The sequence below is a fragment of the Vipera berus genome (genome assembly GCF_964194415.1).
Source record: "Vipera berus genome assembly, chromosome: 3".
Lineage (NCBI taxonomy): Eukaryota > Metazoa > Chordata > Lepidosauria > Squamata > Viperidae > Vipera > Vipera berus.
In genome coordinates this window covers 196023030-196167208 of record NC_138204.1, presented here as the reverse complement: position 1 = coordinate 196167208, position 144179 = coordinate 196023030, and the positions used below count along the sequence as shown (strand labels likewise).

The 144179-nt window shown below is 37.7% G+C and overlaps 3 protein-coding genes across 6 annotated transcripts; 2 read left to right on the top strand and 1 right to left on the bottom strand.

Annotated features, from left to right (window-relative positions):
* Positions 1-31778: 31778 nt before the first annotated feature.
* On the top strand, positions 31779-142551 carry ABRA (actin binding Rho activating protein). Of its 2 annotated transcripts, XR_014026010.1 has the most exons (3): positions 31779-32526; positions 40415-42062; positions 142540-142551. XR_014026010.1 is itself a non-coding variant. In XM_081324446.1 (2 exons), the coding sequence occupies exons 1-2, from the start codon at positions 31823-31825 to the stop codon at positions 40875-40877; spliced, it is 1167 nt and encodes a 388-aa protein (XP_081180572.1). In that variant the 5' UTR covers positions 31779-31822; the 3' UTR covers positions 40878-42382. The 2 variants fall into 2 exon arrangements, 1 of the variants encoding a protein (XP_081180572.1); XM_081324446.1 differs by lacking the exon at positions 142540-142551 and having other exon boundaries at positions 40415-42382.
* On the bottom strand, positions 44659-104848 carry OXR1 (oxidation resistance 1). Of its 2 annotated transcripts, XM_081324444.1 has the most exons (15): positions 104607-104848; positions 94055-94137; positions 88224-88331; positions 86992-87105; positions 86333-86485; positions 83802-83983; positions 80024-80706; positions 76466-76631; positions 74757-74916; positions 62147-62227; positions 56479-56604; positions 50334-50486; positions 47005-47100; positions 46280-46353; positions 44659-45267 (listed from the first exon to the last, which is right to left on the bottom strand). In XM_081324444.1, the coding sequence occupies exons 1-15, from the start codon at positions 104752-104754 to the stop codon at positions 45132-45134; spliced, it is 2463 nt and encodes an 820-aa protein (XP_081180570.1). In that variant the 5' UTR covers positions 104755-104848; the 3' UTR covers positions 44659-45131. The 2 variants fall into 2 exon arrangements, with proteins under 2 accessions (XP_081180570.1, XP_081180571.1); XM_081324445.1 differs by lacking the exon at positions 62147-62227.
* Positions 104518-141988, top strand: LOC308666007 (uncharacterized protein). 2 transcript variants are annotated; one of them, XM_081324447.1, is made up of 6 exons: positions 104518-104745; positions 118565-118682; positions 122972-123070; positions 123459-123524; positions 124805-124960; positions 141857-141988. In XM_081324447.1, exons 3-6 carry the CDS (start codon positions 122978-122980, stop codon positions 141857-141859), a joined length of 318 nt encoding a protein of 105 aa, XP_081180573.1. In that variant the 5' UTR covers positions 104518-104745; positions 118565-118682; positions 122972-122977; the 3' UTR covers positions 141860-141988. The 2 variants fall into 2 exon arrangements, with proteins under 2 accessions (XP_081180573.1, XP_081180574.1); XM_081324448.1 differs by having other exon boundaries at positions 104679-104907.
* Positions 142552-144179: the final 1628 nt, after the last annotated feature.

Genomic DNA, 144179 nt, shown 5'->3' with positions numbered 1-144179 from the left:
TGCGAGCGGCCCTGGAGGTAGGAGGAGAACCACCGTAAAACGGTGCCTCCCACTCCCAACCCCCTGAGACGCCGCAGCAGGATACCATGGTCGATGGTATCGAAAGCCGCTGAGAGATCTAATAGGACCAGGACAGAGGAGCAACCCCTGTCCCTTGCCCTCCAGAGATCATTCACCAGCGCGACCAATGCCGTCTCCGTGCTGTGTCCGGGCCTGAAACCCGATTGGTACGGGTCCAGATAATCACAACAACTTCCCTTGATTAGGGAGTTTTAGAAGATAAACAGGTAGTTCACCCCTTGCAACCAAAACTGAGGCCAGCATTTTTGTCATAAATTCAGTCTTCATGTGACCGGACATGAATTTACGAACATTTTTATGATGGTCATAAGTCTAGTCACACAGTTGAATCATATGGTCATAAGTGCAAATTCTGTTTAACCAATGGCATTTTTCTAAGCAAAAAACTTGCAAATTGTGAGATGTGACTGTCGAATGCTGCAACTGTTGTAAGTGTGATCTGGTTGCCAAGTGCCCAAATTGTGATCACATGGACATAAGGATGGGGCAATAGTCATCGGTTCAAATTTAGGTTGTAACTGACTTTTTCAGAGGCCATTGTTAATTCAAACCATTATTAAACTAACAGTTGTAAGTCGAAGACTTCCTGTACTTTTGCAATGTACTTTGGCTTTTGTTACTTCTAAAACATTTCATTTAGATTACATGAGCTATAATTTTGGAAAATTCTTGCCATAGTAAACTTATTTGCTATGGTTGCTGCAATACAGCTCTCAGACTCTGTGGCATTTTATTAATCAGTAACTGCTTCTGCTTACGTTCACTTGCATAATGGTAGAACAACAACCATGCTTCTCAGAAACAATCACTACAAGTGGACAGTTTAGAGTAGGGATGTCAAACTGCCAGCCCGCGGGCCAGTTTCATCATACCAAAGCCGTGCCCACCCCATTGCCGACAGTACAAAAAGAGTTGCAATATGTCACAAGACATCAAGTGACATGGCGAGTTTGACACCCATGGTTTAGAGTTTACAGTTTGGGGTGCTTTTTATGTCATCTTCTTGAAATTTCTTTATTTTGCTTTAGGACGCTGTACTTGTATATCATGCATAGCAGCATACCATAGTGCTGAATGATAATTAAGCTGCTTCTACTTAGCTCTTTTTGAATCAAATATACCTCTGTGGGTAATGGGTGGAATTTTATTTCATGGATGATATTCTGCAGAAACTTCACCCATTAGTCATTTGTTACAAGATAATTAAAGGTGCCAGATAGGTTCCCCCAAAAGAGTCTGTTTGATATAGTGATTTAAGAAATCGGGAAACCATGAGTTCTAGTCACACCTCAAGCATGCAGTCAGCTGGGTGTCCTTTGGCCAGTTACTCTCTCACACCCCTGGAAATGGCAAACCACTTCCAAACCCCTTGCCAACAAAACTGCAGGCTAGTTCAGGCAGTCACCAGGACGCATATGCAATAGGTTTCAAATATGCTAAGTAGAACTAGCATATATAATAGTACACCATCTTGATGGCAATGTACAAGTAGAGCAGCCAAAGGAAAAGCAAAGAGGTATCCAAAAGAGATTGAAAAAGTATCCACACTTACACAATTCTTTTTATAGACTGTTTCACACTCCTGAGAATGCTCTGATCTCTACCAGGATCATCCTCTAAAATCAGATATGTATTTCTGGACCAGGATTTACAAAATCTGGATATATTCTCCTTACTAGTCTGCTTCATGGGGCCAAAGATTTCTCAAAATGGTCTTTGAAAATTGCAAAATGCAAAATGTATGCACCAGCAGAGGATCTGACTATTCAGAACAATAATGGAAAATTTAAAGCTCCAGTACAAACCAATCCAAAGTCAATGCATTATTTGGCATCCTCTGCATTTGTGTAAATATTAGAAAATGGAAAGCCACATAATCAAAAGTAGCTGTTATATTCTTTATCATTAAGAAATGTCAACCCTTGGAATGAGTCTGTGATGAGGGTCTTGGATTGGATTGTGCTTATGTGGACTTTCTACGATTGTGAATCCAACAGGGTGCTCCATTTTGTAGGGGAACTCCAAGTGATCAAGTTAAATAAGTATAAACCATCCAAAATACCTATAAGATTGAAACATCATTGCCTAAGGTAGGTTGCATTGTTCAATAACTGAATATTTCTTCAGGAACTTTTCAGTATAAGCAGAAAAAACATCTTACTTTCAGATAAAATGGAAGCCGCTAGGTGTCAGTAAAAGACTGAAAATAAAGAGAAATTTGCAGGATTTTTTTTCCTTCTAAAACTCTACAAATGGGAATAATATACATCATAACTGTGTCATTAAAGCTATAAATTGAGCTTCCAGACAGATATGTGTTGGACAAGGAATAAAGAGCATGGATTTAAAAATATATTTTAAAAACAATTGCTTTTCAATCAATGGCTGTCATTTTGGAGCCTTAGAGGATCTTCTTCACTGAAATCATAACCTAAGATTGTATTTTAATTATGAAGAATTTCACTCTGTCAAAAACAAAAATCTGTTCTACATTGTCGGGTTATTTATAATTGAAGGAAAGGAGCAGTTTGATCTTTGTGAGATTGGCCTACTGTTGTCTGACACATGCTGTTAGGGCTGTACTTTACTCTAAAATCGTGAACATGTTTTGAGTTGCTCACCTTTCCTCACCTGAAACAATTCTATAGGTGAAGTCCTTTCATAAATTATCCTCTTAGGCTTTATCTAAAGCAGGGGTGTCAAACTCAATTTCATTGAGGGCCGCATCAGCATTGCGGTTGCCCTCAGGGGGCCGGGTGGGTATGGCCAGGGTGGGCGTGGCCTACTGGGTGGGTGTGGCTAGAGTGCGTATGGCCTACTGGGTGGGCATAGCCAGCTCTACATCGTTTGCATCAAGGCTGCCTATGGGGGCCTGGGCAGGAGTGGGACAGATCTGGGGGTCTCTGGCAGAAGGAGGGTCTCTGGGCCAGGGCCAAGGCAGTGGGGGCCGTTCCCTCACTGTTTCCAGGATGGCTTCGCGGGCCACATGAAACCACTTCGCGGGCCGGATCCGGCCCCCGGGCCTTGTGTTTGACATGTCTGATCTAAAGGATGGAAAGCTGATGGTGGGCTGGAGAGATGGTACTGTAATTAAATACAAGATGCACACAGACGTACCTTCAGCCACTTTGTAACTAAGATAAGTGCAAAAACACCAAAAAAAGCCATGAGCCGTTCTTGGAGTTTCCTTCTCTTAAAAAAAAAAGTTGGTTTTTTTTTTAACTGCCATTCAATTGAAGCAAAAGATTAAAAATGCAAGGAAATGTTTGGACAGGTTAAATATGCAATACAACCAATTGGTGGCAATGTGAACATGAGAAATGGCACTATCAGCCAACTTCAGTGAAAGCACATCATTCATATGTTCAATCATTGCTTTTCTCCAGGAGCTCTGAACACACCGCCTGGTAGGTAGCCTTGCCAACTGCACAGGTACAGCATTTTTTTCTGGAAAATACAAGTTTTAGAAAAGTCAGGATGAGTAGCCAATGAAAACAATTGTGGAGTTGGGTTCTAGAAAGCAGGCAGCTGCCCTGTTTCCCAAAGCAATTTCAAAAAGATGCTTTGCTGAACTTTCTTGAAGCAAAATTCCCACTCAAAAATCTACACAGCTTTGTACTGACATAGTAAATGGTTATGAAAATAAGTACATATCAGTTCTGCCCAGGGAAGAATTCGGCATCTTAATCTTATCTATTTATTTTAGTCAGATTGTTTTTTTCCCCCTGCCTTCTAGTCAGGCTGTATTCCTTCTGACTGCTTGAAAAATTTCCTGCAGTTTTCTTGGCAAAGATTTTTGGAAGTGGTTTACTATTACCTCCTTCCTAGAGCTGAGACAGTGTGTCTAGCCAAGGTCACCCAGCTTGCTGGTGCCTAAAGCAGGACTAGAACTCACTGTTCCTTGGTTTCTAGCCTAGTGCCTTTAACCACTATACCAAAATGTCTTTGTTTCATAAAACATCATATAAAACAATCTTCTGATTTGATGTTAATCCTGCTAAGTGTAGTTAGCTATCTGAGGGAAGGATATGAGGTTCTGGTGCCAGATACAGCACAAACTGAATGTCAAGAAACTGTACCAACATATTTAATGAGTATTTATATATATATTTATATTTATTATATATTTATTAAATTTTTATACCGCCCTTCTCCCGAAGGACTCAGGGCGGTGTACAGGGCAGTAAATATAAAAACGAAGTACAAAAGTTAGTATCAAGTCAATGAGCATTAGCCCCACTTCATATAACTTGCTATGTCTCTGCACCAATAAATCTCAAGCCATCAATGTAGGAATCCACATATTCAGCTCTTAGACCAGGGATGTCCAACTTTGAAACTTAAGACTTGTGGACTTCAACTTCCAGAATTCCCCAGCAAGCCGTGCTGACTGGGGAATTCTGGGAGTTGAAATCCATAAGTCTTAAAGTTGCCAAGGTTGGATACCCCATCTTAGACAACCTTTTTCCATGCAATAACTTCTAAGTCTTCACACATACTGAGAAGTTCCTCATTTAAAATATACTGCTCAAAAAAATAAAGGGAACAGAAAATAAGACATCCTACTATTAAATACAGTACATTGTGTTGTTTAAGTGTTCCCTTTATTTTTTTGAGCAGTATATATTTCAAGCAGAGCTATCAAAGAGTTGTGACTTATTTAAATCCCACTCATTTCCAAGGCCTGACTGAAGCCTGTCTACTCTCTCTCTCTCTAACTTGTTAAAGGGGCACTGGAGTCCTAAAGGTTAACATAAAGTGCAAATATCTACAAGCTATTTGCTTTCAATTAAGTTCTGAAAGGTCAGAGTAATAGAACGTGCTGTCAGAAAAGCACCTGAGGTAGAGTTAATACAAAAGGTCCACTGTGAGCTAAATAAAAAGCTCCTCAGTAGCAGTGAAGCACTTCCATTCAGCCAGCTATTTTAGTGCAAAACACATATAAATTAAGATTCCAATCATATGTCCAGGTGGTTTTATTTCCACTCAGCTTGTTCAGACATTGTCTAATTAACAAGTAAATGAAATTCCACTTTACAACTCCTACCCAATTTATTAGTAGCTCTAAAAACCTTTTCAGTTGAAAAAGCAAATTGGTCAAGTGAAAATATAAAGATAAGGGATCAGATATATACACTCAAAATGTCTACATTTATGAAAAAAATCTATAGGAATATGTGTCTATCTACCTACACAGTTCCTTTTTCAAGTGAAATCATAAACTTAAGTTTAACATAAAGTTAAAATAGGTAAATATGGTCCACAAGGTGAAATGAAGGTGATATTGAAGACATATTAGTTGAATTCACAGATTACAAATTGTTTTGGCAAAATATGTCATTTGCTTTTGCAACCAGTTTATAGTAGCCCTTAATTCTTATACAACGAGCAAGGCGGGGGGGGGGGAATGCAAAACAGTTCTTTACATAAAAATCTTGTACATTATTTTGGGGTTTTGTTGTGCACTTTCATCCAATTGTAATTTTTAAACACACCTTAATTAAGCTATTTATAGCTTAGCAAAATGTGTGAATCGGGCAGTATGTTATTCACTCATTTCCTTTTCCTGATAGAAGGAAATGTTGTGGCTAGCAAAATCATTATTTATTCAAACATCATCATTTACACAAATGATGATCCACATTTTGGCAATGTGGCATCTGGATTTGTGAGTCATGAGTTATTAGAATTCCATGTCCAAATATGTTGAATAAAAATGTCCTTGAAAGAGGAGAAATAAACTTGAATACAGTAAATTCAGCTGATAAATATTTTGCTCATTGGCCTGTCAAAGCCAAACCAATTGTGAACAGCAAAATGTGTATATATAAAAATAATGCATTGATACAAAACAGAATTTTGTATTTGGATCAATAAAGGTGTAGAGTTCTGTTTAACATTGTAACTCTAATAGAATTACCATATCTAGGCTGGAAATATTGAGATTAGATAAGATCAAAGAAATGCAAAAAACTAATCTCTGCCCTCTCCACATTTTTGCAACGCATGTGCTGTAATCTTATTATACCCTAAACCAGTGGATCCTAAACAATTTGACTTCATTACTTATTTTCCCAAATAATGTGATTTTATTTATTCCACTAATCATTGCCAGCATGGGGGACAATACACATCTCAGTTTCAAGGCCACTGAGACAGTAGTGTCCTATGACATTTCTGTGGTCATGTGGCCAGCATGACATCATGGAGTACTGTTACCTTCCCAGTAAAGTGGTACCTATTAATCTACTGGTATTTGCATGTTCTTGAACTGCTAAGTTGGCAGGAACTGAGTCACCAACACCAACTCACCCTGTCCCATGGTGGTCAGATCTTGAACTTGGCTGCTGGCTTTTCAGCTGACAAATCTAGTGTCTTAACTGCTGATCCACCAAAACAAGTAAATAATGTCATTATCTCCACACACAAAAGCAGACTTTTGTTTTGCATAAACATCTAGTAGTATCTCCTGCATCTGTCACTCCCAAACTACATCCTTAGCTCACAAACAAGCAATTGCAAAGTGCTCTATGACTCCAGGGAAATGCTCCAAATATCCCCTTGGGTAATTGCCCCAGTTTAGAACCACAAAGAACCAAGAAGTAAGTAGAAATTTTCTGACAGCAAGAACAATTAATCAATGGAATAGCTTGTCTCCCAAAGTTGTGGGTGCTCATCACTGGAGATTTTTCAAAAATAGACTGGACAACCGTTTGATCAGGATGGTATAAGGACTCTTACCTTGAGCAGGGAGTTGGACTAGAAGACCTACAAGGTTCCCTCCAGTCCGATGAGTTTGTTGTTGTTCTTCTCCTTTTTATTATTACGATGATGAGCTGCACTGAAGTTTTAAGTAGCAAGTTTTTTAAAAAAAATGTTCTAAATGGAAGCAAGTCAAAAACAAAAAAAGATAGCAAGAGAACATCTAATAAAAATCTTACTCATAATAATATAAATCTAAGCTATACTTTTGTTTATTAATCAATCACTGTTTTTAAGCAAACATAATACAAAGACAGTTATATAAGATGAATGAATATGCAACAGTCATTTAAACATTTAAGAACAGCTTTCCAAAGCAACAGAAATGACATGAATCCACATAAAACTGGTTGAATTGAAATAACAAAAATGCAAGTATAGACGTCAATGGGAGGAGAATAACTAAGAGTGCAACTCTTGCTCCAACATTTTCTTTATTAATCTGTTGCAGGTAATATTAAAATTTGAAAGCATTATCACTTTATTTCAGTGTTTCTGTTGTCCTGATGCTATAAGAGCAGGGGGTTGGACTAGATGACCTCCAAGGTCCCTTCCAACTTTATTATTATTGTTGTTGTTGTTGCTGCTGCTGTTGTTGTTATTATTATTATTTATTATTATTATTATTATTATTATTATTATTATTATTATTATTATTATTATTATTATTATTATTATTATTATTATTATTATTATTATTTCTGGTGGTGGTGGGGAAACCCTCAGTGCCCTTCTTGTACTCCATTGCCACACGCACACTGGCCTTTAGGCCCTGCAATGGATTTACAGCAAGATGTAGCTTTGCATGTTATTGTCTGAGAAACTTATTTCTTTGGCTTATTTGGACATTAATATATTTCATTCAGTTTTTAGTACCAATTTCTTTTTCTAGTGTTTCTGAGATAAATGATCTGAGTTTAAAAAAATCACACAATTTCCCCAAGGCATAATTTTTTCTCTTTTGTTTCCTCTCTTTAGGTTTCATTATCCCATTTCTCCCTTCCTCGGTACATTCTGATATGAGTATCCTGACCTGTTAAAAAAAAGCTCAGTGAAAAAGTAAACAATACATTTCACAAATGTAGTCCTTCTTCCTTTTCAATTGCCTGAATTGAGATTCTGTGTTGCCTTGGCAACTGCTGATGACATCAAACACGATGCAGTATGGACGGAAAAGGGGAAATAATAAACAGGAGGTGGAAAATTACTAGCTAGAAAAGTCTTACAGGATTTGCTAAGGAACTGGAAGGGAACTGATAAATAAATCTCTAACTGGAGGATCTTAAAGGGATCAAAACCCATCTTTAAGAGACTTTTAATTCAAACTCTTTAATCCAACTTCTTTACCTGGGAAAATTCCAGATTCTCATGCATTACATCCAGCATTATACAAGTTCACCAGGTCTTCCATCACTCTCCACGTTCTTCAGCTCCAGGTAGTTTCCACCTGCATCATCTTTACTTACAAGTCTTGCTTAACTAAGCAATTGTGTAGCTGGGAGGTTATAGGAGCTGCAATATGAGATCCTTCCTGGGATGGAAGCCTGGATTATGTCAGATTTCTTCTTTGAATCTGAAGCAAAGGGTTTATCCCTTCTCAAAAGAAATTTATAAACACTTGGCATCCACCAGATTGCCCACAGTGTCCCAAGGAGCAGCCTCTTCCACAGAGATCAAGCATTGTAGCTATAAGCTTCAAAAATCTGGACTAGGTGGTAGCCACTTGTTAGTGTTTTCTGGTTTTTGTGGCCACCTAGTATTTAGCTAGACATTTGTTGCCCAGATTTGGTAGGTCTATTAAAGAATATTTGTGGAATATTAGCCAACCTTGCCAAGCATACAAGATATGAATAATTTTAAATATATACACACATGCATGCACAAGACCCAGACCTTTCTTTGATATGGATCCCAAAGGTAATCACCTTGGAATTTTAGCTTTTGTTCTTTATATGGAAGAGGTTCAGATAAAGAAAAAGAGACATCCCTGGACATGGCTTAAGAATTTTTGGAACATACTATTCTGTCCAAATTTACACTGTATGTAATAGGAAGGAAGGAAGGAAAGAAAAAAATTACATTTGTAATTAATGGAAAGAATTTCAGTAATTAAAATGCATGTACTACCTAAAATGTTATTTTTATTTCAGACTTTACCGATATTGATTAGAGATTCCACTTTCAAATAGTGACAGAAAGATATATCTAAATTTATTTGGCAAAATAAAAAACCAATAATTAAATATAAGCTGCTACAAGATTCTAAAGATAGAGGAGGTCTGGGTTTGCCGGATCTTACATACATTATATTATGATGCTTGTTGTCTGGTATGGTTAAAAGATTGGATAACTTTAAACAAATTCAAAGAGGTTTTGATTTGAGATTTGGATGGCATGCCTATCTGTGGCATGACAAACTAAAACAACCCTGGTTTTAAGATTCATGCTATTAGGCAATCGATTGCATGTGTATCATGGAAGTATAAAAGAAGATTAGCTGATAAAGTGCCACTTTGGCTATCAAGCTCTACATAGAACAGAGATGATTTTGGAATGTAAATGGATGACATATCGAGACTTATTGATATTTGAAAAAGAGGGATTTAAGACAAAGAAAGAGAATAACTAGTAAGTGAAGGGTTTGCTTGTGATTGGTTTAATTATTACAGAATTTTTGTAAATTTGATAAAAAAAAATGTTTTTACTAAATCTGAAAAAGGATGTTAATTTCTGGAGATGACCACTTGATTTCTAAAGTATATAAAATGTTACTTAAAATGAACCTAGAATATATTAAAGAGTATATGGTAAAATGGGGAAAAATTGATATAATATAACATTAGATAAATGGGAGAATATATGGACAAATGGACTAAAATGCACATTAAATTATAGATGTATTATTGGTACTTGACCCCAGATAGCCTAGTGAAAATGTATAAGGGTATTTCTAATAAATTCTGGAAATCAAAATCAAAATCCAGGTTCATTTTATCATATATGGTGGTCTTGTAAATATGTGAAAACATACTGGATAAATATAACAATGACAATGCAAAAAATATTTAAGATATATATATTAATGAAACCGGAAGCTATTTCTTCACATGTGACAGTTGCGAGGAAAGAAAAAGAGATACCGACCGTTGAAGAATGGATTTTGAAATTGACTGAACTAGCAGAGACAGCAAAATTAACTGCTTTGATTAAAGATAATGGACTAGACAGCTTTATAAGAAACTAGAAACCACTTGTAGATTTTTTTTACTGCCTTTCCTTTCCTTTCCTTTTTTTCCTTTTTTCCCCTTTTTTTTCCTTTCAACACTCAGCCAAGGTGGCTCCTACATGTTAAAAGTTAAATGTTAAATTTAATTGACCACTTTTTCCTCTTTTTTTGTAGACATTTTTTTCTTTTTTGTTAGTGTTAGGGTTGAATGTATGCTTTTGTTTTGTTTCATTTTGTTTGATTGTTTTACTGTTTAGTATTTTACTCTTTATGATAAAACAATAAATACTAAAAAGAAACAGAAAGAGAAAGAAAGAAAGAAAGAAAGAAAGAAAGAAAGAAAGAAAGAAAGAAAGAAAGAAAGAAAGAAAGAAAGAAAGAAAGAAAGAAATAGAGACATCCCTAATCATGGTTTAGGGATTATTGGAACACAGTGTTCTGTATGTAATACGAAGGAAGGAAGGAAGGAAGGAAGGAAGGAAGGAAGGAAGGAAGGAAGGAAGGAAGGAAGGAAAGAAGGAAGGAAGGCCAAATCAGAAAGGAAAGTGATATAATATTGTTATGTATTTTTAGACATATTGCCAGAGAAAAAAAGTTTTCCACTAGTTCCTAGTTAAGCCAAATGCAGCAGCTGAGGATTTGATGCTCTGAGCATTGTAACTTCTGAGTACATTTCATTAAGAACACAGAATGAACAGTGACAGTTGGTGTAGCAATGATCCTGAGATATTGCCAGACAAGCCATGACAATGTGTATGCCTGGCATCCATGAACTTTGGCTGGGCTTCTGATACAGCAGCAGTAAATACTTTGCAGGTAACAATATTGATGCTAATGTCAGACAATGGCTCTAATTTCCTAGTTGTAATTTTAGGGATGAAGTCATTTCTTTGTTTTCCAGCAATGATAGCTTGAAATATTTTGCTACAATTTAGAATGCTCGTGTAACGTTGTCTTAATTTATCACTTCCTGTTTTTCTTTCATTCCATGTTTTAAGTATTATATATCCATGTCATGATGTTACTGACTGATGCAAATTATTTTTATCTTTGTACAATGTCATGTTGTGTATGACATTACTGAGACTTTGATGACTCTAGGTGGACTTCCCCAGTTCAAAATTTGCTAAATGAAACATTTAAGTGAGTTTCTCATTTTGTGACCTTTCTTGCCACAATTGTTCAGTGAATCACTACAGTTGTTAAGTTAGGAACATGGTTGTTAAGTGAATCTGGCTTCCCCATTGACAATAGAACAGAACAGAGCAGAATAGAATAGAAGCTGGAAGGGACCTTGGAAGTCTTCTAGTCCAGCTCCCTGCTCAAGCAGGAGAACCTATACCATCTCAGACAAGTGACTGTCTAGCCTCTTAAAAATCTCCAGTGATGGAGTGCCCACGATTTCTGGAGGGAAGCTGTTCCACTGGTTAATTGTCCTCACTCTCAGGAAGTTTCTCCTTAATTCCAGGTTGCTTCTCTCTGATCAGTTTCCAACCATTGTTTCTCATCCTGTCCTCTGGTGCTTTGGTGAATAATGTGACCCCGTCTTCTTTGTGGCAGCCCCTCAAATACTGGAATACTGCTATCATGTCTCCCCTATTTCTTCTTTTCTTTAGCCAAACCATGTCCCGCAGCTGTTCTTTGTATGTTTTAGTCTCCAGGCCTTTGATCATCTTAGTTGCTCTTCTCTGATTTTTTTCCAAACTCTCAACATCTTTTTTGTGATACGGTGACCAAAACTGGCTACAGTATTCAAGGTGTGGTCTTACTAGGGTTTTATAAAGCAGTACTAATACCTCGCGTGATCTTGATTCTATGCCTCTCTTTATACAACCCAGAATTGTATTAGCTTTTTTGGCTGCTGCTGCACATTGCTGGCTCATAGTTAAGTAATTGTCCACTAGGACTCCAAGGTCCCTCTCACAGTAACTGTTTTTAAACCAGGTCTTGCCCAATCTGTACTTGTACCTTTGATTTTTCTTGCCCAAATGTAAAACTTTGTTTTTATCCATATTGAAACTCCTTTTGTTGGATAGGGCCCATTGCTCAAGTTTGTCAAGATCTTTTTGGATCCTGAGTTTGTCTTCTGGGGTGTTGGCTACTCCTGTCAGTTTGGTGTCATCTGCAAATTTGATGAGTTGCTCTTCAATTCCCTCATCTAAGTCATTTATGAAGATATTGAAAAGTACTGGGCCTAAGACGGAACCTTGTAGTACCCCACTGCTTACTCCTCTCCATGTGCATGTAGTACTGTTGAGGACTACTCGTTGAGTACAGTTTGCCAGCCAGCTACAGAACCATCTGGTGGTGATGTTTCTATTCCACCTTTTTCTAGCTTACCAAGGAGTAGGTTGTGGTCTACTTTATCAAATGCCTTACTGAAGTTTAAGTATACTACGTCCACAGTATTTCGCTGGTCTATTAGTTTAATCACTTTCTTGAAGAATTAAATAAGATTGGTTTGGCATGATTTGTTTTTAACAAACCAATGCTGGCTACTAGTTATAACTTTGTTTGCTTTTAGTTGTTCGCAGATCTGTTTTTTGATTATCTTTTCAAGGATCTTCCCGGGTATTGATCTTAAACTGATTGGTCTGTAGTTTCCTGAGTCCGTTTTGTCCCCTTTCTTAAAGATGGGAAACACATTAGCCCTTTTCCAGTCCTCAGGTACTTTCCCTGTGCTCCAGGATTTTTGAAAGATGTGGTGCAATGGTTTTGAGGTAACATCTGCCAGCTCCTTCAGAAGTCTGGGATATAATCTGTCAGGCCCTGGTGATTTATATTCATCAAGGTCAGATAGGTGTTCTCTTACTATTTTCTTGCTTATTTTAATTTTTGTTTCTAATTTGTCTTTTGCAGTGGATTTTGCTTGTCAGAAGATTGTAGAAGGTGATTATATGACCCCAGGACACTACAACCATCATACGCATGAGTCAGCATCTGAATTCTGATCACGTGATTATGGGGTGCTGCAATGGTCATAAGTGTGAAAGTGGTCGTGTCACTTTTTTCAGTGCCGTTGTAGCTTGGAATGGTCTCTAAGTCGGGGACTACCTGTAGTACTGATTTGCTCTTACACTAATTTGTCCAAGAATTCTGACTTCTGTAGTTGAAGAATATCTAATAGTGGTATGTTAACAGCCTGATTTGGGCAGATCCTTAATGCCCACTGTTCAAATTATTTTTGAGAGATTTGAAGCATTTAGGCTTAAGATTAGATAAATATTAACCATGGTATAATATTAAAAGATACTAATCTATGCATTTTTCCAGCCCTGCTGTTATGATTTTCTGGCTGCTCCAAGTGGAAGAAACAAGGGAAGTGAGTAGTAATATTCTGGCATCTTGTCCCTTCCTTCTTTGAGGTAGGACAGTCTGAAGGAGTGACAGTCAAAAATCAGTGGTATTAGTGTTGAAAAAGTTATGAAATGATCTGTCCAGTGAAGCCAGACATAGAATAAAGATATTATGGCTGTTCATATTTTGGGAAAAAAAATCACAAGTTCTTAAGACCTTGTACAAGACAGACCAGCTCCTTTCTTCCTGTCATTAAAACATCTCTTTATTTCTTCTGACTTTCACAGGAGCCTGAAAAAGAAACATTCAACTTTTTAAAAAGTAAATTCCTTATAGCCAACGTGACTTGTAAAGCATCTAGGCTTTTTTTCAAGGTCCTGCACAGGTCTGAAAATCAGAGGATTCTGCTTTAATGATTAGCAGAGAGTTCCTTTCACATAAGGTCTGTTTATTAGCAACCACAACTGTAGCAATTACCAAGAACCACCCTTATTACCATGGTGCCTGCTGCCAGGCTTGAAAAGCTTAGTAGACCTATCAATCAGGAACTTAGACATAATCTTTACTTTTTTAAACAGGAAGAAAAAACACTAATAGACTCTAGGCAGATACAATGAAGTGCAGAATATTACTGCCTCTAGTCTAGACCAAAATGCATAATAAAGTTTCCACCTATCTCCAATCACAAGACATAGCAGAAAAAGAGCCATCTGCAGGCATTAGCAAGAATGATGAGTGTTTGCTTGATGATGAAAATGGCAAGGTTTCTGGAGAAAAGTGGAAGCAAAAGGCTTGGCGCCTGCAGTGTGGTATTAGGACATAAAATCTGAAAGATCTGGTCCTTCTTGATTTTCTGCACAGTGCGCATGGCTAGGAAATCAGATTGCTGTTAACATTTGCATGACTACACTGCTTGCTCCTGTATAGTTTAAAGCACAGGTTTTTTTTTGTTTTTTTTAATCCCATTTATATCCCGCCCTTCTCCGAAGACTCAGGGCGACTTACAATTTAAGCACAAACCAATGTGCTTAGCAATAGCCTTCATTCTATGTATATGCCTGCTTATTAGGGCTTTCACGCCCCCCCAAGCGGCATTATTACAAAGTCAGCTTATTGCCCCCAACAATCTGGGTCCTCAGTTAGAATAAAGCCAAAGAAGAAAAGCAACTTAGTAGATTTATCAGTTCTTTGGGAAGGTATGTCGCACAGAACTGAGATGGCCTATAACTTGTAGTTCAGGTAGTGTGTTTTCCCAGGGACATGCAAAAAAAAAATTCCGTTTGCAGGATTGATGCAAAACTGATGGATAAATGATCAGAAGTTATTTTTTTTAACTGTGGTAATGTCACATAGGTATATTTGCACATGACATGCACCCATGCGGTTTAATTCAAAATCAATTGTTATCAGGTCTTGTATCATTAGGTAACTTTCCCCCAAATGAATAGTATGTCTCTTGATTTGGAAAGGAACAATTCCACTTTTAAATCTTGCTTCTTGACTGAAGACTGTGGAAAGAATTTCAAGCCTAAGTGGATGCATATGTAAGCACACCATATGTTTTCCAGAGCCAAGATAGCAATTGACTTTGAAAAAAAAAATAGTTTCAGATTACAGATCAGATCAGAAGGTAACAGCCTGTCCTGGTCCTGACTAATGTGTGGTTTTTTCCTGGCTGAACCTGCTTGTGCTATGTTGCAGCTACAGCAACCTCTGATTTGTTGTGCCCTTATTAACCCTGGGACTCCTGAACTCTCAGTTACAGCTAAGTCACTGAAGAATTTGGAATGAGTTTAACTTCATCCAGGCTACAGGAGTTATACATTTTATTTAGCCAAAGAAAACAAATCCATCTGTGCATATTTTAAATAAAGCCTTCTAAAGGATATTATTATTATTATTATTATTATTATTATTATTATTATTATTATTATTATTATTATTACAACATGAAACTCAGTAATAATAATAATAATAATAATAATAACAATAATAATAATAATAATAATAATAATAATAATAATAATAATAATAATAATAATAATAAAGTTGGAAGGGACCTTTTTGTTGTTGTTGTTGTTGTTAGTTGCGAAGTCGTGTCCGACCCATCGCGACCCTATGGACAATGTTCCTCCAGGCCTTCCTGTCCTCTACCATTTTCTAGAGTCCATTTAAGCTCACGCCTACTGCTTCAGTGACTCCATCCAGCCACCTCATTCTCTGTCGTCCCCTTCTTCTATTGCCCTCAATCTTTCCCAGCATTAGGCTCTTCTCCAGTGAGTCCTTCCTTCTCATTAGGTGGCCAAAGTATTTGAGTTTTAGCTTCAGGATCTGGCCTTCTAAAGAGTAGTCAGGGTTGATCTCCTCTAGGACTGACCGGTTTGATCGCCTTGCAGTCCAAGGGACTCGCAGGAGTCTTCTCCAGCACCATAGTTCAAAGGCTTCAATTCTTTGGCGCTCAGCCTTTCTTATGGTCCAGCTTTCACTGCCATACATTGCAACTGGGAAGACCATAGCCTTGACTATACGCACTTTTGTTGACAGGGTGATGTCTCTGCTTTTTAGTGTGCTGTCTAGATTTGCCATGGCTTTCCTCCCCAGGAGCAAGCGTCTTTTTATTTCTTGGCTACAGTCCCCATCTGCAGTGATCTTGGAGCCCAGGAAAATAAAATCTGTCACTACCTCCATTTCTTCCCCATCTATTTGCCAGGAATTGAGAGGGCCGGATGCCATGATCTTGGTTTTCTTAATGTTTAGTTTCAACCCAAGTTTTGCACTCTCCTTCTTCACTCGCAACAAGAGGCTCTTTAGTTCCTCTTCACTTTCTGCCATTAGAGTGGTATCATCTGCATATCTTAGGTTGTTGATGTTTCTTCCAGCAATCTTAATTCCAACTTTTGATTCACCTAGCCCTGCCTTTCTCATGATGTGCTCTGCATATAAGTTAAATAGGCAAGGCGACAGTATGCAGCCTTGCCAGACTCCTTTCCCAATTTTGAACCAATCAGTGGTTCCGTGTCCAGTTCTCACTGTTGCTTCTTGGCCTGCATATAGGTTTCTCAAGAGACAAATAAGATGGTCTGGAATGCCCATCTCTTTAAGGACTTGCCACAGTTTGTTATGATCCACACAATCAAAGGCTTTAGCATAGTCAATGAAGCAGAAGTAGATGTTTTTCTGGAACTCTCTAGCTTTCTCCATGATCCAGCGTATGTTAGCAATTTGATCTCTAGTTCCTCTGCCTCTTCGAAATCCTGCCTGTACTTCTGGTAGTTCTCGATCCACATACTGCTGGAGTCTAGCTTGTAGGATTTTAAGCATAACTTTACTAGCATGAGAAATGAGTGCAATGGTGCGATAGTTTGAACATTCTTTGGCACTGCCTTTCTTTGGAATTGGAATGTAAACTGATCTTTTCCAATCCTGTGGCCACTGTTGAGTTTTCCAAATTTGCTGGCAAATTGAGTGTAGCACTTTTACTGCATTGTCTTTTAAGATTTTGAATAGCTCAGCTGGAATACTGTCACCTCCACTAGCTTTGTTGTTGCTCAGCTTTCCTAAGGCCCACTTCACTTCACATTCTAGGATGTCTGGCTCGAGGTCAGTGACCACCTCATTGTGATTATCAGGGACATTAAGCTCATTCTTGTATAGCTCTTCTGTGTAATTTTGCCACCTCTTCTTAATCTCTTCTGCCTCTGTTAGGTCCCTGCCATTTTGGTCCTTTATCATGCCCATTTTTGCATGAAACGTTCCCTTCATCTCTCCAATTTTCTTGAAAAGATCTCTGGTCCTCCCTATTCTATTGTTTTCTTCTATTTCTTTGCATTGTTCATTTAAGAAGGCATTCTTATCTCTTCTAGCTATTCTTTGGAATTCTGCATTTAATTGGGTATATCTTTCTTTTTCTCCCTTGCCTTTCGCTTCCCTCCTTTCCTCAGCTATTTGCAAAGCTTCCTCAGACAGCCATTTTGCTTTCTTGCATTTCTTTTTCTTTGGGATGGTTTTGGTTGCTACCTCTTGTACAATGTTGCGAACCTCTGTCCATAGTTCTTCAGGCACTCTGTCTATCAGATCTAATTCCTTAAATCTATTTGTCACCTCTACTGTATATTCAACAGGGATATGATTTAATTCATACCTGACTGGCCTAGCGCTTTTCCCTACTTTCTTTAATTTAAGCCTAAACTTTGCAACAAGAAGCTCATGGTCTGAGCCACAGTCAGCTCCTGGTCTTGTTTTTACTGACTGTATAGAGCTTCTCCATCTTTGGCTGCAGAGCATATAGTCAATCTGATTTCTGTGTTGACCGTCTGGTGATGTCCATGTGTAAAGCCGTCTCTTGGGTTGTTGGAAAAGAGTGTTTGCTATGACCATCGTATTCTCTTGACAAAATTCTATCAGCCTGTGCCCTGCTTCATTTTGTACTCCAAGGCCAAACTTGCCTGTTATTCCACTTATCTTTTGGCTTCCTACTTTAGCATTCCAATCTCCCATGACGATAAGGACATCATTTTTGGGTGTTAGTTCTATAAGGTGCTGTAGGGCTTCATAGAACCGGTCAATTTCATCTTCTTCAGCACTGGTGGTTGGGGCATAGACTTGGACTACTGTGATATTGAATGGTTTGCCTTGGATTCGAACTGAGATCATTCTGTCATTTTGAGGGTTGTATCCCAGTATTGCTTTTCCTACTTTTTTATTGACTATGAAGGCTACTCCATTTCTTCTGAGGGATTCTTGCCCGCAGTAGTATACCTGATGGTCATCTGAATTAAATTCACCCATTCCTGCCCATTTTAGTTCGCTGATACCTAAGATGTCGATGTTTAGTCTTGTCATCTCTTGTTTGACCACGTCCAGCTTTCCTTGGTTCATGGATCTTACATTCCAGGTTCCTATGGAGAAAGAATCTTTACAGCATCGGACTTTCCTTTCACCACCAGACATATCCACAGCTGAGCGTCCTTTCGGCTTTGGCCCAGTCGCTTCATTCTTTCTGGCGCTACTAGTACTAGCCCTCTGCTCTTCCCCAGTAGCATATTGGACGCCTTCCGACCTGAGGGGCTCATCTTCCAGCGTCATATCGTTTTGCCTTTTGGTACTGTCCATAGGGTTTTCATGGCAAAGATACTGGAGTGGTTTGCCATTTCCTTCTCCAGTGGATCACGTTTTGTCAGAACTCTCTGCTATGACCTTTCCGTCTTGGGTGGCCCTGCACGGCATAGCTCATAGCTTCATTGAATTACGCAAGCCCCTTCGCCACGACAAGGCAGTAATCCATGAAGGGGGGAAGGGACCTTAGAGGTCATCTATTCCAACCCCCTGCTCAGGCAGGAAACCCTATACCATTTTGGACAAATGGCTGCCCAGTCTCTTCTTAAAAACTTCCAGTGTTGGAGCATTCACCACTTCTGGAGGCAGGTTGTTCCACTGGTTAATTGTTCTAATTGTCAAGAAGTTTCCCCTTAGTTCCAGTAGATCATCTGTGCAGTAGATCATCTATGGTCCTTTCGTAAGTTTTGATTTAGAATATACCTCATCTCTATAACCCTCATGGTTCTTGCATATGCCTACTTCATACACCTATTAATGTATGCATCCCCATTTTGCAAAATGAAGTTTTAACCACACACATATTTTTTTTCAGAACACTGATCATCTACTTGGTGAAGCTATTCTACAGTCCAATCCAATGTGTGTTTACTTAGAAGACCCCTGTATTCAATGAGCTTAGTGTGCATAAGACTGTGCCCCTAATTGGCTAGGTTACCTCAGTGGCATTCTGGAAAAATTAAGAAGCAGGATTCATCTGCCGCTATGCCAGAAAATAGATTGACTCATTGATCCAGCCGCCAATAACTTAATCAATTTAGGTCTGCTCAGATTAATTAGTGGAAGCCATCTTGGCTGGTACCCCAGTTGCCTGACTGCGTGGCAGCTGTCCTTTTTGGAGTAATTTATACAGAAAAAATTAAAATCTGTAGTGCCTCAATTCTCCCTTTGGCATACACACACACACACACACAGAGAGAGAGAGAGAGAGAGAGAGAGAGAGAGAGAGAGAGAGAGAGAGAGAGAGAGAATGTCATCTTTTCCCCTCTTCCTTGCCAGTGAGGGGTGTCTTAAACAGTTTTCTTCATATGACATCCCTTTAGATTCCTTCCTGTAGCTTTCTTTCACAAAGGCAAGGAAATGTTCCAAATGTTCAGATGAACTACGAAGGCCAGGTCAGATTGATTGACTGATTATAAACCATCGAGTTTGGGTTAACTTTCAGCAACCATGTAAATAGATTTTCTCCAGGACCAGCTTGGTCCTTTGCTTCTTTGAGTGTTGCACTCATTATTGCTGTAACTGACTCCATCCACCTTCTTCAGTTATAATCAAGTTCCCCTAAAATTGACCTTGCAGAAGGAAGTAACTAGCTTATTGGGTTTGAATAAGAAGACATATTTTTTTAAAATATGTGTTCTGAACAGGTCACAGCTTTTTTTTTAAAAAAAGTCCATTCATATTAATAGACCTGTCAAGCCACCAGTGGGTTGTAGAGTGCTATGGCTGGGTTCCAAGAGCTGCTCCCTTGGTTCCAAAAGAGTTCAAGGATGTCATTTTCTAGCTGACAAATTCTGTACCCACAAGGATCTTCCAGCCTTGCTTTCTTGAATCCTTTAAAATGGAATGTCATTATAAGATACAATGAAATTTCACTTTTTCAAAAGAAATAAATAGAGCAGAAAAAGATCCAATAAATTAAGTTAGCCTGACCACATGTACGTGCATACACATGCAGTTTTTTTCCTGGATTTCCCAGTTGTTTTTTCTATTGGAAATACAGATGTGTAAGCCGCATGTTCTGTTTTGGCTATCTAGAGTACAGTAGTCTGCTAATATACAGGTATAGGAGGATTAGCACTGTAATGATACAATTTGACTGCTAAGCCAGTAAGTTGCTTCACTTGAAATGGGGTGAGAGCTTTACAAGTAGTCCTTGACTTATAACAGTTCATTTAGTGACCATTCAAAGTTACAACTGCATTGAAAAAAGTGAGTTATGTTGATTTTTCACACTTAAGACAATTGCAGCATCTCTGTAGTCACATGATCAAACTCCGGACACTTGGCAACCAGTTCATACAGTATGTGTGATGGTCACAGTGTTCTGGAGTCACATGAACAGCTTTCACTGCCTTCTGACAAGCAAAGTTAATGGGGAAGCCAGATTCACTTAACAACAGTGGCTGGAAAGGTCAGAAAATGGGGCAAAACCCACTTAACAAATGTCTCGCTTAACAACATAATTTTTAGACTCAATTGTGGTCATAAGTTGAGGACTACCTGTATTTTGATTTTTTTTGCTGCAGGGAACAAATATCTGGAGGAAAACTTGTGATTAGGCAATGTTGTACTGTGGACTTTATTTTGAGAAAGAAATCCTAGATTCTCACTGCTACTTTGGGGAAGACTCTATACAAAGCCATACTTGCCTTGAAGAATCTTACAAGATCATTTTCTTAAGGGAACACAGAGGTACATTTTCAATGCAATAGCTTCCACTTTTTATTTCCACACACAATTGAAGATGCTGGTTGTGACTTCATTTAAAGACCTGACATTTACCAGTCTAGCCTGTAATTGTACCAGATATCCTGTGAAAAGCCTCCTACCTCCTTTGAAAGGCTAGGTCAGTGATAGGCAACCTTGGCTCTTTTATGACTTGTGGACTTCAACTCCCAGAATTCCTGAGCCAGCATGGCTCAGCTTGGAAACCTCTCTCTTTCCCCTCAGCATGGCTGGCTACTGGAATTCTGGGAGTTGAAATCCACAAGTCATAAAAGAGCCAAAGTTGCCTACCCCTGGGCTAGGTCATTTGAAACTCAAGACAAGCCCCCCCCCCCTTTTTGTGTAGCATCTTAATTGTGGAACCCTCTGTTTAAAAAATGACATTATTATATTTTAAATGGGCAGTAGACTCCATTTTCATTTCATGAAGCTTTTCATCATTAAAAAAGTTGCATATTACATGGCTGGCTCAGGAATTTTGGGCGTCGAAATCCACAAGTCATAAAGTGGCCATCATTCTCCACCTCCAACATAGATAGATGCTGCAACATATATTCCAAATGCAAGGTCTTTTCTGGAGGAATCTTGTACCAAGGTGGTAATTGTCCTAAGTCCCACCTGGTCCATCCATCCAATCTATAGTTCAGTATTGGAAATGATAAAAGGATCAATGCATTTAATTTTAAAAATTGTACCTTTGCTTAAAATCTGTATTTTGCTGATTGCATTTTATTAAGGAATGATAATACACTGGTGTTGAAAAGACGTTATGATATATTGTTGCTATTTGCCTTGCCAAATTATTATTTTGTGTTTTGCATTTCGTCACACCCAGCTCCTAGGTTGTTCCAAAAGAAGTGGCTTACCTACTCAGTAATTAAAAGTTATCAAGTGGATTTAAAGGACTGTGACTTTAAAGGGAGAGGCTCTTGATGTGAAGCTCAATGACAGAGATGAGAGTAGAATCTGAATGTCTTAAATGCTTCAATGTATATTTCTCTTCAGATTTATTGCTACCACATGCTCTTCAGTTGCTCTTCAGCCTATTTATTCATATAGTTTTATTTTGCTTGCATGTCGAAAAGATTGATTACTCAGTAAAGCTGTATTTTTAAAAAATAATTCTGAGTTCGTTGTCAGCAGTCAAGACTCTCTTCAATTAAGCTGCCGGACACAATTTTGTTAACTGAAGAAAGATGTGAAGAAAAGAATCCAATACATGCACTTGGGTCCTGGTCAGATATATTTCTTTTCTTCCAATATAAACAATGAGAAATAAATATTGAAAACCAAAGGAAGGTGAAAGGCTAAATCATCTGGCAAGGCCGTAAAACTGACTGACCGGTTACAACATACTCCCAAGAGTTATGGGGGTTGCCCCACAGGCCTTTTTCACCATGCAGATGGGCTCACACAACATCCTTAATTAACCCATTTTATGAGTTTGCACTCTGTGTTGAATCATAAACAAAGCAATTGTGCAGAATTTGCAGAAAATGCTAAACCAAAAGAAACCCCAAATGAAGGTTAATCCAACCAAACTAGGTAGATTTTGGGAGTGCAGACATTGATCTGCATGATTTATCCTTACTCTGGGAAAGGGTTCAGGCTGTAGCATTTTATTATCTAAATCATATATAACCGAGGAGGAAATAATTATAGAGGGAGGCTGAGAAGGGGGATCTTGACTTAATCTCCAGAGGTTCAGAACTCTTGTTTACAAACACACGGGACTACACACTAATGGCAAATTCCTATTTACAACGATGATGGAAGTTGGCTCTAGTTGCGAATGGAGGAGGAGCCCTTTCTACAGAATACAGAATAATAGAGTTGGAAGGGATCTTGTAGGTCATCTAGTCCAACCCCCTGCTCACGCAGGAGACCCTATACCATTTCTGACCAGTGGCTGTCCAGTCTTTTCTTCAAAGCTTCCAGTGATGAAGCTCCCACAACCTCTGAAGGCAATCTGTTCTGTTGGTTGATTGTTCTCACTGTCATAAAATTTCTGCTTATTTCTAGGTTGAATCTCTCCTTGATCACTTTCCATCCATCGTTCCTTGTTTCTTTGCCATTTCTGTTTCTCTGGTCATGTCTATCAATCCCTATGGGATGCATGCAACTGCAACTGTGCCTTGCCAATACAGGTAGTCCTCAACTTATGACCATGGCTGGGCCCAAAATTTGTGTTGCTAAGTGAGAGTGGTTAAGTGAGTTTTGTCCCTCTTTTCGACCGTTTTTGCCACAGTTGTTAAGTGAATCATTAACAACATGGTTGTGAAGTGAATCTGGCTTCCCCATTGACTTTGCTTGTCAGAAGGTCATGAAAGGTGATCACATGACCCTGGGACACTGCAACTGTGTTGCAATGATGTACAAGTGGTTTGTACATGAGCACACGTACATCCATAATGCTGTGCCTATGTGAATGCTACAGAATCGCTATGTAAATGACCAAACATGAACTTAATGTTCATTTTGTTGTACAATAATGAGACTAGAAACCATCAAGTTTGAAAAGAGAAGAGAAACAGATTCAACACTGGCTGTATTGCATTCATCGAATTAACTATAAACACTCTCCTTGAAGGCATCTAGGCTTCTTGCTTCCTCTGTTTCCATCATCTGGTTTCCTACCAGTCCTTGGAAATCATGATTCAGCTAGGAGAAAAAGAATGGCAAAATGTCTTCTAGTAAATCAGTTCAGTTTAACAACCCAAATGTGATATCATAATTCACACTAGATGTTAATCTGGCAGCATTCTGTCGATAGAAATAGCGCAGAGACAAAAAAAATGCTTTGGGGAAACCAGGATGATTGAATTATTAGTACTGGTCAAAGCCATTGCTTAGAAAAAAACATCAATTGAAAGGCACTATGGGGAACACGAAGAAGAATCAACTTCTCATTTGTTACTGAATGTTAAAGTGGATAAATTCCATTTCATAGCTTGTATCTGTGGAAAACAAACTAGAAACAAGGAACTGTAACATTTATCCACTACTCAATTTTCAGACTGATTTCACGAAAACAAAAGAGTAGCAGTATCTGACGAAGGGGAAACGATGGGTTTGGCCGATAATATTTGGGAAGAGTTTGATCCTGTGACTCCGGATGAAGTGGACAGGATCATGGGGGAAATTAAGTGCCACCACGTGTTTGTTGGACCCGTGTCCCTCCTGGCTGGTTTATGCGGCTCGGGAGGTTACACGAGGCTGGCTCCTGGCAGTTATCAATGCTTCCTTGAGTGAGGGGTGTTTCCCTGCCGCCTTGAAAGAGGCGGTGGTAAGGCCCCTCCTCAAGAAACCTGCCTTGGATCCAGCTATTTTAAATAACTTTCGTCCTGTCTCCAACCTTCGCTTCCTTGCGAAGGTTGTTGAGAGCGTGGTGGCACGGCAGCTCCCTTTGGTCCTGGAGGAAACTGAGTATCTGGATCCATACCAATCGGGTTTCAGGCCCGGGTACAGCACGGAGACAGCATTGGTCGCGCTAGTGGATGATCTCTGGCGGGCCCGAGACAGGGGTTATTCCTCTGTCCTGGTCCTTTTAGACCTCTCAGCGGCTTTTGATACCATCGACCATGGTATCTTGCTGCGATGTCTTGAGGGGTTGGGAGTGGGAGGCACCGTTTTACAGTGGTTCTCCTACCTCTCGGGCCGTTCGCAGACGGTGTTGGCAAGAGGGCAGAGGTCAACCCCTAGGTGCCTTAGTTGTGGGGTGCCTCAGGGGTCGGTACTCTCGCCCCTCCTGTTCAACATCTATATGAAGCCGCTGGGTGAGATCATCCATGGTTTCGGGGTGAGGTATCATCAATATGCTGATGATACCCAGCTTTTTATCTCCACCCCGAACCAACCCAGCAATGCCCTTGATGTGATGTCCTGTTGCCTGGAAGCGGTACGGATTTGGATGGGGAAGAACAGGCTCCAGCTCAACCCGGCCAAGACTGAGTGGCTTTACGTACCGGCATCTCGACTTGTCCAAGAGGTTCCATCTTTGGTTATGGGAGGAGAGGTGTTACCTCCCGTTGATAGGGCACGCAATTTAGGCATCCTCCTGGACTCATGACTCAGTTTTGAAGATCATATTGGAGTCGTGGCCAGGGGGGCATTTGCCCAGGTTCGCCTGGTGCGCCAGATGCGCCCCTATCTGGACCGAGATACCCTACGTACGGTCACTCATGCACTCGTTACCTCTCGGATAGATTACTGCAATGCTCTCTACATGGGGCTGCCCTTGAAGACCACCCGGAGGCTCCAGCTGGTGCAGAATGCGGCCGCGCGGGTTGTGATGGGAGCATCCCGATACTCCCATATTACACCCCTCCTGCGTGAGCTGCATTAGTTACCGGTTGTCTTCCGGGTGAGATTTAAGGTGCTGGTACTTACCTTTAAAGCTCTACATGGCCTAGGCCCGGGATATTTGCAGGACAGTCTGCTGCCGGGGACAACTTCCCATCGCCCAGTGCGCTCACACAGAGAGGGCCTCCTCAGGGTGCCATCGGCTAGACAATGTTGGCTGGTGATCCCCAGGGGGAGGGCCTTCTCTGTGGGAGCGCCAGCCCTGTGGAACCAACTCCCCCTTGAGCTCCGGATGGCCCCGGATCTCCGGTCCTTTCGCCGCGACCTCAAAACTTTCCTTTTTCATCAGGCTGACCTGGATTGATGACGAGTTTTTAAAATGTTTTAATTTTTAATTGTTTAGTTAATTTTTTGGGGAGATGTTTATTTAATTTCTTTTAACTTTTGTATTGTTGTTTTTATTGTTGTTAGCCGCCCTGAGTCCTTCAGGAGATAGGGCAGCATATAAGTCCCAAAAATAAATAAATAAATAATAAATAAACATATTTTAGATGTACTCTTCTCCTTGTAATATTGATATCAGTATTTAGATTCCAGCTATCAAAATGGTTGGCAGCCACTGGAAAATTGACCTATTCTCCCTTCTCCTTCCAAAAAAAGTAAAAAGTACGTAAGACGAATTTAAATCAATATTTCTCAACCCTGGCAACTTGAACGAATGGAATTCAACTTACAGAATTCCCCAACCAGCATGCTGACTAGAGAATTCTGGGAGTTGAACTCCATAGGTCTTAAAGGCAAGAAACACAGATGTAGACAATTTCAGCCTTGTTGCCTAAGAATCTGTTGGACAAAATGAAATAGTGTCTTCTGAAATGGTAATTGTTAAAGAATGGAAAACAAAGTAAATTTATAAAATTTACAAGATGTATGAGGGAGTCAAGCTAAGACTCTATATTGAAACAGATGCTTTTTGGTTTTAGAATAATAGAATGATAGTTAGAAGGGATCTTGGAGGTCTTCTAGTCCAACCTCCTGCTCATGCAGGAAACCCTATACCATTTCAAACAAGCCCTATACCAGGGGTAGGCAACCTTGGCTCTTTTATGACTTGTGGTCTTCAACTCCCAGAATCCCTGAGTCAGCATGGCTGGTTCAGGAATTCTGGGTATTGAAGTCCACAAGTCATAAAAGAGCCAAGGTTGCCTACCCCTGCCCTATACCAATTTTTCATAAAATAAACCTGAGTATTTTAAATTAACAGTGAGACGTTTTAGATTATTGATGACTCCAAAATATTTTGAGTGGTTTCATTCAATAAAGAGAGGGACGCGGTGGCTCAGTGGGTTAGGATGCTGAGCTTGTCGATCAGAAGGTCGGCAGTTTGGTGGGTCGAATCCCGAGTGCCGCGTAACAGAGTGAGCGCCTGTTACTCATCCCAGCTTCTGCCAACCTAGCAGTTCGAAAGCACGTAAAAAATGCAAGTAGAAAAATAGGGACCACTACGGTGGGAAGGTAACAGCGTTCCATGTGCCTTTGGCGTCTAGTCATGCCAGCCACATGACCACGGAGACGTCCTCGGACAAGCACTGGCTCTTCGGCTTTGAAACGGAGATGAGCACTGGCCCCTAGAGTTGGAAACGACTAGCACACATGTGCGGGGGAACCTTTACCTTTACATTCAATAAAGAATGGGAAATTATTTACAAGGATATTCATATGGAAAGCAAGGCTTGCAGGAATTAAATAGCAGGATGTCCCCAAGGTGTGTCTGTGTTTGTCTGGATTCAGCCCTACTTGATGACATACCCACAAGTTTTCACTACAAATAACTTATATACCTATGTATATTGGCCCATTTAACTGGCACATATACTGAAGAATATAAAAATAGCTATTTTATCCTTCCTGAGCTTCTGTCTGCCTTGAATCTTGGCTTCACTGGCACAATATCCAGTTCTAATTTTAGGACAGTAAGAGAAAAACAACTAATCTCAGTGACTTCTACTAAAGATAGATATTATTTCCATGTTGGAGAAACTATTCCTCTTAAAACTGGTTGCTGAGAAACGGAAGAACGGTGAAGCTTGACAGCTTCCCACAGGCAGAGACATCTGGCTGGCAACTGTGTATATCAGGTACAGTCATTTTCATACAGAAACTTCACACAATAACCTCTGTTCAACTGATCTATATGTGGTCAATATTTCTTTCAAATAAAAACAGATAACTACTGCAATGTCATGATTTATAATCTTACATAATTTGTTTTCAACTTCCTTGACCCTCTATATCAGGGGTGTCAAACTTGCAACATCACATGATGTGTCGTGACATATCGCGACTTTTTTTCCATTGCCGGCAATGGGTTGGGCGTGGTTTCAGCATGGCGCATCTGGCCCACAGACCGTCAGTTTGACACCCCTGCCCTATATTAAGAGAATAACAGAGTTGGAAGGGACTTTGGAGGTCTTCTAGTCCAACGCTCCGCTCAAGCAGGACACAATTTCAGACAAGTGGCTGTCCAGTCTCCTCTTAAAAGCCTCTAGTGATGGAATACCCACAACTTCTGAAGGCAATCTGTTCCGCTGATTAATTGCTCTCACTGTTAGAAAATTTCTACCTAGTCTAAGTTGCTTCTCTCCTTGATTAGTTTCCATCCACTGTTTCTTGTCTTGTAGGGAATGAAAAGAATTAAAAGCACCTGTGACCGCATTCCCTACCCAGAGGAAAATTTAGATCAGTTCTGATATTGCAATAGGAAATCAATTGTTTGGTAGGAAAAAAGATAGGCAGATGAACATTTCTACTTTTCTCTGGGATGGTAGGCAACATTATTAAGACGTGAAGGCTAAATTACATGAAAGGACTCATGTAATGTAATGGCTGTCCATACTCTTTCTGAAAGCCTTCAGTGATGGAGTATCCACAACTTCCTAAGGCAAGCCATTCCACTGGCTGATTGTTCTTACTGCCAGGAAATTTAATCCTTTTATAGGTTGCTTCTCTCCTTGGTTAGTTTCCATCCATTATTTCTTTTCTTGCTTTTTGGAGCTTTGGGAAAAAATAACATGCTTGTTAAAATTTAATATGAGACATTTCCAATCTGTTTTGACCACATAGGGATTTTTTTAATAGATTCGATGGGCACTAAAAACAAAGTAGTTTCTTTGTCCCCTCTTAACTTTCCTTATAATTTATTCCTTGTTCACCTTTTTTTTCCTTTTCCTGGCAAATGGCCATCCAAGAAAACTATTGAACTACAACCACACAGCCTCCGTGCCCGTAAACGTAATGGGGGTGGAGGGGGAGACACATGGCAGAGGGCATTCCTGGAAATAAATACAATGCGCGAAGTCCTTACGTTGTTTACAACATTGCTTTTCAAGAGTGGGTCTTTCCAGTGATTTATACCTTTGCAGGATCAGGGATGTAATTCACATGGGGAGCCCATATACAATCTACAACTTCCTTTCTTTAGAAGGTTAAACGGAAAACAGGGTTTGAGCAAGGCCAATGGGACTTTTCCTGGCATTGCATTGAATTATAATTGGGGCAGGCTTTTAACAACAGTTCCCCGTCATTTCCATGAAGAGGGAATGCTAAATCAGTTGCTTTCAATGAGAAGCCCTCTGGATTGGTTCCCCAAAAATGTTCTGGAACATACGGGAAAGCAAGCATAACAAATCATTTTGAAGAGATATCAACAGCTCTGTAGCACCTGTTTGGCATCAGTTTAATCTAATCAGTTTTGCTATCAATAAAGCCAAGTTCCAAATAAAGGGAATCCTTGATGACAATTTGTTTAATTACTATTCAGAGTTACGAAAAAAGTGACTTCTGACTGATCCTCACTCTTATGACTATTGCAGTGACCCTGGGATCATGTGATCAATATTTGGGTGCTTGGCAACTGACATATTTATGACAATTGCTGCATCCTGGGATCATATAATCACAATTTATGACTTTCCTAGGGGCTTCAAACAAGTAAAGTCAATGGGGAAGCAGGATTCACTTAATGACTGTGTGACTTACTTAACAACTGTGGCAAAAGTTGTTAACTGTTAAATATATTCAAAAGACAAGAATGGCATGAAAAAAGTTTTACCTTCTTCACTGAGGCTAATTCTCCACTGATAGTCCCTGCATGGAACTATCACAACCATTTGTTTAGTGACCATTCAAAATTACAATGGCGCTGAACAAAGTGACTTACGATGGTTTTTCCACTTACGATCATTGCAGCATCCTTGTGGTCACGTGATCAAAATTCAGGTGCTTGACAACTGGTGTGTATTTATGAGAGTTGCAATGTCCTTGGGTCATGTGCCCACCATTTGTAACCTTCCCAGCTGGCTTCCAACAAGTGAAGTCAATGGGGGAAGTCAGATTCATTTAACAATTGCATGATTTACTTAACAACAGAAGTGATTCACTTAACATCTGTGGCAAAAAAGGTCATAAAATAGGACACAACTCACTTAACAACTGTCTTGCTTAGCAATGGAAATTTTGGATTCCATTGTGGTCCTAAATCAAATACTACCTGTATCTTACTTCTATTATCCACCTATTTTGTTCCCTCTTAACAATTGTATGTGTGCCAGCTTTTAAATTTTCAGCTAGTCTGGTTTGTACGTTCTGATGAATATATTTTATTACTATCGTTCCTGGGGATTGATAGACTGATTGATTAACTGATTTTGACTATTTAAAATATGGGTTAAGTTTCCTGATTACTTCTTTTCCCCTTCTAGGACCAGTCTATAAACTAAATAAAATGAAGGCTTTCAATACTGGTTATTCTTGTCCAATGTAAAATTGACATCTTATATGATTTCAGGGAAGTTCTAGCACAGCCAGTGATTCATATGATCCAGTTTAGCTTTCTATTTGTGTCACTTACCAATGATTGCCTTTCTCTTACAAAATCTCAAGCATGTAGGATGGAAAAAGTGAGAGATGTTCTTTTCTTCCTTGCCAGACAAATATTAATCGCAACTTTTTTATTAGCAATTACAAGATTATAGCAAATGACTTGAGGACATTAAAATGTGGGAATGCTACTGCCATTTTGTAATCATAGATCGTCTATTACTAATATCAATATTAGTTGATATCTTATAATTCTCTAGTTTGCTGCAGAAAACCAAATAGTTGCCATACAACAAATAGCTGGTTTACCATCAAGCTAGATTGGTCTTTTGAATTCCTCATGAACATTTGTACAGCATCATGGGGTGGTTTCAAGGTTTCTCTATGGAAAAAAATCTACCCAGCAAACAATAAAGACAAGGGAAATTAGCATTGCAGCATAAGATTGTTTAAGGGGTTTTGCATGGAAAATCCTACCTTGTCATCAATAAAGGCAGAGGGAAAACAACTGTTTTTCCTGAGATTGTTGCCAGATTCTCAGTTAAAAAAAGGGGAAAAAGCTAAAAGGGAAAAATAGAAATGAAGATCTCCTGCACTTGCAATACATTTTGAAATTAAAGAAGGATCAAATTAGTTTTGATGAGTCTTTATGGCTGTAGAATCTGTCCCTACAGAACCCCTTTTTGATACTTCTATCGAGCTCCTGGAAGCCAAACTTGGGCGGAATGGGCAACTCGCTTTGGTCAAATCGCCCTGGCTATCTTGCCATGACTATCTTGCTGCAGCCAATTCACCACGGCCATTTCACCGCACACAACTCGCTGTGGCCAACTTATACAGGACAACTCACAGTGAACAATTCCATGTGGGATAATGCAATGTGATAAATGTTATCTGCCACTGTTTCTTCGACATTGGCAAAAATGGAAATAATGTAGAAAAAACAGTGGCAGATAACATTTATCGCTTTGAGTTATTCCGCATGGATTATCCTGTGGAGAGTTGTCCCACAGCAAGCTGGCTGTGGCGAGTTGGCCATGATGAGATGGCTGTGGTGAGTTGACTGTGATGAGTTGTCCTAGACTTCTGAGTGGAATGGGGTTTTACAAATGCAGGAAAAATAGTGAAAAGCATTTTGTTAATATACTAATAAGGTTTCTTTCCTTCAATAAAACACAGTCAATTGGAAGAGCCGTATCTGAGTCACCTTTTATGGGCTTAGTAATCTGGCATTGTTACAAAGTCACAAAGTTTGCTAGTTAAAAGTAAAAGCCTCTTGAATTGTAATTCCAAATGCTCTCATCTGTTTTTCTGGAGTCAGCAAAGAGAAACTATCTAATTAGGCAAGGCCCATTTCTTTAGGAAAGCAAAGCATGAACACGTCCCACCGTCAAACTAAATGTATAAGATGCCTCTGTTAATTTCCACCACAGCTGCATCTGACACATGAGGGAACCACGTCACTCATATTTACCATATCAAGTGTCCAACTGCTGTGGTGAAATACAAGCTGGGCCTTTTAAAAAAAGATCACTGTCAGAATAAGGCTATTCTTTCTATGTGAGAAATGCTTCCCATACTTTCTAGCTTCATGCAGCCCAGCCTTCTATCTATTTAAATCTCCACAATCCTTCCCTGCTTGTTATTTGCTACAAGAAACAATCTGAGCTGAGTTTTAACATAAGCAAACGCTGGAAAACCATAGACAAAGCCATGTCACCAGAACACCAGTATACCACGTCTTCCAAGAGGGCCATCAAAAAAATCCGAATGACTAGCTTGGTTATCAGCTTGGCAAAGGGTTGGCAGCAGTGGGCAAGTGAACACAACACCAAGCAAGCCCAGGAACCTAGTGGATGGGTACCCAATGAAGAGAAATCACCAAATGATCCAAGAGAGTGGACACCTCCGAAACATTTGCCAACTTTCAAGAAAGATGAGTCAAAAACTGAGATACAATTTCCCTCAGAACAGCAAGTGTCAAACAAAGATGGGAAACAAAGTCCAAATGAGTCAACAGAAGCTCTTGAGAAATTTAATATTAGAAGTAAAGAAGTTACCAAAAGCGTAGTAAGGTCACTCTCTGAAAGAAGTAGTGACATTGGTCTTCTCAGCAACAAATATGAACAAGATGAATTTGCCGAGACAGGAAAGATCGTCAATGACACTAAAAATATTGATCAAATCCTTAGTAATAAAATGTCTCCTACAAGAAGGAGAAAGTGCTCTAATTTGGTATCAGAGATGACAAAGGAATGGAAACGTTTGGAACAAGAAGAACTACAGGACTATCGGAACAACAGTTTGGATACAGAAGACAGCGGCTATGGTGAAGACACAGAGGATGGACAAGACACAGATCATAATATCCAAGAAATACGGAGTGTTGTGAGGATAAAACATCCCATGGCCTCATAGTAAGTAATTACTGTATTTTCCAAAATCGCCTTGTTATAAGAAAATGCTTTTGTGTAAACATTAGTGCTTTCTGAAGTCAGCACAGAGGTCATCCTTGACTTATGACTACAATTTGCATTGCTGACACAGTTGTTAAGTGATTTTTGCCCAATTTTATGATCTTTCTTGCCACATTTGTTATGCGAATCACTTAGTTGCTAAGTTAGTAACACAGTTGTAAAGTGAACCTGGCTTCCCTATTGAATTTGCTTGTCAGAAAGTCACAAAAGGTAATCACTTGACTCCAGGACACTCCAACTGTCATAAATAGCAGCCAGTTGCTAATTTTGATCACGAGACCATGGAGATGCTGCAACAGTCACAACTGTAAAAAACAATCATGTTATTTTTTCAGTGCCATTGTAAATTCGGTCACTAAATAAATGGTTCTAAGATGAGGACTTCCTGTGTCAGTATGTGATTTATTCTATTCAGTGCCAGCTCAATCATATTTTGGAACACTAATGGAGGGAGGAAATGATTGGAGGGGGTCTAAATGATGAGCTGACATGTATAAATAGGCCACAGAAGGGATGAAGTTTCTCCATAGCAGCAGCATTCATTTATCTCCAAGTAGCCATTTTCATCTGAAGCCAAAATGAAAATGTAGGAGCAGAAAGCGAAAATGGAAAGGATACAGGAAGAGGTCAAACTTTAAATATGAAAAATGCTTTATATTTTCCAAAAAAATTTCAAGAATCTAAAAGTTGCTTGTATTAATATTTAATTAGATCCATTTTTTAAAAAGAACTGAGGCAATAATATTTGGAATAGGAAAGTTTCTGCAAAGATACCATTTAACCCGTTTTAGAACCCTTTGAGAGCTGTATGCAACGAAACTTCATTTTAATGTATAACAGTTAGTGTACATTTAAAGTGACAATAAAGTTATTATTTTAGAACAGGGATGTCAAACTATCGGTCTGCGGGCTAGACACGTCACGTGGAAGCCACACCAACTCCATTGTTCTAAAATGATGGCAGAGGAAACCATTAGGCACTTCCACCTGTTTTTATTTGCTAGCCCAATTTTCCCAATGTATATTGGTTTTGGACATATCTGCAAGGCAGAAGGCTGAAGGCTGGGACAGCCGTATGCTGTCAAGGCGCACATGGGCCAAGCATTCCTTCAATTATTTAGTCTGATCAACTGTTGTTATATTCAGGTAGACCTTGACCTATATCCATTCGTTTAGTGACCATTTGCAGTTACACCACCACTGAAAAAGTGACTTACAACTAGTCCTCACATTTATGACTGCTGCAACATCCAGTCATATGATCAAAATTTGAGTACTTGGAAACAGGCATGTATTTACAAGGGTTGCAGCATCTCAGGCTCATTTGAATGCAATTTCTGCCCTTCCTAGTAAACTTCCAACAAGCAAAGTCAATGGGAGAAGATGGATTTGCTTAATGACTGCATGAGTCACTCAACAACTGTAGTGATTTGCTTAACCATGGTTAAAAAAGGTTGCAAAATTGAGCACAACTCACTTAACTACAGCCTTGCTTGGCAACAGAAGTTCTGGTTCCAATTGTGGTCATAAGTTGAGGGCTACATGCATCAAAAAGAGACATTGCATTTCATCAATAGCTACTTGTCTACTTACTCATTGTTACAATATTCCTTACTTTTTGTTTGACCACAAGAGTATCCTAATTCATTTTCTTGCACAGCTTACTAGACTGGTGTATGTGTGTATAATTGCATCGTACAGGGTCGTTCATATGTGTTAAAAATTGTGCAAAACTATCAGAGCAACCAATGGTTTTCATACATTAGTATGTAAGCCATCACGTCCATAACCATGGCCAATCTGCTCACTCATTCAATCTATCTAGCAAATCTAGCAAACTATCAGGTGATGGTCAAACGAAAAAGCTTGATGAATGTGAAAGTCTTCTATATGTTAACAGGTGATGATATGCACTCCAGTAAATAAGGAGCAGCTATAGCAAGACAGAGACAATATTCTGCTGAGCAGTTTCATTGGAAGCCGTTTCAGTTGAAAGTTCCCCCAAAGTCCAGTGGCTTCATTGACAATTCACAAATATTTCTAAACAGATGAGATTTAGCATATATCAGTCTTAACAATGGTTCATTCAAGTTAACGTGAAACTGCTCCAAGTTACCATGAATTACTCACTAAAAATAAAATGGAACTGTTGCAGCGATGTAAGTAATCACTAGCCAGATCATATGAACCTTTCTAAGGTTTTAATGAGGTCAAACCTTACTGGGGCTCTCCAGAAGAAGATAAGTGTGTGTGTGTGTGTGTGTGTGTGTACATATACATACATTCATAAATAAATATATATAGTCCACGGTTAATGTATTTATCTTTTGCTCTTTTTATGATGTAGTTTGTTTTTTGTTGAGCTCTTATAGAAGTATAATGAAACTCAAGAAAAAAACATAGTCTACATTCTAAGCTCTAAGCAGCTGAGTTTTAAAACATGCTGAGCCATATTGCTATCTTACTTCTTTAAACATTGTTTTCTGCATTTATAGATTTTTATGTTTTGAAATATAGTTGTAGTTCAAATATATTATTTCAGTTATTAAGCTTCCATAAAAACTACCTGTTCATCTATTATCTATTCTCTCTACGTCTATCTCTCTATTGTAGCATCTAACAAAGGAAGTAGTTTTGAAGAAAGCAGATAAATTAGCATATGAGTTGTAACTTTTTAAAAAAATGACAAGTTTTTGTTTATGGAGTACCAGTAATTTTCTGACTCTCACTGTTCACCTTCTGTAGGCTGAACTATATTTAACCGGTAATTCTTGGAATTACTTCCAAGTGGTTGGAAATGGAAAGAGATGAAGGCTATTCATTTCTTTCTTCCCCAGCTGTCTATGCCTGCTGGTCACTCAACTGCATTTGCCCCCCACCCAAAACAAAGAGATTGAAATATAATCCTTTCAGCTTTGAATGAAAGTGCTGATAATAAGAGCTTCTTTATTCTCTGTTTGCTTGAGTGTTGTTGGTGGTTTTTGAGCTTATTGTATTTTTGAAGGTGGTGGTGATGTCAGAGCTTGTGTGGTCTTCCAGTAGACATTTCCACTGATCAAGTCTCCCTGGCTGCCTAGGCAGAAAAAGACTATTGGAATTGGTTTTTCTGTTCTGTTCTGTTGACATCTCTTTAAAATCAGTCACGTCTGCAGGATGCACCTGCACCCATTTGAATAAAATCCTGCCCCTTTTTCCATGTAACATCCATATGATACACATTAAAAGGGGGAGGGGGAGGCTTCAATCAGATGTCATTGCCATGTTGACTTTTTGACATCTGTAGGTTGATGGTTTTAATATAATCAAGATTTTAATTGAAGCATAGGAGCCAGGAAATGCAGACATCAAGAAGAAAATCAGTTGTGAATGGTAGGACATTCTACATAAGCATTTGTTGTTGTTAGCTGCGAAGTCGTGTCCGACCCATCGCGACCCTATGGACAATGTTCCTCCAGGCCTTCCTGTCCTCTACCATCTTCTGGAGTCCATTTAAGCTCACGCCTACTGCTTCAGTGACTCCATCCAGCCACATCATTCTCTGTCGTCCCCTTCTTCTCTTGCCCTCAATCTTTCCCAGCATTAGGCTCTTCTCCAGTGAGTCCTTCCTTCTCATTAGGTGGCCAAAGTATTTGAGTTTTAGCTTCAGGATCTGGCCTTCTAAAGAGCAGTCTCCTAGGACTGACTGGTTTGATCGCCTTGCAGTCCAAGGGACTCGCAGGAGTCTTCTCCAGCACCATAGTTCAAAGGCCTCAATTCTTTGGCGCTCAGCCTTTCTTATGGTCCAACTGTCACAGCCATACATTGCAACTGGGAAGACCATAGCCTTGACTATACGCACTTTTGTTGACAGGGTGATGTCTCTGCTTTTTAGTGTGCTGTCTAGATTTGCCATGGCTTTTCTCCCCAGGAACAAGCGTCTTTTAATTTCTTGGCTACAGTCCCCATCTGCAGTGATCTTGGAGCCGGATGCCATGATCTTGGTTTTCTTAATGTTAAGTTTCAACCCAACTTTTGCACTCTCCTTCTTCACCCACAACAAGAGGCTCTTTAGTTCTTCTTCACTTTCTGCCATTAGAGTGGTATCATCTGCATATCTTAGGTTGTTGATATTTCTTCCGGCAATCTTAATTCCAACTTTTGATTCATCTAGCCCTGCCTTTCTCATGATGTGCTCTGCATATAAGTTAAATGGCAGGGCGACACTATCCCCCAACTAAATATCAGAAATCTACAATTCCCCCATGATAATTTCACAGGAGTTCTTTTTTCCTTTAAAAAAATCAAATTCTTATTTAGGATTTGAATGAGACTTGATGGAGAAAGTTACTATGTATACACATACACACACCCAAAACACTAACTACATGCTATAGTATATCTGAATCCTTCTATTCAAGAGTCAAAAATGCTTCTCGTTTTAGATAGGAAAGGCAAGAGTTGTAACGGCAAAGAATTCTTCTGGGAAACAGAGCTTGGGCATTTGGAGGATGAGGTTAAAGCAGAGCTGAAACCAAAATAAAGCAGTGCTAATTTAGCCCACTATAAAGGCAACTAAAATGGAAAGGTGATGATAGTGTTCGACTTGAATGGATTAAAGTACTAAGTGAAATTTCTTCTTTCTTTCTTTCCTATTGCCTTTCTTTCTCTTACTTTCTTTTTCCTTCCTTCCTCACCCATCTCACTGATACAGTGAGATGCTGTATTGAGACACATGCTCTATTGAGACCTGCAGTCAGGATGAGGAGAAGACTGTGGTCAGCTCTACCCCCACCCAACCCTGCACTCTTCATCTCTGCCTCTGACTATGCCATATTAATGGGAAAACAACCTTGGCTATGTTCAGAGAGATCAATATTTCTGTACTTGCACTGTGGGCCAAGAAGTAATTTAAATGTTTTGGAGGCAGATTTCTCAAAGTATCCAGAATAAAAGACATTTGTTAGCATGCCAAGCTGTCTAAAAGCTGATAAATTAACTTGTGATTTTTAGTGAGTGGACAACTGACCTATTTATTCAAAATATATTTAAAGGGTGTTATTGTCCTTGAATATATAAGAAGTATAGGAACAACTAGCGTCCTGAACTGGGATTATAAGTGAATTCCTGGTTAATATTCCTCTGGAATTTATTTGATAATTACTTTCCAGGTAGCGTGCATGGACCACAGAAAGATAAGAATATGGATCTTACTTAAAGGTAATATTTTGTCCCCTGTGTTTGATCCCACAAACCTTCATGGACAAGTGGAACATAAGATGCAATAGTGACACATCCCAATTTGCTGTTAAGTATGGGGACGCCTACAGACAAGGTATAGCTCAGGCAGAGAATTCTGGATAAGATCAAATATAGAAAAATAATTCAGTTAGCTAATCAGCTGAATAACTAAGCTACATGTGAATAGCTTGTTGTGCCTAAATATCACAGAACCTTCATACTATCCAGCAATCCTAAAAAGTAAATAGATAGAGAATACCGTAGTGATTTCTAAGTAGGTCATAAGCATAACTATTGTTCACTTCCTATGAGAATCAGAGGATGGGAATCAAGAGAAGAGGAAGTATGAGTTTCTCTTCAATCTTGGCTAGAAGTGTTTCTTAAGACACCAACTGTGTTGAATAAGATCTAAGAATTCAAGCTTAATGCTCCCAAAGTCTAAGACTAAACAAAAAAATATATATAGACAGATGCAAAGTCTCATTTTTAGTCCCATCCTTTTTTGGTTTGTCCCCCTGTAAGCAGTGAATTTATTAAAATTAATATAACTTTTAAAACATCTTTCTTTAGGCACACGCTTAAGTCTAACACCCCGCCCCCAATAGATTACTTTGATAAATAGCAGTGTAAGCTCTAAGCCAATTTGTTCCCAATTATTTTAAAGCATGCATGACTCTAATATCTCTTGTTTGCTACCAGAAATTTTATTTGTCACCTCTTCCAACAAGATATTCAGAGAAGTGAAGGGACTATATGTACACCAAGTGTTTCCAGGGAAAGCCTTTGAAGGAGCTGTGCTGAGTTTCCAACAGAGGTGGTTTTAATGATTAAAAGAGCTCTTTATCCTTCTAGATGCCAGACCTCAAAAAGAATATAGTGGAATTAAGAGAAAATTCAGAGGAAGACAATTAAGAGGATCAAAGATTGGAACAGTTTCCATATGAGAAAAGGTTGTGACAGTGTTCGGGTCTGTCCAGATCCTTCTGTATCTTAAGCCTATCTTCTGGCAGGAATAGCCAATACTCCAGAAGATAGGCTTAAGATACAGAAGGATCTGGACAGACTCGAACACTGGACACTATCTAACAAAATGAAATTCAATGGTGAAAAAAGTAAGGTTCTACATTTAGGCAGGAAAAATCAAATGCATAGGTATAGTATAGGTGGTACCTTGCTCAATAGTAGTAACTGTGAGAGGGATCTCGGAGTCTTAGCAGACAATCACTTCAATATGAGCCAGCAGTGTGCTGCAGCTGCCAAAAAAGCCAACACAGTGCTAGGCTGCATTAACAGAGGGATAGAATCAAGATCAAGTGAAGTACTAATACCACTTTACAATGCTTTGGTAAGGCCACACCTGGAATACTGCATCCAGTTTTGGTCACCACAATGTAAAAAAGATGTCGAGACTCTAGAAAGGGTACAGAGAAGAGCAACCAAGATGATTAGGGGGCTGGAGGCTAAAACATATAGGGAACGGTTGCTGGAATTGGGTATGTGTAGTTTAATGAAGAGAAGGGTGAGGGGTGACATGATAGCAGTGTTCCAATATCTCAGGGGCTACCACAAAGAAGAGGGAGTCAAGTCAAGCTATTCTCCAAAGCACCTGAAAGCAGGACAAGAAAAAACGGATGGAAACTAGTCAAGGAGAGAAGCAACCTAGAACTAAGGAGAAACTTCCTGACAGTTAGAACAATTAACCAGTGGAACAACCTGCCTCCAGAGGTGGTGAATGCTCCAACACTGGAGGTTTTTAAGAAGAGACTGGACAGCCATTTGCCTGAAATGGTATAAGGTTTCCTGCCTGAGCAGGGGGTTGGACTAGATGACCTCCAAGTTCCCTTCCAACTTTATTATTATTATTATTATTATTATTATTATTATTATTATTATTATTATTATTATTATTATTATTATTATTATTATTATTATTATTATTATTATTATTATTGCCTTTTAATAATTAAAAAAAAACCTGCACGATCAAATTGTATAAAATTATGCATGGAGTGAATAAGGTGAACAAAAACAAACTGAAGCCACCCAATGAAATTGAATCCTGGAAGAATCAGGGGAAAAAGGATTTTAAACTAAAATTAAAAGGGGTAATTTAGCTTTGGAATTCATTACCATGAAATGTGGTGATGGCTACCAGCCTGTCTTAAAAAAAAGAATTGGACCAGTTTATGGAGATTATGGGAATCAATTCCTATCTGATGGCAGTGGAACACCTTGTGAAGGCATCTGCTGGGAGACTGGTGGGCTTCCTTGTGCAGTTGACTGGCCACTGTGAGAACAGCCTGCTGGATTAAATTGATCAGGGAATCAATCTGTTCTCATTTCCTTCAGTTCTTTTAGAAAATTATGCCATGCAGATGTAATTAATGAGAATGGTGTTATTTTCCCTTAAATTAAAATGAATGGATCTAATCCAAAACAGAAGCTTTTATTTTCAGGTAAGAGGCAGCAAATAATCAAAGGAAAAAGTGATTTAGAATCAGTGATAACATGCCACCTAGTGGTTTGTGGTCTAAATCAGATTAATGAACTTTACCAAAATATTTCACTAAAGCCTCATCGCAGCTATCTTTTTTTCTTTCTTTCTCTGCAGCAAGAATAAAAATCTCAAGTTGTCTAAGAATTACAGTCCTGTCTACAATCTAAAGGAGCGATGGGAAGGATGGGCTGATGAACATGTGACAGTACAAAAACTCAATCCTTTCAGTGAGGAGTTTGACTATGAGCTTGCTATGGCCACCCGTCTGCATAAAGGAGATGAGGGCTATGGTCATCCTAAAGAAGGTACGAAGACAGCAGAACGAGCCAAGAGAGCAGAGGGCCACATCCACCGGGAGATGAAAGACATGTGTTTCATCATCAGAACAATGGCTCAGCCACAACGTGATGGCAAGATCCAAGTCACTTTTGCTGATCTCTTTGACAGATACGTTCACATTTCAGATAAAGTGGTTGGAATACTCCTGAGGGCCAGAAAACATGGAATGTTAGACTTTGAGGGAGAAATGTTGTGGCAAGGCCGGGATGATGCTGTTCTAATAACTTTGTTAGAATAAGGTCTTTTTCCTCACAGGATAAACCAAAGGGCATCCTTGTATTCAGAATTTTTTATCAAAAGTTTTATCAGACATCAAAGCTTTCATTGGTACTCAGAACTTATCTATTATTACTTAACAATAGTATCTCCATATTATTCCATTTATATGTTATTATTTATTAAGTACATAGATTGTTCTACCAGTAGTATCTAATTAACTATGTTTGGTCAGATTTCTATATAAAGAATGAAGATGATATAGAAGATGGTCCACTTCAGCTGCCTTATGAATCAGATGTTTAGTAGAAACTAATTTTTCAGAGATCTGGTTAGTACTGGGAGCTTCAGACAACCCAGGCTATTGATGTGGTTGCTCCCTCTCTTAAGTTCATCAACCCCAGTTCACTTTTTATTTACAGAGGATCTCCAGCAGATAAAATGACAGATAAAAAGTTTAGAGCACCCAGAGAAAGAAAAAATGAACTCAACCAAAAATCATATACAACCCCAAGTTCAGCCCTACTTTTCCTCCCCAAAATAAGGAATTTTTCACAATTTTCTTTTTTGTGCTGATGGATTGTTAAGTCAATGGCCTTGTTTAGAGTAGTGATTTTAATTAATGTTAGACATTTCAGAAATTTAAGAATATGAGCTCATTAAATCTGCTTTAAAACATGGTGAGGTCCATGGTCATGTGATGTTATAATAATAATACTTTGTAATAAATCTGATTGCCATTACTTAAAAGATGTGTAAAGTATATGGGGATCCCATTCTGAGTTAGTGGGTACAGTGGATAAATTCCAAACTTCTTGTCAGTGTTCACTGATTGCCTATTCTAAAAATGGCTGCCATGGGAATATACCCACATATAAATCTTTAAATCATTAATTTACCACATTTCTCACCATCTCTAGCAGTTGTTGAAACAGAATATAATTTATATCCCCTATTTAATGAACAGTATTTTTTTCCTGAGCAGGATACTAAGTTACAATTGTCTTGTCATTTTATCTACTAGGATAGCTTAATGATAATGATGCTGGAAGATACCATTTTGCTTTACAATACACCATCTCATTTTTAAAAATTAATTTAAAAAAGGAAAAAAGTTACTAGTTGAAGGAAACAGAACCTGGCAGATATTAAGCCAGGTATCCTTAAAGCCAACTGGGGGTCTCAGTGTTTTTTAATGATATTAGCTGTTGAAACGAATTGGTATGCTGTTTTTCAAAGTGAAAGATCCTGCATCTTCTTACAGAAGAAAAAATATGTTTTTGTGTCAATATGATGGTAAATTTCAGAGTTGCTATGCAAATATTAGTATATGTGCATGCATGTATATATAGCTTTGGAATGTTTTTTATTGTATCAAAAATACCGTTCAAGATCGCAAGAAATTATGTGCAAAAATCATAGGTGCTGTGAAATATTAATAGCATTATAAAGAAAGTTTGTTATAAGCAAATAACATTTCACATTTAATCAATAAAGTTTTTTGCATCCATAGACTGAGAATAAAAGCTTGATCCCAGGACAAGGATATTATTTTCAGGTTTATGTCTGCTAATTTTGTTTCAAGATTTGGATTATGAAAGTTCACTGAGGACAGTTTATACCATCAATTGATCTAAATTAAGCTGTAGATATTAAATATTTCTGTCAAATATAGGAATGTGATCCATTTCAAAATCTTATTTATATTAGCAAGTGAAATGCACTTCAAATTCAGTCGATACAATGGGATGAATGAAAAAGAATGAAATAAATTTAATGATTTTTCTGAGATGGAAAAGATTGTTTTTTTAATGCCAAGGAAATAGCCTATTATTTTTCTGAATCAATGTTAGTAGCATTTTTAAGGTTTCCTGAAGCTTAAAGATTCTAATTCTATTATATAGCTGCAGTTGTTCACTTGATTTTTCTTACTGGAAAGAAGGCGAGATGGGTAAAGCTGGGACAAAGATTATGGGTTGCTTTCCTTGGTAAATGGCAGTCTGTATTGTATATTGAAATTTCTATACAGCTGTAATGAACATTTTAGCAGCAACTCCAACATCACATGTCAAAGTGTATTACCAATTAATAAACAGTTCTGTAACAATATTTAAAACATCCAATTCCTTATCAGAAATATTTTTAGCAAGATCATGGAACTGTATCTACTTCATCACTACTAGTATTTTGCTATGATGTAATACTTTGGCCACCTAATGAGAAGGAAGGACTCACTGGAGAAGAGCCTAATGCTGGGAAAGATTGAGGGCAAGAGAAGAAGGAGACAACAGAGAATGAGATGGCTGGATGGAGTCACTGAAGCAGTAGGCGTGAGCTTAAATGGACTCCAGAAGATGGTAGAGGACAGGAAGGCCTGGAGGAACATTGTCCATAGGGTCGCGATGGGTCGGACACGACTTCGCAGCTAACAACAACAACAACAATACTTTGAACCTGATTGCTAATTACAAAATGGCCATGCATCTAAATAAAGCCCAACTCAAGTTTAATTACATGAATTTAGATTTATTTGCTTTATATCACTATTACCTTATAGTATTTTAATCCATCACAGGGTTGTTTAGTTAGTGAACCCACAAAGACAATAACACTGCTGTGGAAGACCAAAGGGGGGGGGAAAGCTATTTTAATTTATTTACACTTCTTTGTCTGTAAATATTAAATCTACATATACTCTACTAATAGGAGTAAAGAGCTATACATTGAGACAGAAAACAATGCTGTGTGGTTTTTTTAGCAATATAAAGCATGAACATATTGTAGGATAAAATATTCTCTTTTCCATTATCACAGCAGTAAGCATTTCCCAGGTAATTCTGAAACAACTTATATTAGTAACATTCTATACAACTATAGCTAATTATTTGAGCTAAGCCATTTGGCTTTTTATTCCATTGCTAGAATAATTTAAAGTGCTAGAAGCAACCCGTCAATTAATACTTCCCTCCCCCAAAATAACAAAAACTACTTTTAAACATTAATGTACAAGTTAATATATACAATATTCATTTGAAATAGAATAGCTGAGATTTCAGCACAAAGTTGTTCACTGTCACATTTAACAGCATTTTTAAATTAGTTTTCTTTTGCATAAACATAGAATATAAGCTTTGAAACAACTGTTGTTATTGCCACAATGGCTTTTTAGTTTTTCTACAAAAGTGGACAAGAGCTACTGATTTACTATAATTTTTCTTTTTTTTTCTTTTTTTTTCTTTTTGCTTTGAGGTCACAGAACAGTAAATTTTGCATATTAACACATCTACTGAGTTATGATGTCTATCTAGAGTACGTTACCCCATTGCATCAGAGCTGGTGCAAACTGCAGTTTTACAACACAGATCCACTCAAAAGAAGAGAAAAACACCACAACTATTTTGTTTTCTGTTTTGGACAGGAGCAATTCTTGGAGATGATGTGCTACAAGGCTACAACAGAAGAACTATAAAACAGTGTGGTGTGTTATGTATGTGTGTGCATGTATAGATATACACACAGACACATATGCATACATTTGATGCATATTATAGCTGTTTGGAAAAAATGCATCTGTTTCATAGCTTTAGCAATAAGAAGGTATTATATGTACTATGAATTACTCACTGCATTATGCTTACTTTTCAAGTTGCTAATTGCTCTTTTATATATCTTGACCACATAGCTGAATCCTTGCCCAGCATTTGTCCCAAGCCTGCAGATCATTTAATGGCATGTGCAAAATGCTTCAATACAATCAATAGGCAGTTTCAACCGTAAAATACAACAGATACCAATTCATGACATATGAATAAAATATGTGGTGATATTTGATTGAAATAAACAGCCAAGACTGATCACTGCTGGTAAATTCTGAACCTCTCTTACTTAGGCCAAGTAAATACAGTATAACTCAATTAGATTTTATGTTGCTTAAATGTTGCTTCAGTGAAACTGTTAAACGGAAATAAAGGAAATTTTTGAATTGTGAGAATAAAAACAAATGGATATGTGAATGACATGATGATAAAAACCTGCCTCCCATAAAGAAATAATCAATTACGATTTGAAAGCTTTGTAACTTTCAAAAATGAAAAAAAAAATCTGAACAGTCAGTTCCCTTCCAATATGCTGATGTGAAAGACATTTTGATGGTCATGCAGAGGATGTAGAAAGGCATTGCAAAACAAGCTACATTATATTGCTTTAAGGGCTTTCTGAGCTGCATTGATCAGTATCAGGTTTGGGACAAACCTTTGTAGTATTTAACAGTTTATACTTATTCAAAGCCCCAAATTTCAATATCTTGTATTATGAAGTCTTCTTTCTTAGAAAGTGTGCGATTCCCAAAGGTTTTACAAGAGTGACTTCTTCCATGGTAGAGATCTCCATCAAGCCATAAAGCAAATTCACCCCTGCAGTGTGAAGAGAATTAGTTTGCCAGATATTAAAAATAATTTTCTTCCCATTATTGCGTATTCAATTGTGGGTCAAATTTTAAATCAATAACTTTCTTTGCAAAATTCTAATTTGAAAGCTTCAGATTGCCTTTCAATTAATTGGTCAAAGTAGAAACAGTCACCACCTTTAAGAATTTTGTTAGAGGTTCAGGTGATGACATCTCTGTTACTGTATATTTGATATAAATGATGAAATGGCAACGAGGAGATAAACAAAACCCAAATTCTTTCCTGGCATGTAGGGTCATCTAGACTTGTTCAACCCAGATCCAGCAGTCTCATATTAGCATGGCATCAATGCAGTGTAAAGACACATGCACAAATGCAAATTGAGTCCTCCATGGAAATGTTATAATAAATAAATAAAACTTTATCTTCTTAGTAGTAACACATTTAAGCCACAAGACTGCGGACTGAACAGACCTTGGGCCAAGAAAGGCACATTTTGGCTTTGAATTAAAAACTGAGTTCTTGCTTTTATATTTGCTAATGCCTAGCGATAACAAAGTAAGACAGACTAAACTGATTAAGAGTCAATCTGGATTAGTGGTGACAACGCTGACTTAGAAACTAGAAGACGGTGAATTCTAGTCTCCCCTTAGGCATAAAAGCTGGCTGGTTGACTTTATGCCAGTCCCCCTCTCACCCCAACTTACCTCACAGGGTTTTTCTTGTGGGAAAAATAGGAGAGGAAAGGAATATTGGTCTGTTTGCTGCCTTGAATTATTTATAAAAATAATAAATCTGGGATATAAATAAATAGAACTTTTTAAAAAAGAAAAGATGGCCTTTCAGACTTGTTCAAGAAAAAAATGCCAACATTAGCAAGAGGCTGCCATAAAGTAAACACTATGGGCATGGACATACTTGGAATATATATATAAGGAAGTGAAATAATATAACCGTACACCAATGTTGTACCAGAATACTGTATCAAAGTGAACAAAAATGATAAAGAACTACTAACCCTCCACCACCAAAAGCCAAGGCATCCATGTCTCCTTTAAGAAAAAACATATTATCTCCAGTCCACTTGAAGACCTAGTGGTTAGAAAAATAAATGAAGACATACAAACACAGATAAAATTATTGCTAAAAGAACAGCAACAAACATCATAAGACATCACCATCAATTTCTGCTTCAGAAAAATCCAGACTTTATTGTTAAAATGTTACAATAAATAGAGTGCCCTTATTCACTGTGATAGCCAACTAAACTTCTTTCAATATATTGAAATTCCATCTATCACTTGAATTTCTATCCCTAAATTTAGTGAATCATAAACTAATCCTAATCCCCCTTTACTAATTTATAGAAACTCTGATGTTCTGATAGGAGCAGGATTTATGAACATTTACAGAAAAGGAAACACTATTTGTTTTGTGGTGTTCATCATCATTCTTTATTGGTTTTGTGGCTGTGTATGTACTGTATATAGATGAATGTGTGTGTTTGTTTATAATAGCTTTATGGCTGGAAAATGTAATTCACGGGAAAATGTAGGGCAATCATTCATAGCAACTGCAATCTAAATTCTAAATGGTAGGCCTCACAATTCAAAATGTAATTCTGCCTATTTTTAACTGAAATTTAAATAATTTCATAGCAACATAATATTAGTAGACTAATGAATAGTGTAATCTTATTATATATTATCTAAATAATCTAGGCATTTTTTTCTTAGTTCTTACCTCAAATTCTGGGCAGAATGTAAAAAGAAAGGTTTCTCCTGTGCCATAAAACCCATCACTCACTTTAAAAGGTTCAGAAGCGAGAGCTCCAAAAATCTAAAGAAAAGAATAAAAATAATCCAGTAACCATGACATTTCTGCTGTTTTTGTGCATAATATATAGCAGGGGTCTTCAAACTCTGCCCTTTTATGACTCATGGACTTCAACTCCCAGAATTCCTCAGCCAGCATGCCTGGCTGAGAAATTCTGGGAGTTGAAGTCCATGAGTCATAAAAGGGCCGAGTTTGAAGACCTCTGATATATAGGAAACCTATCCCATGAACATGATTAGATTAATTGGAATTATCAGGAGTTTATTTCTATTCATTCCATGAAGATCAAAGCACAAGCAACCATCAAGTTGAACTAAGCCATAACTTCAGCAAGGTATTTAATGGAACATTTTTTTTGTAGACGAAAAAGATCTACTAAAATATGAAAAGACTTCCAGATGGCATTAATTCAGCAAATATACAGCACAAAACGTCTTTAAGAAGAGGTAATTCTTACACAAACATTTGGACAAGTTGTGGCTGGCTGCCATCTCTAATACTTGCCCTGTTCTTGCCAAATCAGCTTTTCCAATGTTCTTGGGCTGAAGGTGTCAGGTGGAAATGGCAAGACTAGTTTATTTAGATAGAAAGTCATCAGAACAGGATTCAGCATAGCCTGTTTGCACTTGTTTTCTCAACAGGTTATCAGATAGAAATCAGCCCAGTTTGACCACCCCCTAGCTGATTCAGTAAGTATGCCTTCCATTTATTTAAGGAAAGAGTTGGGAAAAAACGAATGCAGGAATATTGCCAGCTATTGTTTGCCTCATGTGTACAATGACTCTCCACTCCTCCTAGTCTCCCTTTTTATTCAATGCAATGGAAACCATACTCTTTCTTTTTGCTTTTGAGACTAAGGCGTAAAGGTACAATTACCAAAGTAATAAGAATGTTAATAAGGATGACGAATTTAAAAAAATAAATAAATCAGTGGGCTGTTCTTAAAAGAATTGCTCTAAAACACTTTGAGTGATAGTATGGCGTGATTATACTGACAGTAAAGACAATCTGACATAGATATTTAGTATCAAGTTCAATCCTCTGCTTACTGCAGAGTTCCAAACAGAAATGTCAGATGTCTGAGCAGCATTTTCTGTAAGTAGATCCAGCAGATGTGTGTGTGTGTGTATGTGTACATGCACACACATCCGAATACATAGCTTCAAATCAGTCTCGACTCCTGGCCACTGCCTGGACATGCCCCTGCATTTTCCTTGACAAGAAGTCAGAAACAGTTACCCACTATCTTCTCCCTGGGACTGAAGAGGCTCAAAGTAACCCAGCTGGCTTAATGCCTAAGGCAGAACTAACACTCACGGTTTTCTGGTTTCTAGCCTGGCGACTTTAACCATTACATCATTATGGCTCTCACATCCAACAAATAAAAGCTGCATCACTGATTCACTGCCGAACTGCTCTTAATTTCTAACAGACAGCAACAATTTGCTTTCCTGTAACTTCTGCTCTGCATTCTAGGTTGACACGTAACAGGTTTTGGCTTTCTCTATGTAGCATCTTTTCAGGTTTTGTATCTTCTCTCAATATACATCTCTCTTCCCCACAATCTTACCAACCATCCCAAGATGCAATAGAGATGATAAATTGTAAGGATTGCTCTTATTTGAGAAAAGATTTGAAATCTAATATTCTTCCACAAGCTTTTCTTTAAACTAAGTACCAATATTTCTCCTCTACCCTTCTTTTGAGGCATCCATCAAACTCCGAAACTGGAAGATTCTGTGTGGGTGATGGGCAACAAAAATGTTTCTGCTTGCATTCTCTTAATTCTGCATTGGGTCCAGGCTTTTCAAACACACACATATTTATGAAGTCTAGCTGTACCAGCAACAGTGTTGTGATTCAGGGTCAGCCTGTGGGTTCGGCAGTTGGGTCGGACGACTCAGAGGAGGAGGGGGGTGTTGAAGACCTTGCTGAGGGGGTTGAAGATCTTGCTGATGATTGCCCTCAGGCAGGCCCCTCCCACTTGGTCACCATGGAGACCCAGCTGTGTGAGCCTGACAGTGTGGATGAAGATGACCCACAGCTGGCCCTGTTCAAGGACGCCCAACGCAGGAGGCAGTCAAGTAGGAGTAAACAGAGGAAGGCATTGGGGCTTCTTGGAAGGAGGGAGAGAGAAGCCACGCCCTGAACTCTTTATAAAGGGAATGTGTGGGGAGGGCTGGTTTGCTGAAAGCAACCGCTCGGATAGTGTTTCAAAGCTCCTGTATCTTGGTTCGTGTCTTGTTTGTTTTTGTAGTAATAAATGTGGCAGACGTTATTCCAGCCTCTTGCTGTTTGTAAAGGGGTCGTCCCTGCTTTTGTTGCAGGGCCGGTAGCAGGCTGGTACAGAACAAACAGTTTAAATAATTCTCTAAGTGGTTATACAGTTTGTCTAATTTGTCCCTTCCTGATAACCTGTTTTATATTCACCACTGTATCTCTAATATTAAATAATACTTTGGAAGTGTAAAATATACCCATGCTTTCAAAAAATACTCAATATATTTATTGTAAAGGGAATAAATCCCAATACCTTTGTAGATTAACACATTTGTAACAACAACAACAAGAGTTGGAAAGGACTTTGGAGGTCTTCTAGTCCCACCCTTTGCTCAGGAAAGAAACCCTATACCATTTCAGACAAATGGCTGGCCAGTCTCTTCTTAAAAACTTCCAGTGTTGGAGCATTCACAACTTCTGGAGGCAGGTTGTTCCACTGATTAATTGTTCTAACTGTCAGGAAATTTCTCCTTAGTTCTAGGCTGCTTCTCTCTTTCATTAGTTTCCATCCATTGCTTCTTGTCCTGCCTTCAGGTGCTTTGGGGAATAGCTTGACTCCCTCTTTTTTGTGGCAAAGACTGATTTGATTTTTCCCCCCTATAAAAATAGTAACACTTCCATATGTTTGCAATCAAGAAATCTACTGTACTGAGTGAAGTTACCAGCAGGAAGGGCAGTGGAAAACCACTTGGGTATTATTGCCAGAAATGCTATATGGCAACAGCTACAGAGCCATCAGGCCTTGAGTTCAGCTTGCAGGAATGCTCATTTTAAAATGTATAGGTGTTTTGATATTATATGCTTAAATTCAGCCTGCTATACTGAGTTTTCTTTTAAAAAAATAAAATAACATTGAGCTTTCCTGTATGATAACTAAGTTGTCTTAGAATTTAGAATTTGTTATGGGGAAGATGGGGAGCAAAGGAAAGAAAAAGTGACTATCGCAATTTCCATACCTGTCCATCACTGTCTTTGATAACTAGCAGCACTGGTGTGTCCAAGCCTGCCATAGTTCTGTACAAAGTCTTCAAGCTCATGCCATGCTTTGCAGTACTGTAGACAAGAGTCCATGGATAGCCAATAGTTCGAGGAGGGAGCTGTTTTGTTAGCTAAAGAAACACAGGTGCAAATGAGGCACGTGCACTGAACAAAGTGATTAATCTAGAAAGGATTTTAATTCATAGGGACAAAAATATTGTGTTAAACATATAAAAAACCAAAAATTAATATTCATACTAACTTTTATAAATTCATGATGCTTTATAGCAACATTTTCAATCCTTAAGCTACACAGAGGCAAAATGAATTTGCTATATTAAAGTAATTTATCTGGACTTAAGTTCTATTGAAATTATCTGGGTTTTATTCCCAAATAAATGTTTTTAGGAGATGAGTATTTGGTCTTGTGTTTTGCTATTTGAGGTTATTAAGCTTGAACCTTGCCTGTTCAAATCATACTGTTTCAGGAACTGAAACTGTATTGCTAAATAACCTACATATATTTTGACAAACAAAGCAATAACTTGAATGAGACAAAAATCAGATTTTTTTCTATTCACCACAACGTGGTCCTTGTTTTTTCTCTTATTAGCAGCAGTCATAGCTTGCAGTGAATACAAACAACATGCAGGAACATATAATATCTCATAAAAAACACTGTAAACTGCAAGTCATGGTACTTAATGTCACTAAAAGCCACTAGGCATACTGAAAGCACCATTTGGAGATTGTCCATTCTAACTGAATTTTATTTATCACATTTATTTGCTGCCTATCTCGCAGTTGAAGAAGTATTGTGGGGCTATTAATGCTATTAATGTTTAAGAAAGCCACAAATACTTGGCTTTTCAAGAAGTAATTGGAAATTGAGTAATACAGGTAAAAGGTCAGTTTAACTCTTTCTGTTTAAATTATTATGCTTTTTACTGTATTATTTTATTCTTTTAGGGGTCTTCATGTATATAAAATGCTTCGAGTTGTTTCAAGGTGGTCTTATAAACAAAAGCAGTAAATAAATTATTGAAATCCACAGGAATTATATTTCCCACTGTTGCTTCATATTTTCAAAGTCCTAGAAGCCTTTTGTGTATACTTGTGATCAGTGTTGAAGGAGTAATGCTTAAGGACTAATAAGCCTTATTCTCATTTCCATCATCAAGAAAACAGTTACTGAGAAAAACCCCTTAAGACAAATAAAAATGGATCTGCTTGGATTGTCCTAAGATCTGCAAATGACTTTATGGACAATCAAAGTTGTAATGATAATCTCCTCATGATAACAACTAATGGATGCAGCCTTATGCAATGGAGTTATTTCAGAACTGTTTCATTTAGAGCCTTGTTTATCCTAGTAACATTTCTATCTATTCCAGACAAAATATTATTCCAAAGAAGTACATTTTAAACAGATCCAATTCAGATTTTAGTTTTATGCTTTAACATAAAATAAATAATTGCAGCAGCCAAGTTAGGTTTCCTTACTTACCATATAATAATGGTATACAGAGTTTAAATCTGAAGTGTTTTTGATTACAAATGTGATTGAGTGTGAAATGCTTTGTTTCAACTTTGAAACAGCTGTTTGATCCTTGCTGGAATCGTTACAACAATGTTTTGATGACTTTGGAAACTTCAAGTGTTTTGAGTTCAAAACAGACTTTTTTCAATCTCTTTTCAACACCTGTTTTGAATTTGAAACATATTTTGAGTTCATAGTGCTTCTGGAATAGTTGGATTGAATTGGGATACTTCTAATAAGGTTGGAACAACCTATTTTGAATTGTAGCCAACTGTTTTGGATTTGGCCTAAAATGCAATGTTTCAAACTTGAATTGTTTAAGATTAAAACCTGTTTCCCATCTCTAATTTAAAATAAGTATTGGAGAAGCAAAGTGAAATGTAAAAGCAAGTAGCCTTATTTTTCCTATTTTTTGAGGAAAAATAATAGGGCAACACTTGCTATATTTTGTGGTTTCATTTACTAATTGTGTTTCTAACATTAGACCAATAAATGAATTCTTTTGGACAGTTATAGATAAGAGATAGGAAATGGGGTGAAGAGGTAATTGTTAATAACCTTAGAGGAGGTGAAGAGACACTGAATTTATTCTTTTTAAGTATATTTTATTGATTTTTTAGAATGACATTTAGTGCTTAGTTTATATATTTAACAACAGTGCTTAGTTCATATATTTAACAACACTGAATAGTAGTTAATTTCTATACTTTCATAATCAACATACTAACCAAAAATATCTCCTTTTACAAACGTTAAGCAAATATAGTTCTTAATACTATCAATACATACAGATTTAGATATAAACATTTTTCTAATATTTAATAATAACATCAGTATGTAATGTCTTTTCTAATCAGCTCATTTTACAGTTGCATTTGCAAAAAATCACCTTATGTAAATCACTATAGGTCCTCAAAACATTTCTTGTCAGTTAGTTTTCTCAAAATTGATTACATTTAAATATCCAAAATACTTTATAAGTTTAAATTATCTCAGTATTTTTACATTTCCCATATCATAAAAAAGAAAAAAGAGATAAAGAAAAATACTATACTACTTATAGATCACATTTCTATTATTGTAACTATACTTTTAACTATATTTAGACAAATGTTTGGTCGTATGATATTCCATCTGGCATGTCAAATCATCTCTCTTAAATCTAGGTCTCATCTGTTCTTATTTCAGCTTAGGTTCCCTTCAGTATTCAGAACATTTCTTCTCAGTTATAATTTTCTCTAAGTTGATTACAACTGAATATCCAAAACATTTCATTCATTTAAATCATCTCATTATTTTTACATTTCCCATATCATAAAACAATACTATACTACTTACAAATCACATCTCTTTTACTATAGAACCCACTCATATCCAAAAATTAACTATTCTTTTAACCATATTTAAACAGGTTTTTAGTCATGTATTACTCCATCTGATAAGTCACATAATCTTTCTTGAGTCTGGCTCTCGCCTTCTTCTCTTGCCTAGCAGCTTTCCAAGTCAGTGTGTTCAGCTTACCATATAATTCTTCCTGTATTTTTATAGGTGATGTTAAGAATGGGAAAGACAAATAGAGTAAGGTGCTTTTGAGGAGGAGTTTCGCCCATTTATACTCGTTAAGACGCTTCCACTTTTCTTCTCCCCCAATTTTTCTTTCCATTTTTTGTCTCCTAGACTCTAGTGGTTCTCCTAACAGCTCTATTATCCATTTTGTCAAATCATCTTTTTTGTCTTCAGGTTTGATGTTCTGAAAAATGAAATGTCTTTTCCGTTTCCAATATTATAGCAAGATCTTATAATGTTTTCTTTATCTGTGTTAAGTGGTGGTTTTCTTCATTTGTAGCCTCCATCTTTGAATCAATTTTCTCTAGTTTTTGTTCTATTATCTGATTTGTTTGTTCATTATCACCATTTTCTGAGAATTTTTTAACTGTAAGCTTAGATCAAAAATGTGTTCATTTATATCATCAAAGTTATTTTTAATCTCATTATGATTTGAAGCCATTGTCGTTTGAATTAGTTGGAACATAGTGTACATTTCCTCCTGGAAAAGATTTGTCTTATCTTGAAATATTTCTCCTGCAGATCTCTGATGTTCCAGGCTGGGAATTTTAGAAAAGAATATTGCATGTGGTTTCTTACCACTTTTAGTTGTATATGTAACCTCCATTCTCATCAAACCTACCAGTCTTAAATTCCAAACACTAGTCTTATATATCTCTTATCTTTATAAGCAATACAAAATGATCAGTCATTTAAAAACCATCCAGTAATTTCCCCCCTAGAAAATAGCCAAAGTTTTTCCTTCTCTGCAGACTATTCTTAAACTTAAATATCACAGCTCAGTAAGTATTTATAATCGAAGGTCAGCAGTTTTAATAAACAAATGTATTTCTCATTCTGCAATAGATAGCCCAGTGTGTTTTCTTTCTTCTATTCTCAGCTGTTCCCTGTTTAGCTAAGAGTTCTTGAGGATCAAAGGGATAAAAGTACGGTTTCTGGGCATCTTGCCAGTTTCTGAGGCAAGACAGCTATAATTCTATACTCTGTTCTACCACTAGATGTCAGTGTGTTTATTTTCCAGCTTTTAAAACGAAACGATTATTTTCCTGTAATTCTGTCAATATTCTTTTAAGTAGAAAATGTTAACAATTTCTATAATTTTCAGTTTTATCCAAATTATAGTTTACATTAGTGCATTTCAATGTATTTCTGTCCCCCATAAAAATTAAATCGCCGCTTCCATATATGGAAGAATTGGGTTATAGTCCCCTTCCTTCTCACTTTCAGAGGATTTTTTGCTTCTTGCGGATCTTTTCTAGGAAATCAGTTTCAAAATAGAGAAGATCAATATTCTCACCCAACTCCAACACGCTGTTCACAGTTGTTCTTAGTTGGTGCTTTTGGACTTCGAATGCCAGTAGCTTGGGCTAGTCACTGGAGTGCAGCTAGCCTTTCTCCTGTCAGCTTGGAGGGCTTCCCCTGGATCAGATTGATACCGCGATCATCGGGATTCCCCTCCTTCGCTGCCTCTCTAGGGCAACATTAGACGCATTTAGGGTCCCCAGGCACGGTAAAACTAGCCTGGGGTGAGGAGCTCCGCAATCTCTCAGCCGGGTTGCTACAATGCAAAACCGGAAGTTGACACTAAATTTATTCTTGTGATTCATACCTGTGATGAAGCTTGAAAGTCACTTATTTATTTTTTATTTTTTATTATATTCTTACTTTCCCTTTTTATTCTTTGTACTTTTTGCTCCTAATTTCTCTTATCTTTGTTTAATTTGTATTAGGTTTTATTACACACACACACACACACACACACACACACACACACACACACACACACACACACATATATATATATATATATATATATATATATATATATATATAACCTAAGATATGCAGATGATACCACTCTAATGGCAGAAAGTGAAGAGGAACTAAAGAACCTCTTGTTGAGCGTGAAGAAGGAGAGTGCAAAAGTTGGGTTGAAACTAAACATTAAGAAAACCAAGATCATGGCATCTGGCCCTGTCAATTTCTGGCAAATAGATGGGGAAGAAATGGAGGTAGTGACAGATTTTATTTCCCTGGGCTCCAAGATCACCGCAGACAGGGACTGTAGCCAAGAAATTAAAAGACGCTTGCTCCTGGGGAGGAAAGCCATGGCAAATCTATATAGCACACTAAAAAGCAGAGACATCACCCTGTCAACAAAAGTGCGTATAGTAAAGGCCATGGTCTTCCCAGTTGCAATGTATGGCTGTGACAGTTGGACCATAAGAAAGGATGAGCGCCAAAGAATTGAGGCCTTTGAACTATGATGCTGGAGAAGACTCCTGCGAGTCCCTTGGACTGCAAGGCGATCAAACCGGTCAGTCCTAGAGGAGATCAACCCTGACTGCTCTTTAGAAGGCCAGATCCTGAAGTTGAAACTCAAATACTTTGGCCACCTAATGAGAAGGAAGGACTCACTGGAGAAGAACCTAATGCTGGGAAAGGTTGAGGGCAAGAGAAGAAGGGGACGACAGAGAATGAGGTGGATGGATGGAGTCACTGAAGCAGTAGGCGTGAACCTAAATTTATTTTATTTTATTTTATTTTAATCCCATTTATATCCCGCCCTTCTCCGAAGACTCAGGGCGGCTTACAATTTAAGCACAAACCAATGTGCTTAGCAATAACCTTCATTCTATGTATATGCCTGCTTATTAGGGCTGTAGTTTTCTGGAATGTGATGAATCATTGAATTTTATACATTCCAAACTCACATAAAAAGGGAGCAGGATGCTTTTTCTGAATTCCTACTTTTTCAATTACTCTCTATGGCAAATGTGCAAAGCATTTAAAGTTTCATTGATATACTGAATGGTACAAGTATTCTGAGTTTTATGTTATAATTTAACCAATTAAAATATTTCAAGTATTGCCCTATGTTTGAAACAAAGCATTTTGTTTCTTGCATATCATTAGTCAGCAACAATTACTGTTACAATTCATATTTCTAAAACAATTTTATTGCAATGTGAAAATTGTGTCAATATAAGAAATGCCGTATTTTTTCTATATGATACCTTTTCAATTTGATCCAACTGCAACAGTTCACTGGGATCACTAAGATTTGGCCGAAATGCTTCAGGCTCCAGTTCGGTTTTGATAGTTGTTCCCTGCTTTGAATATGTATCTTCTCTTGTAGTAATCTGCATGGAATGGAGAAAGTTTAATTAGCATTCAAAATGCTATTCAAAACAACTTTCCTTATCACATTCATCCTGTAAAAATGAAAATTTTTGCTTACATGTCAACTTGTGTAATGTTTTAAGTATTAGATAACAATGCCAAATGTTTAATCTGGAGATGGCCCATCACTGAAAGAATACAAGATTGCAAGCTTGTGAGCCATTCTGCTATTTAAACTGTGCATTGTATCCTATAACTTTTTAAGGTACCATTTGATCCTGACTAATCTCAGAGGCAAAGAATAGAATCTAAAAATATTATACTGCAGTAGTATAATATTTGCATCCTGGCAATCAGAAGATATTCAGAACCATCCTTAAATAAGAATCAGTTGACTACTCACACAAAAAGAACCATTGTCTCTTGAAAAGAAAAGCTTACAAAAAAAAGCAGCCCATAGGTTAAATCATTTTAAATATAAACTGCTTTTAATATTGTGCATGGCCATTCTAATCTTAATCTGTGAAGTGTTGCTGCATGCATAAAAATTCACATAAAAATATAATATAGTTACCTGAGAATTAAGATGTGTCCCCCTGCAACAATGTGTAAAACCTTGTACTGGGCAGGAATTCATGTAGATTAGGCATGTCAAACTTGCAATGTCATGTGATGTCACATAACATATCACAGTTTTGGCTGACAGTTTGACATGCCTGATGTAGATAAATGGTAGAAAAGATCGAGATTCTGGGTCAATCTTTTATCTTCATTCCCCATTGACACTTATCACTTCGCTCATTTCCAATTTCAAAACTAGGCTATAAAATTGGAAACAGCTGGAGATTTGGGTGGCGCAGACCATGCACACAAGGGATGGAACATCTGGGGTAAGGAGGGATCTGGCTACCCTTCCACTCAATGCTTCTCTGTTTAGAACTCAGTGCATTTTATTGTTTGAAAGTAGATGTATTCTACTTGATGAACCTATGCTAGAGGTACCAGAAGACCTCTTAAACATTCAATAATATTAAGACAACCTAAATATATCAAAGTTTTCCACAAAACATAAAACTGCTGTTCACATCTCTTATGTATATAACATTATATACATCTTGTGTATATCTACTGAGCAAGTGATCAGCAAGAACTATGAGAAAAATCACATGAAGAAATCATATTGCTGCAATAGGAATATTGCAACTTTTTAGACAATGTCTCTTAAGTTGAAGTACTGTATTCTTCTATCTGCTGTATCTTTATAGTCCACAATATAAATGATATATACACATATACATATATGATTTCACAATAATCTATATGGCATTTCCAATAAACATTTTGTATGTTTAGTATGCATTCCACTGAACTGTCTTCCATATATTGTAAAATAAGAAAACTCTATAGCTTAATTCCATTGCAAGCTAATTCAAATGATTTAGAATAATTGCTAGATTTATCCCCGGAGAAAAATCTTTCTGTGTAGTTAGCAAGATGTGATCTGTCTTGAATGCACATACTTAATCAATAGTTGCAAGGTAAGGAACATTCAGTCCACAATCCAAATAAAACATTAATGCTATGCTTCACATTATCAGCCAACACAAGTGTTCCAATAACAAGTTAGAAATTTTGTCATGCTTCAGGAATGATTGTCCTACTTCAACAGGTCTACACTTCTTTGCCCCAATAACTATTCATTATCAGTAACATTAATCACAGCTAATACAAGCCAAGGGACTATTTTAAATTAGTTTTGCTAAAATGCTTCCACGCAGTGTTTAAAATGTACCCTACTTACAAAATGATTCACCAATTAAAAGAAGGAAGAATATGTAGTCCATTTATATGGAACTTTAACTGTGTTTAAGGAACACCATTTTATCTGGCTGTTTGACAAGTGTTTTCTTGAAAAAAGGAACAAAGGCAGTTTAGCAAGTATTTATATAACTAAGATTTACTGATAAAAACTTGTGTCTTTGATATATTAAATAATAATGTAAAGTTTATCCAGTTACTAAATTAGTTCTGAAATGCCAATCACAGATTTCTTAAAGGGAAGATATCTTATAAGGAAATTTGACAGTCACATCAATAGCAAATAATTAATATTCCATTTGATATTTTATTGACAGTTCCTCCCCACTCCTGCAATTTATACTAACAGACATAGTGTGTTGGCTTTTCTAGATGGAGTTTCATCATTATTTAAGTTTATGCAGTTAAAATAAGCTTTTAAAACAGTAGATTTCTTGAATTCATTATCTCAAAGGTTCTTCTTTTAACCTCTCATGTTATCAGCTCATGAACAAATCTCTCAAAGTATTAGCTGTTAGCAACAGAATGAGCAAAACTACAAAAGCATTTTCTTCCAAAAAATAATTAACTATATTATTCAAAATCTGACTTTTTTTAAATGATGACCCAATTCTGTGTTAAGAAAAACTGACAAAATAACAAATAATAAAAACAGAATCTATACTTTTAAGTTACACTGAAGTAAACAGCAGTATAGATGCTTAAATGCTTAGGTAAACTCTCTGCATTAGATAGTTTATTTATTAATAGAACTGTAGCAGTTCTATTTCATAAAGCTTTAGAAAATGCTTCTGAAATTTTAAAGATATAAAAGTAATAATGTGTACACATTTCATATGCATATATCTATCTATTGAGAATACAATACATGTAGATACCAACAGGCTTATAAGATCTCAGCTTAAAGTGGAGAAACAAAATTGAGTTCGACAAAGTAAAAGGCATCTAATATCAGGTAACTGACTTCAGCTGCTCTGCAGGTAAGAAGTGGAGATTAAGATGTTTTAGTCATTGAGCCTAAAACAAACTCTACTGTAGTCTCTTTTGAAAAGTTTTACTTCAATTAAAACTCCCGTCCTCAAAAATTTGAACAAAGTTTCAAAACAACATGAAAATCCTCAGAGCAGAGCCCTAGGTGTTTTTTAATTTCATTTTCATACATTTTCATGCAAAATGTTCATTGATTTAGTATTTTTTATCTAATCTCTCAAAACCACTTTTTCTTTCCTTCTTCTTTTGTCTAAATCATGACAGCCAAAAGGAAAGAAAAGACAAAGCCAGTTTTTTAAGGTTTATGGAGTATGCAGCTCCTTAATTTGGTCCACGAGGTACAATTACCTTAAACTTAAGGATTAGCTAACATTAATGGAAAAATCTGTGATAGCAAATATGTGATGTCATTATCATCCTTTTTATTATTATTGATAACTTGAAGCACTTTTTGAATACCACAAAATCTCTTCCTGGCCTGAAAAGTAGCAAGGAGGCAAAAAGAAATGCCAAAAACACTGTCAGTAAAAGGACAAAAAGTATCTGCAGTGTGTGCCATGGATTGCAGGTATCCACAAGAACCATCAAGATGGGAACAATGCTGGAAAATGGCCAGTGAGGTTACGCAGGTCTCTGCTAAGTCAACGTCCCTCCGTCCAGTGCGTCAACGTCCCTCCGTCCAGTGCGCTCCCACAGAGAGGGCCTCCTCAGGGTGCCGCCGATCAAAGAATGCCGATTGGCGACCCCCAGGGGGAGAGCGTTCTCTGTGGGCGCGCCAGACCTTTGGAACAGCTTACCGGTTGAGCTCCGGACGGCCCCCGACCTTTGCTCCTTCCGGCGCGATCTTAAAACATTCTTTTTCGAACAAGCTGGCCTGGTCTGACGGGGTGGGGTTGGGTTTTTTAAAATTAGTTTTTAACTTAATATGTATTGATTTTATGGGCATGATGTTTAATTGGTTTTTAATGGTTTTTTAATTTTTGTATCTGATTTTTATTGTGTATTGCCCTGTTCACCGCCCTGAGTCCTTCGGGAGAAGGGCGGTATAGAAATCAAATTATTAAATTAAATTAAATTAAATTAAGTCATGGTTTGGGGTGGGTGGGTGGATGGAATTGATGCTAAGGACCATAGAGTAACTAAACTTGAAGAAGGGACTATGAAGTTTAAATTAACAATAAGAGAAGGATGTTACAACAGGAAAAAGTAACAGGATTTGCAGAAATAATTGTGCACAAAATAGGAAATAAAGATTCAGCCCAGGTAGAGGTATCTGAAGGAAACGGGACTTTCAAAATGGGTTACCCGATGATAAAGATCTCATTTACAGACAGCCAACACAGAAAGGACAGTACCACATTTACAACTGCTATGCAACCTGATATGATCCACTACTGATTTGATCCACTTCTGGCTAGCGCTGGCTTCTTGTGTAAGAATAGCCAGATCCCAGCAGAACCAGCTGCTAACCTTATAGCAAAGGCTTCCTGCATCCACTTCACCAAGCTTTTGCTTCACAGTTAAGATCAGTCTGAGATTGCATGTCCTTGCAGAGCTCACAAGAAATCAATTTATAAGTAACCAATCACTTCCAGGACACAGCATTATAAGGAACAGCTCATACCATACCAGGCTTATCTGATATAGTTCTTAGGCTAATTGGAGATGTAAAACTGAACAAGCAGATATATAATGGTGATACAGCTCATTGTAAGTCACCAAGAACACGGAGAGTAGTCAGGCAATAGCAACAATACATCATAACAGATATGGGAACTTCGGTAGTATATACACATTAGATTTCAGAAGAATACAAACGGCACTACAAATGCCAGCACTTACTAGCAGTGGTCACCAAACTAAAAGTGAAGGCAAACATCAACATCTCACTCTAAAGTCATAGCCTCACAAATAACTTTTCCAAAGATATGGGAATTCATCAGATTGGGATTCTATGATATGTAGCCTCAATCCATCAGGAAGGTCCTAGATATGGATGGGCTGATTTAGACGAATGTCAATAATTCCAGTCTCCTCTCACATAATGCCTCTCCTGCTTCCGTAGAGCCACAAGGCCAACATGCACAACAACCTGTTACATTCACATAGGAAACTATAGGACAGCTTTAGAAATATTTGAAGTAGTCTGATTCATTCATCATAATTAACATTAACAGTTAATATTGAACAATACAACTGTTTTGTTCATACTATTAAAATAAACTGTGATAACCCAGCTGTGCAAAAGTGGATGAGATTGAATGTGCAAATCTAAGTATCTTAAATTTCAGCCATTCATCAGCCTCCTAAGGTATTGGGATGTTACTTCTACTTTGCCTCATAGAAATAACTCTGTGAGAATCCAGGCAATCTTTAATTTAAGTTTGGTCAGGAAGCTTCATCAACTGGTTTCACAGTCTTCAGGAATTACACTTTTCCTGAGTTACATCTTATGGGCTAACTTAAGGTCTGCATAGTTCTTGTAACAGAGTAGTATTTGGAAGATCTATTCAAAATTTGATCAAAATAATGAAGCACTTGCGTTATCACTGGAAGTTTACTTTGAACTTGCAGAAGTTTGGCTCAGCTCTAAAAATGACTCAATTGTCAAAAATGTCATCAGAACAACCATGGGAAAGTTATTGCTGCCTTATTTCAGTATAGTAATGAAGACAAAATAATTGAATATCGGCTTTGTTCTGATCAGGACCACTACATTAAAAAAATTCTAATCTCTAGTTGAGAAGAAAGCACCTTGAGACGTCGGCAGAGCGTACGTAGTTCTTCACTATTTAGAGCATCGATTCTGCGGTGATACTCAGCCACTGACACTACCTGAATATGGAGACAGGAAGACAATAATTCCACTTACAGTTTTTAAATGAAAAATAAAACAATATAAAATAAACAGAGTATGGCAAAGTAAAACAAAGGGTGGGGAGAAAGAAATTGACAATGAAACAAAAATAAAAGCAACATTGTAAGGATACAGAGCACATATATAATACACATATAGACATACAACAGTCAGAATTTCCAATAAAATAAAAAAATAAATTTGTACCACAGAATAAAAATAATCTGCTAGGTAAACATAACTGTGCACATCCATGAAATGTTTCCTTACATAAATACCACCTGCTGTTTTTATAAAAAAGAAGCAGAAACGAAAACAGGCTTTGTATAAAAGCAATTGTAAAAAAAATACAGAAAAAAGAAACTAAAATTATCAAATGACTCGAATAATTTTTATATGAGAAAACATTCCCATATTTGATTGACTGATTGCCATATTTGAGTCTCTTTTCCTTACTAAACAGCAAATAAGAGAGGACATAAAATCGTGTGAATCAAGAAATACTGTTGTGCTCGACAGTATGAAAACCAGCACAAACACATCATATACAGTTAAATTACTGATGAATTCCACTATGCATTAAAAGGATGGATAGTATTGGACTAGAGAAATGTATAAAGGATAATGGCATTTCAGACTTCAGACAGATATCTTACTATTGCTGAAATGCGGTACTAAACTTGAAAGATGTGGCATTTACATCCTGGGTTACAATGACCACATTGTCCATGAACAATACTGTAAGGTACTATCTTATTAATCATTGTTTATAAAAAAAAAAATCAAATGTCCTCTAGGGGAATTTACAGACAGATGCAGTTTACAAACATATTTCAGGCCTCTAGAAAAGTAAGGAATAACCTTAAACAATAGCCAGTAAACATTTAATATCTGTCTTATAAGTATATAAACTGTATTTTATGGTTGAAATCTGTATTATGTAAGTTAGAAAAAATAAGACAAAATGATTCCAACTGCATACAACAGCATGAAGTTGGCCAGATTCAGGCCTTAATGGATTCACATATGGTGAGATGACTTTAATATGCACTTATAAATTCAAACCTGGCAAAACAGACTGTATGCATATTATTAACAAGCAAAATCATAATAAAACAAAGGAAGAAACGCTGGGGTATTAAATTAGTTCTATATTCATTCAACACTCTCCAACTGTTTATCAAAACAAATGTGTTTTTTTTCCTGTTTATCAAAACAATTTCTGCAGTCAACAGGCCAGAGAGGCAGGCTGAAGTTTATATCTTAAGAACTTTCAGAAACTCAGACCACTACTGTACCTACATAATTTAAAGAGTCATAATTTTCTCACATCTCTAGAATAAACAGAAATTAAAGTTCCAGATTAATGTTTTCACATTTTACCAGGCTATGGAACCTGTTTAAATAAAAGAAAAGATTCCCAGAATGTCTTTTCATAATGATTTTTTCTTTTTTAATTTCCCATAGTCTTTCATGGAACCCTAGGATTCTGCAGTATTTATTTATTTATTTAATTTGATTTATATACCGCCCTTTCCCGCAGGACTCAGGGCGGTTTACAGGGTGTTTAAAACAAGAAATACAAAAGTTAAAAACAATTAAAAATAATTCCAACAGTCCCTGAAAAAGTAAAAAACCCCAATTAAAATTAAAATTAAAATTTTCAGCCTGGGCCAGAGAGCTCGAAGAGCCAGGTCTTCAGGTCCCGGCGGAATGAACGGAGGTCGGGGGCAGTCCTAAGCTCCACGGGCAGCTGGTTCCAGAGGGCAGGCACACCCACTGAGAAGACCCTCCCCCTGGGTGTTACCCACCGGCAATCTTTTACCGGCGGCACCCTGAGAAGACCCTCCCTGTGGGAGCGCACTGGACGAAGGGAGCTTGATGCCGGCAGGTGTTCCCTCAGATATCCCGGACCCAAACCATTTAGGGCTTTATAGGTCATCACCAGCACCTTGAATCTCACCCGGAGGGCAACCGGAAGCCAATGCAGCTCGCGGAGTAGAGGTGTTACATGGGAGTATCGGGAAACCCCCATCACAACTCGCGCGGCCACATTCTGCACCAGCTGAAGCCTCCGAGTGGTCCTCAAGGGCAGCCCCATGTAGAGAGCGTTGCAGTAGTCTAAACGGGAGGTCACGAGCGCATGAGTGACTGCGTAGGGCATCTCGGTCCAGGTAGGGTCGCAACTGGCGCACCAGGCGAACCTGGGCAAAAGCCCCCCTGGTCATGGCTCCTATGTGGTGTTCAAAATTGAGCCGGGAGTCAAGGAGGACGCCCAGGTTTCGAGCCCTATCAACGGGGGGTAACACCTCACCCCCCATCGTTAAAGGTGGTATGGTCTGGTTAACCCGAGATGCCGATATGCACAGCCACTCAGTCTTGGCAGGATTGAGACGAAGCCTGTTTCTCCCCATCCAGACCTGGACCGCCTCCAGGCAACGGGACATCACGGTGAGGGCATTGCTGGGTTGGTTTGGGGTGGAAAGAAAAAGTTGGGTATCATCAGCGTACTGATGATACCCCACCCCGAAACCACAAATGATCTCACCCAGCGGCTTCATGTAGATGCTGAACAGGAGGGGCGAGAGAACCAACCCCTGAGGAACTCCACAAACAAGAGGCCTCGGGGTGGATCTCTGCCCTCCCATCAACACCAACTGCGAGCGGCCCAGGAGATAGGAGAACCACAGTAAAACGGTGCCTCCCACTCCCAACCCCCTGAGACGCCGCAGTAGGATACCATGGTCGATGGTATCAAAAGCCGCTGAGAGATCTAATAGGACTAGGACAGAGGAACAACCCGTCCTGAGCCCGCCAGAGATCATTCACCAGCGCGACCAATGCCGTCTCTGTGCTGTGTCCGGGCCTGAAACCCGATTGGTACGGGTCCAGATAATCAGTTTCCTCCAGGAACAGGGGAAGCTGATGCACCACCACACTCTCAACAACCTTCGCCAAAAAGCAAAAGTTGGAGACTGGACGATAATTATTTAAAACAGCCGGGTCCAGGGCAGGCTTTTTGAGGAGGGGTCTCACCACTGCAGACCTTTGAGAATTCTTCTCTACATGACTCATTTTTTTAAAAAAAATGTTCATTATTCTTCAATTTCTTCAGGCCCAATATATAATCTCTTACAAAAGACAACTTTCACACTTACATAGCATAGTTACAGAAGCATGCACCTTTCTATATAGCACAATATAATATTTATACAATATATTCTTGCTGTCACAGTTATTTTCTGTTTGCAGTAGAGAAACAAGAATTTGGCTGTTCAGAATAGCTGTAATGAACATACATGAAGAAAGAAAGCCCAATTCCCAACAACTCAAAGAAGGGACCTCTCCTCATAAGATTTATAATATCAAAAAGTTTTACAAAAATAATCTCTTTTTTGCAATTACAGGAAGTCCTTGACTTATAACAATTGAGCTCAAAATTTCCAATACTAAGTGAGGAAGTTCAGTGAATTGAACTTCATTTTACAACTTTTGCCAGTTAAGGGAACCACTGCGATTGTTAAATGAATGCAGCCATTAAGTGAATCTGGCTTCCCCCACTTACACTGCTTGCTGGAAGCTGGCTGGGAAGTTTACAAATGGTGATCACATGACCCCGGGACATTTGCCAATTGCCCAAATTTTTATCACATGACCATGTGGATACTACAATAGTCAGAAGTGTAAAAACTGGTCATAAGTCACTTTTTTCAGTGGTACTTCAAACAGTCACTAAATGAATGGTTATAAGTTAAGAACTACCTGCACAATATTTGATACCTTGCTGTCTAATGCATACTTTATCTCTGCTGCATAAATGCAGCATTCAAGTTGCCCTTAATAATGTCATCAATAAAAGAGAAAGTTTTCCATGAGTTAAACTCAACTCTTATTAATTGCATAAAATGTATCCATGTTTTTTTCTTGGAACAAATAAAGTGGAATACTTTTAGGCTGGATTTTTTTTTGAAAAAATGATGCAGTAGTTCAGCTTATATAGTTTTCAAATGACCATTTAGGGACAATTCCAAGTTAGGATGAAAAGCAGAAAAGCTATTTAAAACCCAGGTTGAAAATTCCAATGGCCCCCTTGCAGTCACATGACCTCATTTTGGGCATTTGGCAACTGGCTCACATTTACAGCTGTTTGCAACATCCGACTGTCACATGATTGCAATTTACAAAGTTTTTAGCCAGAAAGCAGCATTTACTTCCAGTTTCCAGTAAAAAATGCCCACAGTGAACAATGGATTTGCTTAACAACTGCTGCAAAAAGGTCATAAAATCAGGTGCTCTCATATGGTAACTTGCTTAATGACCATCACAACTTAACGTCTTTTAAATATACTCAGAGGAGCTGCAAAGAGTTACAATATTCTCTTCTTCAATAAAGCAAAAATATTTCCTGATTAGCATAAATTACCTTAGAATATAACTTTGTGGTTTTGAAAAGGTAAAGCTTTATAATATTACATAGGTTACTTGGTTAAATTTTATGACAGTAATTGCAGGCTTAATTATGGTCCTGTGTTGAGGACTACCTAGCCTAAAAAGATCAAGACCACTAATTATTTTCCAATAATAGCATAAATGGTAATCATTAAAAAAAATAGCTGTGGAATTTTTTTCAAACCTTCTTGTAAATTTCACTTGGAAACCTTTAACTTTTTTCATTACTGAAGTTTTCTATTGTTTCATTTAAAATTAGGTTAGAAGAACTAAAGAAGATATCCCATCCGCAAGGATCAAGCATGTTTCCTCTTCCTACTGTTTAACAGGAAAATATACTCAGAGGAGTTGCAAAGAGATACAATATTCTGTTCTTCATTAAAGCAGAAATATTTCCTGATTAGCATAAGTTACCTCAGAATATAACTTTGTGATTTTGAAAATGTGAAGCTTTATATTATTACTTAGGTAACTTGGTTAAATTTTACTTTATGAATGTACAACCATGTAATCATTTTGCTAAATGTAGTTATTAATGGCTATGACATATTATACTATTATTAAATTACGGCAACGAGGACTGGTTTCATGTAAAAAAAACTCTCTCACAGAATGCTAAATGAGGACTTTATTTTGCAATTTTTATAGTGATTAGTTCAGTGTGTTTCTTTTCAGGTGAGATACCTCTTAAATGTTAGAGTCCTCAGCTTGGAATCTGGCAGACTAATCCTACTGTTAGTTGGGGATGGATTTCAACTAATCCGTCTTAAAAATTTAATTAGCGATGCAAAACACAGAAAATAATTTGAAATATCCTGGAATTGCAGTACTTCTCAAGGTGTTTGATAGGGACACAATAGATGTATTGCAAAAAGTATGTCTATATTCATCTGTACTACGTTGAATATCTCATATAAGACAAATATTGCCTATTGCTGCCAATCCTCTGTGATAACTCTTTCCAAAGTTGTGCACCAATGGCTCTGCAATTTCTTACTGTGCAAAGTAGTAGAGATTAGATACTATAAATACACCACAGTTCATAACAATATTTCAGTCTTAGTATTAAATTTATACACTCAAGCCAGTTTTATTATAATTTTATGGAAACTGGACAGAGCAAGTGTTATTAAAATGCTGTAATAGCAAATATAAACTACATATTTATAAGATATTTTGCTTTCAATGAGCAAAAAGTCTCAAAACAACTAAGGCACTGGCACATAAAGTATCCTACCTAAACGGTAAAATCATATGGTATGAAAATAAAGTTTAATACCATGGTAGCCTATAGAACCGCCAGTATTTTGAAGCGGTATGTTGCCAACTATAAGCTGCAAGAAGATTCAGATTCAAGTTTGGTTTATCTGGGTTCAATTTGAATTCAGAAAACTGCAGTGCTGAGAAAATAAATAACCTGACACAAATAAACTAACTAGTACTGGGTAATTTCTTAAACCAATTATGGTATCTATGCCATTTCTGGGTGCAAACCAGCCCTAGAATTTTCCGTCTGGCTCTGCTTTCTGACACATGGGGCAGTGAAATGGACACACTCCCCAGTGATTTAAAAAGCCAAAGATTCATGTGTGTAATTATTGCATAACCAGTATATAAAGCCAACAATCCTGTTAGTCAAAGGTTGTTCTAAACAGGTTTTTTTTAAAGCTTTTATTTTAAACTGGAAAAATCAGCTTGCTGCATTGGTTTAGAAACTGTCCTTGAAGTTACTTCTATAAGACCTTTTGTGCTAAAACAAGTCTTTTGCATTTGGTGACTTAAATCAGTTATTTTACAATATACTGTAAGAAATCACTGATTTTATAATATAACTGAAAGATAAGTGACATTCATCTGCTATCGGTAAAGAAGATTTATTTTGCAACACACAGAAATGATAAAAAGTTCTTCAGGACACAATATATAGCCATTTCTAGTTGTATATCACCATATTCCCCTAATTCTTAAACAGTATCTTCCTATCCTATTTACAATTCTTAATATTAAATTCTTAATGGTTTTCTTAATGTTAAGACAGTTCATATTGTCTTAAAAATAGAACATACATGGTAAGGCCTGAAGAAATACGTAGGAAACCTTCAGCTGATTGCTTTTTCTTTTCTTATATAACCAAAATGAGGAAAAATCTCAACTTTTTAAATTAATACTGAGAGACTAAAAAACACATATTCCTGGTTAACAGAAAGAGATCTGCATCACATAGTTTCAGAGGCTATGACTCTTACAGGGATCTTGCAATTCCAATGAAAAAATAAAAGTACTGTACAATAAAGTACTATTTCTAATTTCACTTCCATTCACCATCAGGTCTTCCTGGTGCTCTGCTCCCCCCCCCCAGCAGCCCCAAATGCCCCACCCTTTCTGAGCAGACTTGAGGGTGCCCAAATACACAACAGAAATAAGTAACATTTTCTAACCGACATACTGAAAGAAAGTACAATGCAAATGATAAATAGATCATTTAATTGTTGAAGATGAAAAGTTTCACAAACATTATTGGAAGACCTAAAATTTCAGTTTAAAGTATACAGTATTTACAAACATGGTGCAGAACTCCTCTCCAATATTCCAGATGAAGTTTTGTTCCCTTTTCTGGAAGTCAGAGAACATGCAAATCACCGAAGTAAACAGATAGACATTAACCACACACTGTGTAATATTTCCATTTTTATTTTAAAGACTCAATAGCATAAAAAACATCCTCTGTACCAATACCAAAATATGATTGTATCAACTCACAGATTATCCACATCCCAAATTAACACCTGGAAAGCATGTAAAATCATAAATTACATTACATTAATACTGCACCATAAATTACATTACATTAATACTGCACCATGTCAGTAAAAGAACAGGCAAATTAGTGTAAGAAATTTCCCAAAAATATATTTCTCCGTGAAATCTACCACAATTACATTGTTTTAAATCAGATTATTTTGAATTCCAACTTTTAAATTAAAATAGTAAACTTTTAAATTGCATTCTTAATCAGAGATTCTAAAATTCTGATCTATAATGAATATTAAAAGAAAAAGCAGGGGACATTACTGATTACAATAGCATCATAGTAACAATAACATAAATATTTCTCACAGAATTACCAAAGTATATTTATTTCTCATTGAGTGATGCTTTCTTCCTTTCTTGCCATACCAAAAATTATTTCCTTTGAAAAAAATAGTCACATTAATTTAAGCTTCAATGAGCATTTCTCCCCAGCATACTATCTGCTTTTAATTCAAGGCACAGCAAAAGCTCTCCTTGCAGACAGAATATCATGCTAGTTGCATTGAATTGATTGACAGGATTAACAACTAATGAGCGAAGAGTGTGTTCATCCTGGGGTGTGTCATTACCACAGAAAGCACAACACAGATGTTTCTATATTCAAGGAAGGTTGCAGTGCACTAAAGTGCTTAAAGAGCAAAAAGTTTAAAGAGACACACTACTCTTTTAGAATTCAATGAGAAATTTGTCAAAGCTAATTCTTTTTATTTTTAATAGCATTAAATCAATTCTTGTTTACATGTAATGAGAATAGTTTTTGTTGTGATTGTTGAACTCACTTAATTTTCTTTAACCTGCAACTGTTGTGAATCACAACTCCCAACATCTATTACCATTGGGTCATACTATCTGAAATTTTAATTCAGCAACAACTGGAGGAAAACAGATTTCCTGCTGCAGTTCTATAATGATAAACGGTGTTTAAATCTCCTTAAGCCTCTGTAAAAAGGCTTAATTAGACTTTTCTCACTATTAATCAGTGTCCTTTATCCCACTGGATTGTGAGCATATTTCACTAGGATCCATCTTCTATTAAAACCAAGTCTTCCATTCCTTGCTCTTTTCATGTTTGTGAATAAATATATAGAAAACCAGTGGCAGCAAAGTAAATAGAAATGCTGTTTGTAACTGTTCAAAGTTACAATGGCATTGAAAAAAGTGCCCCCCAAGGCACTGCCGAGCAAGACACCTGCGTGCCCGCCTGGTGGCGCTCTTCGTCCTGTCTGAGGTTTTCATTGTTGTGAGCATTTCTGTTGAGGATTGGCAGCGGGGATGGGGTGGGGGGTGTTTGGTTTTTATTCCCCCCGTCTGCTGGGTGGTTGCCGCATGTTTTGGTCACTTCACATGACCCTGCGACACTGTGACCGTCATAAATATGAATCAGTTGCCAAGCATCTGAATGTAAATCACAAGACCCTGGAGATGCTGCAACATTCCAGCTGATCGGTGCTTCTTTTGGACTCAGAAGCGCCAGGATCAGCGCCGAGCTACAGCTGGAGGCTGGTGCTGATCCTGGCGCTTCCACTGAGCCCTGAGAGCAACGAAGAAGCGCTGATCCTGGTGCTTTCTCTGAGCCCTGCAGCTCCAGCCGTCTCTCACTCAGGCTTGTGCACTGCTGCCACCGGTTCAGCTCATTCACTTCCCCCTCTACCACTTTTCTAGGATGGTCGCATACCACCTGCCAGGTCCCAATGTACCACAGGTGGTACCCGTACCACTGGTTGAAAAGCCCTGTCCTACACCACGGGTGTCAAACTCGCCGCATAACACGTCGCGACATAACGTGACTTTTTTTGCATTGCCAGAGCCGGGGTGGGCGTGGCCTTCATATGATGCATCCAGCCCACTGGCCGGCTGTTTGACACCCTTGCCCTATACATTTGGCAGCCTCATGAGAATGGATAAAAAAAAAATCTGCTCCTCTTGCCTGCTTTGAAACATTTCAAAGGGGAAAAGTTCCACAGCCACATGAATTGCACAAGAGGTAATAAAATAATGTATCCATTATTAAATAAAGTTCCACAACATTGGGACAACATTAGTTTGTATCAATACATATACATTTTATATAATTATAGCTTTATAACAGCAAATAACAATTAAATTATAATATTCCACAATCCTCATTCATTTGTACATCATAAAAACAGGGCCCAGGCAATATTTAGAACTACTTTGTAGATGCAAAATCAAGAAAATAATGACAGGTTCAGTAAATTTAGCCCATTTATAAAGTCTTATATTCTATGATCAATTTTCATGTGTGTCCTTTGTTAAAAAAGAATTAGTTTACAAGCAAGAGACACACTGTTAAAATCTGTGTTTACAAAACTGAACTTGTTTTTACAAAAACATGTGAGAAACTCCAATACAGCTAATCTAAAATACAAGGTACCTAATGAGCTTCTGCCTAAAGTTTCTGTTGAAGCTTGCTACAAAGTTAATTCAGAATTACAGAATAGAGTTGCAGCTGTTTGTATTATTCCCTTAAATCTAGTTGACAGAAAATATGGTTGCTGCCATCTTGAAAAGGAACAATCTGTAAATAATCTCTGAGGATGAAATGAGATGGTCATCTCCAATTATTGCTTTATAACTGTCTGCCCTAAAGACAGTTATAAAGAAATTGTAACTGGTGCAAAATGTAGTCACCTGTAAAGTTAAGGTATAACCTTCTTATTGTCATGTGACAATTCTGTTGACAGAGCTAATTCTGTGTTAAGTTTTTGGGTATGTTAAGGGTGCTGATTGTCACTTTAAAAGCCATGGGTGATTCAGTATGGTCTTGGTATCTGTAAGACAACCTATATTCCACCACATTCTGTTCCGCCAGTCCAAACAGAGAATGTCTGATAAAGATCTCCAGTATCAAGAAGTATAATAAGTAAGGGCCATTTTCTTCTGGAACAGCTTGTGTCCTGAGCCTAAGGTGATTTCCATCCCTATGGGCTCTGATTGGTGTGTCGTTATTATACATGATGTATAAGAATTGTTACAGCTACAGTAATCAACACTAAGATACTTTTGGATAACAGTTCATAACATCACCAATCAAAGGTCTAAATTATAAATTACTCATCATTCACAGATTAGAAAGTTTAGCATTCTTAAAGCTTCTTTCAATGCTTCATTTAGTTGGCAGAATCCAGCCTTAACAGCAGTTCTGTCCTTTCTCCTTGCTCTTATTCGGATATTCTGAAATAGCCTTTCAATGCATATATGAGCAGCAGAGAAATTAATAACGTGGAACAGCAGAAGTGTGTATATTAACATTAATAAATGTTAAGCAAACAACATCTTCAGAGACTTGAGACCTTTTGCTACAGAAATTATTTTGGATACATGGGTAGGGTGTAGGACAATTTGCGCCGGCCAGATTACCGCGTCCACTTCTTCACTGCCCCTGCCGCAGCTGAACCACCACTAGTGTTTATATTCGATGGGCCCTCTGCCAGCAAGCCACTGAGGCACACTTCTCCCCAGGTATTTCACTGCATGGGACACTTAAACTTGCCTCCCCGTGGCCGGGTGAAGTGGGCAGTGGCCTTGGTTACCAGGCCAGGAGGCATGGCAGAAGCAGCAAAGGGGCTAAAGAAGGGCGGGAAGTGGGATAGCTCCCTCCCTCCCAGCCTGACCTTTCACAGGATGGGAAAAAAAGGGAAGGGACCACCTGCATAAACTTTCTCCCCGCAGGGCTGCCACGGCTCTGGTTGCAGCCGGGACTCATGGTTCACACTTTGGCCCCTTCTGAGCAGGACATGGGCCAATGGATGCCGGCGGGGCTGGGGAATGTTGGCCAGGCTCGGGTAGGGATTGGGCATGGCCCCCCTCTTCCCACCTCATGAAGGGCAAGGGATCCCCAGAGAGTTAGGCTGGAAGGGAGAGCGCCTCCCGGCTTGGCACCTGAGGCCACTGCCCACCCCAACCAGCCCCCAGGAGGCACGTTTAAATGTCCTGCGCAGTGAAATACCCAGGATGAAGTGCTCTTCAAGTAGCAATCAAGGACATTTTATGGGTAAAGCCAGGATTTCTCAATTTCGCAAAAACAATATAACCATCTAATACCAATCTTGTTTAGATACCATTAGCAGTAAGCCTAATGCTTTGTGATCTGATTCAACATTATCTAGGATTTTTGTTTTAATTTGTGATTTTTGTATTATGTCTGTTGAAGTATTGATTGAATTGTTTATGTTTTAACATCTCATTATAAACTGTTTTTACTATTCTGAATATTGTGATTTGGTTTTTTGAAAAGTGGCTTTAAAATAAAGATGGACAATAAACTAGTCACACAATGTTACACAGTACATAAAGTTGTATATTTAAAATATGAATGCAAATTAAGGAAGGCATATAGAGATTTTGAATTATTATTATGGAAAGTAGAGACTTTCCCAGGCTTCTGATATTTAATACCCAAATAATATCCATAACTATTTTTATTTGCGATATTGTTTGTACTATATTAATGTATGTAACAATTGCCTTCAGAGTAGTAACTGAAGCCAAAAAACCCTATTTATAATGTATATAATACATTATATTATATACATTATACTGTATATATACAGTATATATATATATATATATATATATATATATATATATATATATATATATATATATATATATATATATATATATATATATATATATATATATATATACACACACACACACACACACACACACACACACACACACACACACACATACACAGTATATACACATTACACTGATTTTTCAAATTAATAATTGCATGTAATGGATGCTGAAATAATCCTTGTAAATTGGAGAAAAACATGAAAGAGATTTTACTGGAAATGAGTAAGAAAACAGGCAGTATTAACAACCGAGAAATGTTCAATTCTTGCCCAGTAATCCATGAAAAAAGCTGCTAGGGAATGAAAGATTGGTAAGCAAAATGCTTACTGCTCTTGTTAGTATTTCAAATCACCCCTAACGTTTTGGATTTTCATGTTTCATGCTTAAATAAACAAACTATTTGTTACATTTGTTTACATATAACTGCTGCCTGACCTTTGCTTCAGTCCCAAAATGCAAACAGCATTATACACTGAGATACTATCATACAATACTAAGAAAAATTAAACTATGCAGTCATTAGCTAAACATGTGTTTACAACTTTTACTTAACAATATTAGTTGATGAAACTTCCCCATGTAGAAAAAGAATTTTAAACAAATGTTGTTTTCTAAAGTTGATAACTAGCATTTACTTACCTCCCACTCCTTAACAGCTATTTCATTAATTGAATCTTCACCAGCCTGAGTTTCAATTTTTTTTACTACAATAAATCCTGGCTCTCTATTTGATTCTCCTGTATCTTCTGCATATATTTCAGGACTCCACTGAACAAAAAATGCATATAGATGTTCAGTCCTTTAAAAGGCAAAATGAAAAATAAATTGATACCGATTCAGATTTACGCAAACTTAGAAATATTGTTTTAAACAGTAATTCACTGTATCTTTTCGCTGTCAGTTACTCATGCTTTTCTTTGAAAATCAAGAGAAAGAATATTCATATAAAACCTATTCTATAATGTAATATAAAACTATGATGGACAATTTTTCAGTATCTTAGCATGTAACTAGTACTGATTATGGTATCCTCAACAGATTATAAATCTGAAAAGGGCTTCTTAGTTTCATTAGAAGTGAATAGAAGATGACACCACATATATTTGGCAGGATTAGACAACACGCTAAGACGAATAGGATTTGCTTAGTATTTAGGCACCATAATCAAGAGGTTTCTTTAGAAGAAAAAGTCATAACAGGAAAGACCTGTTTGTCTCAAATACATAATACTAGAAATCAAAGATTAAGAATTTATAATTAGCCACGACAGATGTTTGCTCATCTAGTCTGGCATGTACTTCCCAGAGTACCTAGGCAGATTCTTCTGAGAAACACAAGAGAAAACAATGAGTAATTCTTCCTATTTTTATCACTGATAAACTAGTAATTCTAGAAATTTTGCTTTCAGAAAAAATCCAGATCTATGGAAATTCCTGATTCTCTTATTATCCATGAATTTCTCAAATTTCCATCACTTAACTAACTCTGGGAAAGAACTTGGGCAGCATGACTTGGTCAGCTGGGTTAAAATATATAAAAATAAGGTTACCAGGCCACAGCCTGGCATGAGCACAGGAAGGCTATGGGGGACTTAAGCAGAGTGATTTATGACCTTCTTTGCTGGCTTCGCCATTGACTCTGCTTGAGAGAAGCCATCAGAGATGGTCACAAAAGATGAGCACCTGACCACAAGACACTTCAAATGTCAAAACTAACCCAGTTGCCAAATGCCCAAATCACAATCATGTGACTGTGGGGACCCTGTAACAGCCAGAACGTCAAGGATCAGTCAGATATACCATATTTGCAGGGCTAAATGGTTGCTGAATGAGTGGTTAATAAGCAAAGACTACATGTAAAGCATATAACAAGAACACAATACCCAATAGTTTAAATAACTATTGTGAAAACAGTATAAAAAACTTAGCACAAACTCTCATTTTCATAATAAATGGTCCATTGTTTGGATGATCACTTCAATAAGGCAGTGGGTATCTTATATACAGTTAAGGAGACATGTCTGCCATAATCTTTAAATCATTCACTTGAATCTAATCCACTAGAAAACAAATGGCCAATTTCAATAAACTCACAGAGAGTATACTAAGAAAAATTCTGAAACTACCAAGTAAGAAACAAGCAACTCAGCAAAAAAATAAATACACATTAAATTCAGAAAACTGACATGGTGAGAGGCAATAAAATAATATTTCTTGTATAGTTAAAACCTTTAAATTCAGAAGGATGTGGAATTAATATCTCAATATGAAGACAAATTTAAATTTAGTTTAGAAATGAAAAGATAGTCTTCCTCTACAATAAACATACAAAGAAAATATTCATCTTACCTTTCTGCTGGCACAGCAAACCAATATTCATGCTTCTTATCTCTTTGTGCATATTGCTGCATCAGTGCACTTGCCTGTGACACAAATGTTTTTCGCATTGGCTTGCCCACTTTGAGACACAAGAACTTGTATAATCGATGTCTTCTCTTCTCTTTTATTAAAGAACCTTTTATAAAGAGATAAAATGCAGACAGTAGTTGGCAATTTTGCTTTAATAATTATTAAATATTAAATTAATTACTGGATAAATCTGGGTACACCTTTAAAAACTGATTAGATATTGTTACTCTACTTAATATTAAGTTTAGCTATGAACTTGGAGATGGATTCATCAAGCCACTGCAGAGACTTAAGACACCCACAAAACCACAAATCCCTAAAATTAGGCCCATATTTCTTATTTTGGGAGAGCTGTAACAAAACCAGTATTTTGCATGTCTTAAAATATTGACTTTATCTCTCAAGCCCCAACCTCAGGAGGAAAAAAGAAAACAAGTGGATGCAAACATTTAAACATAGGAATTCTGCATGCACTTAAACACATTAAACAAATTACCTTACATTGGCAGATATGCTTCCTATGGCCCAAACCCAGTTGCTTGATTATGCATTAAAACATAGGATGTAACAAATAAGTTCCTGCTCTCTATGTACAATTAAATAAGCTACTGTGACTAAAGTTCTCTCCATTGACTTTCATGATATATGACCATACAACAAATGTTGTATGATTTATTTATGACAAGACTAATCAGCACAAAGGGTTACTCAGACTCTGAGAAAGAAACTAAAAATAACACAACCCTGATTTTAGAACAGAGCAGAGAAATCTGATGAAAAAAATTTGTTATTCTACCCATAAATTAATAATGAAGAATATTCCTGGACTCTCTTTCTGTGCTTGTTTCTTGACCCTTGCCTACTTTTTTTGGGGGAGGCAACAATTGGCCAGCAGAAGAAACATTTCTAAAGAATGATCCTTTCGAACTTCAAAATCACCTACAGACTTCCAAACGGGCTCTCACAAACTGCTCTGTTTGTGTGTTTTTGTTCTGGAAGAAAGGAATTTCAGGGGAAGGGGAAGAGCTAAGTCTTAATGCGAAAGTATGAAGCCACTTCCTGGTGACGAATGTCTTTAAATACAAAATATAGATTACAAAAGTCCTAACAACTAATACAATCCAGGAAACATATTGCTGTATGTATCATTACTTGCTGCAACCATATTCTATCAACACTGAGATACAAGTAACTTTTAGAAACAAAACAGTTTTAGCGCTGTAGGGACAGAATTATAATACAAAACTGCTTACTGTTTTATACGAAATTTATGATTAAAAGTAGGACTAATGAAACATAAATGTGGAAGCTATGCTATTAAAAATATTTAAAACTGGCATTAAAGAAATAAAAAAAATGTAGACAATACTTTATATTCAGAAACAGCCACATTACAAAGTAAGATATGGGACGCAATAAAAGTCAAAAATACCAGGCCCAGATGAAACATCCATAAACTCTTTAACAGTACAAGAGGCAGTTAAAGTGTTAGCAGCTCTTTGTCAACAATTACAAGTGTTGTATGATCTAGAAATGTAACATGATTAATGGAGAGAACAAGAGAATTTAAAATATGTTTGCTTTAATTATCCTGCATAACCTTTGTATAAATTATGTAAAATATTATGTATATTAAGTCTGAAAGGCATGCCAGTACACATGATTATTCATTTGAGGAATCTTTATCATAAACAACAAACTACCTTAAGAAATTAAGTTTGGAAAAACAAAGTGGTTCAAAATATGGAAGGCAATGAGACCGGAATGAATATGATTCCCATCCTGTATTTACCTCTGATTTACTCTCAGAATTTAGACTCTTTTAATTCATACAAAGTTTGTGCAAACTTACATAGTTCAAAAATAAACATTTTTCTGGCAATAGAAACCAAATAGTTAAAGCTATGATTTGCCAATAATCATGAGGAAATAGTTGGAAAACTAGACATTGAAAATGACCAAGACGTAGAAGGGAGATGTTTTGAATTATGGATATAGACACAGCTGACTAAGAATACCATGGGCTGCAAGAACCACCAATAAGTTGTGGAAAAATAAGCAAGAAAGCAGAAACTGACATACTTTATAAATATGATGCAAATGAATGATGAAATGTCAGGTAAGGGACGTAGCAAGGAAGGTAACAGAAACAGTGAATAAAGGTAAAGGTAAAGGTAAAGGTTCCCCCGCACATGCGTGCTAGTCGTTTCTGACTCTAGGGGCCGGTGCTCATCTCCGTTTCAAAGCCGAAGAGCCAGCGCTTGTCCGAGGACGTCTCTGTGGTCATGTGGCCGGCATGACTAGACGCCAAAGGTGCACAGAACGCTGTTACCTTCCCAACGTAGTGGTCCCTATTTTTCTACTTGCATTTTTATGTGCTTTCGAACTGCTAGGTTGGCAGAAGCTGGGACGAGTAATAGGCGCTCACTGTTACACGGCACTCGGGATTCGACCTGCCAAACTGCCGACCATCTGATTGACAAGCAGCGTCCTAACCCACTGAGCCACCGCATCCGGAAACAGTGAATAGATGGCATCAAAAAGCCTCCAGAATCAGAAGGAGAGGCATGTTACATGTCTCATCTACAAAAGAGTGTCATCTGGCGGGGTCACAGGAAGAGACTCTTTGCTGCCAGGGCCTACACTATGGAACATTATCCCCCCTGATTTTAGAGTGGCCGCATCCCTTTCAGCCATGAACACATGGCTCTGCCACCATGATCAGGGGTCCAGCAATGATGGGGAGTTCTTACACTAGCTGCACTGAGCTAACATAAATGAAGTCTGCAGCTGATTATGATTCTGTGTTTTTTAAACTGATTACAGATAGTTTTTACATTTTTTGTATAAAATGTTTAACTTGTTTTTATTGTTTATACCAAAGGTCCCCAACCTTTTGGGCAACAGCGACTGGTTCTGTGGAGAAAGGTTTTTCCATGGACCGGAGTGCGCATGGTTTTGTGTGCTGCCTGCATCCCATGGATGAGGCTTTGATTGTTTGTGTGGACACCGGTTACTGGCATGTTATGGCCCAGTACCAGTCCATGGACTGGGAGTTGGGGACCCCTGGTTTATACCAGTTGATAGCCAGCCAGAATCATTTAGATGAGATGGGTAGCCAAACAAACTAAATTAATAATTACGAATGAAGGCAAATATACGTGTCCTAGGATAAGGTTTGCAAGACCCAAGCTAAATTGGTCAGTGGGACCAACTCAGATTGGATCCTGAATTTGATGATGATGATGATTCTTGTGGATTATTACAAGTGACAAGATCTTTCACAATGCAGTTGTAGAAAAATGTTGCTAAAAGTAACATTTGTGCTGTCTTTTGCTTTGTCTCACAGAAGTCTTCAGAAATAGTACACTACCCCATGATGCATTTTGATTACAATATAACAATATTTTTTTCCAACCAGTGTTCACTATACCCTAAGAATAATTAAGAATGATTGAGAAATTTTATGGTTATACTACATTAATTTTAAATTCTTACCTTCTATAGTTCCATCTACTGTTGCCATTTTGTGTTTCATTTCTTTATGTACTTCATGGTGGATGTTATCCCGTTGCTGCTTGGTTTGTTGCATAGTATGGCTCTTCCAAAGCTTCCGCAGCATCTCAGTATCTGTCTCAGAATCTTGGGTTGGCAGTTTCACAGTTTCCCCCTCATTTGTGGCCTCTTTTTGAGAATCAGTTTTTTCAGAATCCAAATGCTGCTCATTCTCTGGTACATTTCCTTCTATAGGTTCCTGACATGTTCCAATATTCTGAACTTCTTTTATTGCTTTGTCCACTGCTTTAGAGTCCACAGCATCATTAACAGAAGCACTGTCATCATTCAAAGGCTGTTCTCCACTGGAGTTTACATCCCCAATATTAGCAGAGTCCGAAATATCTTTTACATATTCTCCACCAGTGTGGTTTACTGTTTGGACTGATTCAGATGAAGCTCCAGAAGATTTGTCTTGTCGAAGATCATCAAGAAGCTCTTCCCGTATAGGAGACAGTTCTGACTCAGTGAAAACATCTTCTGAGAGAGATTCTTCTGTGCTCCTTGGAGCAGTACTGGCACTATCATTTCCCGTATCTCGCATTCTTAATTCCATTTCATCAGTATTACTTCTGGTAATTTTCTTGAAGTGGCAGAGATCTTTTACAGATAACTGACCTACATCACTAAAAAGTAAAGAAGACCTCTGTGTTATAACCTGAGAAAACAAAATGCACATAACTTTTTTTTAAAACTGGGATCACTTTAATAGAACCAGTTTGATAACTATTCATAAAGCAGTTATGCAACATATCTCTATAGAGAACAGCCCCCCACCTCCTATCCCATTAGCAGGGAACAAGATTTACCGTATTTATTGCAAAAGTGTCTATAATATTCAATCTTAGGAGCCTGAGTGGTGTACAATAATATAAAGAGGTATCTGAGTTTGTTTAATGAACACTTAAAACAAAAGCCTGTTTAAAAAAGGATATTTTTAAAAATATTGAATGTTAGAAAAGAGAGAGCCAGAAACATGTCTTTGGGCACTGTATTCCATAATGTGTGTGGTACAATGGAGAAAGCTTAATTTCTAACCCACTTGTAACTCAGGAAGGGATTCTTTATAAAATAATCTTATATTCAAACATAGGTAACTCGTTGAGTTACCTTATGAGGGACAGAATTCTTCATTCTTGTTGTAGTAGCTGTAGGTAATTTAACTTCTGCAGGTTGTGTGAAAATTTTTTTTTTACAATTTTTAGTTTTGTATTTACATCCTCGGACAAGTGCTGGCTCTTCGGCTTTGAAACGGAGATGAGCACCGGCCCCCTAGAGTTGGAAACGACTAGCACGCATGTGCAGGGGAACCTTTACCTTTACCTTTATTTACAGGCTTTAAAGAAATCCTTATTTGGGGCAATTCCATGGAGAAGAATTTCCATGGAGAATTCCATGCTAATCAGTAATTGTGTCACAAGTTCAAAACAACCAATATTTTATTAAAAGTGATTTATAAAGCTGGTCACAAATCCTTGTTGCATATTAATGCAACAAAAAGACTGGCTTTCAAAAACAGGCCCAAATGTTATTACTCCATATCACAATTTCATTAATCCTAAGTTATTTCTGCAACTTCATTAATGGAAAAATGTTATTAAATTACAAAATGTGATAAGTATTACTATTTATTAAAGGCTGCCCAAGATTAGAACAATACTGGTGACTTACATTTTTTAAAAAGTAGAAAATAATAAAAAAGCACAAGATCATGTACATTTGGACAGACTACACTACTAAATGTACCATCGAAATACAATCAAAGAGAGATCTGGGACACAGTCACATTTTATGTATCTATATAATTTATTTATGGCATATATTTATATACTGCCCAACTTCATAATAGAATATAAATATATAAAATAAATCATTCAACAAAAGGTCTAGCATAGAACTCTATAATCTCATTAGTTTTACTTACCTGATTAGACTTAACTAATTTTCAAAGACAAGGTGAGCCTGGCTAAAGCTTTTATTGTTATTGGTTTTGTGTGCACAACGTCTCTATCACAATCAGTGTCAAGTGCACCGTTATACATTGTAAGGCTCCAAGTGCAAAGCATGCACAAACTGTAATATACTGGCCAGTCACAGCAATGCTTTGACTGACAAGTGATATAAAATACATTTTCTATACTATACAGTGCAGGTAGTGAGTGAGTGAATAAATGCTTTATTTGGCCAAATTTTATTAGATACACAAGGAATTCATTTCTGGTGCAGAAGCTCTCAGTGTATATGCAAAGCAACAGAAAAATCATCATCATTATAATAATAATACCAGTAAGGGAGGGACTGAAGTAAAGAAGATAATAATATAATAAGAAGGACAAGGATAGTGGCTGTTCAAAGTTACAAGGGCACTAAAAAGTTAGTTATGACCACTGAAGCATCCCCATGGTCATGTGATCAAAACTTAACTGCTTGTCAATTGACTCATATTTAGGGCATCAATGGTGAAGCCAAATTCACTTAACAACCAGTTACTAATTTAACATCTCCAGTAATTCACTTAAAAACTAGCATGAGAGGTTGTAAAATGGGTCAAAACTCACTTAACAACTGCCTCATTTAGCAACATTAATTTTGGGCTTAATTGTGGTTGTAACTCAAGGACTACCTGTAGTTATTATGCATCAGTGACTCAATATGATGATAGGAAAAAGATTTTGTAAAGTGACTGAAATACTTTTACAGAACACAATACTGCCAATTACCACCCTAAACATTTAAACTACCTAGGAAATCTGCTTTGTCACTAAAACTATTTCCCAAATTTAAAGTTATTTTAAAACCAGATCTAACAATTATAATAGCAAGTATTATATAATAAAAGGATCAAATGAGGTATAAAAAATAAAAAAGGAAACTGCTGAAGTATCAGCAAACAAAATCTCTTTAGCTATCCTACTGGATGGAAAATCCAAGTAAAAAATAACTTTATGATAACTAAATTATATTGTCACATGTGATACTAAAATATTAAATGTTAAAATACCTACAGGGTGGGTAGTCCAAGAACTTTAAGTACAAAGTTGAAATAAATTAATCTTAAATATTGTTCAGGAAACAAAATTCAACCCCAAGGAAGAAGAGTTTATCAAAGAAAGCCAGTTAAAAAGAATGCAATTAAAATTAAGATTTTTTTTCCAAAGGAGGGCCTAAGTGAAAGATATCTAAAAATCCAAGTAGAATATAAAGCAAAAAAGAAATAAGGGAACAAGATAATAAGAATTATCAGAATATCAATATTTACGCTCCTGTCTTATTAACAAGCCTAGCTTTCTATGAAATACCAACAAACCAAACAAATATAACAGTATAATTGTAGATTATACTGTTGTAATGGTAGATAATATGTCAAATCAAAAAACATGTCTAAAGTAGCTTTCAAAGAGCCATAAAATAATCATTTAGATTCAATAACTAGTAATCCCCTCATAAACATTGGTTTTTAATGCTTCTGGATAGAAAGCAAAACTGTGCTAACTTTAAAAGCTATAGTGTAGCTCTCAAAAATTTATTTAGTGATTCCAAACCTCTTTGTCCCAAGTCCATAAAAGCAGTGGGGTGGGGAGTTTTTTGTCTCAGAAAAACAACATAGGGTGATTTGATGATTACTGTAACTAATACAGCTGAAATGCAAACGCAATTTCTTTCATTTGACTTCCACAGAGAGATAGGAATGTGTACACATACATACACTAATCTATCTTACATGGGTAATGAATCCTGCATTTTGCCACCTGCATCTTTATACATAGCAGCTGACATCACTTCTTCCATTGGACACATGATGCCATACTCTTCACAGCCGTTCTGTTGAACCAATGGATCCATTTTATGTGGATCAAACATTATATTGTTTGGTGTCACTAGGAGCACACCGGTGACAGTTCCCTAAGATAAGGAGAAAAGCAATCAAATTTCTTACAAAAATAAACCAAATCTTTTCAAATTATATTTAGAAGTGACTTAGTCACTTAATTATACACTTAATTATATATTAATGGAGTACTTCTGTTAAAGTCTAACAAATACATTCAGTTTTCTTATAAACCACTGAAAAATTGTAAATTCCTGAGAAATATAGTATTTAAGGAAAAAGTTTTGTCTAGTTAATATTATACCAATATATAGAAGTTATAGCTATGAAAAAAGAAAGTTTTAGCCATAATAAAAATATATTGTAAGATGGTACTGTAAGATAATTTTGTATTTACTTTAAATGAATAATCTCTTTAATGAATCTTAGTATCAGCTTAACATTTCAGCCGTTTCCATATGATATATTTTTTTAAAAAACAGTAATTTTCTAATATACATGCAATAAGTAGTATCAAGTTACATATGAAATTGTGGTTAATTTTAATGAAAACTTTATCAATATATAAACAACTAGTTTTTCAAGATGCTGTCCCTAAAAAGGAAAAATTCCAATGCATTTTTGCAGATATTAATTGCTTGCATTTGAAAGGGTTACATAGCTCTGAAGAAGCAGAAGGATATGTTATATATACTGTTTGAGATGTATAGTATGTATATGGCAGTAAAGGTAGATTTAACAAATAATACATAATAGATTGGGGAAAAATAATTCTCTCTCTCTCTCTCTCTCTCTCTCTCTCTCTCTCTCACACACACACACACAGACACACACACACACACACACGTTAACTAATTAGACAGAAGCCTATCTAACAACCCAGAAAGAAATATTTCAAGCAAGCTAAGTATATGAGTATGCAATGAAATTAACAATCAAGTAAAAAAAAACAATGAAACCAATTCCCATTTGAAGTATACAAAACCTTTTGCTTATAAGATCAATTTGGTTTTTCTCCTTTAGGCTTGCAGATATTCAAAAGTATTCATTTTAGACAGTTATGTTAAAACTCTTTTGACTTTTATTCAATTCACCATAGAAAGTGTCAGAGGAAGGAAAAAGAGCATAAAGGCAGGATATGGACCGAGTTATATCTAGAACAGATTGGACAATTGATATATGCTTTTATTTTTTGCTTTTACTTATCATGAGGAAAATCTACAGAGAAAAATATTTTGTATGTTGTTGAGTCCTTAGGACAAAGGAAGGAAAAGACAAAAGCAAAAGTTGATACAGGCAAGACGAAATGAGGAAACTAGAGAGGGAAGGAAAAACCCACACAATTCAGCCACTTAATCATTCCTCTTTTAAGCAGCAGCAGCAGCAGCTTTTCATGTTGGTAAGAAAAAAATATTATCAAGAATAGCACCATTTTCACTACTGAGTTTCTATCAGTTTCTTTTCTTTATTGTCTTTCCTTGCTGGAAGGAGGAAAATGAATGTGAATGTAATTTTGAGCAGTTCTCCGCAAGAGTTTTTTGTTATGTGATCAGCAAGCTTGAATGAATGCCATGGAACATTAATTAATTAACTGGGGTATCTTTTTAAGAGGAAGTTAAGAGTTTATTCAATACTTTTTTTTCTTATCCTAACAGTGCCCCTGCTCCATTTTTTTGTGAGGGGAATGTGATATCTGCAAGCTACACACACAGAGACACAATAAAACATATGCACACATTTCCTAAGGAAGACATTAGATTCTTCTGGAATTGCTCATAATAAATTGACAAGGAGGGAAAGCTAGACACTATAAGGACTTCCCGTCTAGTGGAATTTTTGTGTGTGTTTTGTCTTCCTTTTGGGGAGATCATCTTAAATTCAGGGAATATCTGCTTCTCCAATAAACACAGTAATTTTAAATGGAAAACTCGCATGATTTGGGCAGTGTCTACAGTATTAAATTTCACTGTCTGAAGTGAATTAATGTTTCTACATTATAACTGGCCAAGAATTTTCTAACATTTGTAAGATAGCACCAGTATATCTTTTCCTATTGTCTGAGAACAGAAAAGGCAGTCTAAATATTAAGATTTTTGAAGCATACATGAAGAATCCTTTAAAAATATGCTATTTATAAAAAGACGACAGAACTCCACGGTCCACATAATCAATAAAAATCTATGTGTATCTTCTGTTGCATCTTTCAACTCAGCTGCTCTTTTTTCATTAGATATTGCCATCATTACTGTGACAAAGTGGATGAATGTGGCATGGTTACGTATAGCTTTGATAAAGCTGTATGGTTAACCTCTATTTATAGCTAATATAAAATAATTACCAAAATTCTTCTATTGCAATAAAAGGAAAATTCTCAAGTAATTTAGGCTGCACATTATTTTATGTAAGAAACATATCATTCTTACCTTATTACTAGTAATGTATTTACAATTGATCTTGAGAAATTTTTCTGTGAAAGCTTCCTCCTCTTCTGACGTGGATGATACAACTCTTGTAGACCGAACACATGGATATGCTGGTATGGCTGCTGTTTCTTTCTTTTGTGCCCCATCTGAATCCTACAGAAACAAAAACCTCAGCGATGGAACCAAAAATTGGATGTGTTTTATAAATGTAAGTTTATCCCTGCCAAACCTATGTACTATAACAGAGAGGTTCAAAGGCAAGTAAATGATAAAAATGAGTCACTGTAAAACAACTATAACCGTATGTGATGGAAATGAATTCTACAGACAATATTAAATCACAAGTTGGCATTTGAAAGGTCTACAGTATTTCATAACTTACTGCACAAAGTAATATAGAAAAATATACATTATAGTTTTATTTAATATTAAAGACATCAACAGTTTAAGGTATCAACACAGCTAACATCAACATCCAATCAACCTTTCAAACTATTTGATAACTGAAATAGATTTTTATATCAGTATGCCTCAGCTCTGATCAGATCAATGAGGCCTGCATACTACAATCTGGCTACTCTTCAGGAATGCACCCTTGGGGAAAAAATATCACACACACACACACACACACACACACACACACACACACACACACTTACAGGTGTCTTCTCAGCCTCAGCTTCTGAAGATGTAGGTGATAAAGGACTTTCAGGACTAAGTGAAGGAGAACTCTCCACACTGGAAAGATACTCTGGATCAGGAACATATAAAACCTATAAAACACATTTTGATGAAATGTGATTTAAAGATTTTGATTTTCATTTTAAAAGTAAAACATTGTTTGCACAAGGCTCAAAAAGAAGTGTCTGCATAAATGTCTTGCAGAAAATTGCAAACTTTTTAATACTGTGATTTGGTTTTGCATAAATCAGTCGGCACTTAGAAAAGGTACAGAAATTATTATACATTATATGATATTACATGAAATGCCTCGTGGATAATACATGTTTACTCTGTTTATCTTCAATTAGCATTTTAGAGTTTGTTTAGGATTTCATATCCACATTTATATGTGATATGAATTTCATTCATGTTGTTTATCCCAACAAAGACTTTATTTACCTTTTTACGGGATTTTTATAGAAATAATTTTTCTAATAAACTTTGAAAAATGTCAAAGTTAAATGTATGCCCTTATTTTTGAATTGAAGAAATGTTCTGTTACTTAGGGTAACCTGCTAGGACCATGATTCTTTTGTTTAAACTTTCAAAATGGAACTGGAGTTGCAGCTTTAAACCAGACCTACTGCTGCCATATTCTGTACCCAAACCAATTTTAAGGTTTGATGACAATGTATTAATGTCAAGGGTTCTACTGTATTATTCCCCAATATTTTACAATTCTCTTCCATGTCACAAGATTAATTAGGTAGTTTTAACCATTCAGTCATATCCGATCCTTGGCAACCTTATAGGCAAATGCTTTCCATGTTATCCTGTCAAGCACAGCTTTTCAGTTGTTGGATATTGATCTTTGTATCAGCTTTGATGGTATCAAGCCAGTGAGTTCTTTGCTCGCCCCTGCTTCTTGATCCACTAATGTTATAATGTTAGTCATCACCAAAGGAAGGACATACCTTAAAAACCTACCTATTCCAGCAAGCTGGCCTGGCCTGATAGATTTGGGGTTTCATTTGTTTTTACTATTGTTTTACTGTATACTTACCTTGCTCTGTACACCGCCCCGAGTCCTTCGGGAGAAGGGCGGTATATAAAAACAAACAAATAAATAAAATAAATAAATAAATAAATACATTGAACATATAATGTTCAATAAACCATTAATTACTCATCTATTTTTACTGTACCTATCTTATGTAATAGACAATACCTGTCCAGGAACAACTGCTCTGGAAAACAGCTTGTTTAACTGCACCAATTCATTAGGGGTAGTATCAAACTTCAAGGCCACAGTATTCAAAGAATCTCTTGACTCCACCTGTTTAGACAACATAAATGCAATTAAGTGATATGTGATCAAGTCTTCTCTACTTTCTTGCAAATCTAGAATATTACTATATTGTGTATTTTAAAAGAAAATAGCAGCCAATAAAAATGTACAGGCCTACATCTTATTAGTAGGATTGAAATAGAGTAAAATAATAATTCAGTTGCTCTGAATAATCTGGATTGAATAAATTCCAAGGATAAAAAGACCAACTAACCAAATATTTCAGATGCCTACAATTTGATTTCCAACAATTTAAAAGTGTTTGACTTACTTAAGAATCAATTCTAATAGAATGTTTTAAAAAATAAGTCTAAAAATTAATCAGCAGCATGCAGCTTTCTCAAATCATGGCAAATTTTATTTTCTTAACTGCTGCACTGAAAATGAAAAGCTGATGTTTCTGATTTGGCATACAAATTATTACCACAAAATGGAGATTACCTAGTTTTCCAAAGAAAGAAAGAAGCAGGGAGTAGGACAAAACAATAATGATTATAAAATGAGACTAATTTAAATTAAAACTTTACCTTCAAACAGCAACACCAGTTCATTAAAACAGAATTTAATTAATAAATAATTTATCTGGTGACTCCATATCCCAAACTCTACAAATTATTTCTGATTTATTTCCAATAAAAAAATCTGACTAATATATTATTTTTTAATTTGCGTCGAAGATTTTTAATTGGATTCAGCATACACTAAGGAAAAGCTGAAAGATAACAACTACCTGCCAAATAGATATCAAAACTTTTGAAGCATTTGCTACTGGCTCATTGAGACTCTAAAATTTTGCTTATTTTAAGCCCCAATCAAGACAGTCTTTTAAAAATGAATTATATGAACATTGGCCAACATGGTGCTTGCTGAAAAAAGATATCAATCTGAAACAACAGAAATTATTGTTTCAGTTACAACGCTTGAGAAATTTTGGTCAGTTCGCAAAGCATGACAGAATTCATTCAGAAAAACAACAAAAGAACATAACTCACCTGAGAGAAATGACAAAATATAAAATATAACAAAATCAAATGAAAGTCTGTAAACTACATTTAATAGAAAGTAACTGTGGTTTACGATTTTTAGATTTTAGATTTGCCTAAGAGGACAAAGCATTTTACTACCATATATTTTTTTAAAAACCAAGCAAACATGCTTTTTTTTTAAAAAAAAAGTATTGTGCTTATAACATACTTCTTTAATTTAAAATAAGCAGCAAAACTGACTTAATGCTACTGTCCAAGAGTGTACTCATCATAATCAGAGGGAATTTAATGTCTTTAGTTATTACTAACATATATTTTTCCTATCAATATCATTAAAGCACTGATTTTATCTGAATGAAAAGTTTTACTTTGGAATAATTGTAGTCTATATTTTTGTATTTTAAAATGAATATTTTAAGTTAATAAGGGGTCAGTTGCTGTTTTTTTAAATAGCTATCTTTCATAAACCTTCTGTAAACCACATTTACAGAATACTGCAGGGTATGTAATGATTTTAAAATAATTAGAGCACCCTAAATGCCAAATAAATAATTGATAGATTTATCAGGTTGAAAAATAATATCCCTACATGATAGGAAATATATTGCTAACATGTATATCATCATCCAAAAATAGTCATCTTTGTGTCTGTCTCTAAAATTATTCTCTTACTTCCCTAAAGTAAGCCTAGTTTAAATAAAAGCTATCTTTATTTTATGGGTTTCATACAAAGTATCCCTTTACCCAAAGGAATAAAAAAATAATGGATACACACGGGTTTTTTGTACTTTCCAGCAATCTAATTGCTAACTTTCAACTGTTTTCTAAACTGATACCCTAGTTACTAAAACAGGAAACAGTAAATAAGACTGTCCTCCTTAAACATATATTTGTTCAGAGACTGTTCTAAGTTACAGCGGCACTGAATGAAAGGACTTAAAGCCAGTCCTCAAAGCTCTGTCCGTTGCAATGTCCCTGCAATCACATGAACAGAATTCCGGCCCATCTGAGCCCACCGGCATTTATGACTGCCTTTTTGCTGGCTACCTAACCATTGTCTCCTGTACCTCCACTGCCTGATCTGTCCCCCAACCAACCCACCAACCCCCCACCATAATGAATGCCACTATTGTGCCGGGCAGGGCCTTTTTTCACACTGCCTTTTTTCAGACAAGTGCATCTGGGGCATCTATCCTACCCCATCCAAGGCTTTCAGGCCATGCCCAGGGCCTTCTTTTGTGGAAAAAAAAGCCCAGTGTGAGAAACTGTCCTGACTGTTCCCATGTGAAAGGAGGACTTTTCTAGCCAGATTATTACTACTTTTTTTGCATCTGGGGATGGCACGAATGCAAAGCCTAGAAAGCCCCAGCAGCACTGGCATGAAAGAAGGGCCCCGCTGGTACAGTAGTGACGTGTGTGCAATAGGGACACCAGTGGCAGGCAGGAATGGGCCAGGAGCAGTGGATAGGTGGGCAGTCAAAACAGCAGGCATAGGAAGTACTTTAGGCTACTCAGATACAATCTTTTCCATCAAACATAGTGTATTGCTAGACCAACTGTGTGCAGTTGCAGAAAAATGGTAGTTCACCTTCTACAATTAGGATTGTTTCCAAGAAGTGAAACTATGAAATCATTCTGAACCTCATGGAGGCTGTGCCATTGTATTCTGCAGAATTCCAATATCCTCCAGATATCTTGTCCTTTACCTCTATATAGCGTACAGGAATATGAGAACAACATAACTTGTGAAAGGGCAACAGAGTGCCTATTCAAAATATACTTGACACCATTGGCAAAGATCATCGGGATGGTACCCAGCTCTATTTCTCCTAGCAATTTGTACCAAGTAAGGTTCTACAAGCAAAAAAAAGCTGTATCTAAACTTAATTTTGTGTAGAAAAATAAAATAAATTTAAAGTTTAAACTGAACTTGAGCAAAATTGAGGCTTAATATGTAGATGGTCCTGGCAAAGGGACATTATTTAAATCTCCTGCAAAATGAATTACAGACCATTTTGCATATATACACCCTGAAATCTGCAACGCTGGTACAAGGATACAAATTACTTAAATATTTTGTACCTGTATCAGATAAACATTATCATATTTATTGAAAGGAGTCTGACCAATATATAAATATAACATGGCTATATTTATTTGCTTCAAGAAATCAAAAGCTCACTGCATAATAACTCCATGAATGAAATGTCAAGATTTCCCCCTGAACCACTTTGTCAATGGAGACTGAAATATGGAACCAGGAATCCTGAAAGAGCTTTGTTTGTTCTCTGTTCATTTCTAAGCCAAATTCAAAGTTCTATATCATTATAATTCCCTAAGAAACAGAGTTGAGTCTCTGAATATTATATGAGATGTCTCAAATTTTCAGATGGAACAGAGGAACAATAGACATTTATCTTCTTGTTACATCACTATGGGCAACATACATAATCATAACACAAGATAAATCCTTATTTTTTTAATTATTGAAACCTGGCCAAGATTCAGTTAATTACCAAGGCATTATGACTGCCAGCGTCTACTGCAGAGAATGTGATTGGGTTGTCCGTAGAGTGTTCATTATGTTTATGTTTATTAAAATGTGTAATGTGGATTATTTTAATACTGCTTATGAACTCCTATATATATTTATTGAAAATATATGAATAGAAATAAAAAGTGCATAAATTTTCAACATTGTAAGCTTTCCACAGATAAAGTCATATATTTGTATTTTATTATTCAGTACTTCTTTCTACAACAGACTGGAAGTCATTCACTTTTTCTAAATCCTATAATTTCTTATATTAATGAATAGTGGATAAAATCCCACTATATTATATATTTTTCATAGAGCCCCCAAGAAAAATAAAAAAGAATAGACTAAAATTCTGATTATCATTCAAATTTCTAAGTACCAGAATACTGATATGTCTTACTTTTTATAAACAATTATAATTGCAATTAGCAATCATTTAAAGCAGTTCATCAAGTTAATCAAATGCTTATCACAGGAAATATATTTCAATTTTTAGAGTGAAAAAGGCAGAATTTTTCAGGATTAGAGGGGTACATTATTATGACAGTGTGTCATCTACAGCATTTTTTCTAAAAAGTTGTTTCCTCTTTTTAGTATTTTCAAATATTTTTTTCCAATGGAAAATATTGTACATAATTTAATAGAAAAGTAAGATTTCCAAGTATTGCATTTATGTATTAGGGAGGATTTCTAAGCAGTTAATCTTATATGCTAACAGGTTTTTCATGAGAAGAAATAAATACATGGAAGAAATCTTTATACATTTTTTATATTTCCAAATTTATGTTAATAATTTGAGAATTATTGGGAATAAAATAAAATAAAAACCCAAACAAATTAGGTTACAAACGTGTAACAAACAATAAGCAAATTGAAGTCCTAATCCACTATGTAATAATGACATTCTACTTGAAACATAAGTAGAAAAACTAAACTAAACATTTCCAGTCTCTTTAATACCCTGATACAAGCACTTTAAGGCTAAGGAAGCTGGCAGTAGAAACATAATTTTCAATTGTTTGCAAAAGCAATTAGAGACCATTTTGTAGTATGCACTCTGAAAACTGTAAATTTTCTTACAGTTGGTACAATGGAGCAATTTACTTAAATATTTCACATCTGTATCAACTGAACATTTCTAAAGTCACTGAAAGAATTTTGATTAATGGAAAACGTGGGTATATTTTTCCTCTACTGTAATAAATCAAAATCTGAGTGTATAACAACTTCATGAACAACCTTATTATCTGATTATAACTTTACTAATACACATATTATATATTTACACAGTAAAATTGACACAAAAGTTCTGCTTGTATTTTTAATACAAGTCATTTGAAGCAATTTTGTTAGAAATGCAGAAGCATGATATCTGATACCCACTCTGTATCAGAATGTTTATACAAGAAATTTATTTAAAATGAAGGAACCAATTCACTTCCTAATTACATTTTATGGTTATATACTCATCAGTATCTCTGAAATTCAGCAATGGAAAGCAAAAGAGCAATATAACTTTAGAGTAAGACAGTTCTGTTTAAACTGTCACAAAAATACAGTACATACATAGAAATAAAACCCTAATAGACAGCTTTTAATTGCTTCATTTCTACTTAAAAATGAACTCAACTGATTTATAGTGGTGCAATTTGCAAATTCTGTAGAAACCATAAATATATTGGTATTATATAATAAAGTATTATAATAAAGTATTTCCTCATTCAGATTTCTGTTTCCCTTAGTAACTAGAAACTTAAAAGACTGACTATATTTCTGCTTTAGGGTCATTTGAAGAACATACAGACTCGGCATTCAGCTACTGATGATTAAAAAACAGAACTGGTCCCTGACGTACTAGCAAGTCAATGAAACATAAGAGAACAAAATAATTTGTGTACCACACTGGTAAAATGAGACAAAATTATATCAATCTACATTCAGTGGATTATTAACAATATTAAAAGCATTAGATGCAATAAGGGATTTATTGATGTCTTCTAAAAGTACAGTAAGGCATATATTTAAAACCAATGACCTACTATTAGTATATAACATCCACAGGAAGACTGTAAAGTTTAACAGTATTACACTATATCATCTTTGAAAAGATTCAGAATAGTACTTATCAATCCCATTAACAAATTTTCAATGTATCTTGAAAATTATGTATCCGAGCAGCGACTTACGATATACTCTATAGTCCCTTTTGGTTTTTGAAAAGACATGTGTCTCCCATCTTTCTTGTCTATAGTCTTCTTCTGGCCGGTATCTGAAAGAAATTGAGGCAAAGCATGCATTACGTTCATCTTTCTCTCATCTCAGAATTGTCACACACTGCGGACTAAAGCATCACTCAAAGACATGTAATTCACCAGTTACATAGCTCTCAGTCAGTGAATCTGTGCTCAGCCTAAGACAACTACCTATTATAACAGACTTTATTCCCCTAAATTTATTACACTTTAGTGTTTAGAAATGCCTTAGTTTTATCAATATCTGCAAGTCTTCCAAAGTATTATTAAATCACAAGAAACTAGATGAAAGGTATTTTCAATGTAGGGCAAGGTTATAACAATTCTCTAACATATTTAATTAGATTTTCATTACATATAGCTTGCCTGTCATCTGCAGTAAATTAAAATCAGCTTCAGAGATTAGTCCTTAAGTTTAGCTACAGTTTTTCCAAGCACAGCTATATAACACTTTAATGGAAAGTATGACCTTTTGTATACAACTTTGCTATCTTTTTTGTGTTTTCTATTGTTTTCTTGTTGTTAAACATTTAAAAACATTTAACATGTGGAAAATCACTCAGAGTTGCTGGGACTCATGCTCCATTCAGGATCACCATTTGACTAACGTCGGATGTTCTTGCTTGCTTGACAACATAGGGAAATGTAGCCTTCCTTTAACTCGTATATTACTTTTGGAGTTAGAATTAGTGGACGCTGGGGGGAGTAAGGAGAATGTATCTCAAAACTGTTTGCAATAAGAGAAGATAAGAATTTGGGTTGTTAAACAGGAGGGAAAGTTTGCATTTTAAACTAATTGGAGAATGTGATTTATGACATTTAATTATGGGAGGGAACTGTGCTTGATACCATGTGTTCAGGGGAGGAGAATTCAGATTTTGGCTTCCAATATGTACGTGCTAAAGCTATGCAACTATATTAAAAGATTATTTAAGGTAAACAATGCCTTGAAGTTCTTTGAAGTACTGCATTTGTCAGAACCATGACACTCTGTTCAGAAATCCACACTTTCTCACTGATCAAAAATTAAGCAAACTTTATCTGATTAAGTCCTCTTCTTCAATGTATAAGAAACTGAAACTCCTTAATAACTTCAACAAATGCGAAGGAGTTTTATAAATGGTGCACAAAGAGACTTAAAAGAGAAGGAAGGAAAAAGAATCGAACCCTTTTTAAAAATTTGTTCCTAATCTCAGAACATAATTAGTTTTAGATATAGAAAGGCCCATACTTCAAAATTGGAGTGGATGAGTTGGAGAAGAGATATAGTCTCTAAGACTGAGATAGGTCGAGGTAGTCCTTACTTTCTGCCCCAGTCACAGATGTAAGTACATTAAATGCTTTAAAATGGGTTGCAGGCCAAGCCAAGATTTAAAACGCTAATTGAGGAACACTGACCTAAGATTTCAGCTGACCAGCAGTTCTTATTCATCTCATATTGCATTTTTATCATGAAAAAAATGATTAGACTTTACAGATACAAAGATAAAAGCTTAATTAAAAATAAGAAAAATATATAAAGGAGTTGCAGACATAAAAAATGAATGTGTGTGTGTGTGTGTGTATATATATATATATATATATATATATATATATATATATATATATATATATATATATATATATATATATAATGTTTTCGTAGATTCTCGCGGGTGTCTGTATGTGTAGATCTAGAGTCTCGGGTTTCTTCCCGCGTTCCTTTCATCTTCAGAAAGTTGTGGCGACGTTTCGACGAAATCCCATCCGTCATCATCAGGCCGGAGTGTTCCTCCTGCTGCTTCCAGGAGCAATGCGTGGTCTGGCTGTTCCTTTCCTTCCAACTGCCGGTGGGGCTGTGTTCTGATTGGGTGGAGGCGTGGCTGCTTTCTGATTGGGTGGGGGTGTCCTCCGACTGGGTGGAGGCGTGGTTGTCTTCTGATTGAGTGGAGGCGTGGCTGTCTTCTGATTGGGTGGATGCGTGGTTGTCTTCTGATTGGTTGGAGGCGTGGCTGTCTTCTGATTGGGAGGGGTGTGTTCTGAATGGGTGGGGTTTTTTGTTGTATTGTAATATCCTGAGTGTTGTGATTTGGTGTCCTGAGGAGTGGGCTGTGTAGTGGCCTCCAGAGCTTTGGTTTGGCTCCGAGTTCGAGGACCTGCTATGTATCTCTGGTATGGGTCAGTCAGGTTCGTGTGAGTGTTCTTCTGCTTGGGTGATGGCACTTTTGCTTGACTTGTTCTGTCTTCTGTGTGGGAGAGTTTTTGTTCTGGGTGTGGATGAGTCTTGCTGGGGCTGGTGGCATTTGGGGTTGTTTGTTGGTTTTTTAAATCCTTGTTTGCTGAAATTCGTTTCTCTATCAATGCTGGTTTCCAAATGGCATGTAAGCGGGAGGTGTCGTCTCGCTTGTTCATACTGTCTGGGTGTTTTTCTATTTCAATGGCTTCTCTGATTATTCTGCTATTGAGATGTTCTATTTTGGCGATTGTTTTTGTACCCTCAAAATTGATGTTGTGTCCCGTAGTGTTTATGTGTTGTACTAGTGAAGATGTGTGATCTTTCTTCTGTACTGAGTTCTTATGTTCTTCTACACGTACCTCTATTCTTCTGTTAGTCTGTCCGATGTATGTTGCTGGACAGGAGGCGCATGGGATTTGGTATATGCCCTGGTTTTCCAGTTCTATTTTGTCTTTGGGATTTCTCAGGATGGTTGATATCTTTCTGTCAGTGTTAAATGCGGTTTTGATGTTATGTTTGCGTAGTACTTTACTGATTTTGTCAGTTGTTCCTTTTATGTAGGGCAAGATGGCTCGTCCGTTGTTCTGTTCTTCTTCTTGGATGTTTTTCTGTTTCGGAGTCCCCTGCTGAATCATATTGGTGATTTTGTTTTTTTGGAACTTGTTTGCTGTCAATATGTCTGTCAGGGTGTGTAGTTCTGTTTGTATATGTGTTTCATCTGCAAGGCGTCTGGTTCTTGTTATTAGTGTTTTGGCTACTGAATTTATTTGTGCTGGGTGATGATGTGATTGCGCATTGAGGTAACGGTTGGTGTGTGTTTTCTTTCGGTAGACTGTGTGTCCTAGGGTGCCGTTTTGTTTTTTGTATATAAGTACATCCAGGAAAGGTAACTGGTTGTTTGTTTCAATCTCCATGGTGAATTTTATTTTGGGATGTAGGCTGTTCAGGTGTGTTAGGAAGTTTTCTAGCTCCTTTCTTCCGTGGGGCCAGATCACGAAGGTGTCATCCACATATCTGAGCCACAGTTTTGGTTTGTTTGTAGTCTTTTCCAGAGCGTTAGTTTCAAATTCTTCCATGAAAAGGTTGGCGATAACTGGTGATAGAGGGGATCCCATTGGTGCGCCTTCTATTTGTTTGTATCTCTGGCCTCTGTGTATGAAGTATGTGTTTGATAAGCAGTGTTCTGCTAGTTCTATAATATGGTTTGGTGGTTGGTATTTGCTTCTTATTGTTGATAGAGCTTCTTGGACTGGCACCTGGGTGAATAGTGATACATCGAAGCTGACTAGCAAGTCTTTTTGGTCTATCTGTAGATTTTTCACTAATTCTATAAAGTGGTATGAGTTTTGGACATATGAAGCTGCCATTTCTGCTTGAGGTTGTAATTGTTTTGCTAGGTATTTAGCTAGGTTTTGTAGTGGTATATATGTAGTGGTATATATATATGTAGGTCTAGAGTCTCGGGTTTCTTCCCGCGTTCCTTTCATCTTCAGAAAGTTGTGGCCACAACTTTCTGAAGATGAAAGGAACGCGGGAAGAAACCCGAGACTCTAGACCTACACATACAGACACCCGCGAGAATCTACGAAAACATATATATATATATATATATATATATATATATATATATATATATATATATATATATATATATATATATATGTATGTATGTATGTATGTATGTATGTATGTATATGTATGTATATGAGACTTCCCTCTCCCTCCAGCAAATATAAACTACTTCAGTAACTTAATAATAATAAACCTTTATTGTCAAAGTACAACATGTGGTGAGATTAGCTGAGCCTCCCCCCCCCCGTGCTCTCTCCCCCCCCAACACACAGTGACAACAAACCTTCCATCCCACCACACTATGTGAACCAACTACACCACACACCGGCCTCCCAAGTCAATTCTGCATAAGATTATGTCGCATTTAAAAGCCTAACAGCCCACGGATAAAAGCTATTTTTCAGCCTGTTGGTACGGCTGGCTATATGAGGACCCAGATTGTTGGGGGCAATAAGCTGACTTTGTAATAATGCCGCTTGGGGTGTGTGTGAAACCCTAACAAGCAGGCATATACATAGAATGAAGGCTACTGCTAAGCTTGTAAGCCGCCCTGAGTCTTCGGAGAAGGGCGGGATATAAATGTAATAAAAATAAAAATAAATAAAATATTCCTAGGCGGTGGTAAGGCCCCTCCTCAAGAAACCGGCATTGGACCCAGCTGTTTTAAACAACTTCCGTCCTGTCTCCAACCTTCGCTTCCTTGCGAAGGTCATTGAGAGCGTGGTGGCACGACAGCTCCCTTTGAACCTGGAGGAAGCTAAATATCTAGATCCGTACCAATCGGGTTTCAGACCTGGGCATAGCACGGAGACGGCATTGGTCGCACTGGTGAATGATCTCTGGCGGGCCCGAGATAGAGGTTATTCCTCTGTCCTGGTCCTATTAGATCTCTCAGCGGCTTTTGATACCATCGACCACGGTATCTTACTGCGTCTTGAGGGGCTGGGAGTGGGAGGCACCGTTCTGCGGTGGTTCTCCTCCTACCTCTCGGACCGTTCGCAGACGGTGTTGGCAGGAGGGCAGAGGTCAAGCCCTAGGCCTCTTAGTTGTGGAGTGCCTCAGGGATCGGTGCTCTCGCCCCTCCTGTTCAACATCTATATGAAGCCGCTGGGAGAGATCATCCGTGGCTTCGGGGTGAAATATCATCAATATGCTGATGATACCCAGCTATTCATCTCCACCCCGAACCAACCCAGTGATGCCCTCGATGTGATGTCCCGTTGCCTGGAAGCGGTACAGATTTGGATGGGAGAAAACAGGCTTCGACTCAACCCGGCCAAGACTGAGTGGCTGTACATACCGTCATCTCATTTAGTCCAAGAGGTTCCATCTTTGACTATAGGAGGAGAGATGTTGCCTCCCATTGATAGAGCACGCAATCTGGGCGTCCTCCTAGATTCACGACTCAGTTTTGAAGATCATATTGGAGTCGTGGCTAGGGGGGCATTTGCACAGATTCACCTTATATACCAATTGCGCTCCTTTTTGGACCGAGATGCCCTACGTACAGTCACCCACGCACTCGTTACCTCCCGTATAGATTACTGTAATACTCTCTACATGGGGCTGCCCTTGAAGACCACCCGGAGGCTTCAGCTGGTGCAGAATGCAGCTGCACGGGTTGTGATGGGAGCACCCCGATACTCCCATATTACACCCCTCCTGCGTGAGCTGCATTGGCTACCAGTTGCCCTCCGGGTGAGATTTAAGGTGCTGGTACTTACCTTTAAAGCCCTACATGGCTTAGGCCCGGGATACTTGCAGGACCATCTGCTGCCGGGAACAAATTCCCATCGTCCAGTACGCTCACACAGAGAAGGCCTCCTCAGGGTACCGTCAGCTAGGTAATGTCGGCTGGCGACCCCCAGGGGGAGGGCCTTCTCTGTGGGAGCGCCAGCCCTATGGAATCAGCTCCCCCCTGAGCTTCGGATGGCCCAAAATCTCCAATCCTTTCGCCGCGACCTCAAAACTCTCCTTTTTCCACCAGGCTGACCTGGACTGACAGGCATTTTAATTAATTATACTTAGAATTTTTAATTTATTTTTTAGTTTTTAATTTTAATTTATTGCACAGATGTTTTTAATTTTATTTTTATCTTGATTTCTGTACTTATTATATGTTTTGTTGTTAGCCGCCCTGAGTCCTTCGGGAGATAGGGCGGGATATAAATCCCATCAATAAATAAATAAAATATCTCCTACCGGATGGTAGGAGAGTAAAGAGATACCGTCCAGGGTGTGAGTCATCCCTGAGAATCTTCCTCACTCTTCCAAGGCAACGAGCCCTGGCGATGTCATCCAGTGGTGTCAGGGAACAGCCCACAATGTCTTGTGCTGTGCTCACTACCCTCTGTAATACTTTCCTATACTATATACTATATACTATATACTATATACTATATATACACTATACTATACAGTAACATTTCAATAAAAAATATCTCCTTTACATCTTTTTTAGATGAGCACCGGCCCCTAGAGTCGGAAACGACTAGCACGCATGTGCGGGGGAACCTTTACCTTTTTTAAAATCCAGACATGTCAGACTTGCAACAACGCAACGTATTGGGATGATTTTGCCATTGCCAGCAATGGGGTGGGCGCAGCTTCTGGATGACGTGTCCGGCCCATGGGCCGGAAGTTTGACACCCCTCCTGTAATCCCTTAATTCAGGATACAGTCAAGGCAGCTGCATGGAGCTAAGCATTTACTGGCTAGATGGCCTTCCTGACACCTAGATGGTGTACAGAGCAGAAATTTTTCTCTTTGCTGCGTGACAGAGAAACATTTGCTGCTATCTAGGATTGAACCCTCAGCCTTCTGAGTGTGAGGTGAGCACTTTCACGTGTAGGCCATCATGCCGCTCTTTTTCCCATGTATATGAACTCTTAAGCTACATGATTAAATAGATGAATTTAGCATATCCATTTGGTAAATACAAGATAAGAAGACTTTCCATGTTATTTTTCTGGTTTATTATTTGTATGTTCCCCTTCAATTATTAAGACCTCATCTGGTTTCATTTATAAATTCAATATGGTATCTTTTTCCTGATCACTTTTACATTCTAACATTTACATTTTCACATCTTCAACCATCTTTTTCCATATCACTTTTATAATTTGGCATTTTTTAAAATCCAAATCTACATTTAATCAGTTTCAGTTTACAGTTAATTTCAAACTATAAATGTTCTGTTATAAAATTTAAATTCCACAAGAAATTGCCTTCAAATCTATCTAGCTCCTTAACTTTTCAAAATCAACATCCTAGTCCACCATTTGCTGTATTCCAGAAATTATTGTTGTTTTTAAAAAAACCCAAAAAATAAAAAACATGAAGCTTACATAAAATATCTTTCATTCAGGAGAGAAGGAAATTCTCCCAGTGTAATAAACCTTGCCCTTTGGAAAATTCTTAACATCTAGAACATCAATAACAAGCATTTTCCTAAAGTAGTTATAACAGGAAGTGGGTGACCCAGAGTTTTTATTAAAGCTCTGAACTATGACTTAAGCAGGCTGTTTTTCCCCTGACTCCTCAACTCTCAAACCCACTGGGGATTACTATTTTATGATCTTTTCACATTCTGTACAGAGCAATCTTGTGGGTGATTCTTGTCCTCTCCTTGATCTGGAGAGAACATATGAAAAATCAAGAGATTCTATCCTAATGTAAAAACTAATAATTTGATTCAATAATACAAGGACATTTTATATTATGTAACTTTATTATCACTCACTTGGACAAAAAGTCTCTATTAACTTTTGGATAAAAATTTGGTGGAATATGCAGAAGATCTTCAAGCAAAAGATAAAGTTTTGTCCGCAATTCTTTTTGTTGGGTATAATTACAGATGCTACTGTTGTGGACACTAAGTTGATGTTAAATTTAATTACAGCAGCAAGACTTTTAATAGGTCAGTATTGGAAGAAGGAGGAACTGCCGACTATAGAAGAATGGACTTTAAAGGTTTCTGACCTGGCAGAAATGGCAAAGATCTCGGCTTATTTGAAAGATCATTCACAAGAACGCTATATTATGGAGTGGAAAAAATGGATTGAATATATCCAGAAGAAATATGGGACTAAAAAGTTTCATTTAGCATTTGAATAAGTCTTCCTTTCTATTTTCTTTTTTTTTCTATATGAAATATTAGTATTGTCTGTAGTTATCTTATATGAGCTAGAGAGTGATAGATTTAAGAATTTATTGTTGGTAGCATATGGATGTTTATGATTGTTCTTTGTTTTTATACCCTGTACTTAGCTCTGGGAAGTGGGGGGGGAGGGGGGAAAGGGGGGGAGGGGGAGGGAGGGATTGGTAGGGGAGGGGGAGGGGGGGGATTGTTAAAGATAAAATGTATTTTAAAACTTTTCAATAAAAAAAGTCTCTATTAACTTTTAACATACCTACTAACACCTTTGTTTAAAAATAAATAATTTCCCCCCCAAAGCTAATTAGAATCTTTATGAATACACTGCTTTGCACAAAAACAGACACCTGATTATTTTCTGTTCAGACATGGCTGTGACTGCACAGAATGATATGAGCAAACACAGAGCAGGCAATACATGGCCCTTAAGGAGAAAACGTGACTACAGCTATTTTAATTCAAAAGAAAACCACAAAAGGAGAAACTAATGAAGTTATGGACCCACACATTAGTGACTTCCTTGCTTCACTACCATATCTCCTGTAGTTTTTTCAATTGAAGTGTTCCTAAGCAAATAGCCTGTCCCAATTTATAACCAGGTCTAAGTTTAAAGTTCCTATTCACCTTTATAATGTACATATTTACACAATTCTAAACTACAACCCACCAGTTACAAGCTACAGTTATTAGTTATTATGCTTCCTCTCTCATGGGACCAGCCCTCTACAATAGTATTTCCTCAACGATCCTAAGGCTTACAACCTGATATTTTGTAAAGCGTCGAAAACCTGAATATTTGCTCAGACCTTTGGTCCGGTTGATAGGTAAATCCATGTAAGATTTTGTTTTATATGCATGTACTGGGATGCATCATTTATCTTTACTATTTGGTGTTGATTATATAGTGTTCAGCATCAATTGGAATCAGTTTGTTTAAACCTGTATACATAATAAGTAAAACATAATGAATGCATTCACACATTAATTCAAAACAAACCAGATTACAGTATATGTTTAAACTGCTTGTTAACATTTTTTGTTATTTTTCTGGTGGTTTTGTTGCTTCCTTTTAACTTTCTGCACCTCAAAGCTGTGCATATAAGACTATGTAAATTTATCAAATAAATAAATCATATTTTGAGCTGATGTAATGTATAAATTGCAGTAATAGGAACAAGGCTACTATGGCTTGTTTAAATCAACTAAGGTATGATATGTGAATCTAGAAGATACTACTATTCAGTGGAATTTAAAAGAAAAGGCAAAGGCAGGAAGTAGAGCCTACACTGAGAATCTACCTCCTCTCTCAAGAGCAGTGTTGGTATTCGTTTTCCCTGCTATACCAAAGAAAAAGAACTGGGGGGGGGAACCCTACCAAAGTTTTTTTGCAGGATTGGTCCAATAAGCTAGTGTATTTTAAAGTGTGATTCTAGGACCCCAGGACCTTCTCAGGGTGCTTTAAAATCAAAATTATTTGTCAGTCTACCTTGAAAACATAATATTAAAATCTCACCAAACAATTGTGAGAAGCAGTAGGCCTGCAAACGTGTCAATTTAAATTTTGAATTTGGTAAAATACTGATAAATACAGACCACGTAAACAAAAAGTCCTTTAGGGCTCCTCCATAATTTTTAAGAGAGAGGGGGAAAAAAAAGAAACACTGCAACTGGCTGTCCCACTTAGCAATAAAAAGCAAATGGGTGTCAGCACCAGCGGTGACCTTTCCTTCCCCCCCCCTCGGGCCTTCTTCCCATGCCTCCCATTCCTTACAGAAGGAAAATCTTGGCACGGCTGGGGAAGATGGGCCACAGCATAGCAGAAGAGGAGGGGGGGAAGGAGAGACAGACATACCATAACAGGGGTCTTCAAACTCGGCCCTTTTATGACTTGTGGACTTCAACTCCCAGAATTCCTCAGCCAGCACGCTGGCTGAGGAATTCTGGGAGTTGAAGTCCACAAGTCATAAAAGGGCCGAGTTTGAAGACCTCTGCCATAGGACATTAAAGAACCCCTTCCGTCTGCAAAAGGCCAAATGCAGCACCAGAAAAGAGGTGGGGTTTTTTCCCCCCGCTGAAGTTTGTCTCAAACTGAATATGCACTCGCGTCTCTCTCTGGAGTTCAATCCACTTCCTCATACTCCAGGTCCCTCTCGCATCCTTCCCGCTTATGTAAACACCTCAAAAAAAAAAATCTCACACAAACAAAAGTCCCGACAAAATGCACCAGAGGCATTTTATCAAAACGCCTTGCCCTTTCAAAAGCCGCCGGGGAAGGGTAGGCCCAGAGTTTCAGCGCCGGCAACCCGCCTTCTCCAACCGAGTCCCCTCCAAAGGGTGGAAAGCACAACTTTCTTGGGGCCGGGCATTCTGGGAAGTGTAGTCCCGTATGAAGGAGAGGGAGCGAGGGACGGACGAAAGTTTTCTCTCTCTCTCATTGATCAGCTACGCAGGAAACGGGGAAACCCCTCTAGCTCTTCCTCCTCCTCCTTGCCGAACCCGCCGGCCCAGCTGGGGTCAAGTATCTGCCAAGCGGGAGGCCTTACCGGGCGGCGAGGGTGCCCCGTCGTGCTGGGAATCCTGGAAGTGGACTTGGCGGAGGTTCCCCCCGCCGGGGACGGCGCCCCAGAGACGGTTGGCGGTGCCTCTCAGCAGGCGGCCACTCTTGCCCGTGAAAGTGGTCAGGTACTCCATGTGGGCCCGGGCACCACGCTCCGGAGCCAGGAAGCGGGACGAGTTCGGGGACCAGGGTGTCTACCGCGCTGCGAGGGCCGTGCGCGGACCCTCCTGGCGGACTAAAAGCCGAGCTGGAAGCGGAAAAGGAAAGCGGCGCGGCCGGGGAAAAAAGTTAGTCAAAAGTTGGGGCTGACGCCGCCTCAGGTCTCCGGCTGCTCGGCTGGGGTGGGTGTGGCTGGAAGGAGGTGCTGCGAGGCCGCAGCCCGCCGCCCTCGAGTTTCTCAGCGAAGATCCCCGCAGGGCTGGACACGTGTGTGGATGAAGGCGACGACTCTTGCACGCGTCTCCCTCAGCCCCACGCTCACTCGCTCGCTGTCTTTCTCTCTCTCTCACACACACACACACGCACAGACACACAAACAAAAACACACACGCCCTGCCCTTAGGAGGCGACGCTCTTCTCTCCCGGCACTTACGCCTTGTGAATATCTGACTTTGCCTGAGTTGCAGGAATTAAGGGAGCGATGGGAGATCACGAATAAACCTTGGAGCTGTAAGCCAGCCGAGGAAATCTCAAAAAAAGTAAATTTTGGAAGAAGGCAATCTTCTGTAAAGCTTCTAAGGAAACCACTTCAGTCACCAGTTGGGAGTTGGGAGAAAGCTTTTGTCCTCAACAAACGTACTACCTTCAAGTAAAATGAGGACCCAGATTGTTGGGGGCAATTAAGCTGACTTTGTAATAATGCTGCTTGGGGGGTGTATGAAAGCCCTAATAAGCAGGCATATACATAGAATGAAGGCTACTGCTAAGCTTGTAAGCCGCCCTGAGTCTTCGGAGAAGGGCGGGATATAAATGGAATTAAATAAATAAATAAATAAATAAATAAAGATGGCACTTTCTCCCCATCTCTCTCTGAAATAAAAGGCATGCCCAAATGGTAAATTAGGTATTTCCATTGGGATGTGTTAGGTCGACTTAGAAGTAGTTTTTAAGTCACAGACATCCTAAGTGGTGTAGGGTAATATCACTTCCACAAAATTCACTGCCTTGTAAACTAAAGCTTACAAGTGCAGGTAAATGAAAGGAAATATGTTCATTTCAGTTGACACATTTAGGGGCACTTTGGTTATGCTGTGCATGATTATATAACTGCACCTTCTCAAGAATGTGATTCTATGAGTTCTTACTCAAAAGTAAAAGTGAATTTGGTCAACCTTACTCTAATATTAAAGTATTGCACAGTGAGGCTCTCTATGGCTTGAGGCATATGCTGCTGTGCCAAAAAGTTCATATAAGCAGTTCAAAAACATAGCAATCTTTAAGATATATTTGAAGGGAGTTAAAAGTAAGAAAGGAAGCAAGTCATTTGTGTAATAGCTGAAAGAACCTAGTTTCAAAAGATCCTCCAGAACCAGGTGCTTGCTATCTTTAAGAGCTATCAGTAAACCTTAAAGGGACATGTAATTGATAGTTCCTTATGAAAAAAAGAATGCAGGACTATGAAAACTTTTTAAACTATATTCCATCAATATAGTATAAAATACTATATTGTATCTGAGATACAAGCAGAAAATAACAGTAAAAATTGATTTTAGCATAATTGCTAAATTATAAAAAAACAAGTATAAAATTTTAATGTGGATGGGAGACTTTATTTTCCAATACAATAAATCAATGTAGTCAGTTCAGTAATTTAGTATGAAGTAGCATTGTCCCCAGACTCATTAAGCTGTTTTGACTTAAATGAGAAGAAGCAAGTATACATGCAAGACAACAATTTTAGAACTAAATATAGTCTTTCACACTTAACTCTCAACACCCTGCTATAAGGACCTAAAAATAGAAGATGAAAATATGGTTGCATTTGATCTTGCAGCACTCTTTATATCCATAGATCCAAAATTAGTGAAAGAATCCATGGCAGCAATAGTACACAACACACCCAGCTTTATCAAATGGTGCCTGGTCACTCAGCCCACTACAGCAGAATCAATACAAACTATGAAAAGTATAACTATGAGATTTGTTTGAAGATTAGCAACTCGGGTTGGTAGTTGGACTGTTGGTTGATCTCCGAGCTTAGCAATTTGGCTGTAAACATTTATCCTCCATTCAGAGGGACATCTTCAGTACACTTTGAAGTGTGCTCCAGTGTCAGAGCACTGGCCTTTAAATACCTTGTTGTGTGATATAAATTGGTGTGGGCGTTATTTATCTGGACGTTTGTGAGTCATGGTCTGGTTTCGGGCTATTTGATAGGCTTTTGTTCCTGGGCCATAGTCCTTGGTGTTTAAGTAAAGTTTGTGTGATGGCAATAGTGTTTGTTCGTTTGGTTGCCTCTGAATCATGGTCTGGTTTCAGGTTGTTTCGTTGGCTGTTATCGAGATGTGGTCTGGTTTCTTGTGTCAGGTTGTGATTTTTGCTGTGTGGTGGGGTGCCTGTTTGTTCATTTTAAATGCTGTCTTTAGCATGCGGTTGAAGTAGCTATTTAAAGGCCAGTGCTCTGACAGACAAGCACAATTCAAAACACATTGAAGATGTCCCCCAGAATGGAGACGAAACCTTTGCAGCCAAATCACCAAGCTCGCAGAGCAAACCAACAGACCAAGGATAACTATATATCAAAACATCCAACAAACTATTAAAACCATATGACATCACCATAGAACAGAAATCAACTAAGCATCTTAGGTAAACCAAAAGTCACCTACAATATACAATGGAAGAACTATAACAACCACTACATAGGACAAACAGAAGATTACCAGAGCACATCCATGAACACCAATGAGCAGATTCAAGATATGATAAGACTCAAGACATTAATCTTACATCACAAAAACAAACACAACCATAGTTTCAGCTGGCAATCTGAGCATCTTAGATCAAACTAAGTCCCCAAATGCTAGGAATTCCTGGAAGTCTGGTGTTCAGACATAATAATTTAATAACATTATAAGGGCACCTTGCTCTGGGTTTTTCAACTCCACCATGCTGCCTCACATTTTAGACAAATTTAGCACATAGCACAAGGCACATTCACAGAAGGTGGAGACCAAGGGATGCAAGCTTTGTTGCTTTGTTCCTGTGTACAATGTCTATGTATTTACAAAGGTTCGGGTTCTGCTCTACCCGTGCCATTTTGGCTATCTTCCCCCCAATCCCACACCAGGTGGCTCTAGGTTGCAACTAGCCAATCTTTGGCTAATTTAAAGAGATAAGTAGGATGGAGGGAATTTCAAGGCTAAAGACTAAATTGGACATATAAAGGAAAAATAATGACAAGCGACTTAATTAACACTGAGTCTGTTAACAATTATTATTGTAATACAGAGATTTGCATCATCTTCCAAAACAAAAACTGAAGAATGACAGGCAAAATAATGAATGGGGCTAAGAGAAAAACAAGGCAATTTAATTCAATGTTATTCAAATTGCTACAGTACATATAATTTAAAATTCAAATAAAATTTAAAAGCAGAATATGATTTCCGTCCATATATTTAATATTTTTCTTCTGTCACAATAGTGTTTGCAATTAGGGAGAACATTTGAAGACCTGAGGCAATACATATAGTCCTGGGGTTAAGGTTATGCACTTCTTTATAGCTATTTATAGAAGAAATGAAGGATGGGTGTAAATACTGAAGAGGTGTACCAGCAAACAGCTAATATCTGGAGAGAAGGAAATAAAGTTCAAAGCACAAAAGGAATTTACACTCATGAAGGAAGTTAACAGGATAGGGTTTATCTGTATCGGTACCAAAGGAAGGGGGGAAAGGGGGACAGTTTCGCTTCTTGGAAAAATGGTATGGTGATAACATAATTTCCTTCTCTGCAAAGGGGAACTGTGCTGAAATTGTCTCAAGAACAACTGACAACGAGAAAAAGGCAGTTCAAAATAAGTAATGAGATGGTTACAGAGCTACCATAACTAAGTTTCAGTCTCAAGGCTATTTTCATCATATCTCAGAGTCTTGGAGCAGCATATAGTATCATCTTGAAGGCCCCTTCTGTGTTCTTTGAAAAATGTTACAGAAGGCGTGGCTTGGGACAAATCAGAATGGGCTCATGCCAAATCAACCCAATATCTTTTTTTTAAAGATTGACTACACAATGGACATAATGCACTTTTATTTCAGCAAAACATTTGCTATCTTCCAAGAGATTCTAGTAGAGAAAATGGCAAAATGTGAGGTGGACTATATTATTAGAAGGATTCAGAACTGGTTGCAGGTGGCACAAAAATAGGACGATAGCAAATAAGTAAGTTTAGAAAGAACCTATCAACCTGGAATTGTGGGCAAAAGCGGCAAGTGGAATCTCAAGCAGGGACAAATGTAAAGTGCTTTATTTGGATAGAAAAATCAAAGGTAGGAATATAGGATAGGTTGATGTAAAGAATATCTGACTGGTTTGGGGATTGCAAGTGTGATGCAGCAGGAAGGAAGGGAAATAAGAAGATGCAGTCATAGATTGCCCTCAGAATTACAGCATCAAGTTCAAGAGAATTCATTGTATCCCTTTATTTTGCATGCCATAGGTCAAACATATTAAACACAAGGCCCGGGGGCCGGATCCAGCCCGCGAAGTGGTTTCATGCGGCCCGCGAAGCCATCCTGGAAACAGTGAGGGAACGGCCCCCACTGCCTTGGCCCTGGCCCAGAGACCCTCCTCCTGCCAGAGACCCTCAGATCTGTCCCACTCCTGCCCAGGTCCCCATAGGCACCCTTGATGCGAACAACATAGAGTTGGCCACGCCCACCCAGTAGGCCATAGGCACTCTAACCACGCCTACCCAGTAGGCCACACCCACCCAGGCCACACCCGCCCGGCCCCCTGTGGGCAACCGCAATGCTGATGCGGCCCTCAATGAAATTGAGTTTGACGCCCCTGCCATAGGTCATGTTGTACCCAGAATATTCTGTGCTGTTTTGAGCACAGAAGGAACAACACGGACAACTGGAACATTCAAAGGAGAACAAAATGATAAGCCAGGTAGAAAAAAACTTAAGAGCTACCTCCAAGTATCTGAAAGACTGTCAAGATGCTGTTCAGTGTTATTCTACAAGGTAAGATAAAAACAGGAATATAAATTACAAGGATTATGAATGGGCATTAGGGAGAATTTTCTAACAGCAAGAGCTGTTCAACATTGGTGCAGTCTGCTTAGCTGAAAGTGTTTAAACAGGTTGGATTGCTTATCCACTGGAAATGCTGTACTAGCGGATGTTTTCAATGAGCAGGGGATTGGATTACAACCTTACAATCCATATTCTATGATTATATAATTTATATAATTAGGGGTATCAGACCTACCCTGCTAAAATCTGGATGTTAATTAGATGGAGAGAAAGAGTTTTGTATCTCTCTCCTGTCACTTCCTGGTAATTTATTTGTTTTGTTGTTTGAAACCAAGATCTGATCACCCTTTTATTATACACAGAGCTTTGGTATAGGAGAATGAACTAATTTTGGCTTGTAAGGCTCATGCTGCTAGGTGAAACCTCAGCTTTTCCTATACTGCAGTTGGCATTTGACTAAAACTTACCCAAGCAAGAGTTCTCTCTGGCCAATGTGGTACATTTCAACAATAAATAGTGGGCAAAAAGCTTCAGTAGATGCAGTTTGAGCTTTCTGAGAATTCTGTATGCACATATATATCTGTTAAATAAGTTGTGATCCTTGTTTGGAGCATCCTTTCCAAATTACAATGACACTTGTGGCTAGGCAAACATGGCAAAGAAGACATCTTAATTTCTTGTTGCTGATTAAATCTGAATTAAATCTTAAAATTGCTGGCTAGTCAGAGGTCGTTCTCTTCGTATTATATAACTGCCAGATATCAGTACTGATGAGGAACTTTCAACTTTAAATGCTACATAAAAAGCGTTTGTTTTTTCATCATGAGCTAGACTTCTTACCAGATAAATTTGTTTAAACCAGGAGACTTCAAACTTGGCCCTTTTATGATTTGTGGACTTCAACTTCCAGAATTCCTCAGCCAGGAATTGAAGTCCACAAGTCATAAAAGGAGCAAGTTTGAAGACCCCTGGTTTAAACAATACATACTTAATTGTGTATTATTGAGGCATTTAACAAAAGATTTAGCATGAAGAATGGATATCAAAATATTGTAGTCTCTTACCAATCACAAGCTTATTTGTTTTTTAATTGTTTGGACAAAAATTATTCTCTTCACTCACATTGAGTTCTTCCCAAATAAAGGAAAACTGGGCTGGAAGAAACACCAGCTCAGCTCAGTTCCGATATTTTAAATATCCTGGCTTAAAATCCTTTAATTCTAAATTGTCATTCTTTTGCACCTGAGTTCCACTGGCGACTTACATGATCGCAGTAAAAAGAAAAAAATAAATTCACAAGCTTATTTTGTAGTTGTTCCATGTAACACTCATTCCTTTTAGCCAAGCCCCAATATAATTCAAATACTGCATATCCATGGAGAAGTGTCATGACTTTCAAATTGTTTTTGGATGTCTAAGAATAATTTTCTTGGCTATTATAAAAGCTCAGCTAGGTTGCCTCCCTGTGAATCAGACAATGATTTTATGTTTCTGAAATATAACTCAAAATTCCATAGTATATACTATGCATTAAAGAAAATTAATGCATTAATTAACATGCTGGAATATACCAGTTTAACATGATGCCACCACAGATGGCTTGAATCTATGTGTTAAAGCTGTACAGTTTATCTCTAACACAAATTTACAATTCATCCATAATAGCTCAGATAAGACAATGAACAGCAATTCATACAGTTGTTAACCATACCTCCTATGTAACACTTGAAAGTACACCTAGACTAAGGCTGGACCTGGGAATCCTATATGTATACTATTCTCTCTCTCCCATACAAACACATGAATGATATTCAGTAAATTTTTTAAGCCATGCATATGAAAATGTAATTTAGCACAGATTTAAAGCATGTTAAGAATGTTTTGCCGAAATTTTTATTTTTATTTCAAATGATACCTACCGTATTCTTAAAAAGGATTCAAACTTGGAGGAATGGCAAAAGGGTATTAATAAATTTGTCTGGGCAGGGAAAAGGCCACGAGTTAAATTTAAGATTATGCAGGATACGCGTGAGAGAGGTGGTCTTAAAATGCCTAATCTTAAACTATACTATGAAGCTGCTGCTTTGTCAGCGATAAGTGATTGGATTAATTTAACACAAGTGAGATTATTAAATCTTGAAGGTCATGATTTGTTATTTGGATGGCATGCATATTTATTGTATGATAAGAAGGTGGATAATGTGTTCAAGGTACATATTTTAAGGCATGCTCTGTTGCGAGTTTGGAAAAAGTATAGACATAAGTTAAATTATAAGATACCTATATGGGCAATACCGAAACACGCAATAGAAAATATAAGTGTTGGGTTTAAACATGATGTGACTACATATAAGGAAATTTTAAGTTTGGAAAGGAATGTATGGCATTTGAAGTCGTATAATATCTTAAGAGAAGAAAAGATTGTACAAACTTGGTTTCAGTATGGGCAATTACAGGCCAGGTGGAAAGAAGACCAGAAAATTGGTTTTTCAATGACTGATGAAAATTTGGTAAAGCAAATTAGAGATCAAGGTCAAGCACATATTAAAAGGATATATCTTGCATTGATAGAAATTGATTCAGAGACAGAACTTGTTAAAGACTGTATGATAAAGTGGGCTCAGAATTTTCAAGTTATTAGAATGGATACTTGGGAAAAGATTTGGGTGAGAAATATAAAATTTACGCAAGCTCAAAACTTAAGAGAGAACTTTTATAAAATGTTTTATAGGTGGCACTTAGATCCTAAAAAATTAGCAAGTATATATCCGAACTGCCAGCCTAAATGTTGGAGGTGTGGTGGTGAAGATGCAACATATTTTCATATATGGTGGACCTGTAAAAAGGTTAAAGCTTTTTGGATTAAAATCTGGTGGAACATGCAAAAGATATTTAAGAAAAGGATAAAGTTTTGTCCGCAATTGTTTTTACTGGGCATTATTACTGATACTACTGTTGTGGACACTAAGTTGATGTTGTATTTAATTACGGCAGCAAGACTTTTAGTAGGGCAATATTGGAAGAAGGAAGAACTGCCGACTATAGAAGAATGGACTTTAAAAGTTTCCAACCTGGCGGAAATGGCAAAGATCTCAGCGTACTTGAAAGACCATTCGCAACAGAGATATATTGTGGAGTGGAAAAAATGGATTGATTATATCCAGAATAAATATGGGACTAAAAAGTTTCACCTAGCATTTGAATAAGTATTGATGTGATATTTATATTACTTGTAGTTATTTTATAAGAGTTAAAGTGCGATAGATTTAATAGTTTATTGTTGTTTGCATAAGGTAGATTATGATTGTTTGTATTTTTATACCTTGTATTTAGCTCTGGGAAGTCGAGGAGGGGGGAGGGGGAAGGGAGGGAGGTGTTGGGGAGGGTTGGGGAGAGGGGAGGGGGTTGGGAGGGGTTTTGTTTTGTTATAAAAATGCATTGTAAAACTTTTCAATAAAAAAAAAAAAGAATTTCATCTGAAATTCTTTCAACCCCTTAACAAACAGCCCTGTTGTGTGCCACATGACCCAGAAGGAAAAGGAAGAAAGCTGAAAATTGAGATGATGGCAGACTTTTGTGCTATCGTCCAACTCTCTTTTCCAAAGAAGTACATTGGCGTTTGTTCTGGAATATTTTTCTCCGCAGCCTGCAGCTTGAACTCAATCGTTCTGTCTTGCCAGTTTCTTCACCCACATCAAATTTAGTCTCAGTTCAGTTTTCAAAATGATCCTGCTGATAAAAAGTTCTGATCTCTTTCACCGAATGCTTTCCGATATACTATACAGCTAATTTGTAAAAAATAAAATGAAGGACTCTCAGTGAAGAAATCACAGGACTATAGCTAATTCCACAAATCTTAGTCAAAAGAAATCCTACCCTAAATAGTGAGTAAACATAGCTATTCATTGTAACATTTATTTACTATATTAATTATTAATTCAATTTGTATAGTCTCCCATATCACATATATGACTCTGGGCAGCTCACAAAGTTAAAACAATATCAGCTTGGAGTTGTTCTGAAAAGCAAACTCGGCGTGTTACTTTGAGATTGATGAAGAAAAGGCAGAAAAATGTATTATTAATAGTAATAATTTCCAGTTATGTCATACTGGCTCATTCTTTTAGATTATACAGAGAACCAGAGTTCTAATTTATTTTATTTAAATAATTGATTTAGTTGCCTGCACAATGCCCAGCATATAGTTGCTCCTTAATAAGATGAAGACATAGGGGAAGTCAAAATAATTATATTAGAAAAATATTATCTTGACTACAGAGGGTTTTTTTATTTCCCAGGGTTCTACAATAATATATAAAATACTGTACAGCTGTGCAGTATTACATTATGTAGATGGTTAGAAATCTGAAGATAAAAGACCATGCCACAAGTTCATTTTGGAAAATAGCATAATTTGCCTTATTCTGAATATCTACCACAAGATTTGCAAACTGTAAACTGTTGAGCCTTTGAAACTGCCAATGTTAATAAACTACTAAAACAAATTGCTTTTTGATAACTCTTTACCAAGGCATAACTTGCTTTCACTAAGTTCTGGATCATTGCCTGGAATGCAAAACATATAGCATATGTACATAAGAAATACTTTTGATATTGAATATGTCAGTAATAAGTAATGTTTTTTTTCTGTTTGAAGGATGTAAGTGTGCCTTTAAGTCAGTCTTGATTCCTGATGACTACATGGACCTTCTTGGTAATATTTTGAGAAATGGTCTGTCCTTATCTGCTTCTAGGGCTGAATGAGAGAGACTGGACCAAAGTAAATATTATTAGCATTGACAAAATCAGTATCAATCAATTGCAAAAGGAAGAGCTTACATACTGTGACAATATCTTTAATGTCATCAAACAACAACTGCTTTCAGAATGAGTTGTTAGATGGATAAAAATACCAGATCCAATCTAAACAGCTGGCTGAAATAATAATAATAATAATAATAATAATAATAATAATAATAATAATAATAATAATAATAATAATAATAATAATAATAATAATAGAAGAAGAAGAAGAAGAAGAAGAAGAAGAAGAAGAAGAAGAAGAAGAAGAAGAAGAAGAAGAAGAAGAAGAAGAAGAAGAAGAAGAAGAAGAATCACTATCTTCCAGTAGATTCACAAGTAAAGCCTGTTGGAACAGGGATGAAAGAAAGCAATACCATAGACAACATTTCCAGAGTATTTAATAAGCAATTGCAATAGTCTAAAAAGTAGTCCATTTCTTTTCACAGATATCTGCTAAATTTCTGAATTTAAAGAATTTTTGAAAATTAGACTTAGATTGAGCAAGGGAATGAATGAAATTTATTTTCCAGATATGGTTGTTCATTACATCTCTGAAGGTGGCTGAAGTACCAGGCTTCAGACAGGAATATTTTCAATCCTACTTCAAGATGGATTGGTCTTCAGAACTTTCTGCTGTGTGACATGTGAAGTATTTGAATTTTACCCGGAAGCAGGTATATCTTACTCCTGGGCCTTAGATTATTACTAGGTGGAAACAATAATGGAGAAAAGGACAACTTGATATAAGAATCAATTTCATCTGCCTCAAAGGAATCTGGAGATAGTTCAGGGTACTTTCAAATCCTGCAGTTTAGCAGAATCATGTGCATGATTTGGCAAATTTTTGCAAGTCTGGACACAATGTATAAGTAACAAGATAATAAAAGCATCTTTCTGAGGGAGATGGGTGGTTAAGAAGTTTGATATATAAACAAAATAAATAAATAAATCTTGTGAGGTATAAAGCTGACAGACCCAACTGAGATGGATAAGGCTCCTTATAGCTTTAGAAATAATCCAGATAGAATTCCATGACAGATATTCACGAGGATAAGTCTGCTGAAATGGTTGCTTCCTAGAAGGAACTCTTTATAAAAAACACGATAAAGCTTCTATTCAAATCTTAACCATCTGACAGTGACAAGATGGATATCCTCGGGCAAGCATATTTTGTTTAGATTCTTATTTTCAGAGGAAAAATAATGCATTCTGCTGGAGGAAATATTGTACAAATAAATTCCTGAATAGCAAAGAAGGAAGCTATAGTCCAAAAAGTCTGAGAGCTAGGATGAAAAAGTAAACAAGCTTTTGGCAAAGTTGATTAAGATAAAGTGCACATCCTTGGTTTTGAGGGAACAAATGTTCCCATAGATTCCAAAGTGAGCACCTCAGCTATTTCTGGAATATGAGACAGTGTACTTGGCATTCATGTTATAAAAGCAATGCTGAAATGAGATTTTTTTTAAAAAAAAGATGTTAGGTATGGGGAGTATTAAAACAAAATGTTGTCCTGGATTGGCAGAAGATGTGTTTTAGGAAAAGATCTTCAGTGTACTATCTCTGGTTACTATGGCACTCTTTAAAAAGAAAAGTCACAGCTGCTTTCATGAGCTAGTCATGGCAACAGCCATATTTTTTTCTAGTATACCATTGTGGTAGCTGCACAGCATTTTGTTTTCAATGAACATTTGCAATGCATTCCCAAAGACAAGATTTGCAGTGGCATCTGACATCCTGTCAAGTGGTGCTGGTGTACAGATAGTCATCAACTTATAACAATTCATTTAGTGGCTGTTCAAAGTTATAATGGCACTAAAAGTGACGTATGACTGTTTTCGCATTTATGACTGTTGTAGATCCTCATGGTGACATGATCAAAATTCAGATGCTTGGCAACTGTCCTGTATTTATGACAGTTGTAGTGTCTTTTGGCAAATGTCTTGTAAGCAAAATCAATGGGGAAGCCAGATTCACTTAACAACCGTGTTATTAATTTAATTGCAGTGATGCACTTAACAACTGTGGCAAGAAAGGTTGTAAAATGGACCAAAACTCATTTAACTGTCTTGCTTAGCAATAGAAACTTTGGGTTCAATTGTGGTCCTCTAGTCAAGGAATGATTTCCTTGCTCAATTCCACCTACCAAATTGAACTGTTACATTGATTGTACACCCCTATTCTTACTAAGTTTCCTGGTGAGTAAATTCTGTAGCTTTCATTATGATTCTCACTTAAGCAAGTATATACAGACTTGGACATTAAAAGTTTGTTTAAACAGTGGCAGTATTTTTAGAAAACCAGAACAAACATACCTTTTACTTGTGAGCAGGACATTGCTGTTGATATCTTCAGAAAAACAAACAATAAATGCTGTATATACGAATGTTTAGCAGAGGTCAGTTCTACTTGGTAATTGTTTGGGGTCCAGGCTGCAGACAAAGTGATTTGCTGCTATTGTATATCTCCTGTTCACATGAAGTGCTTTAAAGTGTGGGGTGCCTTCCTTTTTAGGAAACAGGCTCTCTGAGCTTTAATGATTCAGTCACCCCACTGCACTGACTCAAACATTAGCCATAGGAAACACATGTGGTTACAGAACAAACTAAATTAGTTACAATTAGTTCTATAATACATTAGGGCATCAAACCCTATTGAGATGCATTACTAATATGAAATTTATCTTGAAAAAGTAAAACAGTACTCTGCTTGTTTTAATAATTCAGGGATAGGTCTCAGCATTAGTACTAATCTGAAATTCAGTCTCTGCAGTTTCCTGGAGAGACACTAAACTGGATGCAGAACAGGGAGACAGCATTGTCTGCATTCATCTAAGTTCATCCAATGAAAAGAGTAGCAAAATACTAAGTTTGGGTATTTCCATTTGTTTGTTCATCACAAACAAAAATGAACTGAGTTTATTTTTGCTTCAACAGCATGCTGTTCCAAAGAATAACATGTAACACCCCAATAAATACATAAACAGCAGCCTAAGTAACTAAAGCTGTCTGAACCATCAACATAATCATCCCACAGGCTTTGTCACATATTGGTGCTCTCATGCCCTGTGGCAGAACCGGGTTTTCTAAGCCATTCCAACCTATTCAATCATGTTAGTAACAGATTGCATGCATTCAGAATTTTTCCCAATTCTTCCCCAAATCTGGTTCTTCTATAATTATCATTTACAGTAGTATAACATGTATATGTCACTAATATATAACATCCTGCATTCATACATACGCATAGTAATATAGATGACACCAATTCATACTATGTGATGTCTTCCCCTTCAAATCTCTATACAGTATCTACCTGTCAAATCTTCATTCAGATCTATTAAATTCTTCCCTATTGTCTTAGTTTCACATACATTATTTTCTTTCATTTCATCTGTTACCTCATACTCATTACTATTTGCTTCTTTTTCACTCTTAAGTCACAATCTTCCAAATGTTGTAATTATGACAGATGGACCCATAGATAGCGACTTTTGTCTGCTAATTATAAGGTTAATGCCAGTCATTTTGACACATTTTAACCAGGATACCAAGAGGATAATCACTGCCCTGTTTTTTCTCCAAGAATGCTCACTCTATTCTATGCAAGCTTAGATATCTAATTTAGAGACTGTGTTTCAAGCCAATGTATGGTTTTACACATCATACCAACTACGAGGAATATGCAGTGTTTTGTCACACACTCAGGAAAATTCAGTGCCATACACTGCAAGATTTAGGGACACAGAAATATTTTTTTAAAAAACCCCACTACACTCAGTCTATATCTCCAAATGCAGTGTATGCACATTTCATGTTCACCAGTTCTTTCTGAGATTTTAAAAATTTATGTTGGAAACAGGCTGTTATCTCAATAAATTATTTTTGCTAATTGAATTTTGGCAGCATCTCCATGAAGAACTCCCACTAAAATATCTTATTAGTCCATAGATATGCAGAGGGAAGAACAAACAGAAAGAAAGCAGTAAGAAAGAAACTTGATTCTTGACTGGCAGCAAGATGCTGTGATAGTGTCTTCTCATCTTGCAAGATCCAATCTGGGTAAGTCACTGTGACTAGAGGTTTAGTCTTCTGAGCTTTCAGACTTGTGCTGAAGTCCATCCTCAGGGAACTTCTCTCTACTGGAATGTGTGCTTTGGGCTATTCTATGTGTCAGATTTACAGTATGCAGTGTCTTCCTATTGGTTTATTGGTGTGTTGATGGCCAGTGATTGGCTGTTATTTTCTTGTGCTGCCAAGTCCTCAACTCCTAAGTACCTGATATGCTGGTGGTAAATCAGCACTCCTGTTGACAGACAAGGTGCCAGTTTCCCAGGCTTCAATCATTTCCCTGGCTGTCTTTGTACCTGCACAGCCAACAATCTTAGTAGCTGTGAAACTGAATGCATGTCCTTGTTCATTGCAATGTGAGGCTATCAATGAGTTGTGGTTTCCTTGTCTGACTGCTCGCTTTTGTTCTTGCAATATGGTGGTTAGTTTCCTCCCGTCTGTCCTACATAGTCACAGGGGCAATCTTATGCTTTATACAGCAAAATATTTTTAGCTCCTCCATTTCAATATTATTCCACTAATAACTGCTGTCAATATGGTCCAGTACCGGGCCGCAGCATGCCAGCAACTGGTCCGCACAAACAAGTGAAGCCTCATCTGTGGGATGCAGATAGCATGCAAAACCATGCCCCCTCTGGTCTGTGGAAAAACCTCTCTCCACGGAATCGGTCCTTGGTGCCCAAAAGGTTGAGGACCTCTGCATTAAAGTAAACAATGTTAACCTTAACATAGTTTAAGAAACAAAAACATATTTATTTATATTTAAGATTTTTGAACCACCAATTTCTCTCAGAGAAGATATCCAACTTTTTTCCAAGCCCCAGCAAAAGATAATAAAATTTAATTTTAATCTACCGTCCCTGGGAGGATCGTCCGAACTGGCTCGGGAGTTCATGGCTTCCATGACGGCCATGGACCTGTTGCAAATAATTTCTGGGCCGACTCATGAGAGAGGCCACAACCCAGACTTGGTGTTCTTGTCTGGACGGTGGCGTGATGATGTCGGTGGGGGTGCCACAACTGTTACGCCCCTGTCATGGGCCGATCACCACCTCCTGCGGCTAGACTTCCCCCTTGCCACCCCCCACCGTGGGTGCACGGTGCCAGTCAGATGGTACCGCCCTAGGCGCCTAATGGACCCTGATAAGTTCCAGGCAGCGCTTAGGGACTCGCATGCACCCCCTGCTCACAGCTCGGCGGAAGCCTTAGTGGAAGCCTGGGAAAAGGCAGCCACGGAGGCTCTAGACCGAGTTGTACCCTTGCGGCCTCTGACCCGGCGCAGATCCCAGCGAGCCCCATGGTTCACCGAGGAGCTCCGGGAGATGAAGCGTCGGAGACGGGGCCTAGAGAGCCGTTGGAGGTCCAGTCGATCCGAATCCGACCGATTGCGACTAAGAATCCTCACCAGGTCTTATCTCGCTGCGATAAGGGTGGCAAAATCCAACTACTTTTCCACCCTCATCGCGTCCGCAGATAATCGCCCAGCTGCCTTGTTCAGGGTGACTCGCTCCCTATTAAACCAAGAGGTGAGGGAGGAACCCTTGCAGGGTCGAGCCGAGGAATTTGGTCAATATCTGCTGGATAAAATCGCTCGGATTCGAACTGGTCTGGACTCCAACTGGGCTGAGATGGAAGAACAAGACATGGACAGTCTTGTCGACGTCATCTGGGAAGAATTTGATCCTGTAACTCCTAAGGAAGTGGACAGGATTATGAGAAGGTTAAGCTCCTCCACATGCTTACTGGACCCGTGCCCTTCCTGGCTGGCCTATGCAGCTCGAGAGGCGACACGAGGCTGGTTCCTAGCGGTCATCTCTGCTTCTCTGAGTGAGGGTCACTTCCCCACCGCCTTGAAGGAGGCGGTGGTGAGACCTCTCCTCAAGAAGCCCACCTTGGACCCATCCTCTTTGAATAACTTTCGTCCAGTCTCCAATCTTCGCTTCCTTGCGAAGGTTGTTGAGAGCGTGGTGGCGCACCAACTTCCTCAGATCCTGGATGAAGCGGTTTATCTAGACCCGTACCAATCGGGTTTCAGGCCGAGCTACAGCACGGAGACGGCATTGGTCGCTCTGATGAATGATCTCTGGAGAGCCCGGGACAGGGGTCATTCCTCTGTCCTAGTCTTATTAGACCTCTCGGCGGCTTTCGATACCATCGACCATGGTATCTTGCTGCGACGCCTCAGGGGACTGGGAGTGGGAGGCACGGTTCTGCGTTGGTTCTCCTCCTTTCTCCAGGGTCGCTCGCAGTCGGTGCTGACAGGGGGACAGAGGTCGACCCCGAGGCCTCTCGCTTGCGGAGTCCCTCAGGGGTCGGTCCTCTCGCCTCTCCTGTTCAACATCTACATGAAACCGCTGGGTGAGATCATTCGCAGTTTTGGAGTAGGGTACCATCAGTATGCTGATGACACCCAGCTTTTTATCTCAACTCCAAACAATATCAGTGATGCCCTAGACGTGATGTCCCGCTGCCTGAAAGCGGTCCGGGAATGGATGGGGAGAAACAGGCTTCAACTGAACCCGGACAAGACTGAATGGCTGTACGTACCGGGAAACCAGGAGATTCAGAACGTCCCACTGCTTAACATTGGGGACAAGTTACTTCCCCCTGTTGATAGGGCCCGCAACCTGGGTGTCCTCCTAGACTCGCAGCTCTCCCTGGAAGACCACATTGGAGCTGTGACCAAGGGGGCCTTCTCCCGGGTTCGACTAATTCGCCAACTACGGCCTTATCTGGACCTGGATTCCTTACGTACAGTCACCCATGCCCTTGTGACATCTCGCCTAGACTATTGTAACGCTCTCTACATGGGGCTGCCCTTGAGATCCACTCGGAAGCTTCAACTGGTGCAAAGTGCGGCGGCACGGACACTCTTGGGAGCCTCCCGATACTCCCATATCACACCTCTCCTCCGTGCGCTGCACTGGCTTCCGGCTGCCTTCCGTGTGAAGTTCAAGGTGCTAACGATGACTTACAAAGCCCTACATGGCATGGGTCCGGACTACCTTCGGGAGCACCTTCTGCCGATGTCAGCACCCCACCGTCCTGTGCGCTCCCACAGAGAGGGCCTCCTCAGGGTGCCACCGCTCAAGGAATGTCGGCTGGTGGCCCCCAGGGGGAGGGCATTCTCAGTGGGTGCGCCAGCCCTCTGGAACACCTTACCAACAGAAATCCGGATGGCCCCTGACCTCCGTACCTTCCGTCGCGACTTAAAAACTTTCCTGTTTCAGCAGGCTGGCCTGGCATGATAGCGTTAATTGGGGTCCCAGTTTGTGTTCATTAGTGTTTCTTATTATTTTTATTGTTCGATCTGTATACCTTCCTTCCTCTGTACACCGCCCCGAGTCCCTCGGGAGAAGGGCGGTTTATAAAAACTAATAAATAAATAAATAAATAAATAACCTGTTTATTTTGTATCAGTGTCCTGCTCTCTATACCTAATGTCCCCCTCCAAAACATTCATAGCAATATCCATCCATCAAAATGGATGGATATTTGAGGGAACACCTGCTACCAGCATCAAGTTCCCTTCGTCCAGTGCACTCCCACAGGGAGGGTCTCCTCAGGGTGCCGCCGGTTAAAGACTGCCGGCGGGTAACACCCAGGGGTAGGGCCTTCTCAGTGGTTGCGCCTGCCCTGTGGAACCAGCTGCCTGCGGAGCTTAGGACTGCCCCCAACCTCCGTTCATTCCGCCGGGACCTGAAGACCTGGCTCTTCGAGCTCTCTGGCCCAGGCTGAGAATTTTGTAATTTTAATTTTAACTGGGTTTTAATTTTCTCAGGGTTCTATTTAATCTTTTTTAATTTGTTTTAACGTTTGTATTGACTTTCTTTTAAATGCCCTGTAAACCGCCCTGAGTCCTTTGGGAAAGGGCGGTATATAAATCTAAATAAATAAATAAAATAAATAAATAAAATGTTCCATCCGTTTATTGCCATCTATAATTTAAGGCTTGGCATGTACAGTAATGCAAATCCAGCCAATTATGGATATGTATGCTGATGGAGATAATGTTACATCAGTACATTTCTAAATTATTTTGTGTATTAAAAATATCAGTTTCTAATTACTGTCTTCTGACGGAAACTGAATTAAATCAGTTTCTCAACACTTTTGAAAATATAGTATATTTAATTGCATACTAAGTTCAAATATTTACATCTGAAAACAATGACACTGGGAAAGCTGATTTGAAATAGAAATTGAATAGTAAATTAAATATCAGATAGCATCTACAATTTCATAAATGGTTTTTTATATATTTTTTTCATCCCTTCTAGTTCCATATGCCCTCTCAAGTCGGATTCTGTCAGATCAATAGAATTCTGGCAGGACAAATGCTAAAGCAATTGGAACAACTGTCACAGAGAAAGAAACAGGTAAATAAATCCTTCAAAAATTAATTGCAATGTGAAAAAAGACTTGCTCAGTTTTAATTATATTTCAATTAATTTCTATACTATTGTTTTTACTTTTAAATATTGATAGAAGTTGTTGAAGGACAGAATATTGTACATAAAATGACAATTTAAAAATAGAAGACATTTACAGTAATAAAAGGAAGGTAGCATTTACATAAACATATGAAATTCAATTCTGGTATCAGATATCTTGTTAGATTTCTTTTTTAAAAAATCCCTTAAAACTGAGAATTTAAAAAGAATTGTTTTTCTTATTTTGTCCCACCCAGTTAATAACTGCTGTCAATATGGAAGAAAGTCAGAATTGTCTATATTAGTAGGCATATAGTCTCTTTTGTATAATCAGGTACCCAGACTGAATAAGCTTGCTGATCATACAAAAACACACATATCTGCATCATTTAAAATCAAGGTAAATTTTATGTATTAAATGCTTTACCTATTGCACTAAACCACTGTTTGCTTACATATTTTCTCTTGAATAGACTACAAATGGCTTCACCATTGACTACTGAATAGACTGCAGTGGCCATGTTCATACAATACAATTAACCTATTAACAATGGTTTACCAATTATGGTCTCTGGGTTCATGCAATAGGCTAAGCCAAAACCTAACCATGTTATGACTAAATGAACTGTGTGAATCAAAGTTTCTTCAGATACAAATAAAGATTTGTAATATGTCTTTCTTTTATTGAATATTCAATTATTGAATTAGTTAAACATTAGAGCGTTAATAATTTTAATAAGCATTGTATATGGTATCAAATATTGCCATGTACAATATAGGTTTTACAACAATATAATAAATAAAATCTTCAGATACCAGGTAAACCTATAATTTTAAAACTCAAATATTTTAATGTCGATTTAATTATGGGCTCAACTTTCTGGTGAATTAACTTTAATTAACTTAAAATGTTGAATTATAGCCACTGAAATCCTTCTAAGTAGATAGATTTAGTTTTCATATTCTTAGCTTGCTACATGTTACACCAGAATGTACAGGTATTATTAGTAATGAGATAGTTACAAATCTGAGGGATTAACTGATTAATCATAAATCTGACAAAGTGAGCTTCTGGCTCTAAATACAAATAGGATTATTTTCCCATCTCTTTCTAAAAATAAATAGCAACAGTACATTTGCTGCCCTCTTCCTATTCACTCAATAGAAAAATAAAAAGGGCATAATGTTAGATACAGGGAAAATTAATTTCTATGACGCCCAGAACTTAAATACTTAATTTTAAATAATAGAGAAATACATTAATAATAATAATTCCACAGCCAGCCTTACAAGAAAAATTATAAATCAACATCTTTTATTTAGCAATAAGGGATAAAACAAAGCAAAATTAGTGGTTAAAGAGGAAAACAAGAATTTACAGGCTCCTATTTCTATTCATGGCAGCTGCATAATATTATAATTGTGCCTAAAGCACATAACACCAATGTTCCTGCTGATGAAACCCGACTGAAACAGAATTTCCGACAGTTTCTAATCAGACAAAACTAGATAAGAAAGCCTCTTGTCTCTCTTTCTGACACTCTCCCCTTCCTAATCAACCCATCTCCAATAGCCAAGTCTGAGCTGCAGTACAATGAAATTACAGAAATATTATTACTGTACATATTTGTACACACATGCAGATATAGCTGGATATGCTGATGATGCTTTCTGTTTCAGAACACAAGCCCTGCTGAATTAAATCAAAGGCTCCATTTTGTTCAACATTTTGCGACCCAGAAAATACCAGTGGAATACTACCAGCAGAAATTTAATTGCAAGCTTCACTTGTGTGAAGCATCAGTATGCTCCCAATTAAAGAAGCATATAACACCAGTGAGTAGCCATGATAGTACTCTTAGCCTTCACTGATTGATTTAATAATATTCCTTCAAGCACCATCCAATTTGATACTTTACCTTATGATACCATATTGTACTTGCAGTTGTAATTATCTCTATCAAGAAGTATTTCCATTTATCAATCCTGAATCTCTACTCAGCATCATTGTTTATTAGAAACACATTAAACATAACAGAATAAATTCAGTTATCCCACTGTAGGCACTACACTTCAAAAAGTGGAGGCTACAGTCCTAAGCATACTGATTTTGGAATGAGTTCCATCAAAAAAATGGCCTGATTCCCAAACAAATCATCAAAAATCACATTATGTAGCTGTCATGTCTCCCATATAATAGTTCTCCTTGGAGAATGAACCTTGGGATTTAGCATCTTCCAGGAAGAAATGTGTAGAAAGCTCTAAACATTAGTATGTGCACTCTGAATCTTTTAAATAGCATTTGATTGTCAGAAGTTAATTCTTCCTAGCTAGTTTCATGGCTAACAGTTGGGATTTGGATATGACTTTAAGTACTTGAGTATTATAAATTACTTGTACTTATAATCACCGATGAAATGATAAAATTGGTGTGCTAACCTACAGGTTGTCCTCCTCTACATCTGCTCCCTTGTTTCTTAGCTGCTATTTCTGGAATTTGCATTTTATTCCAATTAAGCCTGATTAATTATCTTGTCAGGAAACCTGAGTTTGGTCTCTGGACTGATCTTTAACTTTTATTATATATCATGGTGTTGCTATACTTCTCTGTAGTGTCTTAGTCTTACTTATATCTTGCTACAGACTGAATATCTAATGCTCTTGAAGGTTTTTATTTTACATAAGCATAAAAAGATAATTTCCTAAGCATATTTTAAGATAAACTGCAGGTGTTTTCACTGTGCCCAGTGATGATTAGTTAAATCTCATAGCATGCATCTTTCTAAAGGAAAGAAGGAAGATAGATATGTTTCTATGAATTTTAAGAGTAGAGTTCCATGAGTTTCAACTGAAACACAATTACATCTAATGACATTATTTTTTTTTCTTACTTGTAAGGAAACAGAGATGGCACAGAACAGATGGCACATAGCAGATGCTTAATATCCAATCAATTTCCATATATTTCTAATCCATTCCTGTATCTATTCCATTTTATAATAGTTGCTTGTTTTGCTCTCATTCTCTCTCTTAAAATTGTAGCTTTAAATCAGACAATGGATTTAAGGAGTCTTCTCTAAACACTTCTATCACTTACTTTAGATTCATAACACATGCTACCTGGCTATTCCACTTTGCTAACCATACTGTTGGCTAATAGACTGAATTCTTGTTTACTACTTTTCAGCTGCAATGTCTTGACACAGCTATTAGAATTCATTTACAGAAGTAGTGAAGTATAGTGCCCAGCATACTGAAATGAGGACCAGTTAAAATCTTTGCTCAGCTGTGAAACTCAGGCGTTCACATTTAGCAAGTGTTCAGCCTAGCCTAATTTGAAGGTTCTGAAAATGTGGGAGAAGTGCATGTGCCTCCTTGCCCACTTTGGAAAAAAGTGTAATATCAGTATGTGATAAATAACTAATATTATAACTATTTTTTTCTATATGTCCTCATTCAATTTTTCATCTACATTTAACCTATTAACCTATTCAGAGCTAAACATTCAAAAGGCTGAAAAGGTTAACAAAGCAGCAGGAGTGTCCTCAAGCCAAAGCCATCCCCAGGGCTGCATACTTTTAAAAAGAAAGAAAAAAAACAAGTAAAAGTTTCTTCTGTCCAATCTAGTTGGACTCTAGGGGACAGTGCTCATCTTTGTTTCTTAGCCAAGGGAGCCAGCATTGTCCAAAAACAATGCTTCTGTGGTCATGTGGCTAGCAGGACAAAATGCCAAGGTACACAGAATGCTGTTACCTTCCCACCAAAGGGATACTTATTTATCTACTTGCATTTGCTTGCTTTTGAACTACTAGTTTGTATGGAGCTGTAAACAAGAATGGGGGCTCACCCCATCATGTGGTACTTGGGTCTCGAACTGCTGACCTTCCAGTCCACAAGCCAGGAAACTTAACTGCTAGGCCAATATGCTAGTTGGTAAAGCCAAGTCTTAACACTCTTCCAGAAAACCAGAAGAATGGGGTAAGAAGTTCCAGAGGGCAGGGCAGCTGTTGAGGAACTGAACACCTCCTTGTTTCCATTAGCTGAAATTCCTTGATTAATGTGATATGCAGCACCCCTATCTATTTGACTTGGTGGTATAGGTTGATGTAATTGGGATGAGATAGTTCCTTAGGTATTCTGGTCCCATGCCATGAAGGGCTTTAAATATTTAAATAAATGAGAAGAATTTAGAATGTCAAATATTATTACATCCTATCCAGATAGCATGCAAAAAAGAAAACGGTAGAAATAAAAATAAAAAAGCTTAGCAAACTCAAACATTAAGGCAAAAACTATGGTTCTTGTTACTGTAGCCATAGAGAGAGAACCAGATGGTACCCTCTTCTAATACAGAAAAGGTCAGAGAAAGATGCACTAAGATTTTATTCCAACAAGGAATAGGGTTATTATGACCTCAAAAACCTAAAATCGGACAGATTCACAACAGCAGGTATAGGCAACCAATGTGACCTCTATGCTGATGGAAATTACTTGCATAGCTTTCTACCATTTTTACACATAAAATTCAAGAACTTCAAAATGAGCACGGGCATATTTATAAAAAAAGAAAACTCAAAGGAACACAGGCACACTGCCTTACAAAATTTAGCAATTGCAACAAGTTACGATTAATTTGGAAATGTAATTTTTTCTCAAACTCAAAAATGATAAAAAGGAACTGAAAAAGGGCATTTCTTAACTCTCCAAAAGCCTTAGATTTACTCAAAACTACACAGAAGGAAGTACATAAACAGAATATGCATGATGGATATTATCTCTTTATATCCCTTGCTGAAAAACACAACTAAGATGATTCCCCTTTCATGTCCTGTTTTGGGCTTTCTGGCTGGCCACTGTGACAAGGTAAACGTTTAGTCAGACATAGGAGGGCTTTTGATGTTTTTATCTATTTACTTATTTATTTATTTATTACATTTTTATGCCACCCATCTTCCATATAAGGTGACAATGTTCAGGTGGACAACTTTAATATCATAACTCCCTAAGCTTATGCTTTTTATTCTCACTTAATTGTACTAAGAATGGCAGAAGCTACAGAGCATAAACTTTTTTTCCTGCAAGTTCTAGAAGACAATCCTACTAGATTCGATGGTTCTTATTTCCAGATAAATATGTAAAGGATTGCAGTCAAGGGCGTTTAGGCAGTGAAGCTCTGTAATTGCGAAACGCAAATCATTTTCATTGCAACACAACAAGGTTTACCCAATTCTGTGCTTTGATTACATGGGAGGACTGCCTTAGTTAATTATCTGAATGGAAACTCTCTTTTATCACCTGTTATCTGGGGGGAGGGGGGAGGAAGTGTGGAATATAAACAATTGTACAAGAATAAATGCATTCTATTTTCTAACACAAACACAATTGGATGTTATATGAAGTTATAATTATAGTATAAGTGCTCCACACCCCTCCTTACACACATATAAAAGGTAGCAAAACTGGTTCTGCCTCTTGCTGAATTCTAGATGTTCTAAATGTTAAAATGAAAAGGATTAGCAAAGACATGCAAAGAGACAATATAATCCTAATGAGAAGGTCTGTAATAAGATATTACTTGGGTTGAAAGCTTGGTTTTTAGATATTAGAATATTGGAATTATTAAATAAATTAAAATAATTTATTGAGGTGTCCTCAGTGATGGGATGTATAATATGCTAAACCTGCTGCAAGGTTTGCAGCAAAAGTTCAAAATGAAACATGCTTCATAAACAAAACTGTACTCAAATTAGCGTTCTTTCTTGAAGAATGAGCTAGGTTATCAAATCATCATGATCAACCACAAAGTCTCTCTGCGGTTATTGCAAAAAACTCACTTTTTCTATTTAAACTCTTACTAATTGGCTTCTAAATCATAACACTCTGGTTAGAATTCCTTTTTTTTTAAATGGGTCACTACATTGCAAATTATCTGAACTGCTTCATGTATTGACTGTATGAATGGAAAAGTTTTAATTTAATGTATATCAAATTAGAGGCACCCAGGCAAAATCTGTTCATACAGAATAGAATTTTTTATTGGCCAAGTATGGTTGGACAAGTAATAGTGATAATCATGATCATATACAACATGAAAATACATTCATCATAAATCATGAAATATAACACGTCATCATAAATCATAAGATGTAACACTTAGTGATAATCACTAGCTAAGCAAACAACATAAATCATACTAGGGTACAAAAAACCCCCAATATAAATTGTAAGATACAAGCAGCAAAGTTATAGTCATAAGAAGATAAGGATGGGTAATAGGAAAGATGAGCAGTATCATAGTAATACAGCTTTACTGGTATTTTCACAGTGTTGTGGGAATTAGTTGTTAGAGTGACGGCATGAGGAAAAAAACAGTCTTTATGTCTAGTTGATCTGATGTGCAATGTCCTATAGCAGTGATGGCAAACCTTTTAGAGACCGAGTGCCCAAACTGCAACCCCAAATCCACTTTATCGCCGGGTGCCAGGTGGGCATGGCCCTTTGGGTGGGCATGTCCCTTTGGGTGGGTGTGGCTGCAGTAGTCACTGCAGTCTGAGTGGGTGTAGCCAGGGTGGGCGTGGCCACCTAGATGTTGCTCGTGGGGAGGGATGCCTGTGGGGGCCAGGCAGGGTTGGGGAAAATCCAGGGGGTCACTGGTGGGTGGGACGGTGGACAGGAGGCTTGTCCTGTGGAGCAAGGTGGGGCAGGGCAGGGGTGCCATTGCCACAGGGCAAAGCAAGGCAGGCACCAGGGCGGCTGCTGCCTGACACCATCGGCTCCTGCACACAGTGAATGCATGGGGGCCAACTGTGTCCACCAGCAGCCACAGCCTGCCGGCCCCTCGGTTTCGGCTCAATGTGGCTGTTTCGCGAGAAGTTAGAAAATCTGATGGAACTTTTTTTTTAAATTTATTTATTTATTTATTTATTTGCATTTATATACCGCCCTATTCCCTGAGGACTCAGGGCGGTTTACAGGGAATTAAAAATCCACCATACAAAAGTTAAAAAAACCAATTAAAAAATATTAAATTACCCTGTATACATTAAAACCCGAATTAAAAATTTCTCCTCAGCCTGGGCCTGAGAGCTCAAAGAGCCAGGTCTTCAGGCCCCGGCGGAATGATCGGAGGTCGGGGGCAGTCCTCAGCTCCACCGGCAGCTGGTTCCAGAGGGCAGGCGCTCCCACAGAGAAGGCCCTATCCCTGGGTGTCACCCGCCGGCAATCTCTCACCGGCGGCACCCTGAGCAGACCCTCCCTGTGGGAGCGCACTGGGCGAAGGGCGTTTGATGCCGGCAGCAGGTGTTCCCTCAAATAGCCCGGACCCAGGCCATGTAGGGCTTTATAGGTAATAACCAGCACCTTGAATTTCACCCGGAGGGCAACCGGAAGCCAATGCAGCTCGCGGAGTAGAGGTGTTACATGGGAGTATCGGGAAACCCCCATTACAACTCGCGCGGCCGCATTCTGCACCAGTTGAAGCCTCCGAGTGGTCTTCAAGGGCAGCCCCATGTAGAGAGCGTTACAGTAGTCCAAACGGGAGGTCACAAGCGCATGAGTAACTGTGCGTAGGGCGTCTCGGTCCAGATAGGGACGCAACTGGCGCACCAGGCGAACCTGTGCAAAAGCCCCCCTGGTCACGGCTCCTATGTGGTCTTCAAAATTGAGCCGTGAATCCAGGAGGACGCCCAGGTTGCGAGCCCTATCAACGGGGGGTAACACCTCACCCCCCATCGTTAGAGGTGGAATAACTTGGTTAACCCGAGATGCCGATATGCACAGCCACTCAGTCTTGGCGGGATTGAGACGAAGCCTGTTTCTCCCCATCCAGACCTGAACCGCCTCCAGGCACCGGGACATCACGGAGAGGGCATCGCTGGGTTGGTTCGGGGTGGAAAGAAAAAGTTGGGTATCATCAGCGTACTGGTGATACCCCACCCCGAAACCACGAATGATCTCGCCCAGCGGCTTCATATAGATGTTGAACAGGAGAGGTGAGAGGACCGACCCCTGAGGAACTCCACAAATGAGAGACCTCGGGGTGGATCTCTGCCCTCCTGTCAACACCGACTGCGAGCGGCCCTGGAGGTAGGAGGAGAACCACCGTAAAACGGTGCCTCCCACTCCCAACCCCCTGAGACGCCGCAGCAGGATACCATGGTCGATGGTATCGAAAGCCGCTGAGAGATCTAATAGGACCAGGACAGAGGAGCAACCCCTGTCCCTAGCCCTCCAGAGATCATTCACCAGCGCGACCAATGCCGTCTCCGTGCTGTATCCGGGCCTGAAGCCCGATTGGTACGGGTCCAGATAATCAGTTTCCTCCAGGAACAGAGGGAGCTGATGCGCCACCACACTCTCAACAACCTTCGCCAGAAAGCGAAGGTTGGAGACTGGACGATAGTTGTTTAAAACAGCCGGGTCCAAAGCAGGCTTCTTGAGAAGGGGCCTCACCACCGCCTCCTTCAAGGCGGCAGGGAAGACACCCTCCTTCAAAGAAGCAGTTATTACTGCATGGAACCAGCCTCGTGTTCCCTCCCGAGCCGCATAAGCTAGCCAGGAGGGGCACGGATCCAACAAACAGGTGGTGGTGCTCAGTCTCCCCATGATCCTGTCCACATCATCAGGGGAAACAGGGTCGAACTCAGTCCAGATAACGTGCTCAAGACCGCCTGATTCCTCCACGTCAGACTCTGCCCAGTCAGAGTCCAAGCCGGTCCGGATCAGAGCGATTTTGTCCGCCAGATGATGACTAAACTCCTCGGCTCGTCCCTGCAAGGGATCCTCTCTCACCTCCTGGTTAAGGAGGGAGCGAGTCACCCTAAACAGGGCGGCCGGGCGATTATCTGCGGACGCGATAAGGGAGGCAAAGTAGTTAGACTTTGCCGTCCTTATCGCCGCAAGATAAGACCTTATAAAGGTTCTTAACTGCAATCGGTCGGATTCGGATCGGCTGGATCTCCAACCGCTCTCTAGACCTCGTCTCCGACGCTTCATCTCCCGGAGCTCCACAGAGAACCATGGGGCCCAACGGGATCTGCGCCGAGTCAGAGGTCGCGAGGGTATAACGCAGTCGAGTGCCCTGGTGGCAGCCGTTTCCCAGGCCTCCACCAGAGCATCGACTGGGCTGTGGGTAAGGGTGATAGGTATAGGCCCAAGCGCCCTCTGGAACCGGTCCGGGTCCATTAGGCGCCACAAATGATAGTCCCACAAAAATGCAGCGAAGGTTAAGAAGCGAACGGAGAAACGGAATACATCTGAAAAGCAGGTTAGTAAAAAAAATGCTTGGGGAGGCGGGGGGTGGCAACCTTACCCTGCGCGGGTATTGATAAAGGTTGCTATGGTGTGCGTGCCTACAGAGAGGGCTCTGTGTGCCAGCTGTGGCACACATGCCATAGATTCACCACCACCGTCCTGTAGCGTTATCTTGAGGGAAGAAATTGAAATAGTTTATGTCCAGGATGTGAGGGGTCTGTAGATATAGATATATATGCAGAATATGCTTCTGCACATGCATTAAAATCTAATATGTAAAATATGCATGCATAAAATCCCATTCACATTTTATGCATACATAAAATAGAAAAATGCATGAAGCATGGGTGAATTCCCTTCTGTCTTCCTATTGGTCCATTCAATCAATAATTCATTATAAAAGAACACTGGGGGTGTATCTATTATCTCTTCCCTAAAAATGCAAGACTGTGTTCATAGTCTTCATAAATACAGGTTTGCAAGGAACTGAACTCCATCTTAAAACAGATTTTCTGCATTCATAGAAGCCTGTGCATCTCAGATGTTCATATTAAATATGTAGATACAAGGATCTAGGACCAGGAACTTCACAGCTTTAGGGCACGAACAGCTACAGTATGTGGTTTTTCTTTTCCTTTAATCATGAGTCCCTTCACCTGATTAAAATGAAAAAGGGGCTCCAGGTTTGAATGGATTCACAAACCACTGGATATATGATGGATAGCCAAGTTGGTGACAGTTCTTTAGATTCTCTGTTTATATTATGGGATTCTCATATTTTGTAGCTACTATGATGATAGGAATATCCACACTCACGATTTTGAGTAATAGTTGCCGAGGATAATGGTAAATACTGAATAATGCATGTATTTGGCTCTAATATTAACAGACCTTATTTATTTGTTTTTAATAATAATGCTTTTAAATTTAAAGGCCCATTTGGTCAGATCCAATGCTAGATTTGCATGCAGATGCTTTCTGAACATTATGCTCACTTTATGAAACACAATAATCCATGTCTCCTTAGGTGGTTTCTTAAATTTGATATAGGCTTCTACTAATACTGATGGTAAAAGTTAATTCCAAATTAATTGTGAAATTATGAAGGAGAGTTATCCTCATCACTAACAGCAAAACAGAATATGACGTACATTTTTTAAAAATGGAAACAGCATTTGGTGGCTCTGTAAGATTATTATTGGGATTGAACACGTGCTGTGTATAATTTTTTTTCTCACCTTCTGAAAAAAGTCCCCCAGTTGATGGATATTTTGCACATTAAAAACAAAGCTACATTTAATGCAGTTGAAAATGCAGACTTTCCAAGCAGATATAAATCTTTAAAATAGCACAATTTGCATATATCTGTTTAAGGTATATAATTTGCTCTGACTTTGGGATCTGCTTGGCAGAATAGTTTGCGTGTGAGAGAGAAATAGAGGCAAGCATGAATAAAATGGAAGGCTGTCATGCAAGGCACCATGGTCCTCTTTGGGTACTTGGAGCTATAACAACTTGGCTATTTTTTCCAAAATATTAGGAAGATATCTGATCATTTAGTCTGCTGAAGAAACAGCAGAGATGCAATGGAAAGTAAGAAGATAAAGATTTGCTATGATGTTTGGATCATGACCTTAATTTTCAGCTTTTCATTCATGCTTTAATTATAATACCCTAACAAAGATAGGAGCTTTTTTATTATTAAGAATTTCTCTATAGGTATTTCCAATAAAAAACCAGAAGAGCCGAACCTGACATTTCAATAAGGTATGATACATAGGATTTTTCTTTTATTGGTTTCCTGAAATGGACAAGTTCTTACCTGGTTACAAGTTGTTGCCTGGGCTAGAAGCATATGCTAAGGCTAAGCCATGGCTAACTAGATCATAGTTCACCAGATTAGCATAATTGCTTGGGCCCAGATGTCACAGAAAAGAGAACCTATCAGGCTGAATTTGGCTTCTTTTAACTCTTGGAAGCAGTATGGAAATGATTTTCTTTGCCTTCTTTCAGGCAGTTAGGGTTTTGGGGGTTTTTTGGATTTTCCAGTCTACATTTAATGCTGGGACTCTGAAACATAAGTACACTTTATTGGTTCTGCACAGCAGAAAGAATCACAGAATAGCCCGCTTTATTTTAACTTATCTTGCTGTGTGAACCCAGACATATTCTCTGATTTTCCTTCGTGAGACAGCAGACTCATTTGTGTCTCAAATGAAGTTTCCACAAATAGGCTAAGTTTTATAGATGCTTCCTTAAACCATTTTCTTGATTAATTATTTACATCAGCATAATAATTTCCCTCAGTGATTCATTTCCCTTTTAAAATGAAAAGGGTATACAGATGACAACTATTTTGAGGGCGGGGGTGGGGGGTGAGTCCTATAAACTTTAGTTTAAAAGTTGGAATTTTAAGTTGGGCCCTCCTCTCAAGCAGTATATTTAAACTGGATTTGCAAGGAAATATAGAATAGCATCCTTGGTTTCATGTATCACTGAGAGCAATCGTTCAATTGTCTGCCTCTGGCAATGAAGTGTCTTTAGACACCTTTGTTGGCTTAACATGAGAAATATGAGCCTTGCAATCACAGAACAACAAGATTGGAAGGGACCTCATGCCATTCCAGACAAATGGATATCCAACTGTTGCTTTAAAATGTCCACTGATGGAACACTCACAATTTCAAAAGCAGGCTGTTCCACTGAGTAATAACTCTCACATCAGGAAAGTCCTCCATATTTCAAGCTGGAATCTTATTTTGTAAAGCTTTACTTCTTGTCTCGTACTCATGTGCTAGGGAAAATACAGGTATCCGTCACTTAACAATAATAACTGGGGCTGGAAACTATGTCATTAAATGATGCGGTCATAAATAAACAAACACATGTCTGCACCACTTAGCAATGGCAGTTCCAGCATGCCCGGTTGTCATTGTTAAGCAAGGACCTCATGTGACCATGACTTCTTACTTCCTGACATTTTCTCCATTGACTTCACGTATGAGAAGCTGGCAGGGAAGGTTGTCAATTGTGATCACATGATTGCGTGGTTGCTGCAACAGCCTTAAATTTGAGGTGCGGTTGTAACTACCACTTGTTCAGTACCATAGTAAGTTTAAACAGTCACTGAAAGACTGGTTGTTAAATGTGGCTCACCTGTAAATACACACTCTCTTCCCTGGGATGTTGTTTCAAGTATTGTAAGACTGTTATATCTTTATAGCATTCTCCTTAGGCAAAAGATACCCAGTTCTTTTAACCATTCTTAACAGGATTCAGCCTTCCATCATCTGTGCCACTCACCACTTTGCTAATTCCTCAATATTCGTCTTGTGCTGTGGCAACCAGAACTGGACGCAGTACTCCAGTTGTGGTATGACCTTTCTGCATAGGGTGGAACTGTTACTTCCTATGGACCTGATGCAGTCCAAGACTGCATTGGCTGTTTTTGTTTTTAGCAGCTGCTAGTTCATGTTGTCTTGGGAGTTTCCCGGTACTCCCATGTTACACCTTTGCTCCGCGAGCTGCATTGGCTACCAGTTGTCTTCCGGGTGAGGTTCAAGGTTTTGGTAATGGTTTTCAAGGCCCTACATGGCATGGGTCCGGAGTACCTTGGGGATCACCTGCTGCCGGCGTCAACTTCCCTCCGCCCTGTGCGTTCCCACAGAGAGGGCCTCCTCAAGGTGCCACCGGTCAGAGAATGTCGGCTGGTGGCCCCCAGGGGGAGGGCCTTCTCTGTGGGCGCCCCGGCTTTATGGAATCAGCTGCCGGTTGAGCTCCGGATGGCACCTGACCTTCGCTCCTTCCGACGCGGTCTGAAGACCTACCTATTTGAACAAGCCGGCCTGGCCTGATGGGGGATGTGCTGGGGTTTTTATTGGGGATTTTTATATTATTCTACTGTTTTTAGCTCAGGCTCTTATTTAATTCTTTTTTTAATTTTTGTATTCTGTATTTTTTATGTGCCCTGTTCACCGCCCTGAGTCCTTCGGGAGAAGGGCGGTATACAAATATAATAAATAATAAATAATGTTCAATTTGTAGTCTGCCAAATACCCAGATCTTTATCACAAGTACTACTGCTAAAATGCCACCAATTTTGTGCTTCTGTATCTGGCTTTTCCTACTAAGTGTAGAATCTTAAATTTGTTGCCGTGTATGTATTATTAGATGGGGCCCAATGTTCAAGTCTATCAGAATTCTTTTGAACTATAACCCTGCCTTTTGAAGTATTACACATCCTCCCCAGTTTTGTGCCATAAATTTTTTGAACAGCCCTTGTATTCTCTCATTTAAGTAATCTAAGGAAACTACAGACCAATCAGTCTAACATCAATACCTGGGAAGATCCTGGAAAACAAATCACAGATCTGCAAACAACTAGAAGCAAACAAAGTTATAACTGATAACCAGCAGGGGGTTTGTTAAAAACAGATGATACCAAACCAATCTTATTTAATTCTTTGATAAAATGACCAAATTAGTAAACCAGCGAAACGCTGTGGACATAGTATACTTAGATTTCAGTAAGGCATTCAACAAAGTAGACCACAATCTACTGCTTGGTAAGCTAGAAAAAGGTGGAATAGACAGCATCACCTCCAGATGGATTTCTAGCTGGCTGACAAACCGTACTCAACAAGTAGTCCTCAATGGTACTACATCCTCATGGAGAGAAGTAAGCAGTGGGGTATCACAAAGCTCCATCTTAGGCCCAGTACTCTTCAATATCTTCATCAATGACTTAGATGCAGGAATAGAAGGAGAACTCATCAAATTTGCAGATGACACTAAACTGGCAGGAATAGCCAAAACCCCAGAAGACAAGCTCAGGATTCAAAAAGATCTTGACAAACTGGAACAATGGGCCCTATCCAACAAAATGAGTTTTAATGTGGAGAAAAGTAAAGTATTACATTTAGGCAGGAAAAATCAAAGATATAAGTACAGATTAATGAGGCCTGGCTCAAAAACAGTAACGGTGAGAGGGACCCTGGAGTCCTAGTGGATGATCCCTTGACTATGACCCAGCATTGTACAGTAGCAGCCAAAAAAGCTAATACAATCCTGAGTTACATACATATATTTGTCACGTGAAGTATTAGTACCATTTTATAAAACCATAGTGAGACCACACCTGGAATATTGCAACCAATTTTGGTCACCATACTACAAAAAAGATGTTGAGACCTTGGAAAAAGTTCAGAGAAGAGCAACTAAGACTAAAATATATAGTTTGGCTAGTCTAAAGAAAAGAAGATATAGGGGTGACATGATAGCAGTATTCCAGTATTTGAGAGGCTGCCACAAAGGAAGAGGGGATCAAATTATTTTCCAAAGCATCAGAGGGCAGCACAAGAAACAATAGTTGGAAACTGATAAAAGAGAGAATCAACCTGGAATTAAGGAGAAAGTTTCTAACAGTGAGGACAATTAACCAGTGGAACAGCTTGGCTTCAGAAATTGTGGGCACTCCATCATTGAAGGTTTTTAAGGAGAGACTGGACAGTCACTTGTCTGAGATGGTTTAGATTCTCCTGCTTGAGTGGGGGGCTGGACTAGAAGACCTCCAAGGTCCCTTCCAACTTCTATTCTATTCTATTCTATTCTATTCTATTCTATTCTATTCTATTCTATTCTATTCTATTCTATTCTATTCTATTCTATTCTATTCTAATTTATGAAGAAGTTAAAGAGCACTGGATCCAAGTTAGAGCAATGGGATATCCTACTGAATTCCTTGCTCCATGTAGAAATAGATCCATTATGGACACTTTGTGGGTATGGTTGTTCAGTCATCTGTAAATTCATCTAACAGTGAAGCCATCCAGTCCATATTGATTCATTTTAACAAGAAGGGCACTATGAAGAGGCAATAAGATTTGACTATTTATAGTTGAATCAAGCTGGTTTCTAATAATCACCTTCATCTTTTCTATGTGCTTGCGAATCCACTCCTCAATCTTCTTTCATAAGATTTTCCCAGGTACTCAGGTCAACCTGGTTATAGTTTCCTGAGTCCAGTTTTGTTTTTTTAGAGATTGGAACAATAAAGGCTCTCTTCAAATTCTTGGCACTTTTCCTATTATGAAAAGTACAATATCAAGCTTCAGCATTGCTCCTTGTGTTTGGAGCTGGCTTAATTTCAATGGTATTTAATTACCTAATGTTGAACAAAATATTGAAAGAATAGCTATCGCCTGGCCAACACCCTACCACATATCAGGTGTTGGGAACTGGATTTTGCTACAGAGGAAAGGGTTTTATTTTCTCCCCCTGGTATTATTTCTCTTCCAATATTCTATAGTTGTTTTTTACATATTGCAAAAGTGTGTTGGGAGATCTAATTGTGATTTTCTGCTTCTTTCACTGTGGAACATTGTTCAGAAGAACAATTACTATGCAAACTATAGGGTCACAACAATTAATCATAACAATCAGTAGCTTTTCATTTCTGCTCTATATTCTCCAAAGATAGCTTTATCTCTTCCCATCCCTCTCAAAACACACATCTTATTTTCTTAGATCCAAGAGATTTGGATCTCAATTAAAAAGTGTGAAAATAATGTTTAATCTTCTAAGATATGTTGGAGATTATCCAATATTTGGATCATTTATTATCACTCTTACATAGGACTTACAAATGAGATGGTTGTTTTATAGTTCACCATTTAAATATCTATTTCATTAAAATAAATTAACTTTTATAATATAAACTTTATAGTTTTCTTGCATCCCTTCCATAAATAACTACAACCCACAATAGAGCAGCTAAGCCTTTACAGTTTTTCTCCTGAAGTTTCAAGCTTTGGGCTCAGATGCCAATCATTATTCCACTAGCACCAATAAAAATGTAAAAATGTATTTGGACAAACTCCAAAAGAAATGTTTCAATTGATTTACTGGCCCTTGAGTGGAAGAATCCAATCATTTAAAGGAACTGTATTCACTAAAGAACTAATTATTCACAAAGATCCATTTTGACTGCCTGAGTGATATTTAGAATGTCAAAGTAATAGCAGAATATATAGGCAAATAAATTTAATAAATAAACAAAAATAGAAGAAGCTGAAAATGTTGAGGTATAACTTACAAAACCTAATTGAGTTTATGGTGCTTATAATTCATTAGAATCACAAACTTAAAGTGAGTAATGATAACAGCATTTGTGAAATAGCTTGTTAGCTGTCCAAAGTTATATATTTAAAATGGGGCATATATGTCTTCTAAAAAAATAAGTAAATATGTTCTATGTTATAGCATAAAAACTATAAAGGCCAAATTTTTATTGATTTATTTACAAATTGCTGGAAGAATAAAAAGTCATCAAGAAAAGAAAAAAAGAAACAAAAGAAGGGTCCTTAATACTAAATGACAGAATTTGAAACACATCATGTCCACCTACTAGGATATTAGATAGAAAGACATTAAATATGACACAGAGAGAAAGCAAGTGAAAATCAATTACAACAGGAGAAATTATGGGGGGAAATCAATAAGATTTATCCTAAGCTCTGTTTTAAGAGAAAATTATTACTGTACTAAATGTTTACCTAGGGTAAACAAATCTATCAATCATTCCAAAAATACTTAATCATATAATAGAAAGTTCTGTTATACAGAATGAACATTTTATCATATGTGGAAGTATTAGAAAAAATACATATTTTCATATTGAAAATTCAATTTTTTAAAAATTAAGATTTTTTTTAAATGAAGAAAAAATCAGAACCCTTAAAGCTATATGTTGATGGCTGTGAAGACGAGTCTAGCTTAATATTGGAAAGGTGATAATTTACTGTGATTTGAAATTAAGTAACTTTCTAGCAATATTTTTTTATCCTTACTATTTTCTTTTTTGTTTTGATATGATTATATGCATTTATCTTGAAATAATGATAAAAAAAATTTTTTAATCCCATTTATATCCCGCCCTTCTCCGAAGATTCAGGGCGGCTTACAATCTAAGCACAAATCAATGTGCTTAGCAATAGCCTTCATTCTATGTATATGCCTGCTTATTAGGGCTTTCGCCCCCCCCCCAGCGGCATTATTACAAAGTCAGCTTATAAATAGCAGTCATACTAAATTTCTTGTTCATAGAATTTTAGTTTTCTAGAGATTTCTGGTTATTTTTTGACAAATGAAACTGAAGGGATTGTCTTGAATTAAGTATTAGTGCTCACAGCCTAAAAAGGCAATTTCTCAATCCTGTTATTTTAGACAACTTCCAACTACTCTCCAAACTTACCTTTATGAGGAAGGCAGCATAGCCACAGAGCATTGTAAATAAATGAGATTTTCTGGAACTCCTGAAAACTCAGATTACATTGGTCACTTTGGTGGATGAGCTTCAGTGCAATTTAAATGGAATTACAATTGTGCATCACACTTAATCCAGCAAAATGGAGTTGTTCAGAAGTAAACTATTTGGCTTGTTGCTGTCTCCCAAACTGTCTCTCAAAAGATGCAACCCCTCCAAAATAACAGGGTCAATTATTTGGGTGCTATTCTGAATTCACAGATCCTACCAAAGTAGAAAATGTAGGCTGTGCAAGTTTTAGCTGGTGCAATAAAATGGGAAGCCCTTACAATAGTAACAGTAACTCACACACTGCAATTAAACTCTGTGATGCACGCTACATCTGAACTGTCTTTGAAGATTCTTCATAAGCTGTAGTTGGTCCAGAGTGGAGCAAAACAAAAGATACAGTAAGGTGGTTCAGCAGATCTGTGCTTTGGTTATCTTGCTATGCACACATTCTCGGTAGTTGTTTCTGTTCACTGGTGAACTCTTACACTTTATGAAGACATTTGCTTTAAAAAAAATAAAAATAAAAGGGTTTGTCAATATGTTAATCCTCTAGGATGCGTTTTAGATCCACAACTTAAGGTGTGTCAGCAAAAAAGGGATTCAGAGATGTTAACCATATCTAGCTGGACAAACAGTTCAAGATTCATTTTTGTCTTATGCAGATAAATCAAATCAACGATCTGTAGCAGCTAAGGTTAAATTGGGCCTATAACAAAGACAATTTGAAATTTCTGAAATGCATTAATTGGAACTATAGGGAATCAGGATGGAAAGTCATTGGCTCACTGGTTGAGACAACAAAAATAACATTTTATATCTGGAATTCATGCCCAAAATGGTCAGTTATGTATTGACATAGACTATTAATTATCAGTGTTATGGGTTTTTAATAGTCAGTTATTTAAAATGGAGACATCTGTAACTGAACAGCAAATGCTTAATGATAAAATAGTGAAACAGAAAAGATCAGTCAGATTTTTTTTAAGCTGATACAGCTTTTGACATTACAAAAATTATAGACAAAATGCTATCTATAAAACTGTGCAAGACCCTAGACTGAACAGATTTCCAGTTGAACAGAATAGTCATGAACTGGCATCCATCTATATTTTTAGAGTTTTATGTCAATCATTTAATCTTTCTATACTTCCTCCATTATTTTGCAGTAAGAAAGAACTAACCAAGGATGCAAGTTAATAGACATTAATGTGGACTTTAAACATAAACTGAAGCACCACCCTGGAGACTACAAAAATTCACCCGTTTCAGTCTGGATTTGTAAAAAAAAAAAGATAGGCATCTAATAATACCTATGTAGTAAGTGTTATTTTGGATATTACAAGAAATAAAGTAGAATAATGTACTTTAATCATGCTAAATGCTAAAATGGTTTTTGATGTGGTTCGGATTGAATTTAAGATTTGTGATCTATTTCATTTGAGAGTTAGATGGGTATCTAAATTTGACTAAAATAATTACAATGGGACATCATCTTTTAATCTTGGTGCAGTAAGAAATTTGATAGTTCTTTAATTCTTATGATTTGGTCTTATCCAATCATATCTTTCTTTGGGTTTCCAAATCTTAGCACATGTTTATATAATTTTGGATATAAATGTAGTAATGAAGTAAACATGATGTTAAACTCTATTCCTGAAGCATGTATTTGTCACTTTATAAAGAACTTTAACTATATTCAAAGCTTAGCAAAGCCCAACACTCAGCAGAAATATAATCTTTAAAAAGTGGAAAGAAACTAATTCTCTTGATAAGTATTGATATCATTCAGGATATGTGTTTGCTATTTATTTCTGAAAAGAGTGAAGCAGTATCTTCCCTTCTGGTCTAGATTTAATGATATTAAATTAATTATATTTAGAAATAACTAACAACAACAACAACTAACAACAACAACAACAACAACATTTAGAAATACTGAATTGATATGACATGCATGATCTCTTCTTTTTTTAGTTCTCACACCTTTTATATCTTGGTCTATGTTTAGTTCATTCTAATTAACATGCAATTTTTTTCCATTATAATTTTTCATATTGATATTATATGTATTTTATTCCATTAGTAAAATAATAAAAATGAATAAACATAAGTAAATAAATGCATCATAAGTAAATAAACTAAAAACCTGTTAACCAATAGTAATCACCACTGCTGTCTATCCTGACAAAATTCTTCTGTTGTTAGAGAACCATTTGTAACACCCATTACATAATCCATATAATCATGTAGGTTGCGGATTAAATCTCAGATCTTTTGGAAACCAAATGTCTCCTGTAGACTAAGTTCCAAGACATATAGTTTTTTCTCAGGCTAGCAATCTATCCGGGTAAATTATTTCTTTGAACAGAGAAACACTTATCCGTTTGTACTTTCCTGCAAACTATGGATTTATAACCATAACTACTGAATGAAATTTCAGCTTCTTAGCTTACCCTGATAACTTCTAAGGAAATATGAGGCACAAGTACCTATTCTATTCTTGCTCCAGCTATACTTTTTATCAGAGATAATACATCTGCCAATACGCAGTTTAAAATCATTTACAATTTATAGGAGTTACCATCGTGCTGTTATTGATTACACCTATGTTTCATATTACTTGTAACTATGTACATTCTATGCTATAAATACAAATAGGTATTGAAGTGACATAAATATAAAACAAGCTTGGAAAAGTTCCTACATAATTACTGACAAATGAAGAATCATGGGCACTGACACCTGGGAATAGCTGAAAATGGCCCACCATTAACTATATGATGCGTATGCTACAACAGACTAAAATGAGCTGAACAGGTTTGACAATTCAACAATGGATGATATAACACTAGCAAACAGCAGAGGGCAGTGTCATATTAAATGTGCCTTAGCTTTGTAGCTGCATAAACAATGTGGCTTCACAGCACTTGGCAAGCTTTGTCTGATCTGAGAAGGTAAGCAGGATTTGTTTAGATTAGTAATTGGATGGGACACACACACCACACGAGATACTAAGGCAATGGCAAAACTTTATGTATCTAAAGAAAATTACATGATGTCATCAGAAATCATGCTTAATTTAAACAGACGTATTACTACTGGGAAAACTATAGCTTTGACTATATGCAAGAAACAAGGCCAGTCTCCCAACCAGACTTCACCTACTGATGCCATTTGGAAGAGTTCTATATTTTATGTAAAACTATTTTCACCATCACAGCCAGCTGCATCTCCACATTTTAAAAAATGCTACCACAGTCATAGGGATCTTTGTAATAGAGGAACAAGCTCTTCACAAAGGTTTTTTTTAACTTTTTTAATAAAAGCTGCCCAATTATAGGCTTGTGAGACAGAAATGTTATACTGAATATAAGCTACAATGCTCACTGTCTTAGAAACGTTAATGCTAGAAGAATGGAGCACTCTGATCCAAAAGGCAATTATGATTTAATGTCCCTTAATCAATCAATCAAGATACTCAAATGCTGT

Excerpts from the sequence above, each read along its gene's own strand:
- LOC308666007 (XM_081324447.1), top strand. The coding sequence starts at position 122,978 with ATGCCCTCTCAAGTCGGATTCTGTCAGATCAATAGAATTCTGGCAGGA. Across the intron at positions 123,071-123,458 it reads TGTCACAGAGAAAGAAACAG|GTACCCAGACTGAATAAGCT; the intron begins GTAAATAAATCC and ends TTGTATAATCAG. Across the intron at positions 123,525-124,804 it reads CTGCATCATTTAAAATCAAG|AACACAAGCCCTGCTGAATT; the intron begins GTAAATTTTATG and ends TTTCTGTTTCAG.
- ABRA (XM_081324446.1), top strand. The coding sequence starts at position 31,823 with ATGTCACCAGAACACCAGTATACCACGTCTTCCAAGAGGGCCATCAAA. Across the intron at positions 32,527-40,414 it reads AAACATCCCATGGCCTCATA|CAAGAATAAAAATCTCAAGT; the intron begins GTAAGTAATTAC and ends CTTTCTCTGCAG.
- OXR1 (XM_081324444.1), bottom strand. The coding sequence starts at position 104,754 with ATGGAGTACCTGACCACTTTCACGGGCAAGAGTGGCCGCCTGCTGAGA. Across the intron at positions 83,984-86,332 it reads AATACATTACTAGTAATAAG|GGAACTGTCACCGGTGTGCT; the intron begins GTAAGAATGATA and ends TCCTTATCTTAG. Across the intron at positions 74,917-76,465 it reads TTTGCTGTGCCAGCAGAAAG|GACTGAACATCTATATGCAT; the intron begins GTAAGATGAATA and ends TGCCTTTTAAAG.